Source organism: Ranitomeya variabilis, chromosome 2 (genome assembly GCF_051348905.1).
Source record: "Ranitomeya variabilis isolate aRanVar5 chromosome 2, aRanVar5.hap1, whole genome shotgun sequence".
Lineage (NCBI taxonomy): Eukaryota > Metazoa > Chordata > Amphibia > Anura > Dendrobatidae > Ranitomeya > Ranitomeya variabilis.
In genome coordinates this window covers 237594044-237738222 of record NC_135233.1, presented here as the reverse complement: position 1 = coordinate 237738222, position 144179 = coordinate 237594044, and the positions used below count along the sequence as shown (strand labels likewise).

Here is a 144179-nt window from a genome sequence, read left to right as displayed (position 1 = left end):
GTACTCAGGAGAAATTGCACAACAACTTTTGTGGTCTAATTTCTCCTGTTACCCTTGTGAAAATAAAAATTTGGGGGCAAAAAGATCATTTTTGTAGAAAAAATGCGATTTTTTATTTTCACGGCTCTACGTTATAAACTTCTGTGAAGCACCTGGGGGTTTAAAGTGCTCACCACACATCTAGATAAGTTCCTTAAGGGGTCTTGTTTCCAAAATGGTGTCACTTGTGGGGGGTTTCCACTGTTTAGGCACATCAGGGGCTCTCCAAACGCGACATGGTGTCCGATCTCAATTCCAGCCAATTCTACATTGAAAAAGTAAAACGGCACTCCTTCTCTTCCAAGCTCTGCGGTGCGCCCAAACAGTGGTTTACCCCCACATATGGGGTATCGACGTACTCAGGAGAAATTGCACAACAACTTTTGTGGTCTAATTTCTCCTGTTACCCTTGTGAAAATAAGAATTTGTGGGCGAAAAGATCATTTTTGTGTAAACAAATGCGATTTTTTATTTTCACGGCTCTACTTTATAAACTTCTGTGAAGCACTTGGGGGTTTAAAGTGCTCACCACACATCTAGTTAAATTCCTTAAGGGGTCTAGTTTCCAAAATGGTGTCACTTGTGGAGCGTTTCCACTGTTTAGGCACATCAGGGGCTCTCTAAATATGACATGGCATCCGATCTCAATTCCAGCCAATTCTGCATTGAAAAAGTCAAACGGCGCTCCTTCTCTTCCAAGCTCTGCGGTGCGCCCAAACAGTGGTTTATCCCCACATATGGGGTATCGGCATATTCAGGAGAAATTGCACAACAAAATGTATGGTTACATTTCTGTTTTTACACTTGTGAAAATAAAAAAATATGGTTCTGAATTAAAATGTTTGCAAAAAAAGTTAAATGTTCATTTTTTCCTTCCACATTGTTTCAGTTCCTGTGAAGCACGTAAAGGGTTAATAAACTTCTTGAATGTGGTTTTGAGCACCTTGAGGGGTGCAGTTTTTTGAATGGTGTCACACTTGGGTATTTTCTATCATATAGACCCCTCAAAATGACTTCAAATGTGATGTGGTCCCTAAAAAAAAATGGTGTTGTAAAAATTAGAAATTGCTGGTCAACTTTTAACCCTTATAACTCCCTAACAAAAAAAAAAATTGTTTCCAAATTTGTGCTGATGTAAAGTAGACATGTGGGAAATGTTATTTATTAACTATTTTGTGTGACATATCTCTCTGATTTAAGGGCATAAAAATACAAAATTTGAAAATTAAAATTACAAAATTTTTAAAAATTTTCGCCATATTTCCATTTTTTTCATAACTAATCGCAAGAAATATCGAAGAAATGTTACCACTAATATGAAGTACAATATGTCATGAAAAAACATTCTCAGAATCAGCAGGATCCGTTGCAGCGTTCCAGAGTTATAACCTCATAAATTGACAGTGGTCAGAATTGTAAAAATTGGCCCGGTCATTAACTACCAAATTGGCTCTGTCACTAAGGGGTTAAAGTCAGCAAACATATAGCATTTACTTAAAGTGTATTAAACCATATCGTTTTGCGATTCAAGACATCCAATATCAGAAACAAAGTAATCAGCAAACTTATCCCTCATCTGGGCAACTTACACTGTACTCCTTAGAGAGTGATCACTGTAATCCTGCAAAGTGGTATCAACAGGTTCGTCAAGTTCTGATTGTTGTCGCTCTTTTGCCAGGATGTAATTGTGCATGACAACACACGCTTTGACCACATCATCAATTGTCTCAGTTTTTAGATTGATTGGTGTTCCCAAAATGCGCCATTTAGATGCCAGAAAACTAACGTCACACTCCACAGTTCTTTGTGCCCTTGTAAGGCGGTAGTTGAAAATCATTTTGGTGTGACTCAAGTCTCGAGTACGGTTTTAGGAGGTTTGAACACATTTGAAACGCCTCATCCCCAACCGCAACAAACGACATTGGCGGTCCTTCAGTGTTCGGAAGAGGTTGTGGCGGTGGAAAATTAAAATCATTACCATACAAACATTGGCCCAAATCAGAGTTTTTGAAAGTCTGTTAGTCATTTCTTCGTCCAAATGAGCCACCGTCAACGGTGACAAATCAACACTCTGTATCTGCAATCGCCATGAGAACAATTGAAAAGTATTTTTTGTAATTGAAGTGATCGGATCCACTTCCAGCAGGTTTCAGAATCCAAATGTGTTTGCCGTTCACAGCCCCTACACAGTTAGGAAAATTACAAATTTCATTGAATTTTGCTGCATTTTTCAGCCAGAGTTCAGTTGTGGGTGGGGTGAGGAATTCTTCACTCAGAACGTCACATAAAGCACGGCAGGTGTCTCCAAGAATCCCAGAAAGGGTTGACACTCCAATCCGGAATTGGAAATGCAGAGATGTTAAGGTCTCTCCGGTAGCCAGGAATCTGACGAACAAAAAATGGGGAAAAAAAAATCAGTACATGGTTTTTCTAACAATAATACAAATGACTTGTTTATTTTTCAAAATTACATACCTCAGGGTGACCAACTTACTTTCCTCAGCAGGAATTACTGTACGTAGTTGCGTGTCCTGCCTGGTGATGGATCCTCGCACACTTTGTAGAAATTCATCAAAGCTCTGTTCAGACATTCTTATGTAGTCAAAAAACTTCTCCGGGTATTCACGTAGCTCGGTGTACAACGAGTGGTAGGCTCCATGGTGCTCTCGGACTTCAACGATGGGGTATTGCCAGTAGCAACAATGTCTTCTTCTTCTTGCTTTTCTCCTTTCTTCTTCACAATCCACAGCAAAAGCCAATTTCAGTTCCAAATCCAGATTACGAGCAAGCTCTCCATGCCAAGATCCATCTTGCAGCTGGACACAGCAGCAAAAGATGAGAATTTCATTTGTGTAGGGTCTATATATACAGATTCCCCAGGAGTCATGCCCATTGGGTGTGGCTTTTGTCAAGCAAAAATGTAAACTCATGCTCTGAAAAAATGCAAAGGCATGCATAAACGTATACAAACGCATTTTTTTGCATCACGCGTAAGCTGATGCGGATAAAAAACGTAGCATAACCATGCGTTTGTATGCGTTTTGGCATGTGTTTTTGCGCATGCAGATGATACGCTGCGCACAAGATGCTAATGTGAACTTAGCCTTAGTGTGTGTGAGAGCAGCCAAACATAAAAACGCAATATAAATCTGGTATCGCTGTAATCGCACCTACCTGAAGAATAAAGTCGCCTAAACACTTACAGTGGGGAAAAAAGTATCTAGTCAGCCACCAATTGTTATTGATATTGCACTTTTATTTTGTGTACTATAACATCAGCTGTTTTTATAACACATTATATAATTTTAGTAGCAACTAATTTGAGTTGCCCTCTCTTTTTGGCACAAATTGCACTATTTGCACTTTATGGATTAAGTTTTTTGCCTTTTTACACTTTTTTGTCTTGTTGCATAATAAGTATTAATTACTATACCCTCCCACGTATATAGCAGTACTTTATTATTGATATCTATTTAAAGAGGGGGGCTGTCTTTTATATACTGTGGTGTGCCCACTTTTTACCTTTTTTATCTATTTACTTTTGTTATTGCTTCATTACCTGATAATAAAATAAATACTAATATCATACCTATCCTTGTCTGGCATTTCCTTCCTGCTATCTATGCATTGGTTTGTTTTTTTCTTATCACTAAGTGGTCCCCACTTTCTTTTGCCACACCCTTGATTTTATTTTATGCATATGTATGTGTGTGTGTGTGTGTGTGTGTGTGTGTGTGTGTGTGTGTGTGTATATACATATATATATGTGTTCGTGTGTGTGTGTATGTATATGTAATATATGTACATGTGAATTTATTTTAATATATTATTAACATTTAATTTCATTCAAGGGTTGTGTTTTTCTAGCCACCAATTGTGCAAGTTCTCCCACTTAAAAAGATGAGAGAGGCCTGTAATTGACATCATAGGCAGACCACAACTATTAGAGTCAAAATTGAGAAAATAAAACCAGAAAATCACCTTGTCTGATTTGGCAAGATTTATTTTTCAACTTATGGTGGAAAATAAGTAGTTGGCCACCTAAAAACATGCAAGATTTCTGGCTCTCACAGACGTGTAACTTCTTTTTTAAGAGTCTCCTCTTTCCTCCACTCATTACCTATAGTAATGGCACCTGTTTGAACTTGTTATCAGTATAAAAGACACCTGTCCACAACATCAAACAGTCACACCCCAAACTCCACTATGGTGAAGACCAAAGAGCTGTCGAAGGACACCAGAAACAAAATTGTAGCCCTGCACCAGGCTGTGAAGACTGAATCTGCAATAGGCAAGCAGCTTGGGGTGATGAAATCAACTGTGGGAGCAATAATAAGAAAATGAAAGACATACAAGACCAACGATAATCTGCCTCGATCTGGGGCTCCATGCAAGATCTCACCCTGTGGGGTCAAATGATCACAAGAATGGTGAGCAAAAATCCCAGAACCACATGGGGGGACCTAGTGCATGACCTGCATAGAGCTGGGACCACCATTAACAAGCTACCATCACTAACTGTTGGCCTAATGCATATTGATCTGTATGTATTGCAACAACTATTGTTTGTTTAATATGATGTGATTTTTTATGTCTGCATGCATATTGTTCATCTGTTAACAAAGTTTTAAAAAAAGGAGTCCTCATGTACAGACAGGATGCTCCTCCTCCTCCTTCCCTGTGAGCACATTTATTGCATGTGAAGCTGAAACTGAAAGTAACAGCATATCTCTCTCTCAGAAACCTGATTGATCCTGTTCTCATGTTGTATGCTGAATGTTCTTAGTTCTTAATAAATGAACATTCTCTGTTGCTCATTGTGGACATCACGCTGATTAACCCGCTGCTAACAGGTTATCGGCCCAGAAGTCAAGGCAATCCCAAACCTGCAGAGCACAGAGATAGAAAGACAACAGCAAACTGAGAAGAAGTAAAATGGCCGCCAGCAGCAACTCAACAAAGTTTACAGTGCCAAGCCTGAATAACCAGAACTACCAATCCTGGAAATTCAAGGTGAAGATGCGGCTGATAAGAGAAGGTACGTGGAAATACACTCAGGACCCTAAGCCTGACCCAGTACCATAGGAATGGCTAGAGATGGATCAGAAAGCACAGAGCACCATATCACTCAGTATAGAGGATGATCAGATTGTGCATGTGTGCAAGTGTTAATCTGCAAAGGGAATGTGGGAGCAGCTGCAGAAAGTACATGAGAGAATAAATTTAAGTAATAAACTCAAATGAGAAAGCTGTACCAGTCTAAGCTGCACAATGACCAGGACATGCAGGACTACATTAGAAATACTCTAGAGACTGTAGAGCGCCTGCAGGGCATTGGGGAAGATATGAAGGACTTCCATGTAGCAGCACTATTACTTAGTGGTCTCCCAGAAAGCTATGATACGCTTGTAACAGCATTAGATGCACGCCCAGATGATGAGCTTACATTGGAGTACGTCAGAGGAAAGCTTGTAGATGAATATAAGAGAAAGGCAGAAAATGTGAGCAGCAAAACATGTAACAAGGAAACTGCTTTACAAACACAGGGTGTGCCCACCAGCAGAAACCACCCTAAAGAGACACGTGAATGTTTTGTATGCAAGAAGCCAGGTCATTTAAAGGCTGAATGCAGAGTCTGGAAAGCTAAAATGAATCAGCTGAAAAAGCAAAACAGTCAACAGAGAGTTAAGAGTGCTGTATCTGGAAACTATGATTCGGCAAATACTGAAGCTGCATTCACATCAGTCAATGCATTTAAATCAAAGCATGCGTGGTGTATAGATTCTGGTGAAACCAGTCACATGACCAATGACAGAGACTTCTTTACTAAACTTAATCAAAGTAAGTCAGAGAAAGTGATAATGGCGAACGGTCAGTGCATGAACTCAGAAGGCATAGGAGACGGTTATATTGATTGTAACATCTCTGCAACACAAAGTAGAAGGATTCATGTAAAAGATGTACTATATGTGCCTAGTCTTGAAAGTAATCTGTTACCTGTGAAAAAGCTCACAAAACAGGGTAATGAAGTTACATTTAAGGAAGATAGCTGCATCATCTCAAAAGAGGGTCACACATTAGCAAAAGGAAAAATCAGAGATGAACTGTATCAGTTGAAATGTAATGAGTGTGCATGCACAGCTAAGCAAGAACTGCACAAGAACTGTATTAATGTATGGCACAGGCGGCTTGCGCATAGAGACCCAGAAGCAATAAGAAAGTTATTTCAAGAACAATTAGCTGACAATATTACAATTGATTCATGTAATCAGACAATGAAGTGTTCCAGCTGTATCAAAGGGAAAATGTCCAGAAAGGCCTTTCCTAAGCAAAGTACTGCAAGAACAGAACAACCACTAGATTTAGTACACACGGATATCTGTGGTCCAATGCGTACTCAGACCCCTGGAAAGAAGAGATATCTTCTTACATTTATTGATGACAATTCAAGATATACAGTTGTCTATTTACTTCACAGCAAAAATGAAGTTCCAGAGAAACTTGGAATATATCTAGCTGAAGTGCATAACAAGTTTGGAAGAATGCCAAAAATTTTACGTGCAGATAATGGAACTGAGTATACAAGTAATGAAACACAGAGCATTTTAAAGAAAAATGGAATCATATTTCAAACTACTGTACCATACAACCCTGAGCAAAATGGTGTAGCAGAAAGAAGGAACCGGACTCTCTGTGAAAGCGCAACGAGTATGTTATTTGATGCAAATTTGCCTACAGTATATTGGGGCGAAGCTATTATAACGGCTTGTTATCTTCAGAACAGACTACCAAGTAAAGCGACAGAGAAAACTCCATTTGAGCAATGGAATGGTACAAAACCAAAACTACAACACATAAGGATTTTCGGAAGTAAAGCATTTGCACATGTTCCCAAAGAAAAACTAACTAAGTGGGAATCTCACGCCAAGGAAGGCATCCTGGTAGGCTACAGTGAAACCCAGAAAGGTTATAGAATTCTACACCCAGAGACAAACAAGGTCACAATAAGTAAAGATGTAGTGTTTGATGAAAACTTCGTGTCCCCCAAGTTTTATGACATTATGCCAGTAGTCCAGATGAAGCAACAAGAACAATCTCAGTCACAATTACAAGACAATGAAGAAAAGAATGTAGAAGTCTGGCTGGACTCTTCAACCACTGAAGGAACAACAAAAGGCCTAAGTGAACCTGAAATCAGACGGTCGTCAAGATCAAACAAAGGAATACTGTTGTGAAATTGGATTCTGGGCTCCCCCGGTGGCCACTTGTGGAATTGAACTTGTGTGCATCATCCCCTCTGTTCACCTGCTCCTATCAGGATGTGGGAGTCGCTATATAACCTTGCTCCTCTGTCAGTTTCATGCCGGTCAACAATGTAATCAGAAGCCTTCTGTGCTTGTTCCTGCTACTAGACAACCCCCAGCTAAGTTGGACTTTTGTCCTTGTGTGTTTTTGCATTTTGTTCCTGTTCACAGCTGCTGTTTCGTTACTGTGTCTGGAAAGCTCTTGTGATCGGAAATTGCCACTCTGGTGTTATGAGTTAATGCTAGAGTCTTAAAGTAATTTCTGGATGGTGTTTTGATAGGGTTTTCTGCTGACCATGAAAGTGCCCTTTCTGTCTTCCTGCTATCTAGTAAGCGGACCTCGATTTTGCTAAACCTATTTTCATACTACGTTTGTCATTTCATCTAAAATCACCGCCAATATATGTGGGGGCCTCTGTCTGCCTTTTGGGAAAATTTCTCTAGAGGTGAGCCAGGACTGTCTTTTCCTCTGCTAGGATTAGGTAGTTCTCCGGCTGGCGCTGGGCATCTAGGGATAAAAAAAACGTAGGCATGCTACCCGGCCACTTCTAGTTGTGCGGCAGGTTTAGTTCATGGTCAGTATAGTTTCCATCTTCCAAGAGCTAGTTCTCATATATGCTGGGCTATGTTCTCTCGCCATTGAGAATCATGACAGTTTGACCGGCCCAAAAAAGGGTTAAATTACTGGCTGAGAAAGGAGAGAACAAAGAAGTCTGCTACAATTTTTCTTTTTTTTTTTTTTCCCTCTAGTTCTGAGTGTGCTCTTAATTGAATCACTTGCTAGTCTGCCTATACTGCAGCCTTCCTCTCTTTCTCTCCTTCTAATCCTTGAATGGCTCTGTGTTCACCTGTTTCAAATGGATCTTCAGAGTGTAGCTACAGGTTTGAATAATCTCGCCACAAAGGTACAAAATTTGCAAGATTTTGTTGTTCATGCACCTATGTCTGAGCCTAGAATTCCTTTGCCTGAGTTCTTCTCGGGGAATAGATCTCACTTTCAAAATTTTAAAAATAATTGCAAATTGTTTTTGTCCCTGAAGTCTCGCTCTGCCGGAGACCCTGCACAGCAGGTCAGGATTGTAATTTCCTTGCTCCGGGGCGACCCTCAAGACTGGGCTTTTGCATTGGCACCAGGGGATCCTGCGTTGCTCAATGTGGATGCGTTTTTTCTGGCCTTGGGGTTGCTTTATGAGGAACCTCATTTAGAGCTTCAGGCGGAAAAGGCCTTGATGTCCTTGTCTCAGGGGCAAGATGAAGCTGAAATATACTGCCAAAAATTCCACAAATGGTCTGTGCTTACTCAGTGGAATGAGTGCGCCCTGGCGGCGATTTTCAGAGAAGGTCTCTCTGATGCCATTAAGGATGTTATGGTGGGGTTCCCTGTGCCTGCAAGTCTGAATGAGTCCATGACGATGGCTATTCAGATCGATAGGCGTCTGCGGGAGCGCAAACCTGTGCACCATTTGGCGGTGTCTACTGAGAAAACGCCAGAAAATATGCAATGTGATAGAATTCTGTCCAGAAGCGAGCGGCAGAATTTTAGACGAAAAAATGGGTTGTGCTTCTATTGTGGTGATTCAACTCATGTTATATCAGCATGCTTTAAGCGTACTAAGAAGCCTGACAAGTCTGTTTCAATTAGCACTTTACAGTCTAAGTTTATTCTATCTGTGACCCTGATTTGTTCTTTGTCATCTATTACCGCGGACGCCTATGTCGACTCTGGCGCTGCTTTGAGTCTTATGGATTGGTCCTTTGCCAAACGCTGTGGGTATGATTTGGAGCCATTGGAGGCTCCGATACCTCTGAAAGGGATTGACTCCACCCCATTGGCTAGTAATAAACCACAATACTGGACACAAGTGACTATGCGTGTTAATCCGGATCACCAGGAGGTTATTCGCTTTCTGGTGCTGTATAATCTACATGATGTTTTGGTGCTGGGATTGCCATGGCTGCAATCTCATAACCCAGTCCTCGACTGGAGAGCTATGTCTGTGTTAAGCTGGGGATGTAAAGGAACTCATGGGGACGTACCTTTGGTTTCCATTTCATCATCTATTCCCTCTGAGATTCCTGAATTCTTGTCTGACTTTCGTGACGTTTTTGAAGAACCCAAGGTTGGTTCACTACCTCCGCACCGGGAGTGCGATTGTGCCATAGACTTGATCCCGGGTAGTAAATACCCTAAGGGGCGTTTATTTAATCTGTCTGTGCCTGAACACGCTGCTATGCGAGAATATATAAAGGAGTCCTTGGAAAAGGGACATATTCGTCCTTCGTCATCTCCCTTAGGAGCCGGTTTTTTCTTTGTGTCTAAGAAAGACGGCTCTTTGAGGCCGTGTATTGATTATCGACTTTTGAATAAAATCACGGTTAAATATCAATATCCGTTACCACTGCTTACTGATTTGTTTGCTCGTATAAAGGGGGCCAAGTGGTTCTCTAAGATTGATCTCCGTGGGGCGTATAATTTGGTGCGAATCAAGCAGGGGGATGAGTGGAAAACCGCATTTAATACGCCCGAGGGCCATTTTGAGTATTTGGTGATGCCTTTTGGTCTTTCAAATGCCCCTTCAGTCTTCCAGTCCTTTATGCATGACATTTTCCGCGATTATTTGGATAAATTTATGATTGTGTATCTGGATGATATTCTGATTTTTTCGGATGACTGGGACTCTCATGTCCAGCAGGTCAGGAGGGTTTTTCAGGTTTTGCGGTCTAATTCCTTGTGTGTGAAGGGTTCTAAGTGTGTTTTTGGGGTTCAGAAGATTTCCTTCTTGGGATACATTTTTTCCCCCTCTTCCATCGAGATGGATCCTGTCAAGGTTCAGGCTATTGGTGATTGGACGCAACCCTCTTCTCTTAAGAGTCTTCAGAAATTTTTGGGCTTTGCTAACTTTTATCGTCGATTTATTGCTGGTTTTTCTGATGTTGTAAAACCATTGACTGATTTGACTAAGAAGGGTGCTGATGTTGCTGATTGGTCCCCTGATGCTGTGGAGGCCTTTCGGGAGCTCAAGCGCCGCTTTTCTTCCGCCCCAGTGTTGCGTCAGCCTGATGTTGCTCTTCCTTTTCAGGTTGAGGTCGACGCTTCTGAAATCGGAGCTGGGGCGGTGTTGTCGCAGAGAAGTTCCGACTGCTCCGTGATGAGACCTTGTGCTTTTTTTCCCCGTAAATTTTCGCCCGCCGAGCGGAATTATGATATTGGGAATCGGGAGCTTTTGGCCATGAAGTGGGCTTTTGAGGAGTGGCGTCACTGGCTTGAGGGGGCCAGACATCAGGTGGTGGTATTGACTGACCACAAAAATTTAATTTACCTTGAGTCTGCCAGGCGCCTGAATTCTAGACAGGCGCGCTGGTCGTTGTTTTTCTCTCGGTTTAATTTTGTGGTGTCTTACCTACCGGGTTCTATGAATGTTAAGGCGGATGCCCTTTCTAGGAGTTTTGAGCCTGACTCCCCTGGTAATTCTGAGCCCACAGGTATCCTTAAAGATGGAGTGATATTGTCTGCAGTTTCTCCAGACCTGCGGCGGGCCTTGCAGGAGTTTCAGGCGGATAGACCTGATCGTTGCCCACCTGGTAGACTGTTTGTTCCTGATGATTGGACCAGTAGAGTCATCTCTGAGGTTCATTCTTCTGCGTTGGCAGGTCATCCTGGAATCTTTGGTACCAGGGATTTGGTGGCAAGGTCCTTCTGGTGGCCTTCCCTGTCACGAGATGTGCGAGGCTTTGTGCAGTCTTGTGACGTTTGTGCTCGGGCCAAGCCTTGTTGCTCTCGGGCTAGTGGATTGTTGTTACCCTTGCCTATCCCGAAGAGGCCTTGGACGCACATCTCGATGGATTTTATTTCGGATCTGCCTGTTTCTCAGAAGATGTCTGTCATCTGGGTGGTGTCATGATCTCAATGGCAAGAGAACATAGCATCAGCATATATAGGAACTAGCTCTTGGAAGATGGGAACTGAGCTTGACCATGAACTAAACCTACCGCACAACTAGCAGTGGCCGGGTAGCATTCCTACGTTTTATCCCTAGATGCCCAGCGCCAGCCGGAGGACTAAATAATGCTAGCAGAGGAAAATATTAGTCCTAGCTCACCTCTAGAGAAATACCCCGAAAGGAGACAGAGGCCCCCCACATGTATTGGCGGTGAATTAAGATGAAATAACAAACGTAGTATGAAAATAGGTTTAGCAAATTTGAGGTCCACTTACTAGATAGCAGAAGACAGAAAGGACACTTTCATGGTCAGCTGAAAACCCTATCAAAACACCATCCAGAAATTACTTTAAAACTCTGGCATTAACTCATAACACCAGAGTGGCAATTCCTGTTCACAAGAGCTTTCCAGACACAGTAACAAAACTACAGCTGTGAACTGGAACAAAAATGCAAAAACAAACATGGACAAGAGTCCAACTTATCTAGTAGTTGTCTAGGAGCAGGAACAAGCACAGAGAGGCTTCTGATAACATTGTTGACCGGCAAGCAACTAACAGAGAAGCAAGGTTATATAGCGACTCCCACATCTTGATGGGAACAGGTGAACAGAGAAGATGAAGACACCAGTTCAATTCCACCAGTAGCCACCGGGGGAGCCCAGAATCCAAATTCACAACAGTACCCCCCCCTCAAGGAGGGGGCACCGAACCCTCACCAGAACCACCAGGGCGATCAGGATGGGCCCTATGAAAGGCACGAACCAGATCAGAGGCATGAACATCAGATGCATTCACCCAAGAATTATCCTCCTGGCCGTATCCCTTCCACTTGACCAGATACTGGAGTCTCCGTCTGGAAACACGGGAGTCTAAGATTTTCTCCACAACGTACTCCAACTCACCCTCAACCAACACCGGAGCAGGAGGCTCAACGGAAGGCACAACCGGTACCTCATACCTGCGCAATAATGACCGATGAAAAACGTTATGAATAGAAAAGGATGCAGGGAGGTCCAAACGGAAGGAAACAGGGTTAAGAATCTCCAAAATCTTATACGGGCCGATGAACCGAGGCTTAAACTTAGGAGAAGAGACCCTCATAGGGACAAAACGAGAAGACAACCACACCAAATCCCCAACACAAAGCCGAGGACCAACACGACGGTGGCGGTTGGCAAAAAGCTGAGTCTTCTCCTGGGACAACTTCAAATTGTCCACCACCTGCCCCCAGATCTGATGCAATCTCTCCACCACAGCATCCACTCCAGGACAATCCGAAGATTCCACCTGACCAGAGGAAAATCGAGGATGAAACCCCGAATTACAGAAAAACGGGGACACTAAAGTGGCAGAGCTGGCCCGATTATTGAGAGCGAACTCCGCCAATGGCAAAAAAGCAACCCAATCATCCTGGTCAGCAGACACAAAACACCTCAGATATGTCTCCAGGGTCTGATTAGTCCGCTCGGTCTGGCCATTAGTCTGAGGATGGAAAGCGGACGAAAAAGATAAATCTATGCCCATCCTAGCACAGAATGCCCGCCAAAATCTAGACACAAATTGGGTTCCTCTGTCAGAAACGATATTCTCAGGAATACCATGCAAACGAACAACATTTTGAAAAAACAGAGGAACCAACTCGGAAGAAGAAGGCAACTTGGGCAGAGGAACCAAATGGACCATCTTAGAGAAACGGTCACACACCACCCAGATGACAGACATTTTCTGAGAAACAGGCAGATCTGAAATAAAATCCATCGAGATGTGCGTCCAAGGCCTCTTAGGAATAGGCAAGGGCAACAATAATCCACTAGCCCGAGAACAACAAGGCTTGGCCCGAGCACAAACGTCACAAGACTGCACAAGGCCTCGCACATCTCGTGACAGGGAAGGCCACCAGAAGGACCTTGCCACCAAATCCCTGGTACCAAAGATTCCAGGATGACCTGCCAACGCAGAAGAATGAACCTCAGAGATGACTCTACTGGTCCAATCATCAGGAACAAACAGTTTATCAGGTGGGCAACGATCCGGTCTATCCGCCTGAAACTCCTGCAAGGCCCGCCGCAGGTCTGGAGAAACGGCTGACAATATCACTCCATCCTTAAGGATACCTGTGGGCTCAGAGTTACCAGGCGAGTCAGGTTCAAAACTCCTAGAAAGGGCATCCGCCTTAACATTCTTAGAACCCGGTAGGTATGACACCACAAAATTAAACCGAGAGAAAAATAATGACCAGCGCGCCTGTCTAGGATTCAGGCGCCTGGCGGTCTCAAGATAAATCAAATTTTTGTGGTCAGTCAATACCACCACCTGATGTCTGGCCCCACCATAACATCCTTAATGGCATCAGAGAGACCCTCTCTGAAAGTCGCCGCCAGGGCGCACTCATTCCACTGAGTAAGCACAGACCATTTACGAAATCTTTGGCAGTAAATTTCAGCTTCATCTTGCCCCTGAGAAAGGGACATCAATGTTTTTTCTGCCTGAAGCTCCAAATGAGGTTCGTCATAAAGCAACCCCAAGGCCAGAAAAAACGCATCCACATTGAGCAACGCAGGATCCCCTGGTGTCAATGAAAAAGCCCAGTCTTGAGGGTCGCCCCGGAGCAAGGAAATCACAATCCTGACCTGCTGTGCAGGGTCTCCGGCAGAGCGAAATTTCAGGGACAAAAATAATTTGCAATTATTTCGAAAATTCTGAAACCCAGATCTATTCCCCGAGAAAAATTCCGGCAAAGGAATTTTCGGCTCAGATACAGGTGCATGACAAACAAAATCTTGCAAATTTTGTACCTTCGTGGCGAGATTATTCAAACCTGCAGTTACACTCTGAAGATCCATTACAAACAGGTGGACACAGAGCCATTCAAAGATTAGAAGGAGAGAAAGAAAAAAAAAAAGGCTGCAGCATAGACAGACTGGCAAGAGGTCCAATTAAGAGCACACTCAAGAGGAAAAAAAAAAAAAAAAAATCACAGCAGACTTCTTATTTCTCTCCTTTCTCAGCCAAGGATTTTAACCCTTTAGTGGGCCGGTCAAACTGTCATGGTCTCAATGGCAAGAGAACATAGCATCAGCATATATAGGAACTAGCTCTTGGAAGATGGGAACTGAGCTTGACCATGAACTAAACCTACCGCACAACTAGCAGTGGCCGGGTAGCATTCCTACGTTTTATCCCTAGATGCCCAGCGCCAGCCGGAGGACTAAATAATGCTAGCAGAGGAAAATATTAGTCCTAGCTCACCTCTAGAGAAATACCCCGAAAGGAGACAGAGGCCCCCCACATGTATTGGCGGTGAATTAAGATGAAATAACAAACGTAGTATGAAAATAGGTTTAGCAAATTTGAGGTCCACTTACTAGATAGCAGAAGACAGAAAGGACACTTTCATGGTCAGCTGAAAACCCTATCAAAACACCATCCAGAAATTACTTTAAAACTCTGGCATTAACTCATAACACCAGAGTGGCAATTCCTGTTCACAAGAGCTTTCCAGACACAGTAACAAAACTACAGCTGTGAACTGGAACAAAAATGCAAAAACAAACATGGACAAGAGTCCAACTTATCTAGTAGTTGTCTAGGAGCAGGAACAAGCACAGAGAGGCTTCTGATAACATTGTTGACCGGCAAGCAACTAACAGAGAAGCAAGGTTATATAGCGACTCCCACATCTTGATGGGAACAGGTGAACAGAGAAGATGAAGACACCAGTTCAATTCCACCAGTAGCCACCGGGGGAGCCCAGAATCCAAATTCACAACAGGGTGGTGTGTGACCGTTTCTCTAAGATGGTCCATCTGGTTCCCTTACCTAAGTTGCCTTCTTCTTCCGAGTTGGTTCCTCTGTTTTTTCAAAATGTTGTTCGTTTGCATGGTATTCCGGAGAATATCGTTTCTGACAGAGGGACCCAATTCGTGTCTAGATTTTGGCGGGCATTCTGTGCTAGGATGGGCATAGATTTGTCTTTTTCGTCTGCTTTCCATCCTCAGACTAATGGCCAGACCGAGCGGACTAATCAGACCTTGGAGACATATTTGAGGTGTTTTATGTCTGCGGATCAGGATGATTGGGTTGCTTTTTTGCCTTTGGCGGAGTTCGCCCTCAATAATCGGGCCAGCTCTGCCACTTTGGTGTCCCCGTTTTTCTGTAATTCGGGGTTTCATCCTCGATTTTCCTCCGGTCAAGTGGAATCTTCGGATTGTCCTGGAGTGGATGCTGTGGTGGAGAGGTTGCATCAGATTTGGGGGCAGGTGGTGGACAATTTGAAGTTGTCCCAGGAGAAGACTCAGCTTTTTGCCAACCGCCGTCGTCGTGTTGGTCCTCGGCTTTGTGTTGGGGACTTGGTGTGGTTGTCTTCTCGTTTTGTCCCTATGAGGGTTTCTTCTCCTAAATTTAAGCCTTGGTTCATCGGCCCGTACAAGATATTGGAGATTCTTAACCCTGTGTCCTTCCGTTTGGACCTCCCTGCATCCTTTTCGATTCATAATGTTTTTCATCGGTCATTGTTGCGCAGGTATGAGGTACCGGCTGTGCCTTCCGTTGAACCTCCTGCTCCGGTGTTGGTTGAGGGTGAGTTGGAGTACGTTGTGGAAAAGATCTTAGACTCTCGTGTTTCCAGACGGAAACTCCAGTATCTGGTCAAATGGAAGGGATACGGTCAGGAGGATAATTCTTGGGTCACTGCCTCTGATGTTCATGCCTCCGATCTTGTCCGTGCCTTTCATAGGGCTCATCCTGATCGCCCTGGTGGTTCTGGTGAGGGTTCGGTGCCCCCTCCTTGAGGGGGGGGTACTGTTGTGAAATTGGATTCTGGGCTCCCCCGGTGGCCACTTGTGGAATTGAACTTGTGTGCATCATCCCCTCTGTTCACCTGCTCCTATCAGGATGTGGGAGTCGCTATATAACCTTGCTCCTCTGTCAGTTTCATGCCGGTCAACAATGTAATCAGAAGCCTTCTGTGCTTGTTCCTGCTACTAGACAACCCCCAGCTAAGTTGGACTTTTGTCCTTGTGTGTTTTTGCATTTTGTTCCTGTTCACAGCTGCTGTTTCGTTACTGTGTCTGGAAAGCTCTTGTGATCGGAAATTGCCACTCTGGTGTTATGAGTTAATGCTAGAGTCTTAAAGTAATTTCTGGATGGTGTTTTGATAGGGTTTTCTGCTGACCATGAAAGTGCCCTTTCTGTCTTCCTGCTATCTAGTAAGCGGACCTCGATTTTGCTAAACCTATTTTCATACTACGTTTGTCATTTCATCTAAAATCACCGCCAATATATGTGGGGGCCTCTGTCTGCCTTTTGGGAAAATTTCTCTAGAGGTGAGCCAGGACTGTCTTTTCCTCTGCTAGGATTAGGTAGTTCTCCGGCTGGCGCTGGGCATCTAGGGATAAAAAAAACGTAGGCATGCTACCCGGCCACTTCTAGTTGTGCGGCAGGTTTAGTTCATGGTCAGTATAGTTTCCATCTTCCAAGATCTAGTTCTCATATATGCTGGGCTATGTTCTCTCGCCATTGAGAATCATGACAGAATACCAGCTAAACGTTTATCCTACGTTGTGAAGACACTGCCTGAGTCAGAGCCACAGTCATGGGATGAAATGCAGAAACTACCCGCCCATGAAAGAACAAAGTGGATCAATGCCGCGAATGAAGAAATGAACTCGCTTCATCAACTTCAAACTTGGAAACTCACTGAGTTACCACAAGGTAAAAAGGCAATTAAGTGCAAGTGGGTATTTAAAACCAAATATGATTGTGAAGGTAAAGTCCACAGATTTAAAGCGAGGTTGGTCGCAAAAGGATATTCGCAAAAATATGGCGAAGACTATGATGCTACTTTTTCCCCGGTCGCTAAGCAGACAACATTTAGAGCATTGTTGGTAGCTGCAGTACAAAGGATGTTTGTCAGACATTTGGATATCAAAACCGCATTTTTAAATGGTGACATTGAGGAGGACTTATACATGACTCAACCTGAAGGTTATGTAAAGGAAGGTGAACAGAATCTTGTTTGCAAACTACAGAAATCTCTTTATGGTCTTAAGCAATCAGCGAGAGCATGGAATACTAAAATGAACAAAGTCTTGTTAGAAGAAGGATTTAAAAGAGGTCAAGCGGATCCATGCCTGTATACAAGATATACAGATGGAAAATGGATGTATATTCTCTTATATGTGGACGATGTAATTGTAGTTCATCAAGAAGAAGCTGAAATTGGGAAAATTACTAAAATTTTGAACCAGCATTTTGAAACGAAAGACCTAGGAAATGTGACATATTATCTAGGAATCCACATCCAGAGAGAGGAAGATGGAAGTTTTCTTTTAAATCATAGTGCAAAGATTAATTCAATTTTGGATCAGTTCGGAATGACGGAGGCCAAAGGTGTATCAACGCCAATGGAATCATCCTACCTAAAACTGGAAGAAGGTGACCTGTTGCCTAACAATGAGAAATATCGACAGGCAGTGGGGGCACTTCTATATATCTCAACTATGACTCGACCGGATATTACAACAGCAGTTGGAATATTGTGCAGATATGTGGAGAAACCGCGCCAAAAGGACTGGAATGCCGTTAAAAGAGTTCTCCAATATTTAAAAGGGACACAAGGTGTAAATTTTAAAATATCTGCAGCAGGAAATCTAAAACTCACCGGCTATGTTGACTCAGATTGGGCTGGTGATTCGCAAGATCGTAAATCCACAAGCGGATACGTATTTAAACTTGGAGAAAGTTCAATCTCCTGGTCTAGTAGAAAACAAGTATCTGTTGCTTTGTCATCTACAGAAGCTGAGTATGTGTCCGCAGCCTATGCAAGTCAGGAGATCATTTGGCTAAGACAGCTGATGGATGATCTTGGTAAACCGTTAACTCAGCCAACAGTGATGTATGAGGACAACCAAGGATGCATTAAACTTGCATGCAGTGAAAAGATCAGTGCTAGAACTAAGCACATCGACGTCAGATGTCATCATCTACGTGATTTAATAGATCGTGGCGTAATTCAGTTTGTTTATTGTGAAACTGATAAAATGTTAGCTGATATTTTGACCAAGCCATTGCCACGACCTAGGTTCCAAGAATTGAGAACCACTATGGGACTGACAGAATAAGTAGTTGTTGAGTGGGGGTGTTGGCCTAATGCATATTGATCTGTATGTATTGCAACAACTATTGTTTGTTTAATATGATGTGATTTTTTATGTCTGCATGCATATTGTTCATCTGTTAACAAAGTTAAAAAAAAAAAAAAGGAGTCCTCATGTACAGACAGGATGCTCCTCCTCCTCCTTCCTTGTGAGCACATTTCTTGCATGTGAAGCTGAAACTGAAAGTAACAGCATATCGCTCTCTCAGAAACCTGATTGATCCTGTTCTCATGTTGTATGCTGAATGTTCTTAGTTCTTAATAAATGAATATTCTCTGTTGCTCGTTGTGGACATCACACTGATTAACCCGCTGCTAACACTAACACACTATGCCGCCAGAGACTCAGATCCTGCAGTGCCAGACATGTCCCCCTGCTTAAGTCAGTACATGTCCGGGCCCTTCTGAAGTTTGCTAGAGAGCATTTGGATTATCCAGAAGATTATTGGGAGAATGTCATATGGTCTGATGAAACCAAAGAAAAACTGGTAGAAACAAAACTCGTCATGTTTGGAGGAGACAGAATGCTGAGTTGCATCCAAAGAACACCATACTAACTGTAAAGCATAGGGGTAGCAACATCATGCTTTGGGGCTGTTTCTCTGCAAAGGGACCAGGACGACTGATCCGTTTACATGAAAGAATGAATGGGGCCAGGTATCATAAGATTTTGAGTGCAAACCTCCTTCCATCAGCAAGGTGTTGTGAATTTACCTTTTGGCTCCCTCTAGTGGCTACTAGTGATTTGACTCTGGGTATGTCATTCATCCCTTGTATGCTCACCTGGGTCGTTAGGTCAGGGGTGTTGCTATATAAGCTCCCTGGACCTTCAGTTCAATGCCTGGCAACGTTGATATCAGAGCTAATCTGTAGTGCTCTTGTCTACTGATCCTGGTTCCTGCGTGATTAAGCTAAGTCTGCTCTCTTGCTTTTTGCTATTTGTTTTTGTTTGCATTTTTGTCCAGCTTGTACATAATCTGTATCCTATCCTTGCTGGAATCTCTAGGGAGGCTGGAGTTCTCCCCCCGGGCCGTTAGACGGTTCGGGGGTTCTTGAATCTCCAGTGTGGTTTTGTGATAGGGTTTTTGTTGACCATATAAGTTATCTTACTACATTCTGCTATTAGTAAGTGGGCCTCTCTTTGCTAAACCTAGTTCATCTCTGTGTTTGTCATTTCCTCTTACCTCACCGTTATTATTTGTGGGGGGCTTGTATCCAACTTTTGGGCTTTTCTCTGGAGGCAAGAGAGGTCTTTGTTTTCCTCTTCTAGGGGTAGTTAGCTCTCCGGCTGGCGCGAGACATCTAGCGACCAACGTAGGCATGTTCCCCGGCTACTTCTAGTGTTGGCGTTAGGAGTAGATATATGGTCAACCCAGTTACCACTGCCCTATGAGCTGGATTTTTGTACTTCGCAGACTTGCTGATATCTCTGAGACCCTCGCCATTGGGGTCATAACAGTTTGCCAGGCCAGTATTAAATGTTAAATGCATTGCAGAAGCGGGATTATAAGAAAGAAAATTCTGAGTTTTTTTTTCTCTCTCTCATTTTTTTTTTTTCTTTTCCTCTTACCCTCTGAGTGGCTTGTGTTTGCTGCAGACATGAATGTTCAGACCTTGATTACAAGTGTGGACCAGCTTGCTGCTCGTGTGCAGGGCATACAAGATTATGTTACCAGAAATCCTATGTCAGAACCTAAGATACCGATTCCTGAACTGTTTTCCGGAGACCGATTTAAATTTAGAAATTTCAGGAATAATTGTAAATTGTTTTTGTCTCTGAGACCCTGTTCATCTGGAGACTCCGCTCAGCAAGTAAAAATTGTTATTTCTTTTTTACGGGGCGACCCTCAGGATTGGGCCTTCTCGCTGGCGCCAGGAGATCCGGCATTGACTAACATTGATGCGTTTTTTCTGGCGCTCGGTTTGCTTTATGAGGAACCCAATCTTGAGATTCAGGCAGAAAAAGCCTTGCTGGCTATGTCTCAGGGCCAGGACGAGGCTGAAGTGTATTGCCAAAAATTTCGGAAATGGTCCGTGCTGACCCAGTGGAACGAGTGTGCATTGGCTGCAAATTTTAGAAATGGCCTTTCTGAAGCCATTAAGAATGTGATGGTGGGTTTTCCCATTCCCACAAGTCTGAATGATTCTATGGCCCTGGCTATTCAAATCGACCGGCGGTTGCGGGAGCGCAAAACCGCAAAGTCCCTCATGGTGTTGTCTGAACAGGCACCTGATTTAATGCAATGTGATAGAATCCTGACTAGAAATGAGCGGAAAATTCATAGACGCCAGAATGGCTTGTGTTACTACTGTGGTGATTCTACACATGTTATCTCAGCATGCTCTAAACGTCTTACTAAGGTTGTTAGTCCGGTCACCATTGGTAATTTGCAACCTAAATTTATTCTATCTGTAACTTTGATTTGCTCACTGTCATCGTATCCTGTCATGGCGTTTGTGGACTCAGGTGCTGCCCTGAGCCTTATGGATCTGTCATTTGCCAAGCGCTGCGGATTTGTTCTTGAGCCATTGGAGAATCCTATCCCTCTTAGGGGTATTGATTCTACGCCATTGGCAAAAAATAAACCGCAGTTTTGGACACAGGTTACCATGTGCATGACTCCCGAACATCGGGAGGTAATACGTTTTCTTGTTCTGCATAAAATGCATGATTTGGTTGTTTTGGGTTTGCCATGGTTACAGACCCATAATCCAGTCTTGGACTGGAAGGCTATGTCAGTGTCAAGTTGGGGCTGCCATGGAATTCATGGAGATTCCCTGCCCTTGTCTATTGCTTCTTCTACGCCTTCGGAAGTTCCGGCGTATTTGTCTGATTATCAGGATGTCTTCAGCGAGTCTAAGTCCAGTGCACTGCCTCCTCATAGGGAATGTGACTGTGCAATAGATTTGATTCCTGGCAGTAAGTTTCCTAAGGGGAGACTGTTTAATCTGTCGGTACCTGAACATACCGCGATGCGTTCATATATCAAGGAGTCTCTTGAGAAGGGGCATATCCGTCCTTCTTCTTCCCCTCTTGGTGCGGGATTCTTTTTTGTGGCCAAAAAGGACGGATCTTTGAGGCCTTGTATTGACTATCGGCTTTTAAATAAGATCACTGTCAAATTTCAGTATCCTTTGCCGCTGTTGTCAGATTTGTTTGCCCGGATTAAAGGTGCCAAGTGGTTCACCAAGATAGACCTTCGTGGTGCGTACAACCTTGTGCGCATTAGGCAGGGCGATGAATGGAAAACCGCATTCAATACGCCCGAAGGTCATTTTGAGTACTTGGTGATGCCATTTGGGCTCTCTAATGCACCTTCAGTTTTTCAGTCCTTCATGCATGACATTTTCCGGAAGTATCTGGACAAATTTTTGATTGTTTATCTGGATGATATTCTGTTTTTTTCTGATGATTGGGACTCGCATGTGGAGCAGGTCAGGATGGTTTTTGAGATTCTGCGTGAAAATTCTTTGTTTGTAAAAGGCTCAAAGTGTCTCTTTGGTGTACAGAAGGTTCCCTTTTTGGGGTTCATTTTTTCCCCTTCTGCTGTGGAGATGGATCCAGTCAAGGTCCGAGCTATTCATGATTGGACTCAACCCTCGTCAGTTAAGAGTCTTCAGAAGTTCTTGGGTTTTTCTAACTTCTACTGTCGTTTTATCGCAAATTTCTCTAGCGTTGTTAAACCGCTGACGGATATGACCAAGAAAGGCTCTGATGTAGCTAACTGGGCTCCTGCTGCCGTGGAGGCTTTCCAGGAGTTGAAACGCCGGTTTACTTCGGCGCCTGTTTTGTGCCAGCCTGACGTCTCACTTCCCTTTCAGGTTGAGGTGGATGCTTCGGAGATTGGGGCAGGGGCCGTTTTGTCGCAGAGAGGCCCTGGTTGCTCTACTATGAGACCTTGTGCCTTTTTCTCTAGGAAGTTTTCGCCGGCAGAGCGAAATTATGATGTGGGCAATCGGGAGTTGTTGGCCATGAAGTGGGCATTTGAGGAGTGGCGTCATTGGCTCGAGGGTGCTAAGCATCGTGTGGTGGTCTTGACTGATCACAAAAATCTGATGTATCTCGAGTCTGCTAAACACCTGAATCCTAGACAGGCCCGCTGGTCATTGTTTTTCTCCCGTTTTGACTTTGTGGTCTCGTATTTACCAGGTTCTAAGAATGTGAAGGCCGATGCTCTGTCTAGGAGCTTTGTGCCTGATGCTCCTGGAGTCGCTGAACCTGAGGGTATTCTTAAGGAAGGAGTTATCTTGTCAGCTATTTCTCCAGATCTGCGAAGTGTGTTGCAGAGATTTCAGGCTGGTAGGCCTGACTCTTGTCCACCTGACAGATTGTTTGTGCCTGCTAAATGGACCAGCAGAGTCATTTCCGAGGTTCATTCCTCAGTGTTGGCAGGGCACCCGGGAATTTTTGGCACCAGAGATCTGGTGGCCAGGTCCTTTTGGTGGCCTTCCTTGTCAAGGGATGTGCGGTCATTTGTGCAGTCCTGTGGTACTTGTGCTCGAGCTAAGCCTTGCTGTTCTCGTGCCAGCGGGTTGCTCTTGCCCTTGCCTGTCCCGAAGAGACCTTGGACACACATCTCTATGGATTTCATTTCGGATCTTCCTGTGTCTAAGGGCATGTCTGTCATCTGGGTGATATGTGATCGTTTCTCCAATATGGTCCATCTGGTTCCTTTGCCTAAGCTGCCTTCCTCTTCTGATCTGGTTCCAGTGTTCTTCCAGAACGTGGTTCGTTTGCACGGCATTCCTGAGAATATTGTGTCGGACAGAGGATCCCAGTTTGTTTCCAGGTTCTGGCGATCCTTTTGTGGTAGGATGGGCATTGATTTGTCGTTTTCGTCCGCTTTTCATCCACAGACTAACGGACAAACGGAACGAACTAATCAGACTCTGGAGGCGTATTTGAGGTGTTTTGTCTCTTCTGATCAGGATGATTGGGTGACCTTCTTGCCGTTGGCTGAATTTGCCCTTAATAATCGGGCTAGTTCTGCCACCTTGGTTTCGCCATTTTTCTGCAACTCCGGTTTCCATCCTCGTTTTTCCTCGGGACATGTGGAGCCTTCTGACTGTCCTGGAGTGGATTCTGTGGTGGATAGGTTGCAGCGGATCTGGAATCATGTGGTGGACAACTTGAAGTTGTCACAGGAGAAGGCTCAGCGTTTTGCCAACCGCCGCCGCGGTGTGGGTCCCCGACTTCGTGTTGGGGATTTGGTATGGCTGTCTTCTCGATTTGTTCCTATGAAGGTCTCCTCTCCCAAATTTAAGCCTCGATTCATTGGTCCTTACAAGATATTGGAGATCCTTAATCCTGTATCCTTTCGCCTGGATCTTCCGGTGTCGTTTGCCATTCACAACGTATTTCATAGGTCCTTGTTGCGGCGGTACGTTGTGCCTGTGGTTCCTTCTGCTGAGCCTCCTGCTCCGGTGTTGGTTGAGGGCGAGTTGGAGTACGTGGTGGAGAAGATCTTGGATTCTCGTCTCTCCAGGCGGAGGCTTCAGTACCTGGTCAAGTGGAAGGGCTATGGTCAGGAGGATAATTCCTGGGTGGTCGCCTCTGATGTGCATGCGGCCGATTTAGTTCGTGCCTTTCACGCCGCTCATCCTGATCGCCCTGGTGGTCTTGTTGAGGGTTCGGTGGCCCCTCACTAAGGGGGGGTACTGTTGTGAATTTACCTTTTGGCTCCCTCTAGTGGCTACTAGTGATTTTACTCTGGGTATGTCTATCATCCCTTGTATGCTCACCTGGGTCGTTAGGTCAGGGGTGTTGCTATATAAGCTCCCTGGACCTTCAGTTCAATGCCTGGCAACGTTGATATCAGAGCTAATCTGTAGTGCTCTTGTCTACTGATCCTGGTTCCTGCCTGATTAAGCTAAGTCTGCTTTCTTGCTTTTTGCTATTTGTTTTGTTTGCATTTTTGTCCAGCTTGTACTTAATCTGTATCCTATCCTTGCTGGAAGCTCTAGGGAGGCTGGAGTTCTCCCCCCCGGGCCGTTAGACGGTTCGGGGGTTCTTGAATCTCCAGTGTGGATTTTTGTTAGGGTTTTTGTTGACCATATAAGTTATCTTACTACATTCTGCTATTAGTAAGCGGGCCTCTCTTTGCTAAACCTAGTTCATCTCTGTGTTTGTCATTTCCTCTTACCTCACCGTTATTATTTGTGGGGGGCTTGTATCCTACTTTTGGGGTCTATTCTCTGGAGGCAAGAGAGGTCTTTGTTTTCCTCTTCTAGGGGTAGTTAGTCCTCCGGCTGGCGCGAGACATCTAGCGACCAACGTAGGCATGTTCCCCGGCTACTTCTAGTGTTGGCGTTAGGAGTAGATATATGGTCAACCCAGTTACCACTGCCCCATGAGCTGGATTTTTGTACCTCGCAGACTTGCTGATATCTCTGAGACCCTCGCCATTGGGGTCATAACAGGGCATAGTCCCTTAAGCTATCCTGCGGCCTCTGTTTGCACCCATAGAAAGTCAACTTAACTTCTGTAGCGGTGCGGGTGTCAAAGGTGGCTTTAAGCCTTGCAAAGACCTGCTGTGCAGTTCCCTTATCCGCGGCGGGCCAGGACTTTACTTCTCTCAGAGCCGCCCCAAAGAATTGGCCTGTTATCATATGAACTTTCTGAGGCTCTGTCAAGGGATAGAACATGAGCAGGCTGCAGATCCCCTCTTTAAAGTCAGTTAATGTATGCGACTCTCCAGAGTATCGCGGGAGCCAGGCTGCTCCAGCTAGGTACGGCATGGAAAAGAGCATTATGGCTGTTGTAGCCGCAGCAGCTTCCGGCTGGCGGATAGGGGCGGCGAGCTCTGCGGCAACCGGCTGTGGTACAAGGCCCGCGGCTGCGTCTACTGCGGGGCCCGAAGGTGCCTCTGGGCCTACGGCTGTGACCTCCGTCTCTGCTTCCCCCGACTCAGACATGGCCGCTCCTTCCCCCTGCTAACCTGCTGGAAGTTGGTGTTCCTCTTCCGGGATCGTCGCTTTACCGCGTCTTCTCGTTCCGCGCTCTTTTTGACCGGCTCCGCCCACGAAGCTATGGCTCCTCCCTTCGTGCGCGGCGATGGCGGATTTTGGCGGCAAATGGCAAAACACAGTCTTTGCAATAAATCACGGTTCAAGCACAGTTCAATCACAGTTCTAAGGCACACATGACCTGATTCGTCAGGCTTAAGTAGATCCTGCTCGTGACGCCAAGTTTGGAGCGCCCCCAGACACAGGGCCACGGGGTACTCGGTACCGGGCCTCTCTGTCTCGGTCTTGGGGTTGTCACGGTGGCTAGACCTGGTCCATGACCCTGCTAAGGGGCGTCCAATGAAAGGTGTGATGGTGGTGCGTGGTGTAGGTCACGATGAATAACGAGGACACAGGGTTGCAGTCTCTTTACTGAAGGCTTCAGGATCCTCAATCCAGAGCACTGCTAACAGGGCTGGCTGAGACCGGCCGGTCCGAAGGCACATCCAGAGTTCCCTTTGCAGGTGGAAATCAGTGTCTACCTTCTAGTGCCTGTGTGTTGTAGTACTTCCCTGCTGAGCACCACGGGATAGTCCTCACAACTGTCGTGTATATCTCTGTTCTTTCTCTCTCTCCGTCCCCCAGATGATATGGCTAGGATGCACCCGTATGACGGGGTAGGCCTGGAGCTATTTTATAGGGACCCTAGGGACGCCCCTCTCCCACAGTTTGCCTCCGTTGTCTTCGTTAGGTGTAATGGTGAGACAGCCAACCTATGGTTAACTGCCCGGCCGTAGTTTAAAGTAATGCGTGGAGTCTCTTACTTTCTCGGCGTTCCGGCCGCCGGATACGCGCCTCAGAAGGATGTTGCTGATCTTGAGGCACGACTCCTTCTGGTATTATCTCCTTTTTGCTGTATTCCCGTTTCTCGCTTCTCCACAATAAACCTCGCTTCTTGTCCTTTCTTAGGAGTCTGCTGCTGTAAGGCACAGGCACAACTCCGTAACGATCTGTCCCTTTCTAGGACTCTGCCAGGATCCCACCCCTGACAGGTCCTCTCTCTAGCTCTTCCCAGCTACTTTCTCCCTAACTTCCTGTCCAACCCCCAGTTTTACCAAAGTGTGAGGAGTGGCCTAATAGATAGAACCACCCCCCCTGGTGGCCGGAGTGTGGGGTGTAGTGTGTGTGTGCGATACCTGGTCAGGTGAACTGTTTTAGTGCAATCAGACGTAACATCACTCCCCTTAGTGGCAGAGCGACATTACTGCAACGACCAGGACTCTGGGGCGATGCACTTACACCGGGGTTTCCATGTAAATCTCTGAAATATGTGATTCAGACGGAACCTCTAGCAGAAGATTCCCTATAATGAGGCAGATGGTGGGACTGTGGATGCCATCTGAGCTGTGATCGGGTGGTGTCTGTCTTTTTAGGGGAGCATAAAAGCGCGGTCAACGACAGTTTTGTTCACTTCTGGAAAGAAGGACACCGATGAACAAAGGCCAGACTGAGTCCCGAGTAACTCTGCTGCCTCATTATAATGAACTTGATGGTAGCCCGATTCTAACGCATCGGGTATTCTAGAATATGTATGTAGTTTATTTATGAAGATTTTAGAATAACACATTGAATACACAGGATTCGGCTGGCGACCAATTAGCGAAGTGTGGTTCAAATCCCGTGCCAATTCGCGGCCGGACTGCGCCTGTCGCTGATTGTTCGCAGCCGGCCACATAATATATAGCACAGCCATGTAGTATATAACAGCCCACGTAGTAAATAGCACAGCCACGTAGTATATTGCACAGCCACGTAGTATATTGCACAGACACGTAGTATATAGCACAGCCCACGGAGTATATAGCATAGCCTACGGAGTATATAGCACAGCCCTTTAGTATATAACACAGCCCATGGAGTATATAGCACAGCCACGTAGTATATAGCACAGCCTATGGAGTGTATAACAGCCCACATAGCATATAACACAGCCACGTTGTATATAACAGCCCACGCACTATATTGCACAGCCCACGTAGTATATTGCACAGCCCACGTAGTACATTGCACAGCCCACGTAGTACATTGCACAGCCGACGTAGTATATTGCACATCCCACGCAGTATATTGCACAGCCCACGTAGTATATTGCACAGCCCATGTAGTATATTGCACAGCCCACGTAGTATATAACACAGCCCATGGAGTATATAGCACAGCCACGTAGTATATAGAACAGCCTACGGAGTGTATAACAGCCCACATAGCATATAACACAGCCACGTAGTTTATAACAGCCCACGTAGCATATAACACAGCTCACGTTGTATATAACAGCCCACGCACTATATTGCACAGCCCACATAGTATATTGCACAGCCCACGTAGTATATTGCACAGCCCAAGCAGTATATTGCACAGCCCACGTAGTATATTGCACAGCCCACATAGTATATTGCACAGCCCAAGCAGTATATTGCACAGCCCACGTAGTATATTGCACAGCCCACATAGTATATTGCACAGCCCACGCAGTACATTGCACAGCCCACCTAGTATATTGCACAGCCCATGTAGTACATTGCACAGCCCACGTAGTATATTGCACAGCCCACGCAGTACATTGCACAGCCCACGTAGTATATTGCACAGCCCATGTAGTACATTGCACAGCCCGCGTAGTATATTGCACAGCCCACGTAGTATATAGCAATGTGAGCATCATATCCCTGTTAAAAAAAAAAGAATTAAAATAAAAAATAGTTATATACTCACCTTCCGTTGGCCCCGGATCCAGGCGAAGCATTTACCGATGCTCCTCGCGCGCTCCGGTCCCAAGAGTGCATTGCGGTCTCACGAGATGATGACGTAGTGGTCTCGCGAGACCGCTACGTCATCATCTCGCGAGACCGCAATGCATGGAGCGGTCACCGGAGCGTCGCGAGGAGCCGGAAAGGCCGGTTCTGGATGCGAGGGGCTGACAGACGGTGAGTATATAACTATTTTTTATTTTTTTTATTATTTTTAACATTAGATCTTTTTACTATTGATGCCGCATAGGCAGCATCAATAGTAAAAAGTTGGTCACACAGGGTTAATAGCAGCGGTAACGGTCTGCGTTGCACCGCGGCATAACGCGGTCCGTTAACCCTGCCATTATCCCTGTGTGAGCGCTGACTGGGGGGAAGTATAGAGCGGGCACTGACTGCGGGGAGTAAGAAGCAGCCATTTTGCCGCCGGACTGTGCCCGTCGCTGATTGGTCGTGGCCGTTTTGCCGCAACCAATCAGCGACTTGGATTTCCATGACAGACAGAGGCCGCGACCAATGAATATCCATGACAGACAGACAGAAGGACAGACGGAAGTGACCCTTAGACAATTATATAGTAGATGAATCCCTCGGGGTTTCATCTGTCATGTCACTCAGGGATTTAGATGGAAACCTGTTGTGATCCGCTTTTTGGCTCTCCTGGTGGTGGCTGGTGGTACTGGAGACTTGTGTGTGCTTTTCTGCCTCAGCTCACCTGCTTCCATCAGTTTTGGGAGTTCCCTATTTAGCCTTGCTCTCCAGTCACTTCCTTGCCGGTCATCATTGTAACCTGAGTCTTTCAGTTGCATGTTCCTGCTACTAGTCTGCTGATCAGCTAAGTGGACTCTTGTCCTTATTGTTTTGTTTTTCTTGTCCAGTTTACAGTTTTGTCATTTCCTGTTACTGGAAGCTCTTGTGGACTGAAATTGCCACTCCTGTGTCATGAGTTGACACAGGAGTCTTAAAGTAATTTCAGGATGGGTTTTTTGAAAGGGTTTTTCAGCTGACCGTGAAGTCCTCTTTTGTATCCTTCCTCTATCTAGTAAGTGGACCTCGCTTTGCTAAATCTACCTTCATACTGTGTATGTCTTTTCCTCTGAACTCACCGTTAATATACGTGGGGGCCACTATCATCTTTGGGGAATTTCTCTAGAGGTAAGCCAGGTCTTTTCCTTCCTCTTCCAGGCGTAGTTAGTTCTCCGGCTGGCGCATGGCATCTAGGCAGCCGTAGGAATGCTTCCTGGCTACTGTTAGTTGTGTGGTAGATTTAGGTCACGGTCAGCTTGAGTTTCCATCACCCGAGAGCTAGTCTGTTATTTTTGTGTTTCTTATGTTCCCATGCCATTGGGGAATCATGACAGTATGACCGGCCACTGTTAAAGTAATTGGCAGAAGAAAGGAGAGTAAAAGAAGTCTGTAGATTTATTTATTTTTTTTTTTTTCCTCTCATGTTTGCTACTTAGTTGGCTCAGTTGTATTTCTGCTCTATTTACAGCCTTGCCTTTCTCTCCTTCTAATCCTTGAATGGCTCTGATCTCTCCGGTTTAAGGATGGACCCTCAGAGTTTGGCTGCAGGTTTAAATAATCTTGCTACGGAGGTTCAGAATTTACAAGATTATGTTATACGTACTCCTATTTCTGAACCTAAGATTCCTACACCAGAGGTATTTTCCGGAGATAGATCTCGATTTTTGAATTTCAAATGTAATTGTAAATTATTCCTTTCTCTCAGACCTCACTCCTCTGGAGATCCTGTTCAGCAGGTTAAAATTGTGATTTCGTTACTGCGAGGTGACCCTCAAAATTGGGCATTTTCATTGACACCAGGGGATCCTGCGTTGCTCAATGTGGATGCGTTTTTTCTGGCTTTAGGGTTGCTGTATGAGGAACCTAATTTGGAGATTCAAGCTGAAAAAGCTTTAATAGCCCTGTCTCAAGGGCAAGATGAAGCTGAGATATACTGCCAAAAATTTCGTAAATGGTCTGTGCTTACTCAGTGGAATGAGTGTGCCCTAGCGGCAAATTTCAGAGAGGGCCTTTCTGATGCCGTTAAGGATGTCATGGTGGGGTTTCCTACGCCCACAGGTCTGAATGAGTCCATGACAATGGCGATTCAGATTGATCGGCGTTTGCGGGAGCGCAAACCCGTGCACCATTTGGCGGTATCTTCTGAAGGGACGCCAGAGAAAATGCAATGTGACAGAATTCTGTCAAGAAGCGAGCGGCAGAATTATAGGCGCAAAAATGGCTTGTGCTTCTACTGTGGTGATTCCGCGCATGTTATATCAGCATGCTCTAAACGTACTAGGAAGGTTGACAAGTCTGTTTCTATTGGCACTTTACAGTCTAAATTTCTTCTGTCTGTAACTCTGATTTGTTCATTATCAGTTATTACCGTGGATGCCTATGTGGACTCTGGCGCCGCTCTGAGTCTCATGGATTGGTCCTTCGCCAGGCGCTGTGGGTTTGATTTGGAGCCTCTGGAAGTTCCTATACCTCTGAAGGGTATTGATTCTACACCTCTGGCTTGTAATAGACCACAGTTCTGGACGCAAGTGACTATGCGTATGACTCCAGACCATCAGGAGATGATTCGCTTCCTCGTGTTGTATAATTTACATGATGTTTTAGTGCTTGGATTACCATGGTTACAATCTCATAACCCAGTACTGGACTGGAAAACTATGTCTGTGTTAAGCTGGGGATGTCGGGGGGCTCATGGGGACATACCTTTGGTTCCTATCTCGTCATCTATTCCCTCTGAGATTCCTGCATTTTTGTCGGATTTTGGGGATATTTTTGAAGAGCCTAAAATTGGTTCTCTCCCTCCCCACAGAGAGTGTGATTGCGCCATAGATCTGATTCCAGGCAGTAAATTTCCTAAGGGTCGTTTGTTTAACCTATCTGTACCTGAGCATGCTGCCATGCGAGAATATGTTAAGGAGTCCCTGGAAAAGGGACATATTCGTCCTTCTTCATCACCTTTAGGAGCTGGGTTTTTCTTTGTCTCTAAAAAGGATGGCTCGCTGAGGCCTTGTATTGATTATCGTCTCCTGAATAAAATTACTGTCAAATATCAGTATCCGTTGCCGCTGCTTACTGATTTGTTTGCTCGCATAAGGGGGGCTAAGTGGTTCTCCAAGATTGATCTCCGTGGGGCGTATAATTTGGTGCGAATTAAGCAAGGGGATGAGTGGAAAACCGCATTTAATACGCCTGAGGGCCACTTTGAGTATTTAGTAATGCCTTTCGGCCTTTCTAATGCGCCTTCAGTTTTTCAGTCCTTTATGCATGATATTTTCCGTGAATATCTGGATAAATTTATGATTGTGTATTTGGACGATATTTTGATTTTTTCTGAGGACTGGGAGTCTCATGTTCAGCAGGTCAGGAGGGTTTTTCAGGTCTTGCGGGAGAATTCTCTGTGTGTAAAGGGTTCTAAGTGTGTTTTTGGGGTTCAAAAGATTTCCTTTTTGGGGTATATTTTTTCCCCTTCTTCTGTTGAGATGGACCCTGTCAAGGTTCGGGCTATTTGTGACTGGACGCAGCCTACTTCTCTAAAGGGTCTTCAGAAGTTCTTGGGCTTTGCTAATTTTTATCGTCGATTTATAACTGGTTTTTCTGGTGTTGCTAAGCCTCTTACGGATTTGACTAAGAAGGGTGCTGATGTTGCCAATTGGTCCTCTGCCGCTGTGGAGGCCTTTCGGGAACTTAAGCGCCGCTTTTCGTCTGCCCCTGTGTTGCGCCAGCCCGATGTCTCTCCCCCCTTTCAGGTTGAGGTCGATGCTTCCGAGATCGGAGCGGGGGCTGTTTTGTCGCAGAAAAGTTCCGATTGCTCAGTGATGAGACCTTGTGCGTTCTTTTCTCGAAAATTTTCTGCCGCCGAAAGAAATTATGATGTCGGTAATCGGGAGCTTTTGGCCATGAAGTGGGCATTTGAGGAGTGGCGTCATTGGCTTGAGGGTGCTAGACATCAGGTGGTGGTTTTGACTGATCACAAGAATCTGATTTATCTTTAGTCTGCCAGGTGCCTGAATCCTAGACAGGCGTGCTGGTCGTTGTTTTTCTCTCGGTTTAATTTTGTGGTCTCATATCTACCAGGTTCTAAGAATGTGAAGGCGGATGCCCTTTCTAGGAGTTTTGAGCCTGATTCCCCTGGTGATTCGGAACCTACAGGTATCCTTAAGGATGGGGTGATATTATCCGCTATTTCCCCAGATCTGCGACGTGCTTTGCAAGAGTTTCAGGCAGATAGACCTGATCGCTGTCCACCTGGTAGACTGTTTGTTCCTGATGATTGGACCAGTAGAGTCATCTCGGAGGTTCATTCTTCTACGCTGGCGGGTCATCCTGGAATTTTTGGTACCAGGGATTTGGTGGCTAGATCCTTCTGGTGGCCATCTCTGTCTCGTGATGTGCGTGTTTTTGTGCAGTCTTGTGATGTGTGTGCTCGGGCCAAGCCTTGTTGTTCTAGGGCTAGCGGGTTGTTGTTGCCCTTGCCTATTCCGAAGAGGCCTTGGACGCACATCTCGATGGACTTTATTTCTGATCTTCCTGTCTCTCAGAGGATGTCTGTTATCTGGGTAGTGTGTGACCGTTTTTCTAAGATGGTTCATTTGGTGCCATTGCCGAAGTTGCCTTCCTCGTCTGAGTTGGTTCCTTTGTTTTTTCAAAATGTGGTTCGCTTGCATGGTATTCCTGAAAATATCGTTTCTGATAGGGGTACCCTGTTCGTTTCTAGATTTTGGCGGGCATTCTGTGCCAGGTTGGGCATTGATTTGTCTTTTTCGTCTGCCTTCCATCCTCAGACTAATGGCCAGACGGAGCGAACTAATCAAACTTTGGAGACGTATTTGAGGTGTTTTGTGTCTGCGGATCAGGATGATTGGGTTGCCTTTTTGCCGTTGGCGGAGTTTGCTCTTAATAACCGGGCCAGTTCTGCCACTTTGGTTTCCCCTTTCTTTTGCAATTCGGGGTTTCATCCCCGTTTTTCTTCTGGTCAGGTGGAGTCTTCGGATTGTCCTGGAGTGGATGCTGTGGTGGATCGGTTGTATCGGATTTGGGAACAAGTGGTGGACAATTTGAATTTGTCCCAGGAGAGGACTCAGCGGTTTGCTAACCGCCAGCGTCGGGTTGGTCCTCGCCTTCGTGTTGGGGACTTGGTGTGGTTGTCTTCCCGTTTTGTCCCTATGAGGGTTTCTTCTCCTAAATTTAAGCCTCGGTTCATCGGTCCCTATAGGATTTTGGAGATTATTAACCCTGTTTCCTTTCGTTTGGACCTTCCGGCATCTTTTGCTATCCATAATGTGTTCCATCGGTCGTTGTTGCGGAGATACGAGGTGCCGGTGGTTCCTTCTGCTGGGCCTCCTGCTCCTGTGCTGGTTGAGGGTGAATTGGAGTACGTCATAGAGAAGATCTTGGACTCCCGTATTTCCAGGCGGAGACTCCAGTACCTGGTTAAATGGAAGGGCTATGGTCAGGAAGATAATTTTTGGGTAACTGCCTCTGATGTTCATGCCTCGGATTTGGTTCGTGCCTTTCATAGGGCTCATCCAGGTCGCCCTGGCGGTTCTTGTGAGGGTTCGGTGCCCCCTCCTTAAGGGGGGGGTACTGTTGTGATCCGCTTTTTGGCTCTCCTGGTGGTGGCTGGTGGTACTGGAGACTTGTGTGTGCTTTTCTGCCTCAGCTCACCTGCTTCCATCAGTTTTGGGAGTTCCCTATTTAGCCTTGCTCTCCAGTCACTTCCTTGCCGGTCATCATTGTAACCTGAGTCTTTCAGTTGCATGTTCCTGCTACTAGTCTGCTGATCAGCTAAGTGGACTCTTGTCCTTATTGTTTTGTTTTTCTTGTCCAGTTTACAGTTTTGTCATTTCCTGTTACTGGAAGCTCTTGTGGACTGAAATTGCCACTCCTGTGTCATGAGTTGACACAGGAGTCTTAAAGTAATTTCAGGATGGGTTTTTTGAAAGGGTTTTTCAGCTGACCGTGAAGTCCTCTTTTGTATCCTTCCTCTATCTAGTAAGTGGACCTCGCTTTGCTAAATCTACCTTCATACTGTGTATGTCTTTTCCTCTGAACTCACCGTTAATATACGTGGGGGCCACTATCATCTTTGGGGAATTTCTCTAGAGGTAAGCCAGGTCTTTTCCTTCCTCTTCCAGGCGTAGTTAGTTCTCCGGCTGGCGCATGGCATCTAGGCAGCCGTAGGAATGCTTCCTGGCTACTGTTAGTTGTGTGGTAGATTTAGGTCACGGTCAGCTTGAGTTTCCATCACCCGAGAGCTAGTCTGTTATTTTTGTGTTTCTTATGTTCCCATGCCATTGGGGAATCATGACAGAAACCCCAAAGTAAGTGATCAGCATAGAGCACTGGATAAATGTGATCCTAAATGTTATGTAAAATGTTCCCAATAAAAGCTTTAACTCAATCCATAAAAATAGCAAGTCCCCACTCAGGTCCGTCACTTGTCAATGGAAATAAAGGAGGCTTCCATTTTATTGGTAGTACAATGGCTTTGGAAAAGCACTATGGCCCCTCACCCCCAAAATAAAACAGTGAATTCTGCACTCCCAAATCCAAATGCCCCCCTCCCTTCTGAGCCCCAGTGTGTCTCAACCACATTTAGCGTCCACATATTTGGCATTTCTGTAGAAATGTCACATTCTGACACGGGTATGTATGGTGAATGACACAGCATATAAGTATAATGGGATGGAAAAAGGGGATGAAGGCCCTAACTGTAGGGAGCAGGGCATGGGAAACCTCCTAATACCAAGCTGTGCCTGTCTCTAAGCATCCCTAACGACCTATGCCAGTCTTTCCCATCCTGCCGTCACGTGCCTAATCCATGGCTGTCACCTCTAACAACCCTGGCTATAGCACTGACCGGCAAGGATGCTAGCCTCGCCATTACAGATGGTAACCCACAGGGAAAGAGACAAACAAGGGACAGATAAAAAGGAAAATACTTTGCTCAGGCTCTGCTGCTATGTATAGAAGAGTGAACCTATGGATATAAAGGTTCGTAGAACAGTTAAAAAAAAGTTTTGGTTCTGGTACCAGTACAGTACCCAAGCCCGAACCATAACACAGAGACCATTTAAGTGAATGGGGGGCCAGAATATCCAGCGTTTGCACACTGTCATGTGCATGACAGAGTGGCAAACACTGTGTCACGGTCAATGTTTGGATCTGTGGCAGATCTGGCCTCTCAGATTAAAACTTTTTTCCTTTTAGACTATTGAGGGTTAATGCAGTTTTTCCCCGGTGCCCTTGGTGTAATCACATTGCTGCCTAGTTTGCTTATGCAAGTGGTGACCACTCCCACCTTCCTTTAAAAGGTAACCTGATGCATCAGCTGACTGTTGGTTATAGAGGTCCTTTTAGAGACCAACCTAGCTGGAGTCAGGAGCTTGCTGAGTGTCGTGGTTCTTCAGCTGAATACTGATATCTGGTGCCTTACTCTGCTGTGCGGTGCTTTGCAGCAGAGAAAGCTAAGTGTGGAGTTTATTGTTGCTTTGGGCCTTTGTTGTCTGTAACTTCCCTTGTGTTGTATTAGTGCAGCGGTGTGACCAGTGCTCTCACCTGCCTGTTCCCTACTTAAGGATAAGAGCACGGCAAGTGAGGGACTAGGTATCCTGCTCGATGATGGGGTGAAAGAACCCATATAGGGATGCTAGTAAGAGCAGGGCACATCCTCTGGTGAGTGCAGGAGGTGTTCATTCCCCGTTCCCTACTAACAGGGCCCACCATTGTTAAAAGTGTCCCCGTTGTACCATTTTGTATTTTGCCATTTTGTGACCGTCCACTCGTCGGGTCATGTTATGCTAGGACAGTCACTTCGTGACACACTACCTCTAAGATTATTACCACCTGTTAGAGGGCCATGGTTCCCATGCTGTCAGATGACAGTGTGAGCCCACAGCTGTGATTGGAGATAAAAAGTTTATCTCCAGCTGTTTGGACTACTACTCACATCAGCCAATGTCTGCTGCCGCTAATAACAGTGAGAGCAGGCAGCAGCTGATGTAAGTATTCATCAGCTGTCGCCTGCACTCTAAATAAATAATTTAAAAAAACACAGCGTGGGTTCCTGTATTTTTGATAACCAGCCAGGCAAAACTGACAGCTGCGGGCTGCAACACTCAGCTTTCATCAGTAGCAAGGCTGGTTATCAAGAATAGAGGGGTCGTCATGCCATATTTATTTATTATTTAAATAAATAACTTAAAAAAGCGACATGGGTCCCCCCCATTTTTGACAACCAGCCAAGTTAAAGCAGACAGCTGGGGGCTGGTATTCTCAGGCTGGTAAAGGGCCATGTATGTTTGCCTCTTCCAGCCTAAAAATAGCAGCCCACAGCTGCCCACAAAAGATGGCTCAGTGGTTAACACTGCAGCCTTACAGCGCTGGAGTCCTGGGTTCAAACCCCACCAAGGACAACATCTGCAAGGAGTTTGTATGCTCTCCCCATGTTTGCGTGGGTTTCCTCCCACATTCCAAAACCATACTGATAGGGAATTTAGATTGTGAGCCCCATCTGGGACAGCGATGATAATGTGTGGAAACTGTAAATCGCTGCGGAATATATTAGCGCTATATAAAAATAAAGATAATTATTGTTATTATCTATTAGATATGCCAATTCTGGCGCTTTGCTCAGCTCTTCCCACTTGTCCTGTGGTGGTTTCAAGTGGGCTTCATATTTGTGGGGTTGTATTGTAAATAAACACACATCAAGTGTAAAGTCCTTTATTTTAAATAAAAACAAAACACTTTTCATTTTTATTTAAAAATTTAAATAACAAACACAGTTAGGTTGCCGTCACACTAGCAGTATTTGGTCAGTATTTTACATCAGAATTTGTAAGCCAAAACTAGGAGTGGAACAAATAGAGGAAAAGTATAACAGAAACATATGCTCCACTTCTGCATTTATCACCCACTCCTGGTTTTGGCTTACAAATACTGATGTAAAATACTGACGAAATACTGCTAGTGTGACGGCAGCCTTATACTCGCGTAATGCCCATTTCATTGAAGCCCTTGTCTCCTGTAATAAATAGAAAATAAAAAGCAACCATATCCCTCACCAGTCCATTATTCTGTCCCTTGCCATAATCCATGTCTGGGTATAAATAGTTTTCATCCTGGACGGTGCCAAGTTGTGACTGTCCAGGCTGAGAACCACTGGGGAATGAGCTGCTGCGAGCTCAGCCTCATTGACTAGCGATGACGGTTACGTCATTGAGGTTACCGCTGGTCATTGAGGCTGTGTTCCCAGCTGGGCACATAAGTTGTGGAGACCTTGGTGAGATCACCGCAAGCACAGTGACAAAAAGTTTCACGGTGCAGTGGTGAGTTCACAGGAGTTCAACAGGAAAAATAAAAAATAAAACATCAAATATTTTTATATTTCTATAAACAAATATGAAATATCAAAGTCTAAAACTTTAAAGGATTGGTCTGAAACTAATATTGATTTCCGTCCTGTCTATTTATATTAATAGTATAATAGTTTTTCTAATATGGTTTAATTAAATAAAAAGTCTATACCCTTCACTCACTAATCTGATTTATTTTCCTTTTTTTACCTATTTGCATTTGTAAAGATGCTTCATTTGAGAATCACTTGAGTAGTTACTGCTACAGCGTCTGTCCCCACCCTGAGATGAAACTCTATCAGTGATGTCTGTTTCAAGGGCTGGGCAAGTCCCTTCTATATTGAGCATGCTCTGGTTTCTGGTTGTCATTTCCGATGTATGCGCAGTATAATCTCCCTTCTTACTGTGCATTATTCTTCTCATTGCACAGTGACAGTGCTCTCCCTCGCTGGCTCTAATTAGAAGTAATGAGCCGGCAAGAGAGAAAACTATCAGTGTGCATTATAAGGCGATAACCCGTCGCCCAGGAAAAGCAGAGTCCAGTCCCACTCCCACAAGTGATGTTTATTTCAGGGGCAGCACTGGTCTCTAAACACCATGTTATCTCTTTACAATGTGCACTGACAGTATGCTGTGTTCTGTTGCTGGTCCATCACTTCTGATTAGAGCCATCAAGGGAGTGCACTGTCACTGTGCATCGAGAAGAATATTGCACAGTTAGAAAGGACCCCACAACCTCTGGCCCCTGATGACTGTAACATCTGTGCCGATTCGTGATCTATGTTTTTTATTACTCCTTCCTGAAAGCTTTTGAAGGGGCAGTCAGCTATTTAAACCCCTGAAACTGTGACTTTTCTGCCAGTTAATAGAACTACTGTTCTTGTGAATAACACTGTGCCCTGATCCTGCTTGCTTTATGATTTTGTCTCTGACATGACCTCTTGACTTTGACCTTGCTTGACATCCCTTCTTGCCAGCTTGCACCACCAAACAGCAGCTGACTCTGTAGATCTTGCCCAGGGACGCATGTGTAAGTCCAGATCCCTTATAGGGGTTAAAGGGTTGAAGACCAGGGCAATGTCACTCTGTGTCAGTGTTCAGTATGGAAGGGAGGCCTCAAACTGTCCCTGAAACTAGGCCCCTAACTATCCCTGTCCCAGGGTACTCTTGAAGGTAGAGAGTCTCCGACATTAGTATGTTTGTGTTAATCCCCGGTCTGTCCTCTTCTCCACTCCATGAGGCATGGGACAGAAATGTAAACAAGACACAAAGACAAAACAGGGAAAACAGAGACCCTCTATTATACAAAAGCACTAACCAACAACATGGAAGGATGATAGGGACAGGGGGGAATAAACTAAATGGGAACAGGGACCAGGATATAAACACATATGTACTGCAGCAAACCACAGATCACTTCTACAATTATTCCACTTCAAACACTTAGCTTTAGAACACAGCACAGGAAGGTGAATCTCCAGTAGCAACAAAAATCTCCTATTAAACATAGCATTTCCAAGAAGCGAGTCATTGTCCCAGGGGGTCGTGGGGGAGGGGGAACGGCGGCTGTCACATCATACTCGCCTGCTCCTGGCGCAATCCCTGCTTCTCAGATTGTCTCTGATGCCGGCAGATTGTTCCTGTGTTCAGTGGTCACATTGTACCGCTCATTAACATAATGAATATGGACGCATATTCATTACTTTTATGAGCGGTACCATGTGACCGCTGAACACAGGAACAAGCTGCCGGCATCAGAGACCATCTCATCGGAGAAGCAGGGACCGCGCCGGGAGGGTGAGTATGACAGGGGAGGGTGAGCCATGCAATATTCACCTGCCCCCGTTCCACCGCCGGGCTCCATTTTCTGCATCCTCTGGCTGTGACGTTCAGGTCAGAGGGCGCAATGAAATGGGGTTCGTGCGCGCCCTCTGCCTGAACAGTCACTGCTGAGAGCCGGAAGACACAGCGGCACGCAGTGGTGGAACGGAGACAGGTGAGTATGTCATTTTTTTTTTTTAATCGCAGCAGCAGCATCAGCAGCATATGGGGCATAATATGCTATAGAGCATGTTATGGGGCCATCAACCTTTGTGCAGCATTATATCAGGCATAATATTCTATGGAGCATCTTATGGGGCCATCAACCTTTGTTCAGCATTATATGGGGCATAATCTATGGAGCATCTTATGGGGCTATCAACCTTTGTGCAGCATTATATGGAGCATAATATTCTATGGAGAATCTTATGGGGCCATCAACCTTTGTGCAGCATTATATGGGGCATAATATTCTATGGAGCATCTTATGGGGCCATCATTAACCTTTTATGCAGCATTATATGGGGCATATTTTAATATGGAGCATCTTATGGGGCCCATCATGAACTTTATGGATCATTATATGGGGCTCCTGATTCCATATGGATATTCAAAAACACTTAACCTACTGATGTCTCAATCCTATTTTACTTTTATTGGTATCTATTTTTATTTTTTAAATTTACCGGTAGCTGCTGTATTTCCCACCCTAGGCTTATACTCGAGTCAGTAAGTTTTCCCAGTTTTCTTGTGGCAAAATTAGGGGTCTCGGCTTATACTCGGGTCGGCTTATACTCAAGTATATACGGTATATAATTAAAATGAATACAGAAACATTTTGGATAAAAATTAGTTTTAGTTTTGGACCACTCCTTTAAGAGTTTTGCTTTGCTGTCCTAAAAAACCCTAAATATCTAGAGTATGGGTTGTGTCTTGTCCATTTTACTGGTAGACTGCTAATGTTCAATTGATAACAGTAGGTACAATGTATGTGGTGCTAGGACTTATCACCAATAGTGGATGAGTGGTGCTAGCCCAGGTATTTTTTAGGAGTGTATCCTCAGTTCAGTTGGTAGCCTGTGAGACTGAGCTTTTAGGTATTGTTTATCCCATATAGTTTCACCCATGGCACAGGTACGGAAGGCCTTCCTTGACCCACATTAATACATGTAATATCTTAATGAACCGGTATAATGAATTGTATTTAATTTGGAAACTGTCATGTCCTACGACTTGGGTATCATACAGTATTGTATTGTTGCTGTTGCGTTGCTATGAAATAAGGTTTGCCTTTTATAATTTTAGAAGTTTGTCCTCCCTCTTTCCCAGTCTGCCTCTCTAACTCTGATGTCAGTAACCATTCCCTTCTTTTGCTCATTCTCTGTATGGCAGCCATCTTAAGAACCTCATGTCTTGCAGCTCTCATTCAAAATATTTTTTTTTACTTATTTCAGCCATTACTGCTACTGTATAACTACAAGAATTCAGCTTGAAGATAAGCCTTTTTCTGGATTCTTCATATGTGCCTTTGCAGTCGAGTCAAGCTATCTGGTGAAATCTCTTCGTGTGAGTAATGGTACATAGAGACAGCCATAGCAACGGTGTCTCAAATGCCCTACTCACAGCCTAGTTATGGAATCAGAATAGAAACTGAATCTTTCACTTTGTGGCTTTGGTACTCTGTCTATATTAGTGTTGCACTTCACCTTGTTTTATACCATAGTGTTCATTCATTCTTATACAGCTAGCTTGCTAAAATTCTTATTATTATGCATAATTCAATTTATACTCGTTATTCTGGGATGGTAGAAAATTTAAAAAAAAAGAAAATATTCATTGTAAATCATGATATTTATTTTCATTCATCTGCTCACATTCAGCATGTAGTGTAGTTGTCATCTTCACTGACAAAGGACATAGATGAAAAAGACGCACAGCAAAATGGTTTCACAAAGCCCCCAATGCTTGGAGAGTAGAGGACTGGCACTTCATTGCCCCCTTTGTTGTTAGGTTTTAGGAGATAAGTGAGGAGCACACTAAGTATGATGGAGGATGAGGATGGCTTAAGCTGCCCCCCCCATAGGGAGCCCAACAGCAGTCTCAGGGGCCATGATACCAATGTGTTCTTATATACAATACTTCTGTCAGATATAACCTTATTCTGATTAATTCAGAGGCAAACACAATACTGGTCACATTTCCCAGACTATTATCTATCTTTTAGCAGGTCGAAACTTCATTTCTGAGGACTTTAGGGAATATGTGTTTCCTTTGTAATTGATCCAGACAACCCCTCTCAAAGGGTTTACATTTTCACCCTTCAGATATCTCCCATTCAGGTGGCTGTGATAGCAGTTATAAAACCACCAGGCTCCTTGGTAGTATTCAGTGCATAGTGACAGTCCATCTTCCCTCTTTTCCTTATCCCTGGTGGTGAAGGCTTTATCCTTGTGTTGACTTAGTGAGTCTCCTAGAAAAAGAGCCAGGAAAGCAAAACAACAAATAAAAATGATAGATCAATACCAAACCTTCATTATTTTTAAAGTTTTGATGTTCTTTTTTTTTTCTTCAATCCCCAAAACCTGGTCGAACTTGTTTGACTTCCTAACAATACCACTACAGAGAAAATGTTTACACACTTCCAATTTATATATCGTCTTATTTTGTCTTATTTTGCTTTATTACTGTATTGTTAACATTGATACCCATGACTGTTGTGTTTGAAACTGTTAAACTGTAAAGCGCCGCGGAATATGTTGGCGCTATATAAATAAAGATTATTATTATTATTATTATTATTATGGTCTGTAATTCAGGACCGGCTGTCTAGCACAGGGCATCTGATTCTGTGAGGCTGGTCTCACTAGAGAAGCACCAGCCTTGTTTCTGGTGAGGCTCAGCTGGACAGGGAATATTCACCGATGTAATAAGGTGCCGCAGTCTCTAGTTTAGCAACATTACTCTTTTTGTACTTATTTTAACTTGTTTTTCATTTTCCTTAGACTTCTATCACTACTGGTGAGGTCTAGGCATTATCTGATGGGTCTCCTGAAGAGAAAGTTTGAGAATCTCTACCATAGAACAAGAGAAACTCTTTGTAACTGCTCTTCACTTTGACCAAAAGATGAGGATTCTGATCAGAGGAATCACCTTTGTGAAAATGAGTTTTCTTAAACAATCGACCCCATTAAGTCATAGAGTTGAAGTTTAGGGCGATCTGGTAGCATTAAAGGGAATCTGTCAGTAAGACTTTCCTTAGCAGACTGCATCAGACATGTTGTTTTTCTTTGGTTGATGATACAGCCAGTGCTTAAGATCATCCCCCCAAAAAAATCCAACATGCCCAATTTCTCTTTAGAACAATAGCAAACATATGCTGGTTGTCTATTGATCAAAACAAGTAATTATTATTTTTTGGTGAAGCAGCCGACAATCATTATGATTAGTGATGACGAGCGAATATACTCGTTACTCGAGATTTCTCGAGCATGTTCGGGTGTCCTCCGAGTATTTTTTTAGTACTCGGAGTTTTAGTTTTTCTTGCCGCAGCAGAATGATTTACATCTGTTAGCCAGCATAAGTACATGTGGGGGTTGCCTGGTTGCTAGGGAATCCTTACATATAATCAACCTGGCTAGCAGATGTAAATCATTCAGCTGTGGCAATAAAAACTAAAACTCCGAGCACTAAAAAATACTCGGAGGACACCCGAGCGTGCTCGGAAAATCTCGAGTAACGAGTATATTCGCTCATCACTAATTATGATCTAAAATGTCTATTTTTGACAATTTGTAGCAGATGCGTGAAGCCTTATGTCTTGGAGACATCTTTTAGAATAACAGATTAAGTTTTAAATGAGAGTATTAGAACCAATGTGTCTTCTTCTATCACAGGCAAAAAGACAAACTCTCCTTTTTCCTTTCACCAGCAACACCTTACAAATGGGCGCACTTCAAGCTTAAAGTGTATCTTTATTATAGACTTACACAAATGAGACACACAAAGACCAATTCTTCACAATTTTCTACCACTGTTTTTTTGCATTGTGGCTACAGTAGATAACATAAAGATGGCAAATAAATGTGTATCTGCTTCTCTTACCTGCAGTACCTTCAATAAATTTATCAAATTTCAACCTGTAGAAATCTCCTTCTCCAGTAATGCTGAAATCTGAGTATGTGGCGTAGGCTCGATTGTTGTCAAAATCCTCTAAATCCACCCGGAGCTGAAAGGTACCTATAGGAGGAAACATCAGACAGTGATGTGGGTATGCAGCGCCCCAGAGTCCTGGTCGTTGCAGTACTGTGGCTCCGCCGCTATGGGGAGCTATGGTGCGTCCGATGGCACTGAAGGAGCTCATCTAATCAGGTATCACAGTCACCAATACATTTCACAGCAGGGCCTCCGGGGAGAGCTAAGGGTGCTATTCATTAGGCCACTCCCCACCATAGTGGGTAAACTGGGGGTCAGGCAGGAAGTTAGTAGAGAAAGCTGACTGGGTTGGAACCAGGCAACACCTTGTGGCAGAGGGTGTTGTGAGCGGAAGATACAGTAGGGTCTCTGTCAGGGGTGGGATCCTGACAGAGGCTTGGCATTGGAAAGAACGTAACGGGTCCGCGCCAGCTCCGGGAAGCGGCGGGGCTCAAGAAAGGACTAGAAGCGAGATAGATTGTGCTGAGTGAGAAACGAGATCAAGCGATAGGAGAATACCAGTAGGAGTCGTGCTGTAAGACCGAATGTTATGACCCCAATGGCGAGGGTCTCAGAGGAACGTGGAAGTCTGCAGAATACAAAAATCCAGCTCATAGGGCAGTGGTAACTGGGTTGACCATATATCTACTCCTAACGCCAACACTAGAAGTAGCCGGGGATCATTCCTACGTTGATTCTAGATGACACGCTCCAGCCGGAGAATCTAGCTACCCCTAGTAGAGGAAAACAAAAGACCTTTCTTGCCTCCAGAGAAGGGGACCCCAAAGCTGGATAGAAGCCCCCCACAAATAATAACGGTGAGGTAAGAGGAAATGACAAACACAGAAATGAACCAGGTTTAGCACAGAGAGGCCCGCTTACTGATAGCAGAATAAAGAAAGGTAACTTATATGGTCAACAAAAACCCTATCAAAATCCACACTGGAAATTCAAGAACCCCCGAACCGTCTAACGGTCCGGGGGGAGAACACCAGCCCCCTAGAGCTTCCAGCAAAGGTCAGGATATAGATTTGGAACAAGCTGGACAAAAATACAAAACCAAAACAAATAGCAAAAAGCAAAAAGCAGACTTAGCTGATATAACTGGAACCAGGATCAGTAGACAAGAGCACAGCAGACTAGCTCTGATAACTATGTTGCCAGGCATAGAACTGAAGGTCCAGGGAGCTTATATAGCAACACCCCTAACTAACGACCCAGGTGCGGATAAAAGGAATGACAGAAAAACCAGAGTCAAAAAACTAGTAACCACTAGAGGGAGCAAAAAGCAAATTCACAACAGTACCCCCCCCTTAGTGAGGGGTCACCGAACCCTCACCACGACCACCAGGGCGATCAGGATGAGCGGCATGAAAGGCACGAACTAAATCGGCCGCATGAACATCAGAGGCGACCACCCAGGAATTATCCTCCTGACCATAGCCCTTCCACTTGACCAGGTACTGAAGCCTCCGCCTGGAGAGGCGAGAATCCAAGATCTTCTCCACCACGTACTCCAACTCGCCCTCAACCAACACCGGAGCAGGAGGCTCAGCAGAAGGAACTACAGGCACAATGTACCGCCGCAACAAGGACCTATGAAATACATTGTGAATAGCAAATGACACAGGAAGATCCAGACGAAAAGATACAGGATTAAGGATTTCCAATATCTTGTAAGGCCCAATAAAACGAGGTTTAAATTTGGGAGAGGAGACCTTCATAGGAACAAAGCGGGAAGAAAGCCATACCAAATCCCCAACGCGTAGTCGGGGACCCACACCGCGGCGGCGGTTGGCAAAGCGCTGAGCCCTCTCCTGTGACAACTTCAAGTTGTCCACCACATGATTCCAGATCCGCTGCAACTTATCCACCACAGAATCCACCCCAGGACAGTCAGAAGGCTCCACATGACCCGAAGAAAAGCGAGGATGGAAACCAGAGTTGCAGAAAAAAGGCGAAACCAAGGTGGCGGAACTAGCCCGATTATTAAGGGCAAACTCAGCCAACGGCAAGAATGTCACCCAATCGTCCTGATCAGCAGAGACAAAACACCTCAAATAAGCCTCCAAAGTCTGATTGGTTCGCTCCGTCTGTCCATTAGTCTGAGGATGGAAAGCAGACGAAAACGACAAATCAATGCCCATCCTACTACAAAAGGATCACCAGAACCTGGAAACGAACTGGGATCCTCTGTCTGACACAATATTCTCAGGGATGCCGTGCAAACGAACCACGTTCTGGAAAAACACAGGAACCAGATCGGAAGAGGAAGGCAGCTTAGGCAAAGGAACCAAATGGACCATCTTGGAGAAGCGATCACATATCACCCAGATAACGGACATGCCCTGAGATAGCGGAAGATCAGAAATGAAATCCATGGAGATATGTGTCCAAGGTCTCTTCGGGACAGGCAAGGGCAAGAGCAAACCGCTGGCACGAGAACAGCAAGGCTTAGCTCGAGCACAAGTCCCACAGGACTGCACAAATGACCGCACATCCCTTGACAAGGAAGGCCACCAAAAGGACCTGGCCACCAGATCTCTGGTGCCAAAAATTCCCGGGTGACCTGCCAACACCGAGGAGTGAACCTCGGAAATGACTCTGCTGGTCCACTTATCCGGGACAAACAGTCTGTCAGGTGGACAAGACTCAGGCCTATCAGCCTGAAATCTCTGCAACACACGTCGCAGATCCGGAGAAATAGCTGACAAGATAACTCCATCTTTAAGAATACCAACAGGATCAGCGACTCCAGGAGCATCAGGCACAAAGCTCCTAGAAAGAGCATCGGCCTTCACATTCTTAGAACCTGGTAAATACGAGACAACAAAATCAAAGCGGGAGAAAAACAATGACCAGCGGGCCTGTCTCGGATTAAGGCGTTTAGCAGACTCGAGATACATCAGATTTTTGTGATCAGTCAAGACCACCACACGATGCTTAGCACCCTCGAGCCAATGACGCCACTCCTCAAATGCCCATTTCATGGCCAACAACTCCCGATTGCCCACATCATAATTTCGCTCGGCAGGCGAAAACTTCCTAGAGAAAAAGGCACAAGGTTTCATAACAGAGCAACCAGGGCCTCTCTGCGACAAAACGGCCCCTGCTCCAATCTCTGAAGCATCCACCTCAACCTGAAAGGGAAGTGAGACATCGGGCTGGCACAAAACAGGCGCCGAAGTAAACCGGCGTTTCAACTCCTGGAAAGCCTCCACGGCAGCAGGAGCCCAGTTAGCTACATCGGAGCCCTTCTTGGTCATATCCGTCAAAGGTTTCACAATGCTAGAAAAATTAGCGATAAAACGACGGTAGAAGTTAGCGAAACCCAAGAACTTCTGAAGACTCTTAACTGACGAGGGCTGAGTCCAATCAAGAATAGCTCGGACCTTGACTGGGTCCATCTCCACAGCAGAAGGGGAAAAAATGAACCCCAAAAAGGGAACCTTCTGTACACCAAAGAGACACTTTGAGCCCTTGACAAACAAAGAATTTTCACGCAAAATTTTAAAGACCAACCTGACCTGCTCCACATGCGAATCCCAATTATCAGAAAAAACCAAAATATCATCCAGATAAACAATCAAAAATTTATCCAGATACTTCCGGAAAATGTCATGCATAAAGGACTGAAAAACTGAAGGCGCATTGGAGAGCCCAAAAGGCATCACCAAGTACTCAAAATGACCTTCGGGCGTATTGAATGCGGTTTTCCATTCATCACCTTGCTTAATGCGCACAAGGTTGTACGCACCACGAAGGTCTATCTTGGTGAACCACTTGGCACCTTTAATCCGGGCAAACAAGTCAGACAACAGCGGTAAAGGATACTGAAATTTGACAGTGATCTTATTTAAAAGCCGATAATCAATACAAGGTCTCAAAGATCCGTCCTTTTTTGCCACAAAAAAAGAATCCCGCACCAAGAGGGGAAGAAGACGGACGAATATGTCCTTTCTCCAGAGACTCCTTGATATATGAACGCATAGCGGTATGTTCAGGTACCGACAGATTAAACAGTCTTCCCTTAGGAAATTTACTGCCTGGGATCAAATCTATAGCACAGTCACAGTCCCTATGAGGAGGCAGTGCACTGGACTCAGACTCACTGAAGACATCCTGATAATCAGACAAATACTCCGGAACTTCCGAAGGCGTAGAAGAAGCAATAGACACAGGCAGGGAATCCCCATGAATACCACGACAGCCCCAACTTGAGACTGACATAGCCTTCCAGTCCAGGACTGGATTATGGGTCTGTAACCATGGCAGCCCTAAAACAACCAAATCATGCATTTTATGTAAAACCAGGAAACGTATCACCTCGCGGTGTTCAGGAGTCATGCACATGGTAACCTGTGTCCAATACTGCGGTTTATTTGCTGCCAGTGGCGTAGCATCAATACCCCTAAGAGGAATAGGATTTTCTAATGGTTCAAGAGTAAAACCACAGTGCTTAGCAAATGACAGATCCATAAGACTCCAGGGCAGCACCTGAATCTACAAACGCCATGACAGGATAAGACGACAGTGAGCAAATCAAAGTTACAGACAGAATAAATTTAGGTTGCAAATTACCAACGGTGACAGGACTAACAACCTTAGCTATACGTTTAGAGCATGCTGAGATAACATGTGTAGAATCACCACAGTAGTAGCACAAGCCATTCCGGCGTCTATGAATTTTCCGCTCATTTCTAGTCAGGATTCTATCACATTGCATTAAATCAGGTGTCTGTTCAGACAACACCATGAGGGAATTTGCGGTTTTTCTATCACATTGCACCGAATTAGGTGTCTGTTCAGACAACACCATGAGGGAATTTGCGGTTTTGCGCTCCCGCAACCGCCGGTCAATTTGAATAGCCAGTGCCATAGTATCATTCAGACCTGTGGGAATGGGAAAACCCACCATAACATTCTTAATGGCTTCAGAAAGGCCATTTCTAAAATTAGCGGCCAGTGCACACTCGTTCCAATGTGTCAGCACGGACCATTTCCGAAATTTTTGGCAATACACTTCAGCCTCGTCCTGCCCCTGAGACATAGCCAGCAAGGCCTTTTCTGCCTGAATCTCAAGATTGGGTTCCTCATAAAGTAAACCGAGCGCCAGAAAAAACGCATCAATATCAGCCAATGCCGGATCTCCTGGCGCCAGCGAAAAAGCCCAATCCTGAGGGTCGCCCCGTAAGAACGAAATAACAATTTTTACTTGCTGAGCAGAGTCTCCAGATGAACAGGGTCTCAGGGACAAAAACAATTTACAATTATTCATGAAATTCCTAAACTTAAACCTGTCTCCGGAAAACAGTTCAGGAATCGGTATTTTAGGTTCTGACCTAGGATTTCTGATAACATAGTCTTGTATGCCCTGCACACGAGTAGCCAGCTGGTCCACACTTGTAATCAAGGTCTGGACATTCATGTCTGCAGCAAGCATAGCCACTCTGAGGTAAAGGGGAAGAAGAAAAAAAAAAAAAAAACTCAGAATCTTCTTTCTTATAATCCCTCTTCTGCAATGCATTAAACATTTAATACTGGCCTGGCAAACTGTTATGACCCCAATGGCGAGGGTCTCAGAGGAACGTGGAAGTCTGCAGAATACAAAAATCCAGCTCATAGGGCAGTGGTAACTGGGTTGACCATATATCTACTCCTAACGCCAACACTAGAAGTAGCCGGGGATCATTCCTACGTTGATTCTAGATGACACGCTCCAGCCGGAGAATCTAGCTACCCCTAGTAGAGGAAAACAAAAGACCTTTCTTGCCTCCAGAGAAGGGGACCCCAAAGCTGGATAGAAGCCCCCCACAAATAATAACGGTGAGGTAAGAGGAAATGACAAACACAGAAATGAACCAGGTTTAGCACAGAGAGGCCCGCTTACTGATAGCAGAATAAAGAAAGGTAACTTATATGGTCAACAAAAACCCTATCAAAATCCACACTGGAAATTCAAGAACCCCCGAACCGTCTAACGGTCCGGGGGGAGAACACCAGCCCCCTAGAGCTTCCAGCAAAGGTCAGGATATAGATTTGGAACAAGCTGGACAAAAATACAAAACCAAAACAAATAGCAAAAAGCAGACTTAGCTGATATAACTGGAACCAGGATCAGTAGACAAGAGCACAGCAGACTAGCTCTGATAACTACGTTGCCAGGCATAGAACTGAAGGTCCAGGGAGCTTATATAGCAACACCCCTAACTAACGACCCAGGTGCGGATAAAAGGAATGACAGAAAAACCAGAGTCAAAAAACTAGTAACCACTAGAGGGAGCAAAAAGCAAATTCACAACACCGAAGCAACATCCTACTGAGGCGCAATACCGGTGGCCGGAACGCCGAGGGAGTAGAATAATATTCAGCTTCAAGCAATACTCCAAACCGCGGCAGGACAGTCAGTTTAAGGCGGGCTGTCTAACACACATCACCTATGCAGTCTTGGGAGGCAATTGCGGGAGAGGGGCGTCTCTAGGGTCCCGGAAGAACTCCAGGCCTACCCGACAAACGGGTGCCGTCCCAACCAGAACATCGGGAAAGGACGGAGGATTAGCAGAACATCATCTAATTCGAGTTGTGAGGGAACATCAGAAACAGACACAACAGTTGTGGGGTACTTTCCGTAAGCACAGCAGGGAAGGACTACAACACATAGCGCTAAGAAGGAAGGCACCGATTTCCACCTGTGAAGTGTACTCTGGAGGTGCCATTGGACCGGCCGGACTTGCGCAGCCTGGTGAACCGTATTCTGGACTGAGGACTCAGAGATCTCCAGTAAAGAGGTAAAGAGACTGCAACCTGGTGTCCTCGTTATTTACCGCGACCTGCACCCACAACTGCACCGTTACAACACAACTTATTTCACCGGACGTCCCCCACTGACGGACAGGGCCACGGACCGGGTCTAGCCACCGTGACAACCCCAGAACTGAGACCTAGAGGCCCGGCTCCGGGTACCCCTCGGCCCTGCGGCGGTGTGGGGGCGCTCCGCAAACTTGGCGTCACGAACAGGATCTACTTAATCCTGAAGAATCGGGTCATGTGTGCCTAGGAACTGTGATTTATTGTGCTTGGACTGTACTTTATTGAGAGACTGTGTATTGCCATTGACCCAGAGAAGTTCCCGCCAAAAGCCGCCGCCATTGCTACACCAGGGGAGAAGGAGGGCGTGCTATGGGAGGAGACTTCCAGAGTGGCGCGAGAAATGGCTACCGCCCCCTGCCCTTCTGGCTGCAAAGAGATGACCTGCCCCAAAGCAGAGAACCGCCCCCTGACTTGCGACGGCGGGAACGAGGTGAAGAAGGAGCCCGACTTCGGAGAAATGGCGGAGCCAGTTGCATGCGTTGCCGCCGAATGCCCGATAGCGACGATGAGCAGCAAGTGCCCGAGCAACAGCGAGGTGATCCCGGCCTGCCCTTACCCATCAGAGGCGGACTCGCGTCCACCGCCGGTGAAGGAGCTGAACCTACCAATCCCGACCTCGGAACCAGCGGAGGAGGAGCCATGGAGAGCGAAGCCGCATCCGGAGGCTGCCGAGGAGGAACCGCGGTCCGGGCTGCAGCCGACTCCAGTGTCCTTGTCAGCGGAACGGATCGACATCGGTGGGACCACATCGGGCGCAGGTATGAAAGACACCCCTGCCTCCATGCCCGATCCCGCTCCCGTGACCGACCCCCCCCGCAACAGTAACTCCTCGTTCACAATTGAGCGGGCGGTCCTGTTGTGAATTTGGATTCGGGGCTCCCCCGGTGGCTACTGGTGGAATTGAACTGGTGTCTTCATCTTCTCTGTTCACCTGTTCCCATCAAGATGTGGGAGTCGCTATATAACCTTGCTTCTCTGTTAGTTGCTTGCCGGTCAACAATGTTATCAGAAGCCTCTCTGTGCTTGTTCCTGCTCCTAGACAACTACTAGATAAGTTGGACTCTTGTCCATGTTTGTTTTTGCATTTTGTTCCAGTTCACAGCTGTAGTTTCGTTACTGTGTCTGGAAAGCTCTTGTGAACAGGAATTGCCACTCTGGTGTTATGAGTTAATGCCAGAGTCTTAAAGTAATTCCTGGATGGTGTTTTGATAGGGTTTTCAGCTGACCATGAAAGTGTCCTTTCTGTCTTCTGCTATGTAGTAAGTGGACCTCAAATTTGCTAAACCTATTTTCATACTACGTTTGTTATTTCATCTTGATTCACCGCCAATACATGTGGGGGGCCTCTGTCTCCTTTCGGGGTATTTCTCTAGAGGTGAGCTAGGACTAATATTTTCCTCTGCTAGCTTTATTTAGTCCTCCGGCTGGTGCTGGGCATCTAGAATCAACGTAGGCATGCTACCCGGCCACTGCTAGTTGTGCGTTAGGTTTAGTTCATGGTCAGCTCAGTTCCCATCTTCCAAGAGCTAGTTCCTATATATGCCGATGCTATGTTCTCTTGCCATTGAGATCATGACAGTTTGACCGGCCCACTAAAGGGTTAAAATCCTTGGCTGAGAAAGGAGAGTAATAAGAAGTCTGCTGAGTTTTTTTTTTTTTTTTTCTTTGAATGGCTCTGTGTCCACCTGTTTGTAATGGATCTTCAGAGTGTAACTGCAGGTTTGAATAATCTCGCCACGAAGGTACAAAATTTGCAAGACTTTGTTTGTCATGCACCTGTATCTGAGCCGAGAATTCCTTTGCCGGAATTTTTCTCGGGGAATAGATCTGGGTTTCAGAATTTTCGAAATAATTGCAAATTATTTTTGTCCCTGAAATTTCGCTCTGCCGGAGACCCTGCACAGCAGGTCAGGATTGTGATTTCCTTGCTCCGGGGCGACCCTCAAGACTGGGCTTTTTCATTGACACCAGGGGATCCTGCGTTGCTCAATGTGGATGCGTTTTTTCTGGCCTTGGGGTTGCTTTATGACGAACCTCATTTGGAGCTTCAGGCAGAAAAAACTTTGATGTCCCTATCTCAGGGGCAAGATGAAGCGGAAATTTACTGCCAAAGATTCCGTAAATGGTCTGTGCTTACTCAGTGGAATGAGTGCGCCCTGGCGGCGACTTTCAGAGAGGGTCTCTCTGATGCCATTAAGGATGTTATGGTGGGGTTCCCTGTGCCTGCGGGTCTGAATGAGTCCATGACAATGGCTATTCAGATCGATAGGCGTTTGCGGGAGCGCAAACCAGTGCACCATCTGGCGGTGTCCACTGAGAAGTCGCCAGAGAGTATGCAGTGTGATAGAATTCTGTCCCGAAGCGAGCGGCAGAATTTTAGACGGAAAAATGGGTTGTGTTTCTATTGTGGTGATTCTACTCATGTTGTATCGGCATGCTCTAAGCGCACTAAAAAGCTTGATAAATCTGTTTCCATTTGCACCTTACCGTCTAAGTTTATTCTATCTGTGACCCTGATTTGCTCTTTGTCATCTATTACCACGGACGCCTATGTCGACTCTGGCGCCGCTTTGAGTCTTATGGATTGGTCCTTTGCCAAACGCTGTGGGTATGATTTAGAGCCTTTGGAGACTCCTATTCCTCTGAAGGGGATTGACTCCACCCCATTGGCTAATAATAAACCACAATACTGGACACAAGTAACTATGCGTGTTAATCCGGATCACCAGGAGATTATTCGCTTTCTGGTGCTGTATATTCTACATGATGATTTGGTGCTAGGATTGCCTTGGCTGCAATCTCACAACCCAGTCCTCGACTGGAGAGCTATGTCTGTGTTGAGCTGGGGATGTAAGGGGGCTCATGGGGATGTACCTGTGGTTTCCATTTCATCATCTATTCCCTCTGAAATTCCTGAGTTCCTGTCTGACTATCGTGACGTCTTTGAAGAATCCAAGCTTGGTTCGTTACCTCCGCACCGAGAGTGCGATTGTGCCATAGATTTAATCCCGGGTAGTAAATACCCAAAGGGTCGTTTATTTAATCTGTCTGTGCCTGAACATGCTGCTATGCGAGAATATATAAAGGAGTCCTTGGAAAAGGGACATATTCGTCCATCGTCATCTCCCTTAGGAGCCGGTTTTTTCTTTGTGTCAAAAAAAGACGGCTCTTTGAGACCATGTATCGATTATCGGCTTTTGAATAAAATCACTGTTAAATATCAATACCCATTGCCGTTGCTGACTGATTTGTTTGCTCGCATAAAGGGGGCCAAGTGGTTCTCTAAGATTGACCTTCGTGGGGCGTATAATTTGGTGCGAATCAGGCAGGGGGATGAGTGGAAAACCGCATTTAATACGCCCGAGGGCCACTTTGAGTATTTAGTGATGCCTTTTGGTCTTTCAAATGCTCCGTCAGTTTTCCAGTCCTTTATGCATGATATTTTTCGCGATTATTTGGATAAATTTATGATTGTGTATCTGGATGATATTCTGATTTTTTCGGATGACTGGGACTCTCATGTCCAGCAAGTCAGGAGGGTTTTTCAGGTTTTGCGGTCTAATTCTTTGTGTGTGAAGGGTTCTAAGTGTGTTTTTGGGGTACAGAGGATTTCCTTTTTGGGATATATTTTTTCTCCCTCTTCCATTGAAATGGATCCTGTCAAGGTTCAAGCTATTTGTGATTGGACGCAGCCCTCTTCTCTTAAGAGTCTTCAGAAATTTTTGGGCTTTGCTAACTTTTATCGTCGATTTATTGCTGGTTTTTCGGATATTGCTAAACCATTGACCGATTTGACTAAGAAGGGTGCTGATGTTGCTGATTGGTCCCCTGATGCTGTGGAGGCCTTTCGGGAGCTTAAGCGCCGTTTTTCCTCTGCCCCTGTGTTGCGTCAGCCTGATGTTGCTCTACCTTTTCAGGTTGAGGTCGACGCTTCTGAGATCGGAGCTGGGGCAGTGTTGTCGCAGAAAAGTTCTGACTGCTCCGTGATGAGGCCTTGTGCCTTCTTTTCCCGTAAATTTTCGCCCGCTGAGCGGAATTATGATGTTGGGAATCGGGAGCTTTTGGCCATGAAGTGGGCTTTTGAGGAGTGGCGCCATTGGCTTGAGGGGGCCAGACATCAGGTGGTGGTATTGACTGACCACAAAAATTTGATTTATCTTGAGACCGCCAGGCGCCTGAATCCTAGACAGGCGCGCTGGTCATTATTTTTCTCTCGGTTTAATTTTGTGGTGTCATACCTACCTGGTTCTAAGAATGTTAAGGCGGATGCCCTTTCTAGGAGTTTTGAGCCTGACTCGCCTGGTAACTCTGAGCCCACAGGTATCCTTAAGGATGGAGTGGTATTGTCAGCCGTTTCTCCAGACCTGCGGCGGGCCTTGCAGGAGTTTCAGGCGGATAGACCGGATCGTTGCCCACCTGATAAACTGTTTGTTCCTGATGATTGGACCAGTAGAGTCATCTCTGAGGTTCATTCTTCTGCGTTGGCAGGTCATCCTGGCATTTTTGGTACCAGGGATTTGATGGCAAGGTCCTTCTGGTGGCCTTCCCTGTCACGAGATGTGCGAGGCTTTGTGCAGTCTTGTGACGTTTGTGCTCGGGCCAAGCCTTGTTGTTCTCGGGCTAGTGGATTATTGTTGCCCTTGCCTATTCCTAAGAGGCCTTGGACGCACATCTCAATGGATTTTATTTCAGATCTGCCTGTTTCTCAGAAGATGTCTGTCATCTGGGTGGTGTGTGACCGTTTCTCTAAGATGGTCCATTTGGTTCCTCTGCCCAAGTTGCCTACTTCTTCCGAGTTGGTTCCTCTGTTTTTTCAAAATGTTGTTCGTTTGCATGGTATTCCTGAGAATATCATTTCTGACAGAGGGACCCAATTCGTGTCTAGATTTTGGCGGGCATTCTGTGCTAGGATGGGCATAGATTTATCTTTTTCGTCCGCTTTCCATCCTCAGACGAATGGCCAGACCGAGCGGACTAATCAGACCCTGGAGACATATCTGAGGTGTTTTGTGTCTGCTGACCAGGATGATTGGGTTGCTTTTTTGCCATTGGCGGAGTTCGCTCTCAATAATCGGGCCAGCTCTGCCACTTTGGTGTCCCCGTTTTTCTGTAATTCGGGGTTTCATCCTCGATTTTCCTCTGGTCAGGTGGAATCTTCGGATTGTCCTGGAGTGGATGCTGTGGTGGAGAGATTGCATCAGATCTGGGGGAAGGTGGTGGACAATTTGAGGTTGTCCCAGGAGAAGACTCAGCTTTTTGCCAACCGCCACCGTCGTGTTGGTCCTCGGCTTTGTGTTGGGGATTTGGTGTGGTTGTCCTCTCGTTTTGTCCCTATGAGGGTCTCTTCTCCTAAGTTTAAGCCTCGGTTCATCGGCCCGTATAAGATATTGGAGATTCTTAACCCTGTTTCCTTCCGTTTGGACCTCCCTGCATCCTTTTCTATTCATAACGTTTTTCATCGGTCATTATTGCGCAGGTATGAGGTACCGGTTGTGCCTTCCGTTGAGCCTCCTGCTCCGGTGTTGGTTGAGGGTGAGTTGGAGTACGTTGTGGAGAAAATCTTAGACTCCCGTGTTTCCAGACGGAGACTCCAGTATCTGGTCAAGTGGAAGGGATACGGCCAGGAGGATAATTCTTGGGTGAATGCATCTGATGTTCATGCCTCTGATCTGGTTCGTGCCTTTCATAGGGCCCATCCTGATCGCCCTGGTGGTTCTGGTGAGGGTTCGGTGCCCCCTCCTTGAGGGGGGGGTACTGTTGTGAATTTGGATTCGGGGCTCCCCCGGTGGCTACTGGTGGAATTGAACTGGTGTCTTCATCTTCTCTGTTCACCTGTTCCCATCAAGATGTGGGAGTCGCTATATAACCTTGCTTCTCTGTTAGTTGCTTGCCGGTCAACAATGTTATCAGAAGCCTCTCTGTGCTTGTTCCTGCTCCTAGACAACTACTAGATAAGTTGGACTCTTGTCCATGTTTGTTTTTGCATTTTGTTCCAGTTCACAGCTGTAGTTTCGTTACTGTGTCTGGAAAGCTCTTGTGAACAGGAATTGCCACTCTGGTGTTATGAGTTAATGCCAGAGTCTTAAAGTAATTCCTGGATGGTGTTTTGATAGGGTTTTCAGCTGACCATGAAAGTGTCCTTTCTGTCTTCTGCTATGTAGTAAGTGGACCTCAAATTTGCTAAACCTATTTTCATACTACGTTTGTTATTTCATCTTGATTCACCGCCAATACATGTGGGGGGCCTCTGTCTCCTTTCGGGGTATTTCTCTAGAGGTGAGCTAGGACTAATATTTTCCTCTGCTAGCTTTATTTAGTCCTCCGGCTGGTGCTGGGCATCTAGAATCAACGTAGGCATGCTACCCGGCCACTGCTAGTTGTGCGTTAGGTTTAGTTCATGGTCAGCTCAGTTCCCATCTTCCAAGAGCTAGTTCCTATATATGCCGATGCTATGTTCTCTTGCCATTGAGATCATGACACGGTCCTCACCCCCAGCGCGATGGGGAAGTTGTTACCGCCATTACCAACTAAGTGGAGAGAGCCCATAGAAATGGACCCAAGTGGAGTGATGTTTCGGTGGGATACCCCCTGGGTCGAGCAGGATGGGGTTCCAGTGGATGGTCTCACTATTGCGATACTTACCTGGGACCAGTACAAACAATGCGTGCTCCAGCACTGGGGGCAGCGCAATGAAGTTGAAAAACGGGAACTGCAAAGCAAGAAGTTGATATATGGTGGAACGGATGTGGTAAGGCGAGGAACGGTGTCGGCCTTCCACCTAAAGAAAGGATGGGGCTCCATTTGGGAATCAGGTTTACCTACTGGCATCTTCGTTGCTGGCTACGATGTGGAAATGCCCTGCTGTGATCGGGAAGGCGAACCACTACGGGAGGGAGATCAGGTGACGTACACCCGTCACCAGAACGCACAAGGATGGCGTGCCCGGAATGTGCAGCGATGTGAGCCTGAGAGAGTCTCACCTGTGGCCCCAATTATGGTTGATCCAGAGTTGCCAGATCTCGTTACTGTCTCCACTGTGCGCTTTGTAGTAGCTCCCGAACTTGCCCGCCGGGTTAGTCTTCAAATCCAGACACCGAGGGACCTGGTGGCCCCTGCGGGGCTTGCCGCTGGAATCCGTGTCACAGTGGCCGGGGCCCAGGGGCCAAGGCCGCCTGAATAAGAATAAACCTCGGAAACCTGAAAATGTATATAGTTACTGTTTTCCTGTTTGTTGACTGTTGCTAAACCCGTCCTGGGTTATTCTTAAAGGGATCCCTTTGTTGACCCGGGATCCCTGTTGTTTTGTTTATCTTTTCCAAGTTGCACAAAAGTTGAAAGAACTGCTGTAATCATGGACTGTGCGTGATACAAACTCTTTTTGTATATAGTTTGCACCTTATTAAAGGCGCGCCCTACTGGTTTTACTCAAAGAGACTCTTTGCGAAGATACCACACCGGAGCCTTTGCTGAGTATGGACTGGTAGCTAGAGAAGACGCGCTACCTCACAGAGACCTGGCCCCTCTTAAAGGGGATGTTCATTTGTTGATATTGCTTTAAGACCGGTAGCAATAATGTCGATGGAATGATGATAATATTTACATGTAGAAGTTATATGTATGCCATTAGTTAATTGTAAAGGAATGCTGATAATGTTTTCTGAAAGAAGAAAAGTAAAGGGAAGTAATGAGAAAGTTTAATGTTGTGAAAAGAAGATAGTTAATAATGTTGATAAGAAAAAGAAGGGGGGGATAGAAGGTAAACCCCGCGTTCCCCATCGAAAGTTAGTAATGTGTTACTAAGGACAGAAAGTGAACCCGTAGGGGTTAGTGAGGTCCTTATAGGAGCCAAGTAGAGCCGGCTCAGTGTTCTCAAACTGAAAAAAAAGTTATGTTCTATACTGTGTATAGTAGTTGAAAAGGCAGTAGGCCCTGGCTGAACGGGGCGGTCCTGTAATAGAAAGGAGAGGCAGTAGGTCTGGTGCCGATAGGACAGGCGGTCCTGCAGATCCAAAGTAGGAGAATGAAAAAGTTAAAGTACCTTATAATGTGATTATAGGAGGGCCTTTAGCGGATTTAGAGTGTGAATCCTTAAAGGCAAAGTTAAATTATTGGTCAATAATGTTTGCACTTAGTAGAATACCCGGTTGGGTAAGAAAAGCTAATTATAGCATGTTGCTATGATATTTAATTATGTTTGTAACGTTCAAGTGTCCTCACCTCCCATAAAGGGAAGCCTGTTCAAGTATACTTATTGTTATTGCACTCAACAAAATTGTATGTCTTTTTGCTAACTTGTATTGTTGTTTTTCTTCCCAGTCCCGGAGTACTGTGTTTAACCAGGGGGGAGTGCAGCGCCCCAGAGTCCTGGTCGTTGCAGTACTGTGGCTCCGCCGCTATGGGGAGCTATGGTGCGTCCGATGGCACTGAAGGAGCTCATCTAATCAGGTATCACAGTCACCAATACATTTCACAGCAGGGCCTCCGGGGGGAGCTAAGGGTGCTATTCATTAGGCCACTCCCCACCATAGTGGGTAAACTGGGGGTCAGGCAGGAAGTTAGTAGAGAAAGCTGACTGGGTTGGAACCAGGCAACACCTTGTGGCAGAGGGTGTTGTGAGGGGAAGATACAGTAGGGTCTCTGTCAGGGGTGGGATCCTGACAGAGGCTTGGCATTGGAAAGAACGTAACGGGTCCGCGCCAGCTCCGGGAAGCGGCGGGGCTCAAGAAAGGACTAGAAGCGAGATAGATTGTGCTGAGTGAGAAACGAGATCAAGCGATAGGAGAATACCAGTAGGAGTCGTGCTGTAAGACCGAAGCAACATCCTACTGAGGCGCAATACCGGTGGCCGGAACGCCGAGGGAGTAGAATAATATTCAGCTTCAAGCAATACTCCAAACCGCGGCAGGACAGTCAGTTTAAGGCGGGCTGTCTAACACACATCACCTATGCAGTCTTGGGAGGCAATTGCGGGAGAGGGGCGTCTCTAGGGTCCCGGAAGAACTCCAGGCCTACCCGACAAACGGGTGCCGTCCCAACCAGAACATCGGGAAAGGACGGAGGATTAGCAGAACATCATCTAATTCGAGTTGTGAGGGAACATCAGAAACAGACACAACAGTTGTGGGGTACTTTCCGTAAGCACAGCAGGGAAGGACTACAACACATAGCGCTAAGAAGGAAGGCACCGATTTCCACCTGTGAAGTGTACTCTGGAGGTGCCATTGGACCGGCCGGACTTGCGCAGCCTGGTGAACCGTATTCTGGACTGAGGACTCAGAGATCTCCAGTAAAGAGGTAAAGAGACTGCAACCTGGTGTCCTCGTTATTTACCGCGACCTGCACCCACAACTGCACCGTTACAACACCACTTATTTCACCGGACGTCCCCCACTGACGGACAGGGCCACGGACCGGGTCTAGCCACCGTGACAACCCCAGAACTGAGACCTAGAGGCCCGGCTCCGGGTACCCCTCGGCCCTGCGGCGGTGTGGGGGCGCTCCGCAGGTACTCCATGGACAACATTTTAGGGAAATGTCTATATAAATTTATCTTTATAAAAATTATTTTTATGTCTGAAGAGATTGAGTGAATTTCCTGAAATTCCTATCAGGTTTGATTTGTCCGATTCATCCTAAAATTTGACTCAGAGCGAATTGATTAATCACAAATTGAAAGTGTTCCAAAGCTCTGAAAAGATGTGTGTAAGGCCACGGTCACACTATCAGTATTTGGTCAGTATTTTCCATCAGTATTTGTAATCCAAAACCAGGAGTGGGTGATAATACAGAAGTGGTGACGTGTTTCTATTATACTTTTCCTCCGATTGTTCCACTCCTGGTTTTGGCTTGCAAATTCTGATAATGTGAGCGTGGCCTTAGGGTATGTTCACACGTTCAGTATTTGGTCAGTATTTTACATCAATATTTGTAACCAAAACCAGGAGTGGGTGATAAATACAGAAGTGGTGACGTGTTTCTATTATACGTTTCCATGCCTGGTTTTGGCTTACAAATACTGATGTAAAGTACTGCCCAAATATTGAACGTGTGAACGATGCCTGAGGCTGCTGAGTGTTCGTCAGGAGACCTTTGATCAGTCTGTGCTCGGATCATATTTGACAGACATCACTTGTCACAGGCAACCTACAATGGACACTGGTGTGATGATTAAATACTAGTAGTTTGACACAGAAAATACAGCAATATTGGGTGCGGCACTTGCAGACACTGCACAGATGAGATGCAAAACATTAGTGTGGTGCCTCGCTAAATTGTTAGAGACTGAGCTAGAATAAATTGTGGTGTGGTATCTGAGTCACAGATCAAATTTGCCAATGGAAGTCTGTGGGTCCGAGAGAAAAATTCAACAGCTCCAAGATACCACCCATGTGCTGTCCCTTTCTCACTGACTTGCTTGAGAAACATTCGTTTGTTTTTTTAGACAAAAAAACCTGATTAAACACTGATGGTAAAAACGGACACATTGATGAAAATCTGATCCAAAACACTGATGATTATTGGGTCTTTTGTTGCATAAAAAAATCATGACATCTGTATGAGCCCTATCTGGATATAGACTACACTAGAATGATAGTGGTGTGGTGTTTAATGCTGATAATTTGATGCAGAAAAAAATAAAGCAACATTGGGTGCAGCACTCACAGACTGCCCAGTGACAGAAGCAAAAAAAGTTAGGGGCATCCAGTGCTAAAGTGTTACTTCACTTGCACTCAGAGGAGACTAATTAAGGGTTATTCCCCAAAATCAAGTTATCCCCATCCATAGGATAGGGGATAACTTGCTAATCATTGGGGTCCCAACAGCTGGGACCCCGCTGTGGCAACAATGTTCTCAATGTCCATGTACATTACTATTGAAACAGAACAGCAGTTGCAAATTACATGCAAACGGGTAATGGTGGGTGACGATCAGCAGCATATTCCCCATCACCTCACATATGCACTCCATACATTGTCTATGGGACTGCCTGAAAAAGCTGAGGTGTGTACTCAGCAGTCCCATAGACAATGTATGGACATGCACACCTCTGCTCCATTTAGGATGGGGCTGCAGCGCCTTGCTCTTGGGTTCGAAAGCTCTGATCTTGGGATCGCTGTGGGTCCTCCATTGATCAGCAAGTTATCTCCTATCCCGTTGATAAAGGATTATTCCCAAAAACCAAGTTATTCCTTATGTCACAGTTAAGTGAATGTGATTGCAACACTGGCAGCAGCTGCTCCCTGATTGACACAGTGTCAGTGGCTCCTATCTCTCTATCAATTTATTGTAATGGAATCTATCTCTTCTTATCTCCTTGTCCATCTGTATTCTTTGTACTATGTATCTCTAAAAGTACCGTCACACTCAGCAACTTTGCAATGAGAACGACAACGATCCGTGACTTTGCAGCATCCTGGATAGCGATCTCGTTGTGTTTGACACGCAGCAGCGATCTGGATCCCGCTGTGATATCGCTGGTCGGAGCTAGAAGTCCAGAACTTTATTTCGTCGTCAGGTCGGCGTGTATCGTCGTGTTTGACAGCAAAAGCAACGATGCCAGCAATCTTTTACATGGAGCTAACAACCAGCGAGAACAATAAGTGAGTCGCCGTTACGTCACAGGATCGCTCCTGCATCGTTCTGGAGTTGCTGTGTTTGACGTCTCTACAGCGACCTAAACAGCAACGCTCCAGCGATCGGCTCGTAGTCTATATCGCTGCAGCGTCGCTGAGTGTGACGGTACTTTAAGTCCTCTCTGAGGTCCTCTCTGTTATCCACATTTCCCACAAAATAGCAGCAGCATCTTTTGCTTGGGCTTTTATAGTGGCTGAGTTACCATTGACTTAATCTGAATTGAATTAAGAAGTTTTCGGCAGCATTGATACCATGACCAGGACTTGATCTCTACCTCCAGAAGTAAGACGGTGAATATTCTCGTTGCCCAACCAGAACTCAGTTGCTTGATTACCAAATCCTCTTTTGTAGGTTTCCCAATCCTGGTAGAAGTCTTCTGAACCGTCAACTCGTCTCTGAAACACCTGAAAGAGAGGTAGATTTATTCATCTTCTTATCCAAACTAAGATCAGAACAGCACAAGGAAAATCCTGGCTTTACAGCCAACTATTATGATTGCCTACAGTATGTCTATGGATTGTAACTGGCATTGGATGACTAAAAATCCCAAAGGAAGTGTGAGGCAGTGACCGGGGTCATATGCGAGGGTCGCTATGTGTCCCCAGGATGCGCACACAAGCATATTGAGGCAGCGGGAGTGCATTGCAGTCACAGGTGTAGCTGTAATTGCAATGCAGAATAAAAGTAAGTGTAGTCTTGGACAAGCTATTTGTCCAGAGCAGATTTAGGAAAACCAGCTCTGGGCTTTTATTTTTTAAACGGACCACAGGATGGCAGTGGGGCAGTCCATTTACCGGGGGGTGGGTCTTCCATGTGGCATGCGGCCACAGGTTATTGTAAACTCCCTTGCAGCAGAGGGTTGAGTGTGTCAGTATCAGAGTGGAGTTTGCAGCGAGCAGAGCAGTCGGCTCTGCAAAAGCTCAGCCTGTGTGAGAGTAAACAGAGCCCAGCAGAGCAAACTACTGACACCCTGCAGGGTGATACGATGGTGCAGTCGCCCTCGGCAACCGGACACATTTATGGACTGTCTCGTTTCCCGGCTGCGATCCGGAGGATACCGTGTGCTGTACACTGTGTGAGTTTTTGACATTAAACACTTTTGCTGTGAACTTTCCCTGTGGTCACTGCCTGTCACACTGCACCAACCCCGTTGCACTACAGAAGTTATATAAAAAAAGATAAGTTTAGCAATTCCAGACCTTGAACAAATTGTTTTAACATAAATGTCTATAGACTCAAATCTCCTTCTGCAGGACTATCATTGCCCAATTAGGTCCTCGCTTGCCCTTTAGATGAAAGGGATCAGTAGCCAAAGGGTTTTATGAAAATAATGAAGATATACACTCACCGGCCACTTTATTAGGTACACCTGTCCAACTTCTTGTTAACACTTAATTTCTAATCAGCCAATCACATGGCGGCAACTCAGTGCATTTAGGCATGTAGACATGGTCAAGACAATCTCCTGCAGTTCAAACCGAGCATCAGTATGGGGAAGAAAGGTGATTTGAGTGCCTTTGAACGTGGCATGGTTGTTGGTGCCAGAAGGGCTGGTCTGAGTATTTCAGAAACTGCTGATCTACTGGGATTTTCACGCACAACCATCTCTAGGGTTTACAGAGAATGGTCCGAAAAAGAAAAAAAATCCAGTGAGCGGCAGTTCTGTGGGCGGAAATGCCTTGTTGATGCCAGAGGTCAGAGGAGAATGGGCAGACTGGTTCGAGCTGATAGAAAGGCAACTGTGACTCAAATCGCCACCCGTTACAACCAAGGTAGGCCTAAGAGCATCTCTGAACGCACAGTGTGTCGAACTTTGAGGCAGATGGGCTACAGCAGCAGAAGACCACACCGGGTACCACTCCTTTCAGCTAAGAACAGGAAACTGAGGCTACAATTTGTACAAGCTCATCGAAATTGGACAGTAGAAGATTGGAAAAACGTTGCTTGGTCTGATGAGTCTCGATTTCTGCTGCGACATTCGGATGGTAGGGTCAGAATTTGGCGTAAACAACATGAAAGCATGGATCCATCCTGCCTTGTATGGAGCATCTTTGGGATGTGCAGCCGACAAATGTGCGGCAACTGTGTGATGCCATCATGTCAATATGGACCAAAATCTCTGAGGAATGCTTCCAGCACCTTGTTGAATCTATGCCACGAAGAATTGAGGCAGTTCTGAAGGCAAAAGGGGGTCCAACCCGTTACTAGCATGGTGTACCTAATAAAGTGGCCGGTGAGTGTAAATGTTACATTAATATGATTGTCTGCGGTTTTACATTGATTCACACTCTTGTAAACTCATTGCTGCCCAACCAACCTCCATTACTGTACAATTATTTTTAAACCAAACCAAAGTCAATTTGGATAAATTCTTGAATACTCAAAACAAGACAATCCTCCTAAAGTCTGAAAACATTGGATTGCCAATATTTACTCTACTTTTACCAATTTTTTTCATTCTTCCCCGATTACAGACTATCGTGAACACATTTCTTTCTCTCCCCTCTTTTCTTCTGTCCTTACAGTCATTTAAACATTTTTATAACATCTTATACCTTCTACTTTCTCTACATATCGCTCGTCTTTCCCTTTCAAAAATTGCATATTTGATCTTTTTTTTTAGAGCTTTAAATATCCAAATGATTTTAGAACTGTTTCCACACTGAGGCCACATAAAAATCATCAAAGTCATCTGAAAGTGCAATTGTAAACTTACTATCCAACCTCCTTCATCCGTGATCATGTCACACAGCACCATCAAAGGTTGCATGCCATCTGGATATATTGTGTACCAGCCGCTGAAAATAATTCCTTGGTCCCTCAGCTCCTTACAGTTCTTTGCAGCTACAAAATAAATGGGAACATGCATGTTCATATATATATATATAAATTTTTTTTTCCTATGTTACTCTGTTTTATCCAACTCCTAACAGCAGCACAATAATGGAGAATTTCTGCTCTGTGTGCTTGTATAAAAATGTAATATATGGGCGATAACAGCTCATCAAGTGTTGATTGTCTTAGATAGTGAGTGAATTTCAGGAAATTTCCTTCTCTCCTGAAGGTACATCACATGGAGATGCTGATGAAAGTTGCATAGTGGCCATAGTCCCTAGTCAGAGCTCAGAGTAGTTTCAGAATTATTTGGAATCGCTTGCATGCGACCATGTAGTAAAAGCCATGTTGGCCTATTTGCCTGCATAGCCCTGGGAAGAAGACTGCTGGAATACCAAAAGGGAAGGTGCCCTTATTGGAAGTGTATGAACAAGGACCTGCAGAGAATTGGCGTGCTACATCGCAACATTAAATGGAGAAAGACTTTGTCAGAAAACTGAAGCTACTTGATTTTTGGGTCAGACAAATTGAAATTATGGCAAAAAGTGATCAGTCGCTTAACTGGTGCAAATAAAATCAGAAGAGCCATATTATGGGGTCTGTCTGGGTTCTGTTGTGTGTCAATTAATAGAACAGAAAAAAAAGTTCTGCTGTGCGCATTCTTTTGTTCTAAAAACTGACACATAACATGACCAATATGGACCCCATAATATCAATGAAGCCCCTCTGCTTCCATGTGCATCAGCTACGCAACTGATCCATTTAAGACACGAAATTTGTGTGCTCCAAAACTGAGTCAGTACAGTATATTTTATAGTATGTATTGCAGGAAGAGTCACCTGAAAGCATCCCCGAATATTCTGTAACAGGTCTCACTCGTACAAAGCATTCTGAATTAAATAATATACAATGTGCTCCTCAGAAAATGGAGCTTTGAAAAAGCCAGGATGCCCCTGTAGAGATGGAGAGGATGATGTTGCACCTCTTTGGAAACCCTTGTTATAAATGTATGAAAATGTACTGTTCTATATGTGTTATCCTCCTGGAGCCTGCAGTGTCTGTTAGTCAGGCGTGACAGGGTTAACTGTAGGTCTGGCCCATAGTTGGGGAGGGATAATAGGGACCAGTCTAGCAGTTCTTGTTTTTGTAGTTAGTGATAGAAAAAGGAAGAAGAAAGGAAACCCTCTGAGGAAGGCAATCATCACCTGATGTGTGTGTATGTGAAGAAATCAGGAAGAGAGAGACAGAACAAGAGAATTCCATTGGTGGCATTGTACTCCTTAAGCACATACGTTGGGGGACCTATGGTAAGAAACTTCTAAGAAGGGGTCTCTAAGGGACATTTTGGAATGCCTTATTGTTGTGCAGACTTCAGGAGCTGCGGTCAGGCCGGGTTCACACTTGCATACAGGGGCTTTGCGGACGGCTGCATACTTCTTCCGTGAAGCTCTGCCAACTTCCGCACTTCTGCCGTTTAGGTCCGCCTACTTCTGCATGCGTCCTGCGTACCTATCTTTAACATTGGGTACGCAGGACATGTGGATGAATGCAGATGCATCCGAATGCGGCGATTTGAGGAGTGCGGCGACCGCACGGAAAGGCAACATTTTGTGTTTCCGTGCGGTCGCCGCACACCTCAAATCGCCGCATGCGGACGCATCTGCATACATCCGCATGTCCTGAGTACCCAATGTTAAAGATAGGTACACAGGGAAACGCAGGACGCATGCAGAAGTGGGCGGAGCATAGGCTGAGCTTCACGGAGGAGGAAGGGAGGAAGTACACAGCCATCCGCAGCCCTCCTCAACGCAAATGTGAACGTAGCCTCATGTGACTGTTAGTACAAAGGACGTCAAGCTGGTGTGGTTTCCTTATTGTGGGATCCAAAGGGACTGGCGCCAATCACAGCGCACGCTACACTGTGGAGTGTCCGCAACGGAAACACGACTGCACATTCCCACCGAATCAGGACTCAGTTTTTCAGTAGCATATCATGGCGTGGCATAAGAGTACCTCACGCACAGCTTCTGCCCCAAAGCCACATTACACCCCCACATCGGAATGATAAGTTAGGAGCAAGATAACTGTCCCAATGTTCAGCCACATCAAAGATCTGCAGAAAAGGCAAAATTGCATGTGTATTATGTCACTATCGATCAGCACTTCCATCATTGCATGTTATGCAGCTAATTACTCATACATCAAGGTATGAAGAGTATTTTTTGGGTTCAGATTGCTCATTCTAAGAGGAGTTACAATAGAATATTTGTGGCCTCTTTCGAGTGAATTTCCCCCTATGATGAGGACATTTAAAAAACCGAGAGTAAACATTATGTACCAGTTGCACCTAACCTCAGGTCAGCCGTGAGCTATTGATACCGAAATGTCTGGTCACCCAGTAAATTAATATCTGCAAAGTCCTTATCTTACCTCGAAATAGTTCACCTTTTTCTCCTTTGCTTCCTAAGAAAAGATGACAATGAGTAATTGTGACAATATGTATGTAAATGGATTATTGGTGCCATATAATTTCCTAGGTCTATAAAAATGAGACTTGCAGGCTCGGCACAGATTTGATGGGTACTGACTGTGTCCTATGTAGCAACACAAGCTGACTCGGATATTGAGGTCAGGCCCATCATATGCATAACAGACACAGACCACAGATAAGAATAACCCTTTATCTAGAAGAAAGTAGCCATGTTTTTTTTTAACCCCTTATGACCGTCAATACATCTTTTTACTGACCTGAGATATAAGAGAATAGCATCCCCATACAGGTGACATTCCAGCAGCTGTCGACTGTACACTATTATTATTATTATTATTACTACTATACTATATTATTACTATAGCTGACACCTTGCTGTATCAGCCACGAGCAGTGCTGGCACTGTCCATATCTGTTTAACACCTTAGTGACTATGTGAGGTGGCCAGGGTGGTAGTCATGGCGTTGAGCTGCTGTGTTCCCACACCCTGGCACCCCACAAAGGAAACATAATGTCCCATCAGCTGTGTGCGATAGGTGCAAAGTAGAACAATCACATTTGGCTCCTGGGTTCCTTCTGCTTCTGTATTCCTAGTTCCAGCTTCTGGATTCACACAAACAGTTCCAGACTCGGTATTCATGCTTAACTGTTCAACTTTACTTGAACACAGGGGTTTTAACACAGATGCAACACAATTCACCTTCATTTGCATTTCCTGAACTCTCCCTGCATTCTCTAGCATCTCTCGTCCCAAAGACGCTCCTTTCCCTCCTGCAGCTCTCGTGCCCATAGGTCCACCATCTTCTATCATTCCCCCATCCGGTTTCTCTTGGAAAAGGTAAAAGGCGCACTCAGTTCTGCCTAGTCCCGGCCGTAGGCCCCATCTCTTCTCAGAATGATTACTACACTGTATGGTGACCGCTCGCACGCTGCCCTTTCTGGGGTCCTGCACCGCCTCAGCAGTCTCCAGCCCAGGGCAAAGTTTAAAATGGGGCCCCAAATGCTAACATATTGCTAAACGAGTGTGATCGACAATAATGAAGTCGTTGGATGCTTGTTTCCCAGCCTCTTTCCACCGTCTGAGAAAGAATGAACAGACGGGGACAGAACGATCACTAATAGATCACTAACAGATCACGATACAGTATCATGTTATCAGCAGCACATCTACAGTTTACACCGGCGACGTCCTGCTGAGAACAATGATTTTTATTCCGGCATAAACAATCCAATCACCCAATGAATATGCAGCATTTTGCTTGTTTAGTATAATACACCCCATAGTCCTCCATATATTATAATGTGCACCACAGTCCTCCATATTGTAAAATACACACCGCATAGTCCTCCATATAATATAATGTGCCCCATAGTCCTCCATATAGTATAATACACTCCTCATAGTACTCCATGTAGTATTATACACTTCCCATAGTCCTCCATATAGTATAATACACTCCTCATAGTCCTCCATATATTAAAATATACTCCTCAGATCTCCATATAGCATAATACAATCCTCACAGTGCTCCATATAGTATAATGCACTGCCATAGTCATCCATGAAGTACAATTCACTTCCCATAGTATAATGCACGGTCCCATAGTTCTTCATATAGTATAATGTATTCCCCATAGTCCTCGATACAGTCTAATTCAGCCCACATATAGTATAATGCAGCCACCACCCCACAGAGTATAATGCAGCAACCCCAGAGTATAATGTAACACCCCCTCAGAGTATAATGTAACCTCCCCATAGAATATAATGCAGCCCCCCATATAGTATAATGTAGCCCCCCCATAGAGTATGATGCAATCAACCCTTATAGAATATAAATATAATACAGCCTCCCCCATAGAATATAATATACCCCATAGTATATAGCACAGCCCACATAGTAGTATATAGCACAGCCACTTAGTATATAGCACAGCCCACACAGTAGCATATAGCACAGCCCACACAGTAGCATATAGCACAGCCCACACAGTAGTATATAGAACAGCCCACACAGTAGTATACAGCACTGCCCATAGTAGTTGTGCAGCACTGCCCACACAGTAGCATACAGCACTGCCCACACAGTAGTATACAGCACTGCCCACAGTAGTATACAGCACTGCCCACAGTAGTATACAGCACTGCCCACACAGTAGTATACAGCACTGCCCATAGTAGTTGTGCAGCATTGCCCACACAGTAGCATATAGCACTGCCCACACAGTAGTATACAGCACTGCCCACAGTAGTATACAGCACTGCCCACAGTAGTATACAGCACTGCCCACAGTAGTATACAGCACTGCCCACAGTAGCATACAGCAGAGCCCACAGTAGTATACAGCACTGCCCACAGTAGTATACAGCACTGCCCACATCCCCCCTTCCCTCCCCTCCTCTCTCCTCCCGAGAATGGCCGCACAGTCCAGTTACAAAAAAACCCCCCAAAAAACACAAGCTCCTTACCTCTCCCCGAGCCCGTGCTGCTCCCTGCTCCTGTGTCGGCGGCTGCCGCCGCACTGCCTGACACACAGCGAGTGCGCGATGACGCGCACCCGCTGTGTCAGAGGCAGAGCGGGGAATGATGGGAGAGGGAGCGTCAGGTGATGCTTTCTCCTCCATCATTGCTTTGAACTGTACCGGGAGACGCCGGTATAGTTCAATGCGGCGGGGGAGTCGGCGCTGGCGGCAGGCGGGCCCCCCTGCCTCACAGGGGCCCCATAGTGGCTGCATGACTTGCCGCTAGCTGGGGGCCCCTGGAGGAGTGGGGGCCCCAGGCAGCTGGCTGGTCTGCCTGCCCCTAACGCCGGCCCTGCTCCAGCCCCAGCACTAATCCATCTTCCATCTCCTGTTGCTATCTCACTTGCTCTGCTGTTAACCAGGAAGTTTCTCCACTATATCTCACTGTTCTGCATTACACACATCTGTAACTCCACCCAGCCTGGAAACCCCTTATTCCAACTAAGGCTGCTTTCACACATCAGGTTTTTGCCATCAGGCTAAATCTGGCATCGCGCCGAAGCAACGGATCCGGCATAAATTGTGAAAAACTGATGCAAAGGATCTGGTTTTCTGCCGGAACCGTCTGGTGGATTCGGCAAAAAAACTGATCTATCCAATCCGTTTGGCATCCTTTTTTTTTATCCGTTTTACGATGGATACGGTTATTAAAAACACCCATGGGAGGCTCCCAAACGTGATTGGCTACTGAAAACCTATATATACATTGTACCTACAGCCCATCTTTGACAGGTTGTAGAGGAGCAAGTTGTGAAGATGGAAGGCGTTATGGCGAACATTCTGAAGATTTTCTGTGGATTTTACTGTTGAGGTGAATAGTTTGAAAGCGATTGTTCTGGAGAAAGAGCGAGAGAGACAGCAGTGCATCATGCGTCTGCGGTGACTGCGTTTTGAATTCACCCAATAACATCACAGAGAATGAATGACACGTGGGGTTTATTCTACTTTACACATGGAGTTACGAGGAAACCCCGAGAAGATTTTCAGCTAAGCGGAAAACTTCAACTTGTTGGTGGAGCGGATTGGACACCTCATCGCAAGAAGTGACACATATTGCCGCTTCTCAGTTTCACCGGAGGAGCGTCTGATGGTGACTCTCAGGTAAGCCATTTTTATTGTATCTCCTACAGTTAAAGCTGACTTATTGCTGGTATTTTGTACTAATGTTTGCTTTTTTTTCCCTCAGATTCCTTGCAACTGGAGAATCCCTTTCTTCACTACATTTTCAGTTGGGATTTCGACGATTTCGGGAATTGTGAAGCACACCTGCCGTGCACTGTGGGACTCTCTACATGGTGAATTTATACCAAATCCCACATCGGAGAGTTGGCTGGAAATAGCAGAAAAATGTCAACAAATTTGTCAGTTTCCCAATTGCTTGGGTGCAGTGGACTGGAAACATATCCGCATTGTGAAACCTGCTCCATCTGGATCTGAATTTTTTAACTACAAAAAATATTTCTCTATTGTGCTCATTGCCATCACCGATGCAGAATACAAATTTATAGCTGTCGATATTGAGGCCTATGGCCACTCCAATCATTCCCAAGTTTTCAAGGTGTCTGCAATGGTGCGTAATCTCTATGGAAACACCTTCCAATTTCCACCACCAAGACCACTCCCTGAAACCTCTGGGCCACCAATGCCATTTGTCTGTGTTGGAGATGAAGCGTTCCAACTCTAAGAACACCTGCTTAAACCTTACTCAAGTAGTTTGATTGACGCCAACAAAGAGAGTTTTTAATTACTGCCTAACACGAGCACGCAGAATGGTGGAGTGCGCTTTTGGGATTTTAACAGCAAAATGGTGAGTTCTGTTAACCGCTATCAACCTGAAGACTGACACTGTTGACGAGGTGGTTAAAGCTTGTGTGGTCCTGCACAATTTTGTTATATGAAATGATGACAACTTTGAAGACACCACATTGCATGATTATCAGAACATTACTTATAGAAGTTCTGTGTCAGTTTCCACAATGAGGGACAAATTTGATGAATATTTTATTTCACCTCAAGGAAGAGTAGACTGGCAGGATGAGAGAGTTTGAACAATTAGTCTTTACCCTTGTAACCCAAAGTATTGTACCTGGTTGGGTTTTACCCTATGTATTGTACCTGTTTTTGTTTTACCCAAAGGATTGTACCTGTTTTACCCTAAGTTTCGTACCTGGTTGGGTTTTACCAAAAGTATTGTACCTGTTTTACCAAAAGTATTGTACCTTGTTTTACCCAAAGTATTTCACCTTATAATTTAATAAATGAAACACAAAGTTTTTAAACCCCAAAATTGTTTTATTTACAAATTATATACAGAATTTTTATAAATTTTAAAAGTGTGGGGTGGAGATAATACTGGAGGGGCTGTCAGATTGGGACACTTCGACACTGGGAGTGGACAGAGGATTGTAGTGGTGGTGACGGATCAGGAGGAAAAACAGAAGGTGAAGGGGTGGAGAAAGAAAGAGAATGTGTGGACATAAAAGCGGGAGTAGTGTTGTTATTTTGGAAGGTTTGAGGGGTGGAGTGGAGGGATTGGGAGGCAGAAGAGGTGGTGGGTGGAGAAGAGGGTTGTGTTGGGGGCATGATGGCTGTGGAAGGAGACTGGTGGTAGTGGGCAGGGAGTGGAGGTTGTGTAATAGAGTGCAGGGTTGCGTATGTCACCACGGAACAGACAGACCAACTGTTGAAGGGGATTTATTAACAGGGGTAAAATTCTCCTCGCAGGGAGTAAATGGGGTTAATAGTCAAGTAAAACAGTAAACAGTTAAGCGGAATCAAAGGGTTAACGAGTGTTCTTGTAACTTATCAGCCCAGGGAGGTCCTGACTGGAGGGTCCTTTTCCCAATGTGGATACAGTCACCAGCAGGGCTTGGGATCCTGAAGTCTCTTCTGTGTCTCCTGGAAGGTCCGGGGTTAAGTCTCTCTGCAATCTGTTCTTCGCAAAGTGAAAGTGAAACCAGGAAATAGCACAGTCTAGTCGCTTCTGCAAGAGCCTCTATGCACCAGGCTGACAGTCTCCCTGTATTAACGCTGTCACACACACTCTGGGTAGTTACTTATCACACTCAGGGATTCTTTGCTTGTCACTGCGGTCACCAGGGATTCTTTGCTTGTCACTGCGGTCACCAGGGCTGCACAGTCACTGTCTCTGATTCTGGAGGCTTCCAAATCTACACCCTCACATCCAGCCGTCACTCTGGTGGGTATCTCAGCCTCAGTGCCCTCACGGGGAGCACTCTGTCATGGGGAGCGCGGCGCTGCAGCCTGCTTTCTCTCTGGCACGCTGTCGCCTCTCTGGCGCGCTCTCTCTCCCGCACTTTTCTGACCACTCCCCTCTCTTTTCCCAGCAGTCAACCTGTCCCCTCTGTCCAGGGCAGAAAGTCTTCCCCCCAACAACCCAGCTGTCTGGCTAAGTGGTTCCAGGCAAGGAGCAGGGAAAGCAACCTCCTTACATTCCCCCTCTCTTAAAGCTCGCCATTCCACGGGCGAGGACTCTTCGTGCTTCTCTTTGTTCTTCGGAGGGGAGTCAGATACCTGCGATTCTCGCATCTCCTTCTGCCTTTCTTCTTGTAGATACTCCAAGACTAAATGGTTTAGGAGCTGCTCATCAGTCAGGTTGAGATATGCTTTCTCTGCGTCATCAACAACTGCTGTCTTCTTCTTTTTCTTCTTCTTCTTCTTAGCTTTGCCACTAGCAGATGTCTGCGTAGATGATTCATCCTCCTCCTTGTCGTTATCGGAAACTTTAGGGACTTCTTGTTCAGGCTCCTCAGTTTGGGGGCTTAGTACACGCAATTCTTCTTCATAGCTCCCCCTCTCTTTGACAGGAGCATTCTTGTCAAACCTTGAGTCAGATGAATTAAGACCATGCAGGCCGGACTCTTTGTCATCTGCGCCGGGCTCTGCGGGCATCACTTCCCAGGTATTCTCAGCCACACGCCCTGTCTCACACAGCTGCTCCATTTCCCTTGTCCGATCAGGAACTGGTGAGCTGACAGCCAGCACATTCTTCACCTCAGGGGACGACATCAGTGGTTCCTCCTCCTCATCGGCTCGGACATTGAAAACGAGTGTCGCAGGAACACTTGGCACTTTCTTTCCTTCTTCAGGAACTCGTGCTGGACAGGGTAGTAAAGCACTTTGGTGGTCTTCTCGAGAGAACGTCACTTTCTTCCTGCCGGTCTGAGTCTCACCAGAGATGCTTGACACCTTCTCCACCTCTCCTTGGTGTCCGACATTGTGGTACTGTCTTGTCCTAGGTGGAACTCTTCTCTTCCTGCCGTACCATTCCCTCCAGGGGCGACATTCCCTCCAGTTAGCAGGACCCTCAGAGGGGTGAGCGGATCTCTGCCACCGCTCTTCTCGGGTAGGGCAATTTATGGACATGTGTCCCACCTTTCTGCACGTCCAGCACTCACGTCTGCGTCTGTCTGGAGGGCGCTTCAGTTTGGATCGTCGACCTCGGCAGGGGACATCTCTCATCTGCGGTTGCTCTTCATCCCAGGATACGGAGTTACACTCTGGGGCCGCCACCGAAGCCTTCTTTATGTGGCGCACCTCTCCTATATCTCTTTCTGGCGGCTTCCGCACGTTACCTCGGGATACGCCGCTGGTCCCCAAAACAGCAGTAAGGGCTTTCCCCAGACTCTCAATCTCCTCCCAGATTCTTCTTATCTTCAGCTGGGAATCCCGGGTCCACATTGCCTCCTCTTCATTTTGACTGGATGCTCCGCAGTTGTAGCATCTAGGCAGTCTTCTTCGCCGAACGGCACTAGTCTCACTTTGGAGGGTGGTTTCTGCAGCAGGGATCTTCTTATATTCAGCCACCTCCTCACGGACTCGCTTAAGCTCCTTCTTCAAGTCTTCTACCCATTGAGGGGCTGTTACCTCCCTGCTCCATACCTTTCCCACTGGCACTACCACCCCTTGCTCTTGCTCGCGTGTGCGTGCCTCACTCCCGACCTCAGAGAAAGTCATATCTAGCTTTACACGCATGCGCTCTCGCAGGGCCTGTTTCATCAATACATCTCGCAAGCCTGTCACCAGTTGGTCTCGCACTACAACGTCAATTGACCCCACACCTATGCCGTCCTTCCGTATAATGGCAGTATGAAGCTCCTGCAGTGCGTTCATATATTGCGTCACGGTCTCCCCCTCTCTTTGTACCCGGCGGAACAGTCGCATGCGCAGCTCCCCTACGTCAGTGGGGTCCCCATGCGTCTCCTCAAGTATACGTAATACTTTGTCCAGGGTATCTCTCGCCTGGGGGGGTCTTAGCATAACAGAGTCCCGTGCATCCCCCTCTAGGGCCATCACAGCTATTTCCGCCTGCAGTGCCGGTGTCATAGGATGTATCCGCATCATCCCTCGGATGCGCTCCGTCCAACCCCACAACATGATATTACTCCCTGAAAATTTTGGTAGGTTAGCTAACATGGCTCCCAGGGAGATGCTAGACCTGGGGCCTCCCTCAACTGCTTGGTCTGCCCCTTCCGTGCTACCGTGTGACATCCTGCCGACAACGCCAAGTGTAATAGAATGCAGGGTTGCGTATGTCACCACGGAACAGACAGACCAACTGTTGAAGGGGATTTATTAACAGGGGTAAAATTCTCCTCGCAGGGAGTAAACGGGGTTAATAGTCAAGTAAAACAGTAAACAGTTAAGCGGAATCAAAGGGTTAACGAGTGTTCTTGTAACTTATCAGCCCAGGGAGGTCCTGACTGGAGGGTCCTTTTCCCAATGTGGATACAGTCACCAGCAGGGCTTGGGATCCTGAAGTCTCTTCTGTGTCTCCTGGAAGGTCCGGGGTTAAGTCTCTCTGCAATCTGTTCTTCGCAAAGTGAAAGTGAAACCAGGAAATAGCACAGTCTAGTCGCTTCTGCAAGAGCCTCTATGCACCAGGCTGACAGTCTCCCTGTATTAACGCTGTCACACACACTCTGGGTAGTTACTTATCACACTAGGGATTCTTTGCTTGTCACTGCGGTCACCAGGGATTCTTTGCTTGTCACTGCGGTCACCAGGGCTGCACAGTCACTGTCTCTGATTCTGGAGGCTTCCAAATCTACACCCTCACATCCAGCCGTCACTCTGGTGGGTATCTCAGCCTCAGTGCCCTCACGGGGAGCACTCTGTCATGGGGAGCGCGGCGCTGCAGCCTGCTTTCTCTCTGGCACGCTGTCCCCTCTCTGGCGCGCTCTCTCTCCCGCACTTTTCTGACCACTCCCCTCTCTTTTCCCAGCAGTCAACCTGTCCCCTCTCTCCAGGGCAGAAAGTCTTCCCCCCAACAACTTAGCTGTCTGGCTAAGTGGTTCCAGGCAAGGAGCAGGGAAAGCAACCTCCTTACATTGGGCAGGGAGTGGAGGTGCAGGTGATGTGGTTGGGAACTGGTACGGGGCAGAATGCTGGTACGGGGCAGATTGGTGGTACAGGGCAGATTGGTGGTACGGGGCAGATTGGTGGTACGGGGCAGATTGCTGGTACAGGGCAGATTGGTGGTATCGTATAGGATGGGGAGGAGGGACAGTGGCGGGAGGGGAACCAGGCGGTGGAGGGACTACTGGGGCGGGTGGAGGGGCTTGGGAGGTAACATGCGTTATGGCAAACTGGCAGGCTTGCATTACATGCATCTGCTGGTCAGGAGATAGCTTGTCTATGCGCTCGAGTACTGCCTGGAAAAAGGAGTGGTTTGTCGAGTTACTTGCATCTGAATGCATCATATCCAGACGTGTGTGCAACTCAAGAATACTGTTGTTGAGCAAATTAAATCCTGCAGTCATTTGGTCAGACAACAGTTTGAGACAGTTCTGGAAGGCTGCATTCAGATGCAAGAACTCGGATGCATAGCTCTTTTCCTGACCCCTCTGGCGCTGCCGCCCAGAACCCACAGTTGTTCTAGAGGAGGCAGTAGTGTCAGAGGGGTGGGGTAAAGGAAAAGCTATATTCTCACCAGCAGCTTCATGTAACGAAGTCTGTCACGATGCCCCAGCAGGGGTGGATGGGACCGAGGGATCAAACCCTAAAAAAAGTGTTAGACATGTAAACATTTTTAATTAAATGTGGTGGGTAATATTTACCTTCTGCTCACCATCGTCGACCGGAGGAACGACAGGGCTCTAGCATATTTATATTTGCTCCTGCGTCCTCCCGATCCACTCAGGGCCTGCATCTCTTTCTTGATTTCCTTGTTGAAGCGATCCCTGATTGATCGCTTTACAACTTTTTCACCTGTAAAGTGAAAGCACAAATTGGTTAGTATACAACACATTACATCCAGCAACATAACTGAACTGTGAATACTTACGTGCTAGATTCTGGGCCCGAACATCGAGGTCCTCCCAGTTGTCCACAAGTTGTTGGCATACTTGCTCCCAGAGCTGCCGGGTCACACCAAGATCTGCGTGGAGGTGGTCCAGCATGTTCCACAGCGGCTCCTGCTCTCGGATTAGATCGATAAGGAGGTCGATATCTAGTCTGGCCTCCTCACCGTCCGAGTCAGGAGCACACTGTGAAGCCTGTTAAAAAAGACAAAAAACAAAGACATTAGACTAAAAACAACATAAAGTGGAAATAAAAACAAAACAAAAAAAGAAACGTACTTACTCGATGGCGACCGGCCTGACGCTCATGCCGACGACCCTGGGAGGTGCTTTGAGGACCTCTAGATTGAGCCACAGAATCAGAAGACTAAAAGAAAAAAAAATTATGTGCTTGGATGTAGGCTATGTGTTGTGCATACGGTGATGTCTGTAATAATCTGTTTTTGTGTTGTGTGTACTGTGATGTGTGTGATAATGTGGTTCTGCAATGCATGTAACCTTACCAATTGCGAGCCCACTTCGGATATCTCTCCACCCCTTACGTCTCCTTCTAGAAGCACCTCTTCTGCTGCAGCTTCCTGTTATACGAAAGTGATACAGTATATTAATAATATATATAATATATATGTATATATATATATATTACGTCAACATCGCCAAAACTAAAAAAAAAGTGAACATTGCCAGAAAACCCCCAAAAACCATTTATTTACCTCACAGCGCTGACGACGCGGGAAAGGGCTCCCAGATGAAAACATGGCTGTAGCTGGCTGGCTTGGCTGCTGCCTGGCTGGTCTGGAGCAGGATCAGCTCTGGCTCTGGTGGCAGGTTCAGCTCCTGCTCTGGTGGCAGGTTCAGCTCTGGCTCTGGTGGCAGGTTCAGCTCTGGCTCTGGTGGCAGGTTCAGCTCTGGCTCTGGTGGGGTGGCAGGTTCCGCTCTGGCGCTGGTGACAGGTTCAGCTCTGGCTCTGGTAGCAGGTGTTCTCTGTGTTTTGCTGGCTGGTAAATGGATGAGTAAAGGGCTACTTGGCTGGCTTTATATCTGTTTCCTAACTGGGGGCTGGCCAATTGTATCGGAGCATGCTCAGTTTAAAAAAATGGAATCTGACTCTGGATCCGTCAATTGCTGGATCCGGTGCCCATAGGCTTCCATTGTAGCAAAAAGCCGGAAGCGCCGGATCCGGCGCTATCTGGTTTTTCACCGCAGACAAAAAACGTAACTTTGTACGTTTTTTCCAGACGCCGGAAAAACAGTTTTCGCTGGATCCGGCGAAAGACAGATGAAACGTGAGGCCATCCGGCGTAATCCGGCGCTAATATTATTATTATTATTTATTTATATAGCACCATTGATTTCATGGTGCAGTACATGAGGAGGGGTTACATACAAATTTCAGATATCACTTACAGTAAGCAAACTAGCAATTACAGACTGATACAGAGGGGTAAGGACCCTGCCCTTGTGGGCTTACATTCTACAGGATGGTGGGGAAGGAGACAATAGGTTGAGGGTTGCAGGAGCTCCAGTGTTGGTGAGGCAGTAGCTCCGGTAGTCATGAGGAGGCAGCGGGGTCAGTGCAGGCTGTAGGCTTTCCTGAAGAGGTGGGTTTTCAGGTTCCGTCTGAAGGATCCGAATGTGGTTGATAGTCGGATGTGTTGGGGCAAAGAATTCCAGAGGATGGGGATATTCGGGAGAAGTCTTGGAGGTGGTTGGGTGAGGAGCGAATAAGTGTGGAGGAGAGAAGGAGGTCTTGGGAGGACTGGAGATTACATGAGGGAAGGTATCGGGAGATTAGTTCAGAGATATATGGAGGAGACAGGTTATGGATGGCTTTGTAGGTCAGTATTAGTAAATTGAACTGGATAGGCTGAGGGAATGAGAGCCAGTGAAAAGATTTGCAGAGGGGGGAAGCAGAGAAGTAGCGAGGAGAGAGATGAATTAGTCGGTAGCAGAGTTAAGGATGGACTGGAGAGGTGCAAGGGTGTTAGCAGGGAGGCCACATACAAGTCTATGAGAAAAAACAGAAACGGCGACAGCTTTCGCCGGATCCGTTTTTTTCAAAAATCGCCGGATTGAGCCTCACGGCAAAAACCTGATGTGTGAAAGCAGTCTAAGCTTATTCTAACACTCTCATTCCCTATCTCTATGGCAAGTCAATGTAAAGTACATTACAATATAATAACATCAAGCAACGATAACAATGTACATAAAACTTTATAGAGCAGCATATATGCAATGCCAACATGGTCAAGAGAGGGAGAGGCACATGGCGGCCTCTGTCACTCCCCTTACAGCTACATCATATAAATGGTTAGCAGAGTGTGGGGTCTCCTTATTTATCCCCATCGGCACCCTGAGATCAGGATTGTGTGGTCCTGATGTTTGCCATGGCAATTCATGGCCAAATAGTGACCTTAGAGTCTGACGGCTACAGTGGCCTGTTCAAAAGTTAGCAACATTTAGGTGGTAAAAATACACTTTTTCATTCCTATCATGTCACTTTGCATTCATTCCGAAAAATTAAAATACCATCTATAGAAAATGCTATATGTACAGATGTTAAGCAATGAATTCACAGTATAGAATTACTGTACTTAAATTTATCTTTATTAAAATCTAAACACAGCATTCAGTGATGATATAAAAGAGGACCACTACCACCAATTAAAAAGGAAAAATTCCAGGAGGTGCCTGTACCTGTCACTTTGCTAGACTATTCCTACCTACCAGTGGAGGTTGGCACCCTACACCTGCGCAATGGTGCCCCCTCTCACCGTCGACTCTCCCTTCTAGTCCCTATCCAGCCCTAATAGGGTCTGGGAAAGAGGAAAGGAGATAGGATATTGTTCAAGACAATAATTCACAATTAGATGTGAGGAAATTGTGTTATTCTTTCCACCCACAAAATTGATAAGGTGCTAAATGCCCAAAAAAAGGTTGATAGGCCAATAGAAAAAAGGTCCTTAATCTATCCCCTGCCGGACAGCGGAGGTTGGCACCTAAAGGCCCCGTCTCACTAAGCGATTTACCAACGATCACGACCAGCGATACGACCTGGCCGTGATCGTTGGTAAGTCGCTGTGTGGTCGCTGGGGAGCTGTCACACAGACCGCTCTCCCCAGCGACCAACGATCAGGGGAACGACTTCGGCATCGTTGAAACTGTCTTCAACGATGCCGAAGTCCCCCCTGCAGCACCCGGGTAACCAGGGTAAACATCGGGTTACTAAGCGCAGGGCCGCGCTTAGTAACCCGATGTTTACCCTGGTTACCAAAAAAAACAAACACTACATACTCGCCTTTCGGTGTCCAGGTCCCTTGCCGTCTACTTCCTGCTCTGACTGAGCCGCCGTACTGTGAGAGCAGAGCGCAGCGGTGACGTCACTGCTGCGCTCTCACTTCTCACTGTACGGCCGGGAGTCAGTGAGAGCAGGAAGCAGACGGCAAGGGACACCGAAAGGCGAGTATGTACTGTTTTTTTTTTTTGGTAACCAGGGTAAACATCGGGTTACTAAGCGCGGCCCTGCGCTTAGTAACCCGATGTTTACCCTGGTTACCAGTGAAGACATCGCTGGATCGGTGTCACACACACCGATTCAGCGATGTCAGCGGGGCCTCAACGACCAAAAAAAGGTCCAGGCCATTCTGACACGACCAGCGATCTCGCAGCAGGGGCCTGATCGCTGGTACGTGTCACACATAGCGAGATCGCTATGGAGGTCGCTGTTGCGTCACAAAACTTGTGACTCAGCAGCGATCTCGCTAGCGATCTCGCTATGTGAGACGGGGCCTTTAGATGATAAACAAATTCTTGGCGCCCCCGCTCCCGGTGGCTGTCCCTCCTTTCCCTAGGAAATCCAACTGTGTGTCTATAGGGAACAGTAAATAATGGGCAGTGAGGGGATAGAAAGATAAATATTGTCTAGCATTGGTATAGAGCAACGATATGAGAGTATCTCCAAATCATATTGCACCGTCCAAAAAATTATACAGTGAGCTCAATATGTTACAAGGTGTAACTCCACTGAATATTAGGGGACAATTATAAACAGTCTCAATGGGAACCTATTCAGATAAATCTTTTTGGCATTATTTAGCCAATGTTCCACATTTCATATTGCACCACCCCAAGCATAAAACAGAAAAAGTCAAAATTAATCAATGCCAAATACAACTCTGCCGTACATTATGGGTGCACACTTGATTATCAACAGATGAAAATTCAAGAAAACTAAGAGCTCCAAGGGACACTCGACGCGCTTCAATTAACATGCATCATACCATGCACATCATGGAGGGGGATTGTGCCTCATGTGCCTGAGCTCAAAACCCCGCTATTATGCCGGTCTTTAGCACAGTCTTCATCAGCTAAGAAGCCTCTTTATACTTTTTTCACTCCTGATGAACCTTGAAAGGGGAAACACGTAAGTGACAGGTACAGGCACCTCCTGGCATTTTTCCTTTTTAATTGGTGGTAGTGGTCCTCTTTTATATCATCATTGAATGTTGTGTTTAGAGATTAATAAAAATAATTTTAATTACAGTAATTAATTCCTGAAAATTACCTGAAGGGTTAATAAACTACCTTACAGCATTTTTCAATATGTCAGGAGATGCTGTTTTTAAAATGGTCTCACTTTTGGGGGTTTCCCAATATATAGGGCCCCTAAAGGCACTTCAAATCTGGATAGCTCCCTACAAAATAAATTCTGTAAATTCACTTGAAAAAATGAAACATTACTGCTCCATTTTTAAACCTCATAAAATGCTAACAAAATGAAATAACATTTTACAAATGGTGCTGATTTAAAGCAGACACGAGGGAAATGTTATTTATTAAGGTTTTTCTATGGTATGACTATCTGGATTAAAGGGATAATCATTCAAAGTTTGAAAATTGCAATTTTTTAAAAAAAAATTCTGATATGTTTTGTGTTTATTTACAAAAAATATCGACTGTAATTTACCATTATAATCTACTATATAATTGTCTAAGGGTCACTTCCGTCTTTCTGTCCTTCTGTCTGTCTGTCTGTCAAGGATATTCATTGGTTGCGGCCTCTGTCTGTCATGGAATCCAAGTCACTGATTGGTCTCGCCAGCTGCCTCTCATGGCTGCCGCGACCAATCAGCGACGGCCACAGTCCGATTAGTCCCTCCCTACTCCCCTGCAGTCAGTGCCCGGCGCCCGCTCCATACTCCCCGCAGTCACCGCTCACACAGGGTTAATGGCAGTGGTAGCGGACCGCATTATGCCATGGGTAACTCACTCCGTTACCGCCGCTATTAACCCTGTGTGACCAAGTTTTTACTATTGATGCTGCCAATGCAGAGTCAATAGTAAATAGATCTAATGTTAAAAATAATAAAAAATAAAAGATCATTATATACTCACCTTCCGCGGCCTTTCCCGCTTCTCGGGACCCTCCGGTGACCGCTGCATGCAAGCGGCAGGTTCCGGTGGCAAGGATGGTATGCGAGAAGGACCTGCCATGATGTCACGGTCATGTGACTGCGACGTCAGCACAGGTCCTGCGCGAGAAGGACCTGCCATGGCGTCACGGTCATATGACCGCGACGACATCACAGGTCCTGCGCTCATACCAACCCTGGGACCGGAAGCTGCCGCGTGCACCGCACACAGGCGACAGGACTACAAGGGGCCCTCAGAAGGTGAGTATATGTTTATTTTTTATTTTAAGTCTGTATACTACGTGGCTCTGTGCTGTATACTACGTCACTGCAATATACTACATGGCTGGGCAATATACTGTTACTGGGCAATATACTACGTGGCTTGGCAATATACTACGTGGCTTGGCAATATACTACGTGGCTTGGCAATATACTACGTGGCTGGGCAATATACTACGTGGCTTGGCAATATACTACGTGGCTGGGCAATATACTATGTAGCTGGGCAATATACTACGTGGCTGGGCAATATACTACGTGGCTGGGCAATATACTACGTGACTGGGCAATATACTACGTCGCTGGGCAATATACTACGTGGCTGGGCAATATACTACGTGACTGGGCAATATACTACGTGGCTGGGCAATATACTACGTGGCTGGGCAATATACTGCGTGGCTGGGCAATTGTTGTGAATTCTGCTCTTGGGCTCCCTCCGGTGGTTATAAGTGGTAGTGCTGCTGTCTCTGGATCGCACCATTTATCAGGTGTGTCCACTTTTTGTAATTCTGACTGGGCTATTTAGTCTTGCTTGACCCTTTAGTCAGTGCCAGTTGCCCATTGTTCTTGAAGGATTCACATCCCTGCCTGGTCTCTTCTGCTTTGCTGTTCATTTCAACAAAGATAAGTTCTGGCCTTGATTTTTTGCTGTCCACATGCTGTGGGCCTTATTGTTCAGTTCTTTTCCATGTTTTTGTCTAATCCAGCTTGGTCTGTATAATGATTTGTTTAGCCAAGCTGGTATCTCTGGAGATGCAGATATGCCCTCCATATCTTTAGTTAGATGTGGAGATTTTGTATTTTCTGTGGTGGATATTTTCTAGTGTTTTAATACTGACCGCATAGTACTCTGTCCTATCCTTTCTATCTAGCTAGAAGTGGCCTCCTTTGCTAAATTCTGATTTCAGTCTGTGTATGTTTTTTCCCTCTCCTCTCACAGTCAATATTTGTGGGGGGCTGTCTATCCTTTGGGGATTTTCTCTGAGGCAAGATAGTTTTCCCGTTTCTATCTCTAGGGGTAATTAGTCCTCCGGCTGTGTCGAGATGTCTAGGGAGCGCTAGGTACATTCCACTGCTACTTCTAGTTGCGGTGTTAAGTTCAGGGTCTGCGGTCAGTACAGGTACCACCTTCTCCAGAGTACGTCCCATGCTGCTCTTAGGCCACCAGATCATAACAGGCAATATACTATGTAGCTGGGCAATATACTACGTGGCTGGGAAATATACTACGTGGCTGGGCAATATACTACGTATTCTAGAATACCCGATGCGTTAGAATCGGGCCACCATCTAGTATATTATAATGTGCCACGAAAAAACAGTTTCAAAATCACTGGTATTTGTTGAAGCGTTCAAGAGTTATTAACACATAAAGTGACACTGGTCAGATTTTAAAAATTTGGCCCGGTCACTAAGGGGTTAAGCCTAATTTTTTTATTCTTATGTTAGAAGTCTGCATGACGTAATCTTACCTTTCTCTCCGGTTAGTCCTCTGTCTCCTTTTTTCCCTGAAGTTCCCTGGTCACCTAATAAAGAAAAATACCTGATGTAATACATAAAAGTCTGTAGAGAAGTGATGCTTTCCCTCTCCGCCTGATAGAAGCAGAATACAAGTAGGTGACTCCCAGATCCATCTATATGCCAGTAATATCTTGAATTATGCACAGAATTGTAGCATTTGTATTACTCCTGACTGGAGGTTATATCATCGTACGGTAAAATGCTACATCCTTATTGTGGTGCCATTCTCATATACTTTAGATTTTGCATAGATTGCTGATGGATCTTATATGGATCCCATGCCATGTGCCATTTTCAACTTTGTTCACATCTTTGAGGTGGAAAAGTTGTTCTGCCATCTACAGTACATACTCTGTTGCTTTGGCGGGACAACTGTTCCTCATTACGTGGCTACACTAGCGACTATCAGAGGACTATCTATTATCCTAATTCAACAGCGAACTATGCGGATGCAATCCATCTTTTTTAGCACTGCACAGAAGACCATGAAGACATGACAATGGGAGCAAAGCAATAGGGGCAACGGGTCCTGGGATGATCACTTCATCTCAGATTGGCAATCATCATTGATTGTAAATATTTCTTCCAAAAGTCGAGGTCCAGTTGAAATGTCTCTACAACAGAAAGACACAGCCCCTAATAGAAATTCACTGCCTTTGAGTTTAAAATGAACCTCTGAAAACATACTTCTCCAAGTCCATACCCACTATTGATGAATCTGCTCTCACCAGATAATCATTGATCACCCACTGAAACCTTAGCCTTAGACAGAAAAATAACTTTAGACCACCAAAACGTAAATTGTCCCTAGAAACATGTATTGAGTTTGTACAACAGGATTTCAGTGAGATAAAACAAGGTAGACTATACTGCACTTCCAGTTTCTCTTTTACTGACCAGCAAACACCGAGTTCAATTCTACAGAACAAAACTCTAATCATTACACTGGTAAACAAACGGGGTGCCATTATCATATTAAACAAACACGATTATGTCACAAAGGTCAATAACCAATTGAGTAATACTCTGATTTACAAGAAATTACCACATAACCCCACCACGGCGGTTCAGTCCAAGATCAATAATATCCTGGAACACCACTTATCCAAACACACGAGATACAAAAAACATAAAAAACATCTGATTTATTGATCAATAAAGACCCAGTCAGTCATTCTGTTTTTTAACACACTCCTTAAAATTCATAAAAGATTAGAAAAACCTCCCGGTGGCTTCTACTGACTCATATTTACAAGCCGTTAATACTCATTCACTTACAGACTCCCTACACTTATCACTGTCCCCGCTCTCCTCTTTTCGCAGTCCTGATCTGGCTGTACACCACTACATTGACACTCTCAGAAGCACCCTTGACCAAGTAGCGCCCCTCACCCTAAGAACCTCCAAACACAAAGTAAGGCCAGTTTCACACGTCAGTTTATTTCCAATACAACCCAGTACCTGAGATATCCGTGTCCGTGTGTGTAGTTCGTGTGGCACACAATTGGCAACCGTGTGCCACCCATGTGCCGCATCAGTACCACACGGATAGCGGACGGGGAAGAAGCGCTACAGTAAGTGCTGTTCCCTGGTGGCTGGTGCTGAAGACGACTCTCATCATTCTCCCCTGCTCTGCCGGCGATCGGCGCGAGCAGAAGAGAATGATGAGAGTTATCGTAAAGTCCGAACGATGACAGCAGGTGGGGGCTTTTGAGACTGTTACCCCCATCATCTGACACCTGCTGCCGCTAATAACAGTGACAGCAAGAGCAGATGATCGGGGTATTCCACAGCCGCCGCCTGCGATCTAACAAAATAAATGAATGAAAAACCCGACGTGGGTTCCCCCCTATTTTCTTTAACCAACCAGATAAAACTCACAGCTGGGGGCTGCAACCCTCAGCTGTCAGATTCTGCAATGTTGGTTATCAAGAATAGAGGGGTCCCCACGCTGATTTTTTAATTATTTAAATAAATAATAAAAAAAAAACGGCATGGGGTCCCCCCTATTTTTGACAACTAGCCTTGCTAAAGCTGACAGCTGGGGGCTGGTATTCTCAGGCTGGTAAGGGGCCATTGATATAGGCCCCCGGCTCTTCCCACTTGCCCTGTAGCGGTGGCAAGTAGGGTGATAGTTGGGGGGTTGATGTCACCTCTCAGGTGACATCAAGCCCACAGCTTAGTAATGGAGAGGTGTCTATAAGACACCTATCCATTACTAATCCTGTAGTTATATATTAAATAAAGACACAGCCCGAATAAAGTCCTTTATTTGAAAAAATTACAAAGACGCCTTTAATATTTTAAATTTAAACCATACTTACTGCAACACCTAATTCCCCACCACCCGCGATCTCCTGTAATAAAAATAAAATAACAAAAATATACCATACCTAAAACCTACAAGCGATAAGCCAGACATATGATCACGAAGTGATCCCTTCAACTAAACAACATATAGCCCATTGAGAGCAATGAAGGTCAGATATGTTAAAGGGACACTGTCACCTGAATTTGGAAGGAACAATCTTTAGCCATAGGGGCGGGGTTTTCGGGTGTTTGATTCACCCTTTCCTTACCCGCTGGCTGCATGCTGGCTGCAATATGGGATTGAAGTTCATTCTCTGTCCTCCATAGTACACGCCTGCGCAAGGCAAGATTGGTGCTACCATACACCAGCCCTATTACGCCTGAGGGTTGAGCATTCTCTGGTTTATATAGGTCATACTTAGCTATTATCTTGCTGTGTGAATATTTGGGCAGTAATTTACACTTATTATTTGAATGTGCACTGATGATTGGCAACTTATTATCTACACTTTGGATTTGGCCATCTATGATATTTTGAAATTACTATATATTAACACTTTACAGCATATGCAAGTAATATCATATATCTGTGTAGTGGGCTAATAGTGATTTTAGTGTAAATTTGCCCTACTTCTAGATATGGTGGCGTAGATCCGGATGGTTTTCGACCCTATTGGTCTTCCCTGACACATGGTCAACTTTATTCCTCCCTAATTTTATAGGGTTATGCTATTGCTATATACTATTTTTGTCTATGGTGTATATATATACAGTATTTATATATGTGATTGTTGTTATTTGAAATTTAAATAAATGTATACTTTTTTAACATATCTGACCTTCATTGTTCTCAATGGGCTATAAATATACCATACCTGTCCGTCGTTATGTCCCACGCTGTAATCCATGTCTGGGCTAGATAGTTTTTAACCTGGATGGTGCCAAGATGCGACCGTCCCAGCTGAAAACCACTGGTGAATGAGCTGCTGAGAGCGCCGCATCATTTACCAGTGGTGACATTTTAACAAGGGTGACCAGGGTTAGTTATGGCCGAGTTACTTAATGGCACAGTTCACAGACAGAGTCCACTGAGGAAATGGGCGAGCACCCCTGGGACCTTGTACATGAAATAAACAGGACGGATGCAACCCCAGGGGATTTACCTTTTCTCCTCGGTCACTGCAGTCCAGCAATCAGGATCTAGAAGCACAGTTATGATCCAACTGTTGTATTGTAAAACGCTGCGGAACATGTTGGCGCTATATACAGTTGTGCCTTTGTAGCTCACACATTCCTGTTTTGTACAGTTCAACTACCTTTTCCTGTAGATCCGTTGACAATTCTTTTGCTTTCCCCATGACTCACAATCCAGAAATGTCAGTGGCTGGATGAAAGATGCAAGAGTCTGTCTGGATCCCAGAAACTCACTCAGCTTTTATGGACACACACTGATTACAAGCAAACAGGTCACAGGTGAAGATGTTACCTTTAGTAGCCATTCAAACCCATTTGTGTCAACTTCTGTGCATGTTATCAGGCCAAAATAACCAGGGTATGTAAACTTTTGATCAGGGTCATTTGGATGTTTTGGGTTGTCATTATGATTTAAAAAGAGAAAACACAGTAGTTTGACAATAAATGGCTTCATCCAACCACTAACCATGAGTGGAGAAAAAGTTTTGGTGTTATCATTCATCTTCTCAGATAAAAGGCCACGAAAGCAAAAATTCGAATGTAAACTTTTGAGCACAATGTAAATAAAGATTTATTATTATTAATTTTATCATTATTTGGGGCTTTATTTTGCCCCTTCCAATGACATAGCCCAAGTATTTAGCCTCCTTCATTCCCATGGCACATTTCTTCTGGTTTATGAAAAACCTTGCATCAAGTATCGTTTGGACTTTGCTCAGATGGCTTCACCAATCCGGGCTGAAGATCACTGCATACCTCTTGTTGGGAGTTAGGATCCGGTCCATGGCTCTCTGGAAGGTGGCTGGTGCTCCTTGCAACCCAAACACCATCCTGAAGTACAGAAAGAATCCATCTGGCATTGAAAAGGCAGTGTTCTCCTTGGCGTCTCGTTACTTAGGAGTTTACCAATACCCTTTTGTGAGGTCAAGGATGGTAATGTACCTGGCAAGCCCTAGCCTTTCAATAAGATCATCTACCCTGGGTATTGGGTAGGTGTCAAACTTTGAGACCTCGTAGTCATTACAGACCTGTAGTCATTACAGAATTACCACTCCCCATATGTTTTGGGCGCTAAGACCTCATAGTCTTGGTGCCCAAAACATATGGGGAGTGGAGATTCTGGTCCAGCCACTCTTGGACTCTTCAATGACTCCTAGATTTGGCATCCGCTTCAACTCTTTCGAGATCACTAATTGTTGGGCTTCTGGGACCCGATACGGTTTCAAGTTGATGCGAACCTGAGGCTCTTGTGCTTCCTGTGCCTAAAGGAGGTGCTTCTTCACAATGGTGGACATCACGTTGGCAATCCTTTCTTGCATCTGGTCAACATGCTCCACCACGCTTCTATAGGGTGTGGTCTCAGCTTCCCAGGACTCTTTCACCATGTCCAGATGTCCTTGAGGGTGTCGACCATAGAGTAGTTCAAATGGAGAGAAACCTATGGAAGTTTGGGGATCTTCCCTGATGGAGAATAACAGGATGAGTAGCAGACAATCCCAGCCTCGGCTGTCCTTCTCCTCTGTTTTCCTCAACATAGCCTTCAAGGTTTTGTTAAACCTCTACAGCAGTCTGTCCCTCTTGGAATGGTACGCTGAGGTACTGAGTTGTGAAATCTGCAGTGTCTGGCACAATACCTTCATGGCCTTTGAAATGAAGGGGGTCCCATGATCCGCCAGTATCTCCTTTGGCAGACCAGTTCGAGAGTAGATATGGAGCAGCTCCTGAGAGATACACTTTGTGGAGAAATTTCTTAGGGGTAAAGGGTAGCATAATCCAATACCACCAATATATACTGATGTCCTCTTGCACATTTCACCAGGGGCCCCACTCAGTCCATTGCTATTTGGTTGAATGGAACTTCGATGATGGGCAACGATACTAGGGGAATGCGGAAGTGGGCCACTGGGGAGGTTAGCTGGCAGGCGGGGCAGGAATGACCATAAACTCATAATTTCTTTGTAAGACCCAGGCCAGTTGAATCTCTGAAGGATCCGTTCCTGGGTGTTATCTGCCCCCAGGTGACCACCCTACACATGGGAATGAGCCATGTCTATCACCCTGCATCTATAGGGTGCTGGCACCAGTAAATGCTCTATGACCTCTCCCATTGGCTTGGTTACTCTATAAAGCAGATCCCCATTCATAGCAAAATGCAGGAATTGACTGTCTGCCCCCTGCTCCTGGGGCACCCCATTTAACAATGTCACATTTTCAACCCCCCCTTTAAGAGGTAAGTCCCTGAGTTGGGCAGTTCCAAAGTTTCCCTAGGACACTTCCAGATCAGAGATTTTGGTCTCAGGGGATGCTACCTCATCCTCGTTGCCAATAAGCACATACAAGGGAAACTCGTCCACTACGGCCTCTGACAAGGTTTCTTTAGGGGTGGTCTGGCTGTCGTCCAAGCAACCAGGCATCCCTGCTTTTCCCCACATGTCCCAGAACAATGCAAAGTCACGTCCGATTATTGGGTGCAACAAATCCTTGACGACTTCCACTTCTTGAGATGCGGTGATACAGTCCGTGCTTACAATCACCCGTGCAACAGAATAGTTCTTCGTGTCCCCATGGACACATCGGTAGCCCACCACCTTCCAGGGACTAGCTGATGAGAAAGTGTGGCCTTTATCAGGGTCACCAAGCTTGTGGGCTATGTGGGGGTACAGATGCAGGGCTATGTGGGGGTTGCAGGAATATATGGGGGTAGATATGCAGGGCTATGTGGGGGTTGCAGGACTATATGGGGGTACATATGCATGGCTTAGTGGGGGTTACAGGGCTATATTGAGGAACATATGCAGGGGTACATATGGAGTTGCTGGGCTATATGTGTGGAAACGCAATAAATCGCATGTAGCAAAATACTCATTGCAGGACCTTAGCCTGAGGTGCAGTCAGGAGGTCGTGTAACTTGGATGACTATCACATCGCAGTGCTCGGACTGGCCAGTGGCTCTCCTGACCTGAGCATATTTCTATCACCAGGTGTATGTCTCGCCTGGGTGACGAGAGTTGCCGGTCAGTCCAAGCATTGCGATGTGATCGTCGTCGTCCGTGTTATTTGGCTGGCCGTGTGACTGCATCCGGGTGCTGACCAATTTGTCCCATAAAGTAGAATAGATACATTCACACATTGTTACAACCATAGATCTGGTTGTGAGTTCCCTGTAACTCAGAACAGGTCTTAGGCTATGTGCTTACATTGCGGAATGTTAGCAGAATTTTCCTAAACAAAATCGGACTCCATTCGCGGGAAATCCGCTAGCGTTTTTATCGCATTTTTTTAGTGTATTTTTCCGGAGCTTCCCACTACTATATTATATAGTGGCAAATCCGGAGATTTTCCGCAAAATTAGTGAACATGCTGCGTTTTTTTTTGCGGAAAAAAACGCAGCATGGGCACAAAAATTGCGGATTGCATTCTAATAATGGGATGATTAATGTAATCGTTTTTTTAGCGGAAAACCGACGAAAAAACGCTAAAAATCCTGAACGTGGGCACGCAGCCTTAATCTGATCCTATCGGCTGATCAGACTCGGTCACTCAGGTCTAAGGTTTTTATTGCCTTGGGAGCATGGACTCCTCCACACACAGAAGTAAATAGGTACAACTAGGACGACACCTGAGGAAACATTGGTCTGTTTCTCTTGGATTTTACCTCTCACAATGGATGTGTGAATGTGGCCTTGTGGCTCATGCAGACGAGCATTTACAGTGGCCTTTTGCTGTGCACGGACAGTGCACTAATCAATGTTATGCATTAGGGCTGTTCAGTTGAATAATTTTTTTCGCTCCGACTGTCCATGAAAATAAAATGTCTGCAGGCACTACTTTCTACTGAGTATCGGATGAGACTCACACATTGAAGTCTTTGGGTGCAGGAAAAAAATCTGATCCCACATGGAAACCTAGGAAACTGTATGTGATCATGGACATGTTTTTAAGTAGTTGTATAAAAGCGGATCGCACACGGACATAAAAAATGGACACACGGATGGCGCAAAGATTAAAATCCGATGGAAATTAGAAAATTGTCCAAGTTTTCTGGATGAAACCCAGGTGATTTCTCATACGCTTATCCCTTACACTGTCAGCCGAACCCGGTGATACCGGCGAGTTTGGCCAACATTAGTCTGGTGTGTATGAGGGACTTTAATATCTAAAGATATGGGCACTTTTAGGCCGGCCTCACACTGGGCGTAAGACAATACGCCACGTATTATACGTCCGTACTACGGCCGCAATACGGAGAAATGTTCCCAAAATATTGATCCGTAGTCAGGGTGTGTCAGCGTATTTTGCGCATGGCATCCTCCGTATGTAATCCGTATGGCATCCGTACTGCGAGATTTTCGCTCAGGCTTGCAAAACCGACATCTAATGGATTTATGTGCTCAAATGTTCGGGAAAACATATATACAGTATATATATATGTCATTGAGACACATATATATATATTCTGTATTTAGATTTCATTCAGCGCGATATGTGTTAAAAGCCAGTAATTCAATTACCGGCTTCTCATTTCTCCTGCACAAACCCGACAGGATATGAGACATGGTTTTCATACAGTAAACCATCTCATATCCCCTTTTTTTTTGCATATTCCACACTACTAATGTTAGTAGTGTGTATGTGCAAAATTTCAGCGCTGTAGCTGCTGAAATAAAGGGTTAAATGGCGGAAAAAATTGGCGTGGGCTCCCGCGCAATTTTCTCCGCCAGAGCGGTAAGCGGTAAAGCCAGTGACTGAGGGCAGATATTAATAGCCTAGAGAGGGTCCATGGTTATTGGCCCCCCCCCGTGGCTAAAAACATCTGCCCCCAGCCACCCCAGAAAAGGCACATCTGGAAGATGCGCCTATTCTGGCACTTGGCCACTCTCTTCCCACTCCCTGTAGCGGTGGGATATGGGGTAATGAAGGGTTAATGCCACCTTGCTATTGGAAGGTGACATTAAGCCAGATTAATAATGGAGAGGCGTCAATTATGACACCTATCCATTATTAATCCAATTGTTTGAAAGGGTTAAAAAAACACACACATGATTTAAAAGTATTTTAATGAAATAAACACAGCGGTTGTTGTAATAATTTATTGTTCTCTCAATCCATCAGGAACACCCTCGCTTGGAAAAATAATAAACGCACAAGATACATACCTTCTGGTGAACCGTCTCGTCCCACGAAGTAATCCATCTGAAGGGGTTAACTAATATTACAGGCAGGAGCCCTGCTAAATGCAGCGGTGCTCGTGTCTGTAATCCCCGGCGAATGAATGAAATGTAGGTCATTGACCTACATTTCCTTCAGTCGCGGTGAGGCGCCCTCTGCTGGATGTTCTCATGAACTGCAGCCTGGGAACTTTTTCCCACGCTCCAGGTCATATGAGGACATCCAGCAGGGGGCGCATCACCGCGACTGAAGGAAATGTAGGTCAATGACCTACATTTCATTCATTCGCCGGGGATTACAGGCACGGAGCACAGCTGCATTTAGCAGGGCTCCTGCCTGTAATATTAGTTAACCCCTTCAGATGGATTACATCGTGGGACGAGACGGTTCACCAGAAGGTATGTATCTTGTGCGTTTATTATTTTTCCAAGCGAGGGTGTTCCTGATGGATTGAGAGAACAATAAATTATTACAACAACCGCTGTGTTTATTTCATTAAAATACTTTTAAATCATGTGTGTGTGTGTGTTTTTTTAACCCTTTCAAACAATTGGATTAATAATGGATAGGTGTCATAATTGACGCCTCTCCATTATTAATCTGGCTTAATGTCACCTTCCAATAGCAAGGTGGCATTAACCCTTCATTACCCCATATCCCACCGCTACAGGGAGTGGGAAGAGAGTGGCCAAGTGCCAGAATAGGCGCATCTTCCAGATGTGCCTTTTCTGGGGTGGCTGGGGGGAGATGTTTTTAGTCACGGGGGGGCCAATAACCATGGACCCTCTCCTGGCTATTAATATCTGCCCTCAGTCACTGGCTTTACCGCTCTGGCGGAGAAAATTGCGCGGGAGCCCACGCCAATTTTTTCCGCCATTTAACCCTTTATTTCAGCAGCTACAGCGCTGAAATTTTGCACATACACACTACTAACATTAGTAGTGTGGAATATGCAAAAAAAAGGGGATATGAGATGGTTTACTGTATGTAAACCATGTCTCATATCCTGTCGGGTTTGTGCAGGAGAAATGAAAAGCCGGCAATTGAATTACCGACTTTTCACTAACAAGGCTGCGTATTTCTCGCAAGTCACACTGCTGGTCAGTGTGGAATCCGTATTTTTCTCGCCCCCATAGACTTTCATTGGCGATTTTTTTTGCGCAATACGGTGACAAACGCAGCATGCTGCGATTTTGTACGGCCGTAGAAAGCCGTATAATACTGAACCGTAATATACGGCAGATAGGAGCAGCCCCATTGAGAATAATTGTGCAGTTTATTTTGCGAGTTTTACGGACGTAGTTTATGCGCTCATACGTCCGTAAAACTCGCTAGTGTGAGGCCGGCCTTAGTCTGACTTATCTATAGGAGCATCACAACTTAGAGTGCCTAGGGCAGCATGGAAACCAAATACGGCCCTGGTCATGGGTCTTATATAGACCTGATGACGCTATGCGGCCAGCCAATCACAGTAATGCCACAACCAAGATGGCTCTGAAGTATCTTCATTGGCTGTCTACAAAGTGCCAAACATGCGGGGCGAGGACTCGAGCTTCCGTTTGAGCATTCAAAAAATACTCGCACCCTGATGCTCGAGCGGGTAGCGATCAGCGACGAGTACGCTCGCTCATCACTATTTAGCAGTCTTACCTTTCTGTCCATTAAGTCCTCTGTCTCCTGTTTTCCCTTGAGCTCCGTTGTCACCTTAAAAAAAATACGAAATACATTACCTATATGGCTTTAGAAAAATATATAGACAAGAATATCAATAATGATTCAATTTCTTTATAATTTATGAACAGATAGCCAACAGACCGCAGTGATATTTGCCAGAGAGGTGGCAAATATAATGGAACAGAAAAAGGACAGACATAACCTGCAGATACAACATAGAATAAAATAGTAGGGTGGAATTCGAAAAACACAGGACACTCACTGAGGATATATTCCGACCCATGGCAGGTGTAAAGAGGAAACAAGATGAGGAGAACGGCTTAATAAGGTGAGGGAGCTGGATAGGTAATAACCCAGACCTGTATATTAGGCCGGGATCACACACAGCGAGATACGGCCGAGTCTCGCAGGTTAAAACCAAGCTCTGGCACCGGCACTCCAGAGCGGAGCGTGCGGCCGTATAGCAATACATGGAGCTGCACGCTCCGCTCCGGAGTGCTGGTGCCAGAGCTTGTTTTTAACCTGCGGGACTCGGCCGTATCTCGGTGTAGTGTGACACCGGCCTTAAACTGGGCCTCTGGCATCTTGTGTGCACAGGATCGTTAGGTTTTCCTGGCCTAATTCACACACCGCCATGAGAAGGAGTGGCATACGCATCCAAATCACCCGGACAATTTTGCACAAGGTATGCAGTTCTGTGTGTCATTTGGCACAACTCACACCATCTGACTTCCATGTTAGGGATATAGTCTGGTGCTGCAGGCTGCAATTATTTCATGATCTGTTCTTTATTCCTGCAGTTGCCGGATGTACACATTTTGCGCAGAGCTACGTTCAATGTGTAGTGGCCACTGCCGGGTGCTACAGTTCAGTCACCAGAAACAGACCACGGACAAGAGTGACCTTGTGTCCAGGAGAGAGAGGCCACGTTTTCTATCCTAATACGCCCCCTGTTGTAAAAGTCTACATGATGTGCTATTACCATTTTGTCCTGTTAATCCCGTGTCTCCTGTAATTCCTTGAGACCCTTTGTCACCTAAATAATGAAAAATACAAAATGTAATACATAAATGTCTGCAGATTTATGATTCTTTCCGCATACACTTTATAGGAGCAACATACAAGTAGTTAATAGATGACCTACAAGGCCTAAGGCTCCGTTCACACCTGTGTTTTTATAGTAGAATATGGACTTTTTACATAATGGATGCAAACAGGCCCCATAGATATTGTAGACTAATTCAATTCCAAACTATGCATGGATGTGAATTGGGGGTCACCCTTATGGATGATGGGGAAATGTCTGGGGTTGCTAAATTAGCACAAGAAAAGTTTTTCTATTTTCTGCATCTCGTATTTCTGGACTAAGAACTTCACAATCAAAAATAAATGGTATTTTATAATCTCAGAATAGTCACAGCATCACGAAAAGCACCAAATGTCCTAATCATTGGTCAGGAAGTGGGACCAATTAAGATTGTTCATTCTCAAGTAGTGGGGAGTGTGACGCTTGGAAACTCTATTGTTGACACCACATTGGTAATTTCACATTCGTTTTCAGCAGGTTTCATCGTGAGTTGTATGGAATTGTCTGCTTGAGTTCTTGGATGATCGTCAGGTCATCAATGGCCACTAGAATTTTGGCTCTGCCCCAACATAAGATTATCAGGCATGGCATTTAGATAAAAGTGACACTATTTCTAGAAGTAGGCATGTTTTCCTTCATACATTCCCTGTATTAGGCTAGTTTAACATTTGCGTTCGAATCCGCAGCGTTTAATCCGCATCCAAAATTGCAGGAAAAAACGCATAGAAACACATACAAACGCAGTGTTTTTTAGACGCATGAGGTTTATAAAACGCTGCGTTTTCACGCTTTATCATGCGTTTTGTCATGCGTTTGCGTTTTTTGTGCGCATGGTGGAAAATTTTACAGGAGAAAAATCTAGATAACCAGACACCGCCAATGGGACTACAGAGGGCGTGTATTATGGGATCTCTATATATAGACCCTAGGACTGCTGAAATCTTAACAGTGTGCTATTGTATCCTGTGTCATGATGGATCTTCGCATGGGGAGCTTTTATTTCAACCTGGATTTAAGCATCAAGCTGTTTCTTGCCTGTGCATTTGCTTGGGAGCAACACAGAAATCGCGAAAGATGGAGAAGGACACGGCGTAGGCTTTTTTGGCGACACCCCATTATCGAACTCCGTGAGTGCCGTGGAGCCTATCACAAGCTATATGGCAAGCTTAATGCCAACCCGGAGAAATTCCCGGAATATACAAGGATGTCGCAAGATTCTTTCTGGGATTTGCTTGGTTGTGTCCAAGGAGCCATCCGGAGATAGGACACCCAGCTCCGTAGAGCGATTCCACCAGAGGAACGTCTGCTGGTTACATTAACCCCTTCACCCCCGGAGCTTTTTCCGTTTTCGTTTTTCGCTCCCCTCCTTCCCAGAGCCATAACTTTTTTATTTTTCCGTCAATTTGGCTATGTGAGGGCTTATTTTTTGCGGGACGAGTTGTACTTTTGAACGACATCATTGGTTTTAGCATGTCGTGTACTAGAAAACGGGAAAAAAATTCCAAGTGCAGTGAAATTGCAAAAAAAGTGCAATCCCACACTTGTTTTTTGCTTGCCTATTTTGCTAGGTTCACTAAATGCTAAAACTGCCTAAAACTGACCTGCTATTATGATTCTCCAGGTCACTACGAGTTCATAGACACCTAACATGACTAGGTTATTTTTCACCTAAGTGGTGAAAAAAAATTCCAAACTTTGCAAAAAACAAAACAAAACAAAATTGCGCCATTTTCCGATACTCGTAGCGTCTCCATTTTTCGTGATCTGGGGTCAGGTGAGGGCTTATTTTTTGCGTGCCGAGCTGGCGTTTTTAATGATAGCATTTTGGTGTAGATACGTTCTTTTGATCGCCCGTTATTGCATTTTAATGCAATGTCGTGGCGACCAAAAAAACGTAAATCTGGCGTTTCGAATTTTTTTCTCATTACGCCATTTAGCGATCAGGTTAATGCTTTTTTTTTAATGACAGATCGGGCGATTCTGAACGCGGCGATACCAAATATGTGTAGGTTGGGTTTTTTTTTTATTGATTTATTTTGATTGGGGCGAAAGGGGGGTGATTTAAACTTTTATATTTTTTTTATTTTTTTCACATTTTTAAAAACCTTTTTTTTTTTACTTTTGCCATGCTTCTATAGCCTCCATGGGAGGCTAGAAGCAGGCACAGCCCGATCGGCTCTGCTATGCAGCAGTGATCATAAGATCGCTGCTACACAGCAGATTTGCAGGTGTGCTGTGAGCGCCGACCACAGGGGGGCGCTCACAGCCACCGGCAATCAGTAACCATAGAGGTCTCAAGGACCTCTATGGTTACAATGGAGGAGCATCGCCGACCCCCGATCATGTGACGGGGGTCGGCGATGTGCTCATATCCGGCCGCACGGCCGGATGCGGTAGTTAAATGCCGCTGTCTGCGTTTGACAGCGGCATTTAACTAGTTAATAGGCGCACGCAGATCGCGATTCTGCTCGCGCCTATTGCGGGCACATGTCAGCTGTTCAAAACAGCTGACATGTCCCGGCTTTGATGTGCGCTCACCGCCGGAGCGCACATCAAAGCGGGGGTCCCGACATGTGACGTACTATACCGTCACATGTCGGGAAGGGGTTAAGGTACGTAACAATTCTAAACAAATGCCAGTCATAATTATTGTTGGTCTGACATGTATTCTTTGTATTTTCCTTTATGTCTTTAGCAGAACGACACCATAAATAGAATTGATTGTAAATTTTTTTTAATTTATTTTATTACAGATTTCTGGCAACCGGAGAGAGTTTATCATCCCTCCACTTCCAATACCGGCTTGGAATTTCCACCCTGTCCGGAATAGTTGCGGACACCTGCCGGGCTTTGTGGAATATTCTCCGGGATGAGTTTATACCCCTACCCACCGCGGACATGTGGATTGAAATTGCTGAAAAATTCTGGAGTATGTGTGATTTCCCCAATTGTTTGGGAGCGGTGGATGGAAAGCACATCCACATTATCAAACCAGCCAGAACAGGATCGGAGTACTTCAACTATAAAAAATATTTTTCTGTTGTGCTCATGGCAATAGCAGATGCGGACTGTCACTTCATCACCGTGGACATTGGAACTTTTGGCCGTGGCAACGATTCCCAGCCTTTCAAGAACTCGGATATGGGGCGCCATGTGTATGGCAAAATTTTTAATTTTCCATGGCCACGACCTCTCCCCAACACTCAAGGTCCACCGATGCGATTTGTTATGGTTGGGGATGAGGCCTTTCAGATGTGTGTAAAAGGATCTTTAACTACAGACTGACCAGGGCTCGAAGAACAGTAGAGTGTACCTTTGGGATTCTAGTCTCAAAATGGCGCATTCTTGCAACAGACATTAATCTAAAAATGGAGACAGTTGATGAGGTGGTCAAAGCCTGTGTGGTTCTCCACAATTACATAATGGCTAAGGAGCGACCCAACATTGAAATGGATGAACCAGTTGGAAACCCATTGCCAGATTACCAGCATCACCCGCTGCGGTCAACTGCTGAAGTTGGCCACATGCGGAACCAATTTGCTGCCTTTTTTGATTCTGATATTGGACTTGTGTCATGGCAGGACAATATTGTGTAAATGTCCTGTTGGGATTTGGTCTGTACCAGTTATTTTTTAAAATGTTACTAATATTTGTTGTTAATAAACTTTATTTTTTTGGTATCTTGACCATGTCTCCTATGTATTTCCTCTACAAACCAAGGCTGCCGTCACACTAGCAGTATTTGGTCAGTATTTTACATCAGTATTTGTAAGCCAAAACCAGGAGTGGGTGATAAATGCAGAAGTGGTGCATATGTTTCTATTATACTTTTCCTCTAACTGTTCCACTCCTGGTTTTGGCTTACAAACACTGATCTAAAATACTGACCACATACTGCTAGTGTGACGGCAGCCTTAGGTTGTTAGTGGTAAGGTTGTTGACGTCATTGCGCCTGATTCTGTTCTGCAGTATCTATTGGATGCAGACTGAAGAGACGATGGCTGTTTAATAAAAAACAGATCTATACTCATCAAGTCAGGTGTCAGAAATAATGAATTCATGATGCACATATAACAGCCTTTTGAATTCACTATTTCTGACACATGTCCAGGTGAGCATAGATATGCCTTGTATGACCGCCATCGTCCCTTCACTTTGTGTGAAATAGATAAAGTACACAGAAGAGAAAATGGAGGTTATACAAGGCAGTTCTCTACTCACCAGGTCAGGTGTCCTAACTAATTCGTTTTTGGACACATGACCTGTTGAGTATAGTTCTGCATTGTATTGCCGCCATTTTCTCTTCAGTCTGCAACACTAGTCACAGACTAAGCAGAAGGAAGAGATTATGGAGAAAATACAAGTCTAAATTTTTTGGCCCACCTCATATCTCTATACTAAAGACACACAAAGCTGCAGTGTTGTACTTGCTAACTACTGGAGCTATAGTATGGCCAAAAAATAAAGTGTGCGGCACAGTAGTATTTATTTTATAACAACCAAAATATTTATTTAACTGCGCCTGCTTGGGGTAGAGTGACGGTAATGGGGGGTGTAGCTGAGAGGCCTGCCTAAGTGTGGACGACGCAGGGGTGGCAGGAGAAGGGGAAATTAAACTAGTGGGGTCTGGTAGTTCGGGGATGGGGCTTGACACATGAGAGGCCTGAGACGCACTGGAAGGGTTTGACAAACCTGACATTACAGACACACATTTGGAGGTGAGGGGGGAGGAATACTGAGAGTACGCAGTTTTTTATTTATTTTCCCTTTCTGGGATCTACGTGGTCTGGGAAGCCTCGGTGGGCTCATATGTTATGGCATGGTCGTGGTGGGTGACCTGTCAGGGTCCGGCTGCACTGTGCTTGTAGAGCGTGCAGCCATTCCAAAGTCCATAGTGCTCATAAAGTGGAAGGCCATGCCTGGGTCCTGCTGCATCGTAGTTGTGGTAGAGTGGAAGGCCATGCCTGGGTCATGCTGCATCGTGGTGGTGGTGGTGGAGCGGAAGGCCATGCCAGGGTCCTGCTGCTGCATTGTGGTGGCAGTGGAGGAAGTCCAGTGGAGGTGGCCGTGCTGTGGTATGCAGCAGAGGTCGACATTGAGGTAAAGCGTGACAGTGTATGCACAGATCGATATGCCGCCACTGTCTGCTGAAAATACAGACTCTGCTGCATAGCCTGCACGTAAGCAGCATTGCAGGCCTGCATGACACTAAGCTGGAGATCAGGAGTAAGGTGTTCTGACATGCCCTGTTCAATTTGGTTAAAAAAATTATGTGCTGGCCTCTGGAGGTCGGCTTTTACTTGGTCAAGGCTTTTGGTGACCTCCTGGATGTGTGTATTCATATGGCTAATGGCAGTATCCAGTCGGTCACCCAAAGCCTTGAGTCCATCGTGAAAAACCGAGCTCAAGTGCAAAAACTCGGGCATGAGTGACCTGTCCGATGCCCTCTGCCGCTGCCAAGAGGAACCCCCAAAAAAAGGGGCAGAGGACTGGGAAAGGGGAACACCAGATGGACCAGCTTCCTGGTCTCCAGTTAGTGTGGCAGGCCCACTTGCTCCAGCACTGCTGGATGGCTGGGACAGGTCCGTGGCTGTCTGATGAAGGACCGCTCCAGAACCTGGGTCAACAGTGCTGCTCCATGTGCTGTGAAAACAGGAAAAAAAAATAATACCAAAAACTTAAAAAACGCCAACTCCTGTTGAATAGAAACATACAGATTATGGCAATACAACACAACCTAATACACCGAAAAAATACTTACGTTCTCTGGGCAAGGACTGGTCTTAAAAATGCCAGAATGCGGTGGTATTTATACTTTCGGATCCTTGCTCCAGAACCACTGGGAACACGGCTCTCTTGACGCAGGTCCTTGTTGAAGCGGTCCTTCATCGAACGCCAACGTGTTTTGACTTTGAGCACTGTAGAAAAAACAAAAAATAATGGTTAGACAATGGACTTTTGGCCGTGTTCACACAACTGTGTGTGATGAGAGAAACTCCTGAGAGTTTCTCTCATCACACACAGTTGTGTGAGCACGGCCAAGGTCTCTGCTGAATCACACTGCATTGCAATACTTACAAAATGCATTTCGGACCCGAGTCGGGGCGTTGTCCCAGCCATCCCACATCGCTTTGGCCACCTCATTTCATAGCTGCCGGATTGTCACGTTGTCCAAGTGCTGGGGAACCCGGGTGTCCCACAACGGGACTCGCTCATGGAACAGGGAGATGAGGATATCGTTGTCAATGAGGTCCTCATCCCGTTCTGGAACCTAAAAAATAAATGAAGACATTAATGTTGGATACATTAACATAAGGAAAAGAAAGAAAACAGAGGCTGAGAAATGGCATGAATAATGAAAGTCAAGATAAAAAAGGAGTCCAGAAGAAAAATGTAAAGAAAGAGGAAAGTAAAGAAAGGAAGATTCAAGAATACTATAGTGAGGATACAGTAAACAGTCAGCCAGGTATACATACACGCTGCCGCCTTGCCACCTGACTGTGACCCCGCTGCTCCTGCTCACCGTCTACTGCAGTGGAAGAAGTGCTTTAAAAAAAGGAAAAAAAAATTGTCACGTGTAGATGTGACAGTGAATACTTACCAATCTGAGAAGTTGAGTACTCACTTCACTGACATGTTCAGCTTGAGAAGGCCCATGACGTTGCTCCTCATCAGAAGAAGATGACATTCTGATGTATGCAGAAAGAAATAAATGGCAGAAATTAGGACACGTAGAGACAGAAAATAGAAAATAAAGACATTGGCTAGGATATACTTACATTGCTCTGAGTGTAGATTCCTTCCTGTGTCTGCTCTGCTGCGTCTGGAAAGCTTCTCTGTCTGCTGATTAGTGACCTGCAAATGTCCACTCCCTCCCTTTATCACCTTGTATGTGGGGGGTGGCTAATCAATGTCTAGACAAGTTTTTCTGTGGTGTAAAGCATGCGTTCACAAACGCATGTGCTTGCGGCCGCATACGTTCACATAGACAGCATTGTGGGTTTTTTCTGCATTCCAACCGCTAACAACCGCATACGTTTCTAGGCGGCAAATTGACGCCTCTAAAATTACTATATGTAGCGTTTACCGCGCCAAACGGCCGATGACAAACATCGTTAAACACGGCAAAACGCAACCGATCGCAGACACATGCGTCTCTAATGTTAAATATATTAATACAGAACGCATGCGGATAATTGCGGAAGAAACGCTGCGGACACAACCGCAAATGTGAAACCGGCCTTAGATGTCTACATGACCCGATCCTACCTTTTTGTCCTGTTAGTCCTCTGTCTCCTGGTTTCCCTAAAGCTCCCTGGTCACCTAATAACAATAAAATAGATAATGTAATGCATAAATATCTGTATAGAGATGTGACACCTTCCCCATCTAACTGATAGGAGAAGAAAACAAGTTGGTGATACCCAGTTCCATTTTCAGTTAGGTCCAGAATTATTTGGACAGTGACCGAATCTCCGTGATTTCAGCTCTGCAGGCCACTATTTTGGATTTAAAATGAAACAACTGAGGTGTAATTGAAGTGGAGACTTTCAGGTTTAATTAAAGGGCTTGAACAAAAATATCCTGTGAAACGTTTAGGAATTGCAGCCTCCTCATTTCAGGGGCTCAAAAGTCATTGGACAAATTAACTTCACCATAAATAAAATGTTCATTTTTAATACTTTGTAGAGAATCCTTTGTAGAGAATGACGGCCTGGAAGCCATGAATGTAGGGGCAGACACTGACAGCTTTTTGCTGACAAAGCTACAGATATATGTATATATATATATATATATATATATATATATATATATATATATATATATATAATATTACAGTATTTATAGCATCCTGTTCTTTATTTCATAGCGTCCTCTTCTGTTAGATATTAAATGAAATGACTGATGGATGGGTTTTCTGGTCACTGGCTGGTCCATCAACAGTCATTTTATATCTAACAAGAAAGGACTACATAAGGCAGGTTTCACACTTGTGTAACACGCCAGGTTCCTGGTTGTTACAGTGGCTTTCCTCACGGGGAGAGTGATGTCATGCTTGGAAGTGAGGAAGGATCCCTTTTGGCAGGTAATCACAAACATGCAACATGTTCTTACTCCAGGCCTGAAGGGGGAGCTCTGATCTAGTATGTGGGTGGCTCCCCTATATATAGTCTGGCTGGAGGGAAAGTAGTTAGTTGGTGCTAGACAGGAGTCTGGAGCAGTCTGTCGGAGGGAGAGGCAGAGAGAGGAGTCTGTCAGAGGGACAGAGCAGAGTGGAGGCAGACGGAAAGGAAAGCAAGGAAGAAAGTGGGGCCACGTGAGGTGCTGCAGCTCCTGCAAAGAAAGAGAACTGAACAGTTGTAGAGATAGTGAAGAAGGAAAAGAGACACAGGAGAAGTAAGGAGCTGGAGGAGAGCTGCGATTGGGCTCCCTCCAAGCTAAGCGCAGATACTGGTAGCCGGAAGACCGAGGTTGTGCAGTACTTTAAGTCTCACAGCAGAAACCGGCGAACAGCTGGATTTCAAGTCACCTGTCCACCATAAACACCTGAAGATACAGTAACGCATAGAGCCCGGGTCGTGATAGAGATCCTGTAAAAAGGTTTGAGTTACCTGTCATGTGGGTTAGTGTCCTACCTAAAGGGGGTGTAAGTGGAAAGAATAAAACGTAACTTTTATTATAATTAAAGCCACACAAAAACAAAACCAAACACCCAAGTGAATAAAAACTGGGACAAAGTCTTTAACCCAATGGTATGGTAACCATAAAGACCAATTATCCCCTAACAGGATTATATGATTTCATCTATAGAACATTTAGAGAAATCAAAATTACACTAGAATATATCCTGTAAGAAAGCTGAAGTCAAGAAACATATATAACACTCAGCATCATATACCTAGTTACATGTAAAAACAATGAGTTACCAGCAGTAGACGCATATGATATGACCAGTACCACTGGTGGCTATATGCATAGTAAAAAAAGGAACAATCTCACCCGTTCCAAGGTGTAGGCAAAGGAGCACCGGATAGCCTCTAGTCAGGGGATAATCCGGAAAAGAAGAGACGACAGTCCCTATGTCAGTCCCTATGGGGCTATCAGTAAGCTATCCCCAGAGCTCCTGCCCTTACAAGGGCAGTCCACAGCTACCCCTATATACACATGCCCTGCACTCTCCCTATATAGTCCGTCCCGACGCGCTTCATCCAAGCTGATTCTTCAGGGGACTTGCTTGTGCATGGAGATAAAGTGCCTATGTGCTAGAAAGGAGGGACATAAAGTCCTGCCACCCTCAATGCTGTCCTGCAGAGAGTGGTGAAGGTGTAGGGCTTGTATTTAAATAACAAAGGGGGAGGTGGAAAAGTCATGACCACTTCCCTTTGGGTAATCATATGACGGCTGTGAGTAACCATGGCAGCGTTAAAACAAAAACATGTGGAAGACCTACTGTTTGATGGTGTCCTGCCGTACTCCCACTCGAGAGGCCCACGTGGCTGCCCGCATTCCCGGTGCACTTACTATACAAGTGACGTCACACGCTAAAGATTATAAGGCTAGCGACCTGCAGATGGAGAACACAAGGCGCTTCCTGTCTTGCGTACTGACGCCAGCGAGAAGCGTTCCCTAGTGACAGAGCCGCCGTGCTGTAAGCTAATGGCGCAGCTCACACTTCCTGTCAGGTGCGCTCACACCGGAAGTGAGTGTTGCCAGGCAACACAAGACGCAAAGCTGTATGCCTATAGCGCTGCCGGCAAAACACGCTAGAAAGTACCGGTGATCATGCGGTAAGGACTAAAAGTAGTGGGAAATGCCTCAGAATATATTAAAGATTAAAATTAACAACAGGCGCCTAACTCAATAGTGAGTATCCCGTACAGCAAAAAACTCACCGAAAGTACACATCACTAGGCACCTAGGCGCCACTAAGGGCTATGATAGATGCTACAACTAAACGTACAATAGCCCAATGAAAAGCCGGCAGGTATAAACAGGGACTATAAAGCCACATAATTGCAATGGTTACAGGGGCTAAAAATAATTAGCCAAAGGATAAATAGTGCCACATGACAAGAAAAACCATACCAAAAAATTTTTGGTATACAATATGAAAATAATTGTTAATCATGAAAATCCCATGACAAAATTGGGTGGACAAGAAAAGGACTTAGGCATGGTAAGATAACACTGACTGTATCACACTGAGAGGAGGACATAAAAACAAAGGCGAAGGGGAGTGATTCAGATGAAGCAGCTATAATTTATTTGATCATTCAGGCCTTGTGGACTCACTGTATTCAAGTAGAAAGTCCACTTGGCCTCACGTTGTAACAACATTTGATCCCAGTCACCTCCCCATACCGGTTTGTTACCCTTTCAATGGCCATAAATTTAAGATGTTTAACCTGGCCATTATGCATGGTATTGACATGCCGAGAGACAGAAGTATCTCTCCCATGTTCCACGTCACCAATGTGTTCAAAAACTCTTCTTTTAAACTCCCTGATGGTCTTTCCAACATATTCAATACCACAAACACAGGATACCTTATAGACCACTCCCTTGGTGCTACAATTCATAAACTGATTGATCTTGTAGCTTTGACCCGTGACGTTACTCACAAATTTCGTGCCAGTACCGATGTATTGGCAGGCCGCACAATGACCACATTTATAACAGCCCGTTACATTGCTTCTGAGCCATTGCCATCCCTTGTCTGAGGGTTATATGACAATGGAGTCATCACATTCGAGACGGTTAATTGCTTCCATCTCTTTCTTTGTGCAGTTGAATTTACACGAAACACGAGATTGAGACAAGTTTATCAAATCTGATGTAACAAGATTCTAAAAAATGTCAATAGCTGAGAGATCACCGGTTGGAGGAGGCATTTTATGGCTTTTCTCCTTTAACTGTGTAAAGGGGCCTACGCCTTGTAAATTAGGGTCACTCTCTCCAATACTATGTAACAATCTTACATCAGCTAACATATGTATTGGAATGCCAAGTTCAGAGCAGGTACGAGATTCCTGCTTATGGAAATATTTTTTCCATCTCACTTTGCGCAAAAAGAGATTCAGGTCCTTTACAGCTCTGAAAAGGTCGAAGTCACTATTGGGGACAAAAGAAAGGCCTTTCTTCAATACAGACACTTCATCGGCATAAATGTCTGACTAGAGGCTATCCGGTGCTCCTTTGCCTACACCTTGGAACGGGTGAGATTGTTCCTTTTTTTACTATGCATATAGCCACCAGTGGTACTGGTCATATCATATGCGTCTACTGCTGGTAACTCATTGTTTTTACATGTAACTAGGTATATGATGCTGAGTGTTATATATGTTTCTTGACTTCAGCTTTCTTTCAGGATATATCCTAGTGTAATTTTGATTTCTCTAAATGTTCTATAGATGAAATCATATAATCCTGTTAGGGGATAATTGGTCTTTATGGTTACCATACCATTGGGTTAAAGACTTTGTCCCAGTTTTTATTCACTTGGGTGTTTGGTTTTGTTTTTGTGTGGCTTTAGTTATAATAAAAGTTACGTTTTATTCTTTCCACTTATGCTTTGTTACATATAATTTATAGTGGTTTTGTCTATGTGACTTACAGTCAGTATATAGATTTTGCTTTTCCCTACCTAAAGGGGGACAGAGAGAAAACGTGAGGACCTTGTGAGTGGCCTAAGGCAGCAAGGGACTACAACTCAGCGCTAGAAGGAAGGCTTCCAACCACACCTGGTTAAGAGGGATTCCAATTCGCTTCCAAGCCGGCTGGACAATACCAGTACCTGTGATCCGGTACCCTGGACTGCGGCTGCCTGAACACTACAGTAAAAAGGTAAAGAGACTGCAACTCTGTGTCCTCAGTTTCTTGCTACACTATCTATCATCTTTATCTATACACCGGGAGCCCTGGGGACCCAGCTTCACCTGTGGGAAGCCACACCATCCCTGCTTGCACAACATCACCACAGAGGACCCTTTTAGGCAGCGTCAGTCACCTTTGACCGAATACCACAGGTGGCGTCACAAACATTTATTATTTTACAAACTTTATTCACACCCCTTTAAAGACTTTCCTTTTAACATGGATGCCCAGGGCCACGGACCAGGTCGCCGCCACCATGACACATCCCTTTAAGTACCGAACCCAGTACCGAGTACCCCACGACCCTGGTGGCTGTTCCACTTGCGTAAGGGAGGGCTGCGGATGGCAGCGTACTTCCTCCCTTCTTCCTCCATGAAGCTCTGCCTACTTCTCTGCGTCCTGCGTTGTCCTGCATACCTATCTTTAACATTGGGTACGCAGGGACGCGCGATGTATGCGGATGCGTCCGCATGTGGTGATTTGAGGTGTGCGGCGTCCGCACGGAAATGCATACAACTCACGTCCCTGCGTACCCAATGTTAAAGATAGGTACGCAGAGCAACACAGGATGCATGGGCAAGTAGGCGGAGCGTAAGCAGGGTTTCAGGGAGCAAGAAGGGAGGAAGTACGCTGCCATCCACAGCCCTCCCGTACGCAAGTGTGAAACCAGCCTAATAAGTTAAAAAGGGCATGGGGATTTATGGATTGTAATGAAGTTTGGTGAAGTACTCATAAATATTGTCATGTTGCATTGTCACTTTTTTTGTTTTCTCAAAACACAAGTCTCTCTGCAGTATGAGGCTATCATGTAAACGTCGTTTGCTGCAATGTGTAGTTTCCTTTGTCTAAACCATGTAAAAAAAGCCCCTGATACGGTTGCTCGGGGCCACACCATCGCCAGACCATGGCCACACCATCGACAGATCCCCCGTTGTTGTGCCACCCGTCTGTGACGTGCCCACAGAGCCGTGGGATACGGTCGCAAAGGGGGATGTCATGGTGGCTGCAACTTGGTCCATGGCCCTGGGCATCAACATTAAAGGGGGTTAAATGTTCCAAGTTTGTCGTGACGCCACCTACCTGTGGAGTTCGGTCAGTAGTAGGACCAATGCTGCATTGGAGGGGTCCCCTGGGGGATGTTGCGGCAGCCCAGATGTTACACTTCCCACAGGTGAAGCGGGGTCCCCAGGGGTCCTATGGTGTGTGGCGTAGATGGTAAAGCCGGTGAATAAGTGAAGGAGACAAGTTGTAAGTCTTTACCTGGTTTACTTGTGGGTGACAGGCCACAGTCCAGGGCATCGGCAACAGGTGAATTAGAAGTCCGGGTAGTCCAGAGACAAGTGGAATCCCCTTGACAGGTCAGGTAGGAGCCTTCCACTCTGCGCTTTCTCTCTGAGGTCCCTGCTGCCACTAAATGTCCTAAGCAAAGTCCTTTTTCGTTCTCCTGTCCAGGGACAGGTACCTGTATTGCAGGCAGCTTGAGCCATGCCTATTGGGGTCCTTTCACGGTGACCCAAGGCTCCAAGGTGCTGCTGTGCCACAGGTAAATATGGGCAAAGTCCATTTAATTCAATGCCCTCCGGTTCTGCTCTGTGTTTTATAGTCCACAAAAGCCTCAGGATCCCGGTATCCGACTACTGCGCTCTGACTCCCTGGAGGCCTTCCTAGTCCCCTCCTGGAGTCCTGTATCTCCACTGTGCTCTGTCCCTGTCTGTCCTTGCACTTAGACTGTCTGTACTCGCACTCACACTGTCTGTACTAACTGAACTCACTCCGCCTCCAAACCAGGATCTTTATCCAGGGAAGCTGCCCTAAAACAGGGTTCTGAGTTCCCCCTCCTGGCCTGGATTTGGAAGGTGTTGTGTGTGTGATAACCTACCAAAGGGAATCTCACTTGTCTCCAGACATAGCACTACCCTCCCCAAGAGGAAGGCAGCTCTACTGTGGTACCCAAACTCCTGGGGTGCCACATCTGGACACCTGCGAGTGCTTGCGTCATTTTGCTCACTGCTTTCTGTAAACTGCTCTGGTGGGCTACTCTGAATAAACTTCAGCCTCTGCTTCAAAGAGAATTGTCTTCATTGTCTTCTCGGCTCTTCCAGCTCTCAGTAAGGACTTTCTTACACTCCCCTCAATTAATTTTAAGCCTAAATGCATACAGTGTTTTTGTTGCGGGAAATACTCTGCATTTTACAGTACCAGCAAAGTGAATGATATTTTTTAAATCTCATGTACACCTTGCTTATTTTTTTCCTTGCAGATTTGTAGCAGATTCAGTTCTGTAGCATGTCAATTGTTGCAGTGTTTTTTTGCAGTGTATTTCACTCATACTATTAAGTTAGGGAAAATATGCATGTAAAGACTGGATAGAGTCCATATTGAATAAAGAAAAATACACTGAACAGTTTTTCCTGACATGGTCTTCCTTTATTAATGCCCAGACATTATCTATAAGCCAGGCGATTCATGATTGCTTCCAATTTACAGACTGGTACATGAGAGAGCAAATTGTCGGCAGAATTCCTGTTGGGCTTGATGTAGTGCTATGAAGGTGTGGATGTGTGCCCGGGCGGGTTGGTTATAGTTATAATACACTGTCTAATGTTCAAAGTACTGTAGAACTCTATTTGTCAAATCTCTTCTAATGTTGCTGAATAATCTATGTACCCTTTGTTTATTGTTCAGTAAAGACGGTTTTATACCCACTCCAAAAAAAAAAAACAACAAAAAACGCATGTAAAAACGCGTATTTTACGTAATGTTATTCCTGCCAACACCCCGGGATTTGCAGCAGAATTTTATGGCTGCAAATCCTGAACGTGTACAAATAGCATTAGTCCCTGTCCTGTGTCCTCCCCCAACAATTTATTATAAGCACCTGATAGTATCATAATGATTTTGGAGTGGGAGAAGACATTATCAAGGTCTTATAATGAATTGGGGGTGGGGGAGAATGCATGACCTTACAAGTTCCTGATAGCATCTTTTCTCACCTTACAATTCATTACAAAGTGTCCTATGCACCTTACCGCCTCCTCTCCTACTCCCCAATAAATATTAAGCCCCTAATAGCGTCATAATGAAATGGGGTGGGTGGGGGATGATTTCATCTGCGCTCTATAATGAAATGTGGGGTGGGGGAGGATGCTATCAGGGCTTTATAATGAATTGTGGGGTGGAGGAAGACGTTCTCAGGAACTTATCACTCTTCCCCCACCGTCCAATTTATCATAAATCCATATTTAATGTCCTCCTCCCACCTCCCTCTGTTTATTGTATGTCCTGAAGTCCCTCTTTCACCCCTTAATCCCAGAATTTCCAGAACGAGGTGGCTTCTTTTGATGTTTTTTTGGCAAAGTCTAATCTGGCCTTTATTTTTAAGACTGATTAGTAGTTTGCACCTTGTGGTAAACTCTCTGTATTTGCTGTCGTGAAGTCTTCTCTTTATGATAGACTTAGACACTAAACACATTCTTCCTAGAGAGTGTTTTTCACTTGGATGGATGTTATGATGGGGTTTTTCTTCACCTTGTAAAGGATTGTGCAATCATCCACCACTGTTGTCTTCCGTGGATGTTCAGGCTTTTTTAACTTTCCAAGCTCACCAGTGCACTCTTTTTTTTACAGAATGTACCAAACTGTTGATTTTACTACGCTAACATTTCTGCTATCTATATAATGGATTTCCTATTTTTTTCATACTAATGATAGTCTTTTTCACTTCCATTGAAAGCTTCTTTGGCCACATGTTGTGGGTTCACAGCAACAGTTTGTAAATGCAAAAGCCACACCTGGAATCTGTTCCAGACCTTTTATCTGCTTAATTGATGATGGATTAAAGAGGGAAAAATCCATACATTCCATTAAAGAGCTTTTTGAGATAATTGTCCAAGTACTTTTGGTCCCTTGAAAAAGATGGCAGCTACATATTAAAGAGCTGTAATTCCTAAAATCTTACTTTAATTAGAATGTGAATACCCTCAAATTGAAACTGAGAATCTGCACTTTAAGTCTATATTAATTATATAACTTATTTCTTGAATATGTCTCATTCTGCACTTGATCATGCAGCCAATCATCCTAAAGTCACTGATGCAGTTGTTGGTTAGCTGCAGTGATCACATGCCAACTAGACAAGAAGAGAATTAGAAGATACGAGTGGGGACCCAGCCACTGGGAAGGTGGAGTTGAGTGGGTTCTCTTTATTAGTTTCAGACTGCACAGAAGCCATCCAGTAATTACAAGAAAAGGATTGAATGCCCATCTAACAATATCTTCAGTTGAAAAAACGATCTAAGACCGGCTTCAACTGTACTGTTTTAAGAAGAAAGTAGACAACACAAAGGCCTCTCTAAAGAACCTATGAAGATAGGCCACAAGAATGTTTTGTTAACAAATGCAAATTTTTATTTCAAACCAATAAACAAAGGTATCATATTCATATACACAGAATTATACGGTTAAAAAACACGCCCCCGGAAGAAGAAATACACATCGAAACGCACGTAGGGGTACACAGGTCCGGCATCTCCCATTCTGGTAATTATACTACTAATCCCAGTACTATTGGTGTGCAATTTTATGCAAGACTTTGTCCTGCTTGCTACAAAAGCATTGTTATCTTCGCATGTAGGCTTTCTCTGCTGCAGCACTTCCTGATATTATATTTACACTCTAGAAGCAAGGAGGCAGCATTGAATACCGTAACAAACATTGATGTTTATATCTGGCCCTTCTAGTACTGGAGATACATTAGTGGCCAAGCATATCTATCAGTACATCAGAGAAAATCAGTTGCGGGCAGGGCCGGACAGGCCATCGGGCACTTCTGGCAAATGCCAGAAGGGCCGGTGCCAGTAGTGGGCCGCTCGATCCGCCTCCCCCCGCCCCCGCCGTCGCATTCAACTATACCGGCGTATAGACGCCGGTACAGTTGAACGCAATGATGGAGGAGAGAGCGTCTACAGACGCTCCCTCTCCCATCATTCCCCGCTCTGCCTCTGACACTGCGGGTGCGCGATGGCGTCATATCATCGCGCACCTGCTGTGTCCCGGGCAGACTGCAGCTGCTGAGACAGGAGCAGGAACCAGGAAGCAACGCGGGGCACGAGGAGAGGTGAGGAGAGTTTTGTTTTTTTTACTGAACTGTGTGGGGCCATTCTGGGGGGGGGGGGAGGAAGAGAAGAGATGCGGGCTGTGCTCTGTGCTGTATACTACTGTGTGGGCTATGCTATATATAGTACTCTGTGGGCTGTGTTATATATAGTGCTCTGTGGGCTGTGCTGTATATAGTGCTCTGTGGGCTGTGCTGTATATATTGCTCTGTGGGCTGTGCTATATATAGTGCTCTGTGGGCTGTGCTGTATATAGTGCTCTGTGGGCTGTGCTGTATATAGTGCTCTGTGGGCTGTGCTGTATATAGTGCTCTGTGGGCTGTGCTGTATATAGTGCTCTGTGGGCTGTGCTGTATTTAGTGCTCTGTGGGCTCTGCTGTATGTAGTGCTCTGTGGGCTGTGCTGTATATAGTACTCTGTGGGCTGTGCTGTATATAGTACTCTGGGTTGTGTTGTACATATTACTCTGTGGGCTCTGCTGTATTTAGTGCTCTGTGGGCTGTGCTCTATATAGTGCTCTGTGGGCTCTGCTGTATTTAGTACTCTGGGCTCTGCTGTATTTAGTGCTCTGTGGGCTGTGCTGTATATAGTGCTCTGTGGGCTGTGCTGTATATAGTGCTCTGTGGGCTGTGCTGTATATAGTTCTCTGTGGGCTGCGCTGTATATAGTGCTCTGTGGGCTGTGCTATATATAGTTCTCTGTGGGCAGTGCTGTATATAGTACTCTGGGCTGTGCTGTATATATTACTCTGTGGACTGTGCTGTATTTAGTGCTCTGTGGGCTGTGCTTTATATAGTGCTCTGTGGGCTGTGCTGTATATAGTACTCTGGGCTGTGCTGTATATAGTACTCTGTGGGCTGTGCTTTATATAGTGCTCTGTGGGCTGTGCTGTATATAGTACTCTGTGGGCTGTGCTGTATATAGTGCTCTGTGGGCTGTGCTGTATATAGTACTCTGTGGGCTGTGCTGTATATAGTGCTCTGTGGGCTGTGCTGTATATAGTACTCTGTGGGCTGTGCTGTATATAGTGCTCTGTGGGCTGTGCTGTATATAGTGCTCTGTGGGCTGTGCTGTATATAGTGCTCTGTGGGCTGTGCTGTATATAGTACTCTGTGGGCTGTGCTGTATATAGTGCTCTGTGGGCTGTGCTGTATATAGTACTCTGTGGGCTGTGCTGTATATAGTGCTCTGTGGGCTGTGCTGTATATAGTACTCTGTGGGCTGTGCTGTATATAGTGCTCTGTGGGCTGTGCTGTATATAGTGCTCTGTGGGCTGTGCTGTATATAGTGCTCTGTGGGCTGTGCTGTATATAGTGCTCTGTGGGCTGTGCTGTATATAGTGCTCTGTGGGCTGTGCTGTATATAGTGCTCTGTGGGCTGTGCTGTATATAGTGCTCTGTGGGCTGTGCTGTATATAGTACTCTGGGCTGTGCTGTATATTGTTCTCTGTGGGCTGTGCTGTATATAGTGCTCTGTGGGCTGTGCTGTATATAGTACTCTGGGCTGTGCTGTATACTACTGTTTGGTCTGTGCTGTATACTGCTGTGTGGGCTGTGTTATCTACTACACGTGCTGTGCTGTTATGCAGGCTGTGCTATATACTATACGGTTTGTGCTATATACTATGCGGGCTTTGCTATATACTATGGGGAGTATATTATATTCTATGGGGGAGGCCATGTTATGTACTATGTGGCTGTGTTATATACTATTGTGGGGGTATATTATATACTATGGGGGAGGCTGTGTTATATTCTATGGGGGAGGCTGTGTTATATACTATGGGGGGGCTGCATTATATTCTATGGGGGGTTACATTATACTCTGGGGTGGCTGCATTATACTCTGTAGGGTGGTGGCTGCATTATACTGTATGTGGGCTGCATTATACTGTATCGAGGACTATGGGGAATACGTTATACTATATGAAGAACTATGGGGTGCATTATACTATGGGAAGTGAATTGTAGTACATGGATGACTATGGCGGTGCATTATACTATATGGAGCACTGTGAGGAGTGTATTATACTATGTGGAGGACTGAGCAGTGTATTTTAATATGGAGGACTATAGGGAGTGTATTATACTATATGGAGGACTGTGGGGCACATTATAATATATGGAGGACTATGGGGTGTATTTTACTAAACAAGTAAAATGCTGCATATTCAGATTGCTCTTGCTGGAACAAAAATCATTGTTCTCAGCAGCACATTGCCAGCGTAAACTGTACATGTGCTGCTGATAACATGATACTGTATGATGATCTGTTAGTGATCTATTAGTGATCGTTCTGTCTCATCATTATTCCTCAGCTGGTGGAAAGAGGCCGGGAAACAAGCGTTGAACAACTTCAGTATTGTCAATCAAACTCATTTAGCGGCCTGAACTCAGCGCACGTAAATACAACAGAAAGGCTTCTGTGTGATGTGCAATATGTTAGCATTTGGGGCCCCATTTTAAACTTTACCTAGGGCCCCACTTTGCCTAAAACCGGCCCTGCCTACAAGTGTACAAAGATATTATACAGTCACCATGTGACAAGTGGGCCTGTGTAACTTCAAATGCCAGGGCTGAATTTTAGTCCCAGTCCGGCCCTGGTTGCGGGTATAGATATATAACAATACAAGCACCGTGCACTTTAACTTGTTATGCCGTTGTATATAAACAAATAGCCACTAGGTGGCATACTTGAAGCATAGAATTGCACCATAGTGTGATTTAGTTTTCTTAGGGATTATGCACCGGACTTTTGTTAGATTGGAGGCATTTTTTAACCGTATAATTCTGTATATATGAATATGATACCTTTGTTTTTTGGTTTGAAATAAAAATTTGCATTTGTTAACAAAACATTCTTGTGGCCTATCTTCATAGGTTCTTTAGAGAGGCCTTTGTGTTGTCTAGTATCAATGAATGTGTTATTCCAAATATTTATGGACTAATTATGTATACTTAAGAAGAAAGTAGCCATGTTTTCCTCATTCATGAAGGAAAATAAAGGCAGATTCTGTACATGTTTCCTCCACCCTGACATTACCTTTTTCTCCAATTGGTCCTAGTTTTCCCATTTGCCCAGGAACTCCCTTATCACCTAAAATTAAATAAAATAATTGTAAGAAAAAGATTTGATATATTTTTCATAGCCTCTTAAGGGAAAGAACCTTTCCATCACTAATGAGGTTGGAGACCTTCTACCCTAATCCTCTTGGTCTGAGCAAACATAAGCGCAAGAGTGGAGAGGTCGCCTATCAGAAAAATGTCTCCACTTTCAATAACATTTTACCTGTGGAATTTATTTAATTCAAAATCGCCCGCTGAGTGATCCCAGCTCTGTGCATATACAAATTCATGGATGCATGAGGTCTCCAACAATATCCATGTCCATACACATAGCATGAAGCAGGAGATTCAGTATACAACCTCTGTATTAGAAGCAGAGGCGTATCTAGGGGGGGGCAGCCAGGGTTTGTGCCCCGGGCGCAGCCATAAGGGGGGCGCAGTCGGGTCACCTAATGCGGCGGTCCGCAGTATCTCCCCCGGTGGCTGAATTCTGCCGCCCCATGGACTGAGAGTCGGCAGTTCTCTGTGCCGACTGTCAAGCTGACAGCCGGCACAGAGAAGATGCAGCGCGCCAGCTCTGTCCTGCTTCCTGCATGCACTTCCTCTCACACAGACAGCAGCGCCGCTGGATGACGTCATCATTCAGCGGCAGCTGTGCCAGAGAGAGGAAGGCGACGGAGATGCTGCGGCAGAGTGGTGAGTGAGTGTGTTTGTGTTGTGCGTGTGTTGTGTGTGCTTGTGTGTAGCGCTGCGGGGGAATGTGCAGAGAGGTAAATGGTGTTGTGTGTGTGAAGGGGAGGAGAGGGAAATGATGGGACTGATGGGGAGAAGGCAATGATGGTGTGATGGAGAGGACAATGATGGGGATGGTGGGGTAGGAGGAAATGATGGAAGTGGTGGAATGGGCAATAATGGGGATGGTGGGGGAGAATGCAATGGTGGTGGTGGGGGAGGAGGAAATGATGGAGGTGGTGGAAAGGGCAATAATGGGGGTGAAGGTGGTAGAATGGGCAAGGATGGTGGTGGTGGAAAGGACAATGATGCTGGTGGAGGGGTGAGAAAATGATGGAGGTGGTGGAATGAGCAAGGATGGTGGTGGTGGAAAGGACAATGATAGTGGTGGTGGAAAAGGCAATGATGGGGATGGTGGGGGAGGAGGAAATAATGGATGTGGAGGAAAGGGCAATGATGGGGATGGTGGGGGAGGAGGAAATGATGGTGGTAATGGAAAAGACAATGATGGGAGTGATGGGAAAGGAGGCAATGATGGGGGTGGTGGAGGAAAAGGCTGTGATGGAGGTGGTGGAAAGGGCAATGATGGGGTGGTGGGGGAAAAGCAATGTTGGAGGTGGTGGAAAGAACAATGATGGGGTGGTGGGGGAGAATGCAATGATGGTGTTGGTAGAAAGGGCAATAATGGGGGTGGTGGGGGAGTAGGAAATTATGGAGGTGGTGGAATGGGCAATGATATGGGGTGGTGAGGGAAAAAGCAATGATGGTAGTGGGGAAGGCAAAGATGGAGGTGGTGAAGATGGCAATGGGGTGGGGTAGAGGACAATAATGGGATGCGGGGTGAGGAGGACAATGAGGGGTGTTGGGGATTGAGATGGGAGGAAGGGGACTTATAACGGACTTAGGAACAGGGGGAGGTGGAGGAAGACATTATTATCACTTATGTCTAACACAGTCCCTTAGTATAGAGTGTACATTCCTATTAAGTATAACACAGTCCCTTAGTATATAGTGTACTCACTTATTCTGTATAACACTATCCTTAGTTACATAGTTTCCTATTTTATTATGTATAACATCGTCCATTATTACATATCATCCTCTCTAGTTACATATGATGCCGTCCCTTATTATAAAGCTTTCTCTGCTGTTATGTACAGTACTGTCTCTCACATAGTGTATTCTTGCTAATTTTGTTATTCACAGCACCCTCTTTTATTACATAGTCCCCACTCTATTTAGATATAAAATAACTGCTGATGGAGGAGTCGGTGACCAGACGACCAGTCCATCAGCTCCTCCATTAGAAAAGAAGCTTTCCTATGCTCCATCAGCCATCTTTGCATTATACAGCTAACATCAGAGGACGGTATGTAATAAAAAACAGTGCTCTATATAATCCAATATGTAAGAGACGGTACTGTACATAACGAGAGGGCACTGTATAATAAGGAACGGCAATATACATAATAAAGGAGATTATGTAATATATACACATGTATGTGTGTCTGGCTATATATATAGTGCTTTGTCGCCATAAAAGGAGGGGAACTCAGACACATTTCTTGCACAGGGGCCCCAAGCTGTCAGTCTCCGCCCCTGCCAAGGGATCAATTGTACTCGCATCTTACAGAAGTGAGTACTCTGACTGCCGGGTCAGAGCGACGTGAGCAGTGTGATCAGATTACGTGATCACGCTGCTGACGTCGCTCACTCGTGCTGCAGAGGCGAACTCTGGTGGTAAGTGCTCCAGTGGAGCTGAAGACACAGAAGATTAAGTGCACGGGGGGGACAATTTGAGTGGAGATAGGGGGATTTATTATGTGTGGGGAGAATTTGAATGGGGATGGGGGGTTTTATTATGTGTGGGGAGAATTGAAGTGGGGATGGGGGCATTATGTGTGGGAGAATTGGAGTGTGGATGGGGGTGTTTAATGTGTGGGGTGAGATTTGGAGTGGAGATGGGGTTATTTATTGTGTGTGGGGAGATTTGGAGTGGAGATGGGGTTATTTATTGTGTGTGGGGAGATTTGTAGTGGGGATGGGGGATTTAATGTGTGGGGGAGATTTGAGGACATAAAATGAAGAGCAAAGGGGGAGATGGGGGGCATATATGAGGAAACAGTACAGGGGAATGGGGGGCATGTATGAGGAAACAGTACGGAGGAATGGGGGGCATGTATGAGCAAACAGTATGGGGGAATGGGGGGCATGTACGAGGAAACAGTATGGGGGAATGAGGGCATATATGAGGAAACCGTACTGGGGAATGGGGGGTATGTATGAGGAAACAGTATGGGGGAATGGGGGGCATATATGAGGAAACAGTATGGATGCAGACAGTATGGGGAGCGAACGGAGGAATGTATGTGGACACAGTATGAGTAGCGATGTAAAAAATGTACAGTACAGACCAAAAGTTTGGACACACCTTCTAATTTAAAGATTTTTCTGTATTTTCATGACTATGAAAATTGTACATTCACACTGAAGGCATCAAAACTATGAATTAACACGTGGAATTATATACTTAACAAAAAAGTGTGAAAAAACTGAAATTATGTCTTATATTCTAGGTTCTTCAAAGTAGCCACCTTTTAAAAGCTTTGATGACTGCTTTGCACACTCTTGGCATTCTCTTGATGAGCTTCAAGAGGTGGTCACCGCGAATGGTTTTCACTTCACAGGTGTGCCCTGTCAGGTTTAATAAGTGGGATGTCTTGCCTTATAAATGGGGTTGGGACCATCAGTTGTGTTGTGCAGAAGTCTGGTGGATACACAGCTGATATTCCTACTTCCCGGTGAAAGACCTGGCTATTCATTGCTTGCGTTGAGAAACACGTGATGGTGTCTCCGCGGTTTTCTACATGCATTTGCATATTTCCCATCAGGGATGGGGGAAGTGTTCTGGATCACTGCGCTGAGAAACACGTGATGGTGTCTCCGCGGTGTTTGATGTTTTGATCTCCCTGAGGTCATTCACCCTTATGTTTATAGTCTTTTCACTAGGCACTGCTCCTAATAGCCAGTTTCCTACTCCACACTGATGAGGGGCAAATACCCCGAAACAGCTGTCTGTGGATGGATACCATGTTTTAATTCATGTGTTAATTCATAGTTTTGATGCCTTCAGTGTGCATGTACAATTTTCATAGTCATGAAAATACAGAAAAATCTTTAAATGAGAAGGTGTGTCCAAACTTTTGGTCTGTACTGTATGTGGACAGAGTACGGGGAGTGAGGGTGATGCGATGTGTGCAGACACAGTATGGGGAGTCGTGTGAGCAGGCAGTATAGAAAGTGAGGGGGTAAATATATGAGGAGACAGTATGGTGAACAGGGGGGATATGAGAGGAGACAGTATGAGGAGGGAGGGGAATAGTGTGAGGAGACAGTATGGGGGGAGAAAAGTGAGAGGGCACAGAATAGAAGAGTAGTAGGGGGCGTAGCATGGAGGGACAGTGTAAGGGCACAGCCAGGAGGAGACAGTATATCAAGGAAGGGGAGTGTGATGAGAGAGTACAGTATAAATACTGGGCCCTATAGGGGGGACACAGTGTGAGAGGACAGTGTGAAGAGGGGGCCGGTATTGAAAGGAGAGGTCAGTGTGAAGAGCATGTACCATAAGAGGGACAGTGTGGGGGTCATAATTTGTGCAGACAATATAGTGGGGGCAATTTTTTATTCAGGAGCATTATAATGACACTTCTATCTTTAAGGGCATCATGTGAAGATTTTCTGCAAAAGAGCGGAGAAGATGGAAGTTTGCAGAGACGGCTGTGGATGAGAAAACTCATCATGGGGTCTGGACAAGATGAAGAAAAGGAGAACGGCTCGAGAGACGACGCCATCTATAAGGTACCTGGATATAAATGTTATTTGTGATACTAACTAACTCTCATGTTTTTATTTATGTTAGGAGCATTAAAGGGGATGTCCAGGTTTGTGATGAGTCTGCAGTCATTCTTTATGACTGCAGACTTCTGACTTCTCACAGTGCGCACTGCACGCTGTCAGGATTCTCTCGTGCTGGGGATTTACATACATGTAGTCATGCGCTGACTAGACATATGTGGCCTCACTCAATGAAAATGAACTGAGCGAGGCCGGGGACGTCTAGTCGGATTGTGGTTAGAGGTATACAAATCACATGCTTGTGCTGACATGACTGTCCACCGGCAAGGGAGAATCATAAAAGTGTGCAGTGCATTCATTGTGAGAATTCAGAAGTCTGCGATGTCAGGATTCAGTGGCGCAGGAAGGGGGGTGCGGGGGGGGGGCGGGCCGCCCCGGGCGTCACAATGCCGGGGGCGGCTCCGACCCAGAGAGGAGGAGGAGGAAGAAAAAAAAAAAAAAAAAAGGGGAGACGCGGGCCCTTTAAATCTTCGGGCGGCGCCGACCGCCGCCACGACCAGGCCCCCCCCCTTCCGATACCGGTGCTCGCATTGGGCCCCCCCTTCTAATACTCACCTCTCCTGGTTCCTGCGGCAGCTGCAGCGTCTTCGGCGCCCTCTGACTCTGCGACGTCTCAGGGCAGAGGGTGCGATGACGTCATCACTGCGCGCTCAGCTTCTCTGTCCTGAGCGTTGCAGAGCCGGAGAGACGCTGAGTGCACCAGACCTGCGCTGGGAACGGGAGAGGTGAGGATTTTACTTTTTTTTTTTTTTTTTTCTTTATGTCTGACTCAGACAGACTGGGGGCAATATGCTGGAGACAGACTGGGGCAATATGCTGGAGACAGTCTGGGGGCAATATGCAGGAGACAGACTGGGGGCAATATGCTGGAGACAGACTGGGGGCAATATGCTGGAGACAGACTGGGGGCAATATGCTGGAGACAGACTGGGGCAATATGCTGGAGACAGACTGGGGGCAATATGCTGGAGACAGACTGGGGGCAATATGCTGGAGACAGACTGGGGGCAATATGCTGGAGACACACTGGGGGCAGATTGCTGGAGACAGACTGGGGGCAGATTGCTGGAGACAGACTGGGGGCAGATTGCTGGACGCACTGGGGGCAGATTGCTGGACGCACTGGGGGCAGATTGCTGGACACACTGGGGGCAATGCTGGACACACTGGGGGCAGATTGCTGGACACACTGGGGGCAGATTGCTGGACACACTGGGGGCAATGCTGGACACACTGGGGGCAATGCTGGACGCACTGGGGGCAGATTGCTGGACGCACTGGGGGCAGATTGCTGGACGCACTGGGGGCAGATTGCTGGACACACTGGGGGCAATGCTGGACACACTGGGGGCAATGCTGGACACACTGGGGGCAATGTTGGACGCACTGGGGGCAGATCGCTGGGCGCACTGGGGGCAATGCTGGACACACTGGGGGCAATGCTGGACACTGGGGCAGATTGCTGGACACACTGGGGGCAATTCTGGACACTGGGGCAGATTGCTGGACACACGGGGCAATGCTGGACACTGGGGGCAATGCTGGACACTGGGGGCAATGCTGGACACTGGGGCAGATTGCTGGACACACGGGGCAATGCTGGACACTGGGGGCAATGCTGGACACTGGGGCAGTAGCGAAGCTACCAGGGGGGCAGAGGGGGCGGTCGCCCCGGGCCCTGTGCTCTGAGGGGGCCCACCCGGAGCTACACTACTGTCAGGGCCGGCGTTAGGGGCCCCTGCCTCCGGTCAATGTTTATCTTTAATTTCCCCTGCGTTTGTACTGTGTATGTAGCTAAAGTAACATGCACGTTACAAACGCTCACAGGGAGTTAGCAGAGAGATGGAAGAGAAGGCCTCCAATCAGAGTGCAGGGAGTGAGTCATGTGATCGCTCTCCTGCAGTCTGTGGAGGAGAGGGGGAAGGGAGGTCACTCACCACTCACCCAATCCCGGCTGAGCGCGCTCTGCTCAAAGCTGCTGTGCTGCAGAGAAGTGATCAGCTCCAGCAGCAGCAGCAGCCGGGGACGCAGGGGGACTGTGACCTGAGCTCACTGCCTACACATGTTGTCTGCAGCATCTGACTGGAAGGAGCAGCCCCCAGGACCAGAGGACACTCTCCACACAGCATGATGAGTATCTTGGCACATGTCACTTGCTTTTTGATATGTCTGATCTGTTGCCTTGAATACATACATACAGGCACAGTATATAAAGCAATGAAGGGAATGTCTTGTTTATCCTGCAATCTGGACAGACACTGAACACTGACATGTGATCGATAAGTGTCTTCGCACATCATTTATTTACTGCTGATTAGCTTATGAGAAGGAGAATGATTATTTTCTTAAGTTTGCGAGTGGCTGGAATCTTGCAGGACGGCTTTTACATGTGGGAGCCTGTCACCATATAAGGTCCGGCCAGCATCTGTACGCCCTCACATAGTGTTCTAGAATGCTCTCTATGTCCCCAATCCTCTATGCAAGGCACAAAAAAGAGCTTTTATTATACTCACGGATGGCGCAGTCTGGGCGTCACAGTCTTGACCCGGCGCCGTCCCTCTTCCTGTGATCGCTGTCCCTCTTCGTGTGGAAGATGCGTCCTACATCATGCATTCAGTGTCCTCTATCGCACTCCCGTGCAGGTGCACTTCTCTTTGCCCTGCTGAAGTCAGAGCACAGTATTGTAGTGCGCATTCTCTGGTTTATTTCCAGGTCATCAGTGCCCTTTGGCCTTTCTCAGCGCATACACACTACAGTACTTGGCTCTGCTTTCAGCAGCCCAGAGAGAAGTGTGCCTGCACAGGAGCGCGATGGGTGACACTGTGTGGATGACGTAGGATGTGTCATCCAGATAAAGCAGTAATGGAGGATGGCGATCTTAAGTCAAGACCAGCGATGCCTTGGTGAGCGCCATTGGTGAGTATAATGAGAGGTAATTTTTATGCCTTGCGGAGGGAATTGGGGACACATTTATAGCCTTCCTTATAGAGGCTGCCTATGGCGAGCTGCATTATACTATACAGTCTTCCTATGTGAAGCGCATTATACTATAGGGTGTGCCTATAGGGAGTGCATGATACTATATGGAGGCCTATGGGGAATGTATTATACCATATTAAGGACTATCTGGTGTATTATGCTTTATGGAGGCTATCTAGAGGGCCATCATTCAGTGTGGAGATTACAGCAACGGGGCCATCATACAGTGTTGGAGCCAGTTTGGGGGATATTAAGGGGTCAGTATATACAGTGAGGGGGCATCATACTGTGTATAGGGGAGCTGTACGGGGGGGAGACTCGGGACTTTATTAAATGTAAAGTGGGCACTTATTCTTATAGGGGAACTCAGGTTACTGTGACTATCAAAGGGTCACATAGTACAGGACAAGACGTGCACTCTCGCTAGTGTTGGTGCAGACTTACTCAAAGTAAGGTTTGAGAAAGACCCTGTGGGTCGAAACGTTACCTTGAAACACTGAGGTGATACCTTTATTTTGGTGTTTGTTCACAATAAAGAAACCACGTTTTTTGACTAACAAAATTCAGAAGAACTCTCCTTATTGAGTGCGACTGTTGTTACATAGGACTATCAAAGGGTCACACACAAAGGGCATTATTACTTTCTAGGGGACAAAATGTGGGCACTGTTTTCTAGGGCACTTGCACCCGGCATTACTATATTATAGAGGGGTGCTTTAGAATTTAGAGGGCACAGAGAACCACACAGCAGGTGCAGTAATAGGGACACATATGGCAGCAGCGGCTCAGTATTGGGGTATCAGGTGCAGTAATAGGGACACATACGGCAGAGGCTCAGTATTAGGGCATCAGGTGCAGTAATAGGGACATATGGCAGCAGAGGCTCAGTATTGGGGTATCAGGGGCAGTAATAGGGACACATACGGCAGCAGTGGCTCAGAATTGGGGTATCAGGTGCAGTAATAAGGATACATACGGCAGCAGCGGCTCAGTATTGGGGTATCAGGTGCAGTAATAGGGACACATACGGCAGCAGCGGCTCAGTATTGGGGTATCAGGTGCAGTAATAGGGACACATACGGCAGCAGAGGCTCAGTATTGGGGTATCAGGTGCAGTAATAGGGACATATGGCAGCAGCGGCTCAGTATTGGGGTATCGGGTGCAGTAATAAGGACACATATGGCAGCAGCGGCTCAGTATTGGGGTATCAGGTGCAATAATAGGGACACATACGGCAGAGGCTCAGTATTAGGGCATCAGGTGCAGTAATAGGGACATATGGCAGCAGCGGCTCAGTATTGTGGTATCAGGGGCAGTAATAGGGACACATACGGCAGCAGCGGCTCAGTATTGGGGTATCAGGTGCAATAATAGGGACACATACGGCAGCAGCGGCTCAGTATTGGGGTATCAGGGGCAGTAATAGGGTCACATACGGCAGCAGCGGCTCAGTATTGGGGTATCGGGTGCAGTAATAGGGACACATATGGCAGCAGCGGCTCAGTATTGGGGTATCAGGGGCAGTAATAGGGTCACATACGGCAGCAGCAGCTCAGTATTGGGGTATCAGGGTCAGTAATAGGGGCACATACGGCAGCAGTGGCTCAGTATTGGGATATCAGTAGGATGAGGAGTTTGTGCAGGTTGGGAATAGATGGTGATGGGGCTGGAATATGAGAAGTGAAATGTGTCTTTGTTGTAATCTCTGCAGATGAGTTGTAGCTGGAAGAAGTTGTCACGTCGGTCTGGGCCAGATGGAAAAGACGGGAAAAATTAACAATTCTATCAGAAAGAACGTCAGAGGTAAGTAATTATCTGTAACTATGCAGTGATCTCTTATATGTTCTGTAGGGCTGGTATCTACCACTGACCATATGGCGGTAATATCCATATTGGTCTTTATGTAGAGATTATCTTCAGTAATAGCGAGGTCATCTGCTGAGGTTCTCCTCCACTATTAGGGCGCATCACCGAATTGTAATAAAGGTTACCTGGTTAGGGGCCCACTCAGAAGCTTCGCCCCCCCTGGACCAAAACCCTAGCTACGCCTCTGCACTGGGGGCAATGCTGGACACTGGGGCAGATTGCTGGACACTGGGGCAGATTGCTGGACACACTAAGGCAATGCTGGACACACTGGGGCAATGCTGGACACTGCGCCTGTGCGGCCGCCCTGCTTGTGAATCCCAGCCCCGCACTCTGCATAATGCATAACACACTGTGGGGCTGGGATTACCAAGGTGGGTGGCCGCACAGGCGCAGTCTGCAAGCCTGGCTGTGACGTCAGACGGCCAGAGCTCTCTGCGCCTGCACCAAACAGCGATACACAGCGCAGGCACCGGATTTCATGGGTAAGCAGCGCTGAGGGGGCGGTGCCCGGCGTTGAGCGACGGCAATGGGGGGGGGGGCGCCAAACTCGGAAACAGCCCCGGGCGGCAAAAGCTCTAGCTACGCCAGTGTCAGGATTCAGCTCTGCAGGTTCCAGTAGTCGTCACATGGACACTTCACTCACATGCGACTTTCATACTTATTGTCCTGTGACAACGAGCATTTCTTTTTGCATATTGAGAGGATTAGGGAGAGGAGCTTGTGGGTACATGACTAAGTGTGCAAATCGCATATGTCCTTGGGAAGGGGGGCTCCAAAATTAATTCTTGTCCCAGGTGCCAGAAAACCTAGATACACCTCTGATTAGAAGTCTACATGTCGGGACATTACCTTTCTCTCCAGTTAATCCTCTGTCTCCTGCTTTCCCTGGAGGTCCCAGATCACCTTCATTAAGAAAATATATGTATTAGAATACACTGAAATAGGCTGAAATAAACTGAAGTAAAAGCTTAAAGGTGACCTGTCAATTGCCTGATATATGTAATTGTTTTACCTGGTGTAAATGCCGCTGTTCTCCTGAATCTGGCTCGGTTTTTCTTTTGTTCCTGTGCCTCTCTATTCCTGAGATATGGTCTCTTCTTCATTGGGTATAAATGTAGTCTTTATAGCCAAGTGGGCGTGATCATTAAATCTTCACTGTGGGTGTTTTCTTTAGAATGACGCCCAGTTAACTAATAAAACTAGATTTATATACAGAGAAGAGGAGGCCATATCTCAGGAACAGAGAGTCGCAGAAACAAGAGAAAAACACCACCGGATTCAGGGGAGCGTCGACATTTATAAATACAAGAAAGCTAATGGACAGTGGCTGGTAACCACGTTCCGGAATCTAGACCACTTAGGAATTTCCACTGTGTACTATTGTGCCAGAGGAATTAGAGGGTACTCAAGCCCTGCCTTAAATAAGACCTGTCGCTTGCTTTAAATAATAAATGTACTTTTTTTTCCTGGTATAAATGTCGACGTTCAGAAAAAAACAAATAACCTTGTAAACCTTTGGTAGCCTGGATAAAAATCCACCTTTAATTATAATTTAAAAACCATGTAACAGCCACAAACAACAAAACACAAACAAAAACACACAGCCGTGCAATCTAGATAATCCCTACCACATCAACCTAATAAATCCTACCTATCAGCGGAGGTTGGCACCCTATATATATATGCGAGATTGGCGCCCCCGCTCAATGTCGGCTGACCCTATATCTCCTACATGCACCCTAGTTTAGTGTCTCATTTGGACCATCAGATATGCATGACCGGAAAATTAGATAGGGATTTATAAAAGCCAATATTGACTGAAGGTTAGATTGTGGCAGGGTGAAAGACACAGACAAAAACAGAGTGCAATAAGTGCTCGTGAATAAAAAAAACCTCACTAGCTCTGTTCCCTGCTGATAACAACACCTGCCTGACTGTGGGGGTTGGCGTCCTACTTGTCAGCGGCTATGGCGCCCCCACTCAACGGTGGCTGACCCTTGGAGACCCTATGGATATTAGTTTACTTAAACATGTTTAAATGGTAAGCTCACATTTGGTAGCCACATCATAAATGTAAGACAGGAAAAAACAGCAATATTCAGCCCTAGTTATTAGCTGATATTACATATATATAAATGATAACAGAGAGTGAGGATCGATACTCATCATATCATCCACATATCATTGCCTCCTGATGATCCGTAGAGGTGAAACGCGTTGAGGCGCAATAATCAGCATATATGATGAGTATCGATCCTCACTCTCTGTTATCATTTATATATATGTAACTAGCTATTGAACCCGTTCTACGCCCGGGTGGCGAGCACTTATATTGGTATATGGTCTCCATCCTGGTATGTGCTGCTCTCATCTTGCTCCCCCATCCTGTCATATGCTGCTCCATCCTGCGTCCCCATCCTGTCATGTGCTGCTCCATCCTGCGTCCCCATCCTGTCATGTGCTGCTCCATCCTGCGCCCCCATCCTGTCATGTGCTGCTCCATCCTGCGTCCCCATCCTGTCATGTGCTCCCATCCTGCGCCCCCATCCTGTCATGTGCTGCTCCCATCCTGCACCCCCATCCTGTCATGTGTGCGCCCCCATTCTGTCATGTGCTGCTCCCATCCTGCGCCCCCATTCTGTCATGTGCTGCTCCCATCCTGCGCCCCCATTCTGTCGTGCTGCTCCCATCCTGCGCCCCCATCCTGTCAGGTGCTGCTCCATCCTGCGTCCCCATCCTGTCATGTGCTCCCATCCTGCGACCCCCATCCTGTCATGTGCTCCCATCCTGCACCCCCATCCTGTCATGTGTGTGCCCCCATTCTGTCATGTGCTGCTCCCATCCTGCACCCCCATTCTGTCATGTGCTGCTCCCATCATGCGCAACCATTCTGTCATGTGCTGTTCCCATCCTGCGCCCCCATTCTGTCATGTGGTGCTCCCATCCGGCGCAACCATTCTGTCATGTGCTGCTCCCATCCTGTGCCCCCATTCTGTTGTAATGTGCTTCTCCCATTCTGCCTGTTCCTGTTTCCTTTCTGCCATAAGTTGCTCCCATCTTTCTCTCTCCGGCTCTACTGCCCGAGTGCGGCTGTGCTGAGTGCGGGCGGCTGTGCTGAGTGCGGGCGGCTGTGCTGAGTGCGGGCGGCTGTGCTGAGTGCGGGCGGCTGTGCTGAGTGCGGGCGGCTGTGCTGAGTGCGGGCGGCTGTGCTGAGTGCGGGTGGCTGTGCTGAGTGTGGGCGGCTGTGCGTGGCTGTGCTGAGTGCGGGCGGCTGTGCTGAGTGCGGGCGGCTGTGCGTGGCTGTGCTGAGTGCGGGTGGCTGTGCGTGGCTGTGCTGAGTGTGGGCGGCTGTGCATGGCTGTGCTGAGTGCGGGCGGCTGTGCGTGGCTGTGCTGTGCTGAGTGCGGGCGGCTGTGCGTGGCTGTGCTGAGTGCGGGCGGCTGTGCGTGGCTGTGCTGAGTGCGGGCGGCTGTGCGTGGCTGTGCTGAGTGTGGGCGGCTGTGCGTGGCTGTGCTGAGTGCGGGCGGCTGTGCGTGGCTGTGCTGTGCTGAGTGCGGGCGGCTGTGCGTGGCTGTGCTGAGTGCGGGCGGCTGTGCGTGGCTGTGCTGAGTGCGGGCGGCTGTGCTGAGTGCGGGCGGCTGTGCTGAGTGCGGGCAGCTGTGCTGAGTGCGGGCGGCTGTGCTGAGTGCGGGCGGCTGTGCTGAGTGTGGGCGGCTGTGCGTGGCTGTGCTGAGTGCGGGCGGCTGTGCTGAGTGCGGGCGGCTGTGCGTGGCTGTGCTGAGTGCGGGCGGCTGTGCGTGGCTGTGCTGAGTGCGGGCGGCTGTGCATGCCTGTGCTGAGTGTGGGCGGCTGTGCATGGCTGTGCTGAGTGCGGGCGGCTGTGCGTGGCTGTGCTGTGCTGAGTGCGGGCGGCTGTGCGTGGCTGTGCTGAGTGCGGGCGGCTGTGCGTGGCTGTGCTGAGTGCGGGCGGCTGTGCGTGGCTGCGCTGAGTGCGGGCGGCTGTGCATGGCTGTGCTGAGTGCGGGCGGCTGTGCTGAGTGCGGGCGGCTGTGCTGAGTGCGGGCGGCTGTGCTGAGTGCGGGCGGCTGTGCTGAGTGCGGGCGGCTGCGCTGAGTGCGGGTGGCTGTGCGTGGCTGCGCTGAGTGCGGGCGGCTGTGCGTGGCTGCGCTGAGAGCGGGCAGCTGTGCGTGGCTGCACTGAGTGCGGGCTGCTGTGCGTGGCTGCGCTGTGTGCGGGCGGCTGTGCATGGCTGCGCTGAGTGCGGGCGGCTGTGCTGAGTGCGGGCGGCTGTGCTGAGTGCGGGCGGCTGTGCGTGGCTGCGCTGAGTGCGGGCGGCTGTGCATGGCTGCGCTGAGTGCGGGCGGCTGTGCTGAGTGCGGGCGGCTGTGCTGAGTGCGGGCGGCTGTGCGTGGCTGCCCTGAGTGCGGGCGGCTGTGCGTGGCTGCACTGAGTGCGGGCGGCTGTGCGTGGCTGCGCTGAGTGCGGGCGGCTGTGCGTGGCTGCGCTGAGTGCGGGCGGCTGTGCGTGGCTGCGCTGAGTGCGGGCGGCTGTGCGTGGCTGCGCTGAGTGCGGGCGGGTGTGCGTGGCTGTGCTGAGTGCGGGCGGCTGTGCTGAGTGCGGGCGGCTGCGCTGAGTGCGGGCGGCTGTGCATGGCTGTGCTGAGTGCGGGCAGCTGTGTGTGGCTGTGCTGTGCTGAGTGCGGGCGGCTGTGCGTGGCTGTGCTGAGTGCGTGCGGCTATGCGTGGCTGTGCTGAGTGCGGGCGGCTGTGCGTGGCTGTGCTGAGTGCGGGCGGCTGTGCGTGGCTGCGCTGAGTGCGGGCGGGTGTGCGTGGCTGCGCTGAGTGCGGGAGGCTGTGCTGAGTGCGGGCGGCTGTGCGGGCGGCTGTGCGGGCGGCTGTGCTGAGTGCGGGCGGCTGTGCGTGGCTGTGCTGAGTGCGGGCGGCTGTGCGTGGCGGTGCGGAGTGCGGGCGGCTGTGCATGGCTGTGCTGAGTGCGGGCGGCTGTGCGTGGCTGTGCTGAGTGCGGGTGGCTGTGCGTGGCTGTGCTGAGTGCGGGCGACTGTGCATGGCTGTGCTGAGTGCGGGCGGCTGTGCGTGGCTGTGCTGTGCTGAGTGCAGGCGGCTGTGTGTGGCTGTGCTGAGTGCGGGCGGCTGTGCGTGGCTGCGCTGAGTGCGGGCGGCTGTGCATGGCTGTGCTGAGTGCGGGTGGGTGTGCTGAGTGCGGGCGGCTGTGCTGAGTGCGGGCGGCTGTGCTGAGTGCGGGCGGCTGTGCTGAGTGCGGGCGGCTGTGCTGAGTGCGGGCGGCTGCGCTGAGTGCGGGCGGCTGTGCGTGGCTGTGCTGAGTGCGGGCGGCTGTGCGTGGCTGTGCTGAGTGCGGGCGGCTGTGCGCGGCTGTGCGTGGCTGTGCTGAGTGCGGGCGGCTGTGCGTGGCTGCGCTGAGTGCGGGCGGCTGTGCGTGGCTGTGCCGAGTGCGGGCGGCTGTGCGTGGCTGTGCCGAGTGCGGGCGGCTGTGCGTGGCTGTGCTGAGTGCGGGCGGCTGTGCGTGGCTGTGCTGAGTGCGGGCGGCTGTGCTGAGTGCGGGCGGCTGTGCTGAGTGCGGGCGGCTGTGCTGAGTGCGGGCGGCTGTGCGTGGCTGTGCCGAGTGCGGGCGGTTGTGTGTGGCTGTGCTGAGTGTGGGTGGCTGTGCTGAGTGCGGGCGGCTGTGCGTGGCTGTGCTGAGTGCGGGCAGCTGTGCGTGGCTGTGCTGAGTGCGGGTGGCTGTGCTGAGTGCGGGCGGCTGTGCGTGGCTGTGCTGAGTGCGGGCGGCTGTGCGTGGCTTGGCTGAGTGTGGGCGGCTGTGCGTGGCTGCGCTGAGTGCGGGCGGCTATGCGTGGCTGCGCTGAGTGCGGGCGGCTGTGCGTGGCTGCGCTGAGTGCGGGCGGCTGTGCGTGGCTGCGCTGAGTGCGGGCGGCTTTGCTGAGTGCGGGCGGCTGTGCATGGCTGTGCTGAGTGCGGGCGGCTGTGCTGAGTGCGGGCGACTGTGCTGAGTGCGGGCGGCTGTGCGTGGCTGCGCTGAGTGCGGGCGGCTGTGCGTGGCTGCGCTGAGTGCGGGCGGCTGTGCGTGGCTGCGCTGAGTGCGGGCGGCTGTGTGTGGCTGTGCTGAGTGCAGGCGGCTGTGCGTGGCTGTGCTGAGTGCGGGCGGCTGTGCTGAGTGCGGGCGGCTGTGCTGAGTGCGGGCGGCTGTGCTGAGTGCGGACGGCTGTGCTGAGTGCGGGCGGCTGTGCTGAGTGCGGACGGCTGTGCTGAGTGCGGGCGGCTGTGCGTGGCTGTGCTGAGTGCGGGCGGTTGTGTGTGGCTGTGCTGAGTGGGGGCGGCTGTGCTGAGTGCGGGCGGCTGTGCGTGGCTGTGCTGAGTGCGGGCGGCTGTGCGTGGCTGTGCTGAGTGCGGGCGGCTGTGCTGAGTGCGGGCGGCTGTGCGTGGCTGTGCTGAGTGCGGGCGGCTGTGCGTGGCTGTGCTGAGTTCGGGCGGCTGTGCGTGGCTGGGCTGAGTGCGGGCGGCTGTGCGTGGCTGCGCTGAGTGCGGGCGGCTGTGCGTGGCTGCGCTGAGTGCGGGCGGCTGTGCGTGACTGCGCTGAGTGCGGGCGGCTGTGCGTGGCTGCGCTGAGTGCGGGCGGCTTTGCTGAGTGCGGGTCGGCTGTGCATGGCTGTGCTGAGTGCGGGCGGCTGTGCTGAGTGCGGGCGGCTGTGCTGAGTGCGGGCAGCTGTGCTGAGTGCGGGCGGCTGTGCTGAGTGCGGGCGGCTGTGCTGAGTGCGGGCGGCTGTGCTGAGTGCGGGCGGCTGTGCGTGGCTGCGCTGAGTGCGGGCGGCTGCGTGGCTGCGCTGAGTGCGGGCGGCTGTGCGTGGCTGCGCTGAGTGCGGGCTGCTGTGCGTGGCTGCGCTGAGTGCGGGCTGCTGTGCGTGGCTGCGCTGAGTGCGGGCGGCTGTGCGTGGCTGCGCTGAGTGCGGGCGGCTGTGCGTGGCTGCGCTGAGTGCGGGCGGCTGTGCGTGGCTGCGCTGAGTGCGGGCGGCTGTGCGTGGCTGCGCTGAGTGCGGGCGGCTGTGCGTGGCTGCGCTGAGTGCGGGCGGCTGTGCGTGGCTGTGCCGAGTGCGGGCGGCTGTGTGTGGCTGTGCTGAGTGCGGGCAGCTGTGCGTGGCTGTGCTGAGTGCGGGCGGCTGTGCTGAGTGCGGGCGGCTGTGCTGAGTGCGGGCGGCTGTGCTGAGTGCGGGCGGCTGTGCTGAGTGCGGGCGGCTGTGCTGAGTGCGGACGGCTGTGCTGAGTGCGGGCGGCTGTGCGTGGCTGTGCTGAGTGCGGGCGGTTGTGTGTGGCTGTGCTGAGTGTGGGCGGCTGTGCTGAGTGCGGGCGGCTGTGCGTGGCTGTGCTGAGTGCGGGCGGCTGTGCATGGCTGTGCTGAGTGCGGGCGGCTGTGCTGAGTGCGGGCGGCTGTGCGTGGCTGTGCTGAGTGCGGGCGGCTGTGCGTGGCTGTGCTGAGTTCGGGCGGCTGTGCGTGGCTGGGCTGAGTGCGGGCAGCTGTGCGTGGCTGCGCTGAGTGCGGGCGGCTGTGCGTGGCTGGGCTGAGTGCGGGCGGCTGTGCGTGGCTGGGCTGAGTGCGGGCGGCTGTGCGTGGCTGCGCTGAGTGCGGGCGGCTGTGCGTGGCTGCGCTGAGTGCGGGCGGCTGTGCGTGGCTGCGCTGAGTGCGGGCGGCTGCGTGGCTGCGCTGAGTGCGGGCGGCTGTGCGTGGCTGTGCTGAGTATGGGTGGCTGTGCGTGGCTGTGCTGAGTGCGGGCGGCTGTGCTGAGTGCGGGCGGCTGTGCGTGGCTGTGCTGAGTGCGGGCGGTTGTGCGTGGCTGTGCTGAGTGCGGGCGGCTGTGCTGAATGCGGGCGGCTGTGCGTGGCTGTGCTGAGTGCGGGCGGCTGTGCTGAGTGCGGGCGGCTGTGCTGAGTGCGGGCGGCTGTGCTGAGTGCGGGCGGCTGTGCGTGGCTGTGCTGAGTGCGGGCGCGGCTGTACTTACTGCCTGAGTGTGGCATGGGGGATACACGGGTGTGTGGAGCCCCCATGGTCGGTACGGTATATTGGGGGGGGGGATAAGTAACTTCGGCTGCGTCACTCTGGTCCAGACTGCGCAGGCGCGGTGCGTCACGCCTGCGCAGTCTATAAAGGCTTCGGACAGAGTGACGCTCCCACCGTTATATTGTAGATATCAGCTTATAACTAGGGCTGAATATTGCTGTTTTTTTCCTGTCTTACATTTATGATGTGGCTACCAAATGTGAGTGCGGAGCGCCCCCACACCGTCGCAGGGCCGAGGGGGGTACCCGGAGCCGGGCCTCTAGTTCTCAGTCTCGGGGTTGTCACGGTGGCTAGACCCGGTCCGTGGCCCCGTCCGTCAGTGGGGGACGTCCGGTGAAATAGGTGGTAGTAATGGTAGCGATGTAGCGGTGCGGTTGTGGGGTGTAAGTCGCGGTAAATAACGAGGACACCAGGTTGCAGTCTCTTTACCTCTTTACTGGAGATCTCTGAGTCCTCAGTCCTGAATACGGTTCACCAGGCTGCGCAAGTCCGGCCGGTCCAATGGCACCTCCAGAGTTCTCCTCTCAGGTGGAAATCTGTGCCTTCCTTCTAGCGCTATGTGTTGTAGTCCTTCCCTGCTGTGCTCACGGAAAGTGACCCCACAACGGTTGTGTCTGTTTCTTAAGTTCCCTCACAACTCGATTTGATGTTCCTCTGTAATCCACCCCTTCCCTGTATTCAGGTTGGAATGGCACCCGTTTGTCAGGTAGGCCTGGAGTTCTTCCGGGACCCTAGAGTCGCCCCTCTCCCGCAATTGCCCCCCAAGACTTCATAGGTGATATGTGGTAGACAGCCCGCCTGAGACCGACTGTCCTGCCGCTGTTTGGAGTATGGCTTGAAGCTGTATTCTAATCCACTCCCTCGGCGTTCCGGCCACCGGTATTGCGCCTCAGCAAGGTGCTGCCTCTTTCAACAAAACCCCTGCTGGTATTCTCCTTCTGCTTGATCTCGTTTCTCACTCAGCACAATCTATCTCGCTTCTAGTCCTTTCTTGAGTCCCGCCGCTTCCAGGAGCCTGCGCGGACCCGTTACGTTCTTTCAATGCCAAGCCTTTGCCAGGATCCCACCCCTGGCAGAGACCCTACAGTCTCTCCCTTCACAACACCCCCTGCCACAGGGTGTTGCTCCGTTCAATCCCGTCAGCGTTCTCTCTAACTTTCTGCCTGACCCCCAGTTTACCCACTATGGTGGGGAGTGGCCTAATGAATAGCACCCTTAGCTCCCCCCGGAGGCCCAGCTGTGAAACATATTGGTGTCTGTGATACCTGATTGGAGGAACTCCTTCGGTGCCATCGAACGTACTATGGCTCCCCTTAGCGGCGAAGCCACAGCACTGCAACGACCAGGACTCTGGGGCGCTGCACTCCCCCCTGGTTAAACACAGTACTCCGGGACTGGGAAGAAAAACAACAATACAGATTAGCAAAAAGACATACAATTTGTTGAGTGTAAAACAATAAGTATACTTGAACAGGCTTCCCTTTATGGGAGGTGAGGACACTTTTAACGTTACAAACATAGTCAACATTATAAATTACAGGCTATACATATTATTATTATATTATCGTATTTTATCTGTATGTATTGTTTGTATGGTTCTTTAATAAAATTGTAATTTTTAGCTCGTGGAGTCCATCTTCTTTTTGGTTTACTATATATTTTGATGGCTGAGCATTTATCTGCAGCGCCCTCTCTATAGGTTTATATATATATATATACATAACTCCTGTTACCCAACCGGGTATTCTACTTAGTGCAAATTCTGGAACAATAAGTTAACATTGCCTTTAAGAAACGTACACTCTTAGTTCACTAAAGGCCTTCCTATAATCACATTACAGGGCAGGGTAACTTCACATTCTCCTACTTTGAACCTGCAGGACCGCCTGTCCCTATGGCACCAGACCTACTGCCTCTCCTTTCTTTTACAGGACCGCCCCGTTCAGCCAGGGCCTACTGCCTTTCGCTACTATACATAGTATAGACATAACATTCCTTTCATTTAAAGAACTCTGAGCCCGCTCTACTCGGCTCCTTTAAGGACTCACTCTCTAACCCCTACGGGTTCGCTTTCTGTCCTTAGTAACAAAGTAACTTTCTATGGGGACGCAGGGTTGACCTTCTATCCTCACCTTCATCATTACTTCCTTACTTTCAGCTATGCAGATCTCTACATCTTTTCTTTCTGCAAAACATTATTTAGATTTCACATTTCAACAAATTCAACACATATAACTTAGCATGTAAAACAGTTACATTTCTTTTTCAAGCTTCATTATCACATTACTGTTCTGCAACAGTATCTTTTTCAAGTTCAGTTTCTTACATCCCCTTTAAGAGGGGACCAAGTCTTTCCGAGGTAGCTCGTCTTCTCAGCCTACCAGCCCATGCAAAGGTTCCGGTATGGTATCTTCGCAAAGTGTCTTTAACTAGAACCAGTAGGAAAGGTATCTTCGCAAAGTGTCTTTGGCTCAAACCAATAGGGCAAATATCTTCGCAAAGTGTCTCTGGCTAAAACCAGTAGGGAGCACCTTTAAGAAGGTGCAAACTATTTACAAAGGAAAGTTCGAATCATGCACAGTCCATGATTTCTGCAGTTTGTATAACTTGTAGAAAAACAAACAACAAGGATCCCGGGTCAACAAAGGGATCCGTTAACCCTGGACGGGTTTAGCAGCAACAGGAACAGTTAAAACAATAAAGTAGCAACTATTTACATTTTCATCAACATTGAAAGCAATATCTTACTGAGGTTCAGCGGAAGGTGATCTCCTTCCTGGCTTCACCAGACCCACAGATCGGTCCGGTGAGCCAGGACGCCGTCCTGGCTCCAGTAAAGATAGAATCCCTCTTCGGGAGGTCCTCCTCGTCGGTAGGCGTACCCGCCTCTCCGGGGCGCGGTGAGGTCGAACTTCCCCCGGTTCCGCGGGGTCAGGTCCCGCTGCTTTTCCTCCGGGACTATCCTCTTCTGGTGTCCCAGCAGCAGCCTGGAGGGCGACACATCGTTGGACCCCCCGGGCAAACCAGCCCGTCTCACTGGTGTTCCTTCTCCACCTCGTATAGGTGACGGCGTCCCCCGGCTCCAGGTTACAATCAAACCGCCTGCCAGAAGGTTCCACCTCTTCTCGGTCCACCCGGACCTGGATCGGCTCCCCAATCTCCTGTATGACCCCTCTCCCTTGCTGGGGGTGGAAGGCCACCACAACACCCCAGTGCGAGGGCGGGATCTCGGGGACACCAACCAAGTCCACTTGTTCTGCAGGCTGGGGCCGGCTCCGCCACTCTGCCATAAGGCGCCGTAAGTGCTCCGCATCCGGCATGATCTTCAGACCCGGTGCAGGTGGGGTGCTTTCAGCCGGGCCCGGGTAAGGGGCAATGGGAGACAGCTTGATCTCGGTGGGTTGGCCTACCCGGGTGAGCGCGCGGGCATCGGCCCTCAGTCGGCGGGCCAGCTGGCGGGCCTCAGCCGCAGCCACACGTCCCTCCGATAACGGCGTCGGAGGTCGGCCCATCGGGGACTCGGTAAGGGTCAGACCTCCCAGCAGCGGTGCCTCGGAGTCTGTCTCGGACGCCGCGGCCTCAGACTGAGCCGACTCAGCTCCGCGTGGTGCTTCTGGTGCCGCCATTTCTTGCTCTTTTCCCGCGTCTTCTTCCCGCGGTCTCTTCCGTGGGCGGCCCCGTCCCCATGGTCTCCACCCTCCGACCAAGATCAGGAGGCGTACCTCAGCTGTTGACGGGCACGTCCTCAGGACACAAAAATACTTAGACTGGGCGGCCATTGCTGTTCGCGCTCTCCAGCTCGTCTACGCCCACTCCACGCCCCGCTTCTCTTCCTGCGCTCTCCTCAGCGCTGCAATGGCGGCGGATTTTGGCGGCAAATGGCGCATCACACAGTCTTGCAATAAAGTACAGTCTAAGCACAACAAATCACAGTCTCTAGGCACACATGACCTGATTCTTCAGGCTTAAGTAGATCCTGTTCGTGACGCCAAGTTTGCGGAGCGCCCCCACACCGTCGCAGGGCCGAGGGGGGTACCCGGAGCCGGGCCTCTAGTTCTCAGTCTCGGGGTTGTCACGGTGGCTAGACCCGGTCCGTGGCCCCGTCCGTCAGTGGGGGACGTCCGGTGAAATAGGTGGTAGTAATGGTAGCGATGTAGCGGTGCGGTTGTGGGGTGTAAGTCGCGGTAAATAACGAGGACACCAGGTTGCAGTCTCTTTACCTCTTTACTGGAGATCTCTGAGTCCTCAGTCCTGAATACGGTTCACCAGGCTGCGCAAGTCCGGCCGGTCCAATGGCACCTCCAGAGTTCTCCTCTCAGGTGGAAATCTGTGCCTTCCTTCTAGCGCTATGTGTTGTAGTCCTTCCCTGCTGTGCTCACGGAAAGTGACCCCACAACGGTTGTGTCTGTTTCTTAAGTTCCCTCACAACTCGATTTGATGTTCCTCTGTAATCCACCCCTTCCCTGTATTCAGGTTGGAATGGCACCCGTTTGTCAGGTAGGCCTGGAGTTCTTCCGGGACCCTAGAGTCGCCCCTCTCCCGCAATTGCCCCCCAAGACTTCATAGGTGATATGTGGTAGACAGCCCGCCTGAGACCGACTGTCCTGCCGCTGTTTGGAGTATGGCTTGAAGCTGTATTCTAATCCACTCCCTCGGCGTTCCGGCCACCGGTATTGCGCCTCAGCAAGGTGCTGCCTCTTTCAACAAAACCCCTGCTGGTATTCTCCTTCTGCTTGATCTCGTTTCTCACTCAGCACAATCTATCTCGCTTCTAGTCCTTTCTTGAGTCCCGCCGCTTCCAGGAGCCTGCGCGGACCCGTTACGTTCTTTCAATGCCAAGCCTCTGCCAGGATCCCACCCCTGGCAGAGACCCTACAGTCTCTCCCTTCACAACACCCCCTGCCACAGGGTGTTGCTCCGTTCAATCCCGTCAGCGTTCTCTCTAACTTTCTGCCTGACCCCCAGTTTACCCACTATGGTGGGGAGTGGCCTAATGAATAGCACCCTTAGCTCCCCCCGGAGGCCCAGCTGTGAAACATATTGGTGTCTGTGATACCTGATTGGAGGAACTCCTTCGGTGCCATCGAACGTACTATGGCTCCCCTTAGCGGCGAAGCCACAGCACTGCAACGACCAGGACTCTGGGGCGCTGCATGAGCTTACCATTTAAACATGTTTAAGTAAACTAATATCCATAGGGTCTCCAAGGGTCAGCCGCCGCTGAGTGGGGGCGCCATATCCGCTGACAAGTAGGGCGCCAACCCCCACAGTCAGGCAGGTGTTGTTATCAGCAGGGAACAGAGCTAGTGAGTTTTTTTTTATTCACGAGCACTTATTGCACTCTGTTTTTGTCTGTGTCTTTCACCCTGCCACAATCTAACCTTCAGTCAATATCGGCTTTTATAAATCCCTATCTAATTTTCCGGTCATGCATATCTGATGGTCCAAATGAGACACTAAACTAGGGTGCATGTAGGAGATATAGGGTCAGCCGACATTGAGCGGGGGCGCCAATCTCGCATATATATATAGGGTGCCAACCTCCGCTGATAGGTAGGATTTATTAGGTTGATGTGGTAGGGATTATCTAGATTGCACGGCTGTGTGTTTTTGTTTGTGTTTTGTTGTTTGTGGCTGTTACATGGTTTTAAAATGATAATTAAAGGTGGATTTTTATCCAGGCTACCAAAGATTTACAAGGTTATTTGTTTTCTTTCTGAACGTCGACATTTATACCAGGAAAAAAAAGTACATTTATTATTTAAAGCAAGCGACGGGTCTTATTTAAGGCAGGGCTTGAGTACCCTCTAATTCCTCTGGCACAATAGTACACAGTGGAAATTCCTACGTGGTCTAGATTCAGGAACGTGGTTACCAGCCACTGTCCATTAATCCACATTTGACTCCCCTATCTCAGCTAGCCCATACACATGAGAGCCAGGACAAGCGCTTAGGTGTTTCACTTGGGCTGGAAGAAAAAAATCTGCTCCCAGACTCCTCTTATTTCACCTGAAAACAAGAGAATCGGACACTCGAATGTTAACTGCCCAATCCTTATCTCCCCAGGGTTCAGGTCTTCATGGACATCAGACGTCTGGTTACCAAAATCAGCAGGTTCGGTGGACCTATTTAATCTATGTGGGGAGAACTTTACTGTAACAACAATCATAGGGAGCAGAATGACTTAAAGGGATGCTCTAATCAGAAAATGGCCTATTGTTTAAATCAGGTTCTTGTGTTACATGAACAACCAAAGTTCCCAAAAAGTTGGGACACTGTAAAACGTACAGAAAACAAGAATGCAATGATCTGGGAATCTCTTATTGCCATATTTTCAGAACATAGAACACAGATCAGAAGGTGAACATTAGATATTTTTACATTTCATTTAAAAAAATTAACTCACTTAGAAATTGATGTCAGCAACTCATCTCAAAAAAGATGAGACAGGGCCATGTCCACCATTGAGAAGCATCTCCTCTACAAACACAAAATGAATGATTCTGCAATTCTCACAATTGTTGCTGGGGCATGTTTGGACTCATTCTTCCTGTCCTTTCAGGGAGAGTTTTCACAAGACTCCTTATCACCACAGGCAGGATTACAATGACAGGTAACTCCTCTATCCACAGCTGAAAACACAGGATCCACTAATCACGAAAGGTGATGTCACACCTGACCCTGTTCCCCTGCTTTCACACTGACCTTTGCACAATGGATAGCGCCTGGCTCACACTATTGTTACTAATGTACATGTGCATTACCTGAAACAATAGGAAGTTAGTGTCTAAAATGCCCCAGTGGCCAGTGTGAGTACTGCAAGATTTATATTTTTTATTTTAATACAGACTGTGCTGCGTAAAAAAATGCCAAAAATATGAAAAAAAATACATTTAACAGAAAAAAAATGATTTCGGTAATTGATAGCTTCACTTTAATAGACGTGCAGATTAGGAATTCAAACAAATAGTAGTGATTATACAGTTTTTACCTTTGCACCTTTGAGACTAGGCTGTTCATTTACTAGATTTACCTTTATGTCCCGGCAGTCCTGGAGGTCCCTGAAGTCCTGGATGTCCAGGAGTCCCTCGGCATCCTCTTAGAATAGCCAATTTGTCTGATTCCCCAACACCCAACAGTTTTACATCTGGTGGGAAATAAGAAAAACTAGTCACATGTTCTATTACCGGGAGAGGATGTCTAGTTTATAAAACCTATTTTCAAATACTCATTTAAACCAATAAGAACCCAATTTTGGCATTAAAGGGAGTCTGATGAAAAAATTTTCCCTACAAAATTACTGGCAGCGCTTGCTATGGAGTCCATAAAAATACATGTTACCTACCAGGACAGGAGTCGTCTGCTCTGCTGCAGATGAAGGTTGTACTGAGCAGGAGAACCAGTATGTTCTGCGGTGAGAGGATCATGGCTGCTTCTCTGATTGCTGTGTCTACCTTCTGCCACAGCAGAGTTCATACAGTTAATGTACCGAGTGCAATCTTTGACCTCCATCTACTGGAAAACAAAAAAATGGGAGTTTAGTTAAAGGGAAAGAGGAAATTGGGCCATCGACCCAAATTGATCTGTATGGAAGTAATAAGGCAGCAAAAGAACCCACGCTTCTGTTTTTGTATCATAATAGGTATAGTTTGGTGGTTCCACATTTCCCCCATACATGATAATAACACATATGCAATGATCTCTGAGTTTCCTATGAGCCACAAGAAAAGATGATCACCTCTGGTAAAGAGCCACAAAATTAAAAAAGCTACCAAATTTAGAGTAACACAATGGCAGAAGTGCATTACTCTCTAACTTCCAATCCGCATGATGAACCCTTCCAACATCCCAATGAATCTACTAGGGTTGCTTCCCAAATTTGACATGGGCACATGATACATCTCAACTGATCAGATGCAGTCGCACAGCTGAAAATGGTATCTTTATCAAAGAGGAACTGCTAGCACAAAATAAGCAGGACCCAACTTCCACCCTGACAAGAGGATATTCTCACAACAGAACAACCATCCAAAATCCCATCCCAAGTACTGTGATGTTGGTCAGTTTTTTACCTCTTCATAGTGAGTCACCATACCATGAAACAGTAGTGTATTTCAGTGTCCTCATTTTCCCAATTCTAACATCTTTAGAAAAAGCAAAATGAAAATGCTATATAGAAAAGGCGATCATGAAAAGATGATAGAAACAACATACCCATCGCCTCCAGTAACATTTACAGCAACGTTATTACACAAATAGTCGTTTCACAGCAACTTCCATTTTCAATCTTTTACAATCTGGCTAAAACACAAGTTGTTTGCAGACACTGGAGAACCAGAAGCCTGACAAGAATGAAGACCAACAAGGAACTGGAGAAACGTTGTTGCCCACCTAAACCACATCAGTCTTTCCAGTACAGAAAGAAATGTGTGTGAGTCGCCCTCTAGGGCCGTGGGGTACTCGGTACCATGTCCGGTGTTGTTCACAGGGGGATGTCACGGTGGCTGACCCGGTCCGTGGCCCTGGGCGCCCATGTAAAAGGGAAAGGTCTTTTAAAGGAATAAAATTTATGTTCGTGATGCCACCTGTGGTATTCGGTCAGTGGGGACCGACGCTGCTTTGAGGGGTCCGCTGGGGTGATGTTATGGCAGCTAGATGGTATATCTTCCCACAGGTGAAGTAGATCCTCAGGGCTCCCCAGTGTGAAGGTGGTAGAATGGTGAGAGGTGCAGAGAAGAACGAGGACACAGGATTGCAGTCTCTTTACCTTGTTTATTGTTGGTTTCAGCAGCCACAGTCCAGGGCACCAGATCACAGGGCAGGTAGGGTCTGGCCGGTTTGGAGGCAAGTCCAGAGTCCCCTTGTCCAGGTGAAAATCAATAGCCTTCCCTTGCGCTGTAGTGGTGTAGTCCCTTATTGCTAAGCCTCTCGTAAGGTCCTCACAGATGTGGTGTTTCTCTCTCTCTCTGTCCCCCGTATAGGATAGGACAAAACTCATATGACTGGTGACTTGAGCCTGTTTATAGGGTTTCTTAGATAACCCGGCTCTGTGGGGTGTCACCGTGCCTCCTGGGTGTAGGTGCGGACAGGTAATGTGCAATTAGCTGTCCTGCCGGTCTCTGAAGTAAGCCGTAGAGGTCCTTACTACCTCGGTATTCCGGCTACCGTCTATCTGCGCATCAGAAGGAGTCAGCCTGCTCCTGGCTGGTCCCCTTCTGGTATCCTCTCCCGTGCTTTGCTTTCCTGCACGCTCACTGCAATGTATTCGGCTTCCTTTGTGTCTCTTTCCTGGGAGCTGCAGCTCTTAGGGCATGCACATGCAGCGCCCCAGAGTCCTGGTCGTTGCAGTACTGTGGCTCCGCCACTAAGGGGAGCTATGGTACGTCTGATGGCACTGAAGGAGTTCATCTGACCAGGTATCACAGACACCAATACATTTCACAGCCGGGCCACCAGGGGGAGCTAAGGGTTCTATTCATTAGGCCACTCCCCACCATTGTGGGTAAACTGGGGGTCAGGCAGGAAGTTAGACAGAAAGCTGACTGGGTTGGAACGAGGCAACACCTTGTGGCAGAGGGTGTTGTAGGAGAAGATTCGGTAGGGTCCCTGTCAGGGGTGGGATCCTGACAGAGGCTTGGCAACTTGAGCGAACGTAACGGGACCGTGCCTGCTCAGTATAGCGGCGGTACCCAAGGAGGGACTGGAAGCGAGATAGATTGTGCTGAGTGAGAAACGAGATCAAAGCAACAAGGAGAATACCGGTAGGAGTCGTGCTGTAAGACCGAGGCAACATCCTACTGAGGCGCACAACCGGCGGCCGGAACGCCGAGGGAATATTACAATATTCAGCTTCAAGCAATACTCTAAACCAACGGCAGGACAGTCAGTCTAAGGCGGGCTGTCTCACCTAAATCACCTATGCAGTCTTGGGGGGCAACTTGTGGAGAGGGGCGACTCTAGGGTCCCGGAAGAGCTCCGAGCCTACCCGTCATACGGGTGCCGTTCCAACCGTAACATCAGGGAGGGACGGAGGATTAGCAGAACATCATCTAATCGAGTTGTGAGGGAACTTAAGAAACGGACACAACAGTTGTGGGGACTTTCCGTAAGCACAGCAGGGAAGGACCACAACACATAGCGCTAGTAGGAAGGCGCAGATTTCCACCTGTTAAGAGAACTCTGGAGGTGCCACTGGACCGGCCAGACTTGCGCAGCCTGGTTATCTGGATTCCGGACTGAGGACCCAGAGATCTTCAGTAAAGAGGTAAAGAGACTGCAACCTGGTGTCCTTGTTATTTACTGCACCGCACCACCACAGCATCACCACCACCATCATCTACACACATCTATTACTGTACGCCCCTCAGCAGGGTCACGGACCGGCCTAGCCACCGTGACAACCCCAGAGCAGAGACTCAGAGGCCCGGTACCGGGTACCCCTCGGCCCTGCGGCGGTGGGGGCGCTACAACTTGGCGTCACGAACAGGATCTACTTAAGCCTGAAGAATCAGGTCATGTGTGCCTTGGAACTGTGATTTATTGTGCTTGGACTGTGCTTTATTGAGAGACTGTGTACTACTGCTTGCCGCCAGAAGTTCCCGCCAAAAACCGCCGCCATTGCTACAC

The 144179-nt window shown here is 46.9% G+C and overlaps 1 protein-coding gene across 2 annotated transcripts; it reads right to left on the bottom strand.

Annotated features, from left to right (window-relative positions):
• Positions 1 to 40957: 40957 nt before the first annotated feature.
• LOC143805197 (ficolin-1-A-like) lies at positions 40958 to 141033 on the bottom strand. Of its 2 annotated transcripts, XM_077284175.1 has the most exons (13): positions 140899 to 141033; positions 140587 to 140700; positions 126318 to 126371; positions 115950 to 116003; positions 103189 to 103242; positions 95815 to 95868; positions 94809 to 94862; positions 84437 to 84490; positions 67362 to 67394; positions 64813 to 64940; positions 62371 to 62500; positions 43503 to 43637; positions 40958 to 41871 (listed from the first exon to the last, which is right to left on the bottom strand). In XM_077284175.1, the coding sequence occupies exons 1-13, from the start codon at positions 140978 to 140980 to the stop codon at positions 41615 to 41617; spliced, it is 1203 nt and encodes a 400-aa protein (XP_077140290.1). In that variant the 5' UTR covers positions 140981 to 141033; the 3' UTR covers positions 40958 to 41614. The 2 variants fall into 2 exon arrangements, with proteins under 2 accessions (XP_077140290.1, XP_077140291.1); XM_077284176.1 differs by lacking the exon at positions 115950 to 116003.
• Between the last annotated feature and the right edge of the window lie 3146 nt (positions 141034 to 144179).

Bases quoted from the DNA above. Each gene is read 5' to 3' on its own strand.
- LOC143805197 (XM_077284175.1), bottom strand. From the start codon at position 140,980: ATGATCCTCTCACCGCAGAACATACTGGTTCTCCTGCTCAGTACAACC. The intron at 94,863-95,814 runs GTAATAGCACAT...ATTTTTTTTAAG, and splicing joins GGGATTAACAGGACAAAATG to GTGACAACGGAGCTCAAGGG. The intron at 84,491-94,808 runs GTAAGACTGCTA...TTTCTTTATTAG, and splicing joins AGGACTTAATGGACAGAAAG to GTGACCAGGGAACTTCAGGG.